A 118,225-nucleotide genomic window follows, 5' to 3' on the forward strand; every position below is an offset into this window, starting at 1 on the left:
TTAATTCGATCACTTCCCAGTGCTGTGGCTGACCAGGGAGCTGGGGAACCCCCTGGCTATTGGGCCCTGAGAACAAAGGCCCTTCCTCAGAGCTGTCAGCCGCCCCCTCGCCTCCCACCGGCCCCTGCAATAGGAGGGTTTGGCTCATCTGAGAAAAGGAGCCAATGGCAGCTGCCTTCCCGCTACCCTCAACTCTGCCTGCTTTTTATTCCCCCCCCAGAGCAAACCTTTGAATTGCTCTGGCCCTTTGGGTTGTCAGGGCCAGAGTCCAGGCCTAGCACAGGCAGGACTCAATTGTCAGCCAGGAAAACAGTTCCTGAGCCCAGGCCCTGAGCGTTTTCCCCTTTAGCGGCAAAGTGCAAAAGTATTTTCTCTCTCTCTCTTTCTGGGATGCTCTTTGGAGCCCCTGTCTCCAGCAATGCGAGTGGGGGTGTGGGTCTATGTAGATATGAGGGGTGCATCTCTCTATAATCTCCTCCGCTCGACAGGATTCCTGACCTGCTGCTGCATGAATTCTGCATTGCACAGGCAGGACCAGAGCTTTGCCCCCCTCGGTCAGGCTCCCCGGATGGCCTGGCTTGCGGAGCTGAGTGACTGATGCCCTTGTGGGGTTGCCAAACCTTCCCGTGAGCTCCCCTCCACTTGGAAACTTTTGTTGTAGTCGGTGCAAATAGGGGGCAGGGTCAGTCCCACTCCTCTGGGAAGGGGGCGGAGGCCAGGTTGCCTCCTGATCAACCAGATTAAAATTGGGGCAGGAGAAGAGGAAACCAGCTCCCAGCTCCAGGGCCAAGGGGCTTGCCCAGGTCGGGTCACGATGCCGGCTGCATTTGGGTGTGGGTGGCCAATGCCCTGATGTCTGTGCATCTCTGCATGGGCAATGGATTGAAGCAGAAGTGGAGAGAAACAGGTGTGAACAATGGAGATTATTGAAACTTTACTTCCCTTGGTAACTGCTGGAGAGCAGAAGAACCCCCCCACACACATGCTCTGGGGGTTGGATCATCGGCTCCATCACCTGAGTTGAACAGTGAACTAGATGGTCGTTCTATAACGCTGCAGCCCCTTCGCACAGGGTCCCGCCCGCTGCCTGTGATGAAAAGGAGCCTTTACAAATGCAGGGTAAGAAAAGCAGCCAAGCAGGGGACAGGTTTGCTTAGATACAGAATGTCAGGAAAGTGCCATGAGCGGGAGATGGGTATTGCATTTGCTTTTCCTATTGGTGACCGGTCAGCTTAGGGGATTCCACGGGGAGCTGATTCCAGATGTGGGGACTGTAATGCAGAGGGAGAATCTAGGAGAGGGAGAAAGGTTCAGGCAGGTGGGAGCCCCAGGTTTCATTGCAAAGGGGCACTGACCTGAGGATTCAGGTGATGAGAATAAATATCAAGGAGGACAAAAAGGTGGTCATCAGAGGTGACAGAAAACATAGGGGGGTTAAGTGAGAGAGCAAAAAAGCCGAAGCAGATGGACTCCAAAGATGGGCAATGAAAATGGTTAGAGGGATTGGTACGATTAGACCTGTTTACAGAGGAGTCACATGAGAGGGAATGCAATAGAGATACGCAAAATAACGACTGGTCCCGAGAAGGTGAATCCCATTCACACTTTCCTGTGACAGAAGAATGAGGGGACCCCCCCCAATGAAACTGAAAGGGAATAAAAGGAAATTTTTATACGGTGCATAATTAACCCGTGGAACTCACTGCCACATGATAAGCTAGAGGCAGAGAGGAAGCTTGGTCTTGTGGTGGGTGAAGGCACAGGACTGGGACTCAAAGGAGCTGGGTCATATTCCTAGCTCTGCCGTGCACTTCTTGTGTGAATCTGGGGAAGTAATAGCATCTCTGTGCCTTAGTTCTCCATGGGTCAGATGGGGGTAACAATCCTGCCTTGCTTTTCAGGGGGGTTGGTTGTGAAGCCCAGACCCTGTAGCGACGGGGGCATATGGGTAACTAGACAGATTGAAGAAGGACTGGGGTGTCGCTGGGGAAGAGCAAGAAGGACGTCACACTATCCCGCGTGGTGCCTCAGGGCTCACCACTGCAGGGGAAGAGGACCTGCAAAGGAAAACAAAGTGGGGGTTGTGCCCCTTCTCCCTTCCGCGCGATGCCCAGAAGTACCTGCTGCAGGGTACATGTAAAAGCCAAGCTGCTGGTGGAGGAGTGGTCCTAACGAGCACCTCGGAGAATGGAGCTCCACGCGCGTCCCTGCATCAGCCTGGGCGATGACACTACACCTCTGAGATCCCCAAGGAGTTCTCCAGCAAAACCAGGGAGCTGACCGTCCTAAGGGGGGGAGAAAGAAGCTGAAATGCGGCCTTTTAAAAACCCAAACCTTTCAGGCCCTTTCTCCGCCACGCAGCCCTACATGGTTAAAACTACTTTGCAGTTCACCTTTCAGGGGCACCTCCGGCCAGGCAGGCACAGGACAGGCGGACGACGGTCGGCGTGGTAACGCTGGTCGCTGGGGTCGAGAGTCCCAAAGGTGGTGCTCAGATCAGGCAGAGCAAGAGGAGGAGAGGAGCTGAGATCGCTGCTGCAGACGGGGCCCCGGGGGCGTCCGGAGGAGAGGGAGGGATGTTGCCGAGGAGGTTATTAGGGGACAGAGGTTTAGGCAGGCCCTGAATCTGCTCCTGTTGCAGTTAAGGGGAAACCTCCCATTGGCAGCAGGCTCAGGACCCCGGTGTGGGTAAATAAGTGACAGGGGCTCCGGGGGGCTGCGTGAGGATCTGGGATTTGCTGCGCTGCAGGGAGCAGACACCCCAGCACCGGGCGCCTCTCTGCAAACACCGCAAACGGCCCAAAGCGCTGGCTGGTGCCCGTGCGAGGCCCTGGGCTGCGAGGGGAAGCAGCTGGAGCAGTGAAGTGTAGGAGGAGCGTGCGGAGCAGTAAGGAGCGGCGTGTTTCTGTGGGGGTGTTGGGGGGGTTTGTTTCCCAGGGGAGCTGGAGGGGAGAGTTCTGGAGCCGCCTCGGGGCGGAGGTGGTGAAGCATCGCGGCACGTGGCCAGGGGGGTTTGTGCTCCGAAGCTAAGGGAACCCTGCGAAATAGCCTGTGTTGGACTCTCCCAGCACCTGAACTGACAATGGGGACCCTCCAGCAGAGTAAGGCTGCCTTGAGTTGTAACAATGCTTCGCTCTTACATAGCACGCTGGCTGTGCAATGCTCTCGTACTCACCAGCTTCCCTGCAGGCTGTTACGCCCATTTTACAGTTGGGAAGAATGAGGTGAAGGCTGATATTTCCCAAAGCCTGGGTGGGTGCAGGCAGCCGCTTGGGTGCTCACCTAGGTGCTCAGGTGGGAGCTGGGTTTGGGAATGCCAGCGACTGGCGCCCAAGTGAGGGCTGGGCACCCAGACAGCTTGGCCTCCTGGGACTCAGGGCAAGTTCTGAAGAGCAAGCCGTGCCCATGGTCTGCTGCGGATTGTCCCCTGTGAATCACAGAAATGTGGGGTTGGAAGGGACCTCAAGAGGTCATCTCATCCAACCGCCCCCCCCCCCCCCCCCCCCCCCCCCCCCCACACACACACACACACTGAGCAGGAACAAGTATTCTCTGACTGTCCCCAGCAGGTGTTGGTCCAAATGCAGACGAGGCTTTCTTCTGGCAACTAGCAGAAGTTGCTAGATCGCAGGCCCTGGTTCTCATGGGAGACTTTAATCACCCTGATATCTGCTGGGAGAGCAATACAGCGGTGCACAGGCAATCCAGGAAATTTTTGGATAGTGTAGGGGACAATTTCCTGGTGCAAGTGCTGGAGGAACCAACTAGGGGAAGAGCTCTTCTTGACCTGCTGCTCACAAACAGAGAAGAACTAGTAGGGGAAGCAAAAGTGGATGGGAACCTGGGAGGCAGTGACCATGAGATGGTCGAGTTCAGGATCCTGACACAAGGAAGAAAGGAGAGCAGCAGAATACGGACCCTGGACTTCAGAAAAGCAGACTTTGACTCCCTCAGGGAACAGATGGGCAGGATCCCCTGGGAGAATAACATGAAGGGCAAAGGGGTCCAGGAGAGCTGGCTGTATTTTAAAGAATCCTTATTGCGGTTGCAGGAACAAACCATCCCGATGTGTAGAAAGAACAGTAAATATGGCAGGCGACCAGCTTGGCTAAACAGTGAAATCCTTGCTGATCTTAAACGCAAAAAAGAAGCTTACAAGAAGTGGAAGATTGGACAAATGACCAGGGAGGAGTATAAAAATATTGCTCAGGCGTGCAGGAGTGAAATCAGGAAGGCCAAATCACACTTGGAGTTGCAGTTAGCAAGAGATGTTAAGAGTAACAAGAAGGGTTTCTTCAGGTATGTTAGCAACAAGAAGAAAATCAAGGAAAGTGTGGGCCCCTTACTGAATGAGGGAGGCAACCTAGTGACCGAGGATGTGGAAAAAGCTAATGTACTCAATGATTTTTTTGCCTCTGTCTTCACGAACAAGGTCAGCTCCCAGACTGCTGCACTGGGCAGTACAGCATGGGGAGAAGGTGACCAGCCCTCTGTAGAGAAAGAAGTGGTTCGGGACTATTTAGAAAAACTGGACGTGCATAAGTCCATGGGGCCGGATGCGCTGCATCCGAGGGTGCTAAAGGAGTTGGCGGGTGAGATTGCAGAGCCATTAGCCATTATCTTTGAAAACTCATGGCGATCGGGGGAGGTCCCAGATGACTGGAAAAAGGCTAATGTAGTGCCCATCTTTAAAAAAGGGAAGAAGGAGGATCCGGGGAACTACAGGCCAGTCAGCCTCACCTCAGTCCCTGGAAAAATCATGGAGCAGGTCCTCAAGGAATCAATTATGAAACATTTAGAGGAGAGGAAAGTGATCAGGAACAGTCAGCATGGATTCACGAAGGGGAAGTCGTGCCTGACTAACCTAATTGCCTTCTATGATGAGATAACTGGCTCTGTGGATGAGGGGAAAGCAGTGGATGTGTTATTCCTTGACTTTAGCAAAGCTTTTGATACGGCCTCCCACAGTATTCTTGCCGCCAAGTTAAAGAAGTATGGGCTGGATGAATGGACTGTAAGGTGGATAGAAAGCTGGCTAGATCGTCGGGCTCAACGGGTAGTGATCAATGGCTCCATGTCTAGTTGGCAGCCGGTTTCAAGCGGAGTGCCCCAAGGGTCGGTCCTGGGGCCGGTTTTGTTTAATATCTTTATTAATGATCTGGAGGATGGTGTGGACTGCACTCTCAGCAAGTTTGCAGATGACACTAAACTAGGAGGCGTGGTAGATACACTAGAGGGTAGGGATCGGATACAGAGGGACCTAGACAAATTAGAAGATTGGGCCAAAAAAAACCTGATGAGGTTCAACAAGGACAAGTGCAGAGTCCTGCACTTAGGACGGAAGAATCCCATGCACTGCTACAGACTAGGGACCGAAAGGCTAGGTAGCAGTTCTGCAGAAAAGGACCTAGGGGTCACAGTGGACGAGAAGCTGGATATGAGTCAACAGTGTGCTCTTGTTGCCAAGAAGGCTAACGGCATTTTGGGCTGTATAAGTAGGGGCATTGCCAGCAGATCGAGGGACATGATCATTCCCCTTTATTCGACATTGGTGAGGCCTCATCTGGAATACTGTGTCCAGTTTTGGGCCCCACACTACAAGAAGGATGTGGAAAAATTGGAAAGAGTCCAGCGGAGGGCAACAAAAATGATTAGGGGTCTGGAGCACATGACTTATGAGGAGAGGCTGAGGGAACTGGGATTGTTTAGTCTCCAGAAGAGAAGAATGAGGGGGGATTTGATAGCAGCCTTCAACTACCTAAAGGGGGGTTCCAAAGAGGATGGAGCTCGGCTGTTCTCAGTGGTGGCAGACGACAGAACAAGGAGCAATGGTCTCAAGTTGCAGTGGGGGAGGTCCAGGTTGGATATCAGGAAAAACTATTTCACTAGGAGGGTGGTGAAACACTGGAATGCGTTACCTAGGGAGGTGGTGGAGTCTCCTTCCTTGGAGGTTTTTAAGGCCCGGCTTGACAAAGCCCTGGCTGGGATGATTTAGTTGGGAATTGGTCCTGCTTTGAGCAGGGGGTTGGACTAGATGACCTCTTGAGGTCCCTTCCAACTCTGATATTCTATGATTCTAATTGTTCTTAAAAACCTCCAGTGACGGAGATCCCACAACCTCCCTTGGAGCCGTGTCCAGAGCTGAGCTCCCCTGCGAGTTAGAACATTTCTCCTGATGTCGAACCTAAACCTCCCTTGCTGCAGATTAAACCTGTTACTTCTTGTCCTACCTGCAGTGGACATGGAGAACAATTGATCCCCATCCTCTTCAGAACAGCCTCTTACATATTTGAAGACTGGTTTCCGGGCCCCAGCCCCTGCGGTCGTCTTTTCTCAAGGTTTTTTAACCTTTCCCAATAGGTCAGTTTTTCTTTTATCATGTTTGTTGCTGTCCTGTGGAGTCTCTGATTTGTCCACATCCTTCTTAACCGGTGGCACTCAGAGCTGGACACATTCTCCGGCTGAGGCCTGAAGCGTGGGACAAATAGTGCCCGTGTCGTACCGACACCCCTGTTAATACGCCCTGCTCGGAGATGAGTCTCTTTAGCCATTGCATGAGGTAGTCAATTCGTGATCCACCATAACCCCCAGCTCCTCTTCGCAGCGCTTCCACTAAGCCATTTATTCCCCACTTTGTAGCTGTGGCTTTTCATTTTTCCTTCCTCCGTGTAGCACTTTGCACTTGTCTTTACTGAGTTTCAGCTTGTTGATTTCAGCCAGTTCTCCAATGTGTCGAGGTCGTTGATTTCTAATCCTGTCCTGCAAAGTGCTTGTGACCCCTCCCTGCTAGGTGCCAGGCACAGATTTTATAAGCATCCTCCCCACTCCATTATCCAAGTCATTCATAAAAATATTGGGTAGTACCAGACCCAAGGACACAGCTAGATACGCTCTCCCAATTTGACAGGAAGGAAGGAAGGAATTTTCCTCCAGGGTAGATTGGCAGAGGCCCTGGAGGTTTTTCGCCCTCCTCCGCAGCATGGGGCAGGGGTCGCTTGCTGGAGGATTCTCAGCGATTTGAAGTCTTTAAACCACAATTTGGGGACTTCAACAGCTGAGTCAAGGGAGAGAATTCTTCCAGGAGTGGGTGGGTTGGCTTTTGTGGCCTGCATCATGCGGGAGGTCAGACTAGATGATCATAATGGTCCCTTCTGACCTTAGAGTCTGAGTCTATGACCGCAAACCATTGATAGCTCCTCTTTGAGTCTGATCTTTCAACCAGTTGTGCACCCACCTTGCGGTGATTTCATCTAGACCACACTTCCCTGTGTTTTCTGAGCATTCAGAATTGGACACCCAGCTCCTCCACAAAGTGCCTTAGAGAATTCCCCACCAAGGCCATGGGAGAGTCGTGTCAGAACAGGGGCTAGAACTCAGGAATCCCTGTCTCCCGTCCTGCTAGCCAATCCGGTGCCTCTGTCGCCACCGTCGCCCCCCCCAGGACCACAGCTTATGGGTGCTACAGGGTGAGTCAGTTAGCAGAAAGCTCTCCAGGGCAGGGAACCTGCTTGGACTTTTGGCTGCTACTGTAATATAAATCTTTAACAATAATAAAGGCCGGTAGATATAAGCTGCCTCTAAAATACTTCAACTCGACTTTAGTCTTAGAAACAGCACTTTGCAAACAATCCCTTTCCCGCATTTAACTGTCCAACTTGTAAACAGCCCAACGTACAGCATGTGCTCCTGGGATGCTGTCCCACACCAGCCGCTGGGCCAGAAAGGAGCCCGTGGGAGCGTGCAAAGCTCAATGGTGTATTCTACTGGGAGGGGCACATGGACCATTTGTTCTCTGTATCTCCGGAGCTGGGGATTGCACTCTGGCTCCATGGGGGACGGTTACTGACCTAACTCAGTGGCGGGTAATGACTGCAAATCACAGCAGAGAGATACCACCATTGCATCGACCTAACTGACGTGGGCACACGGCACTGCAGTTATTACATCGCTTGTGCGTGTGCACACGTTGCTCCTTGTGTCGGCGGTGCGTGTGCCCACCGGGAGCGCTTGTATCAGTTCTATTGTCAGCGTGGGGGATTGTGGGAGGCTCCTAGAGGCCAGTAACAGTTGATGTGAGCAATGCCGTGTCTACACGGACACTGCGTTGACCTAGTTATATCAAGCGTGTCTCTATGCTGCTCGGGGGAGCGGTGGGACTGAATCGCGTCTCTACGCCGCTCGGGGGGGCAGTGGGACTGAATCGGCACAGAGAGGCACGCACATCGGCAGGAGCCAGATTTAAGTGAAGACATGACCACAGCTAGGTCAATGCAAGGTCAGAGCTGCTGGGATAATCATCGTGAATTGCAAGAGGGGGTGGCAAGTCTAAACTCCTGGTCTGGAGGGAGAGGGATGTGGGTCCTGGAGGGCTGAGACCTAAAGGAGACCCCATGGGGCAGAGGTGCAGTGAATCCTCGGTCTGTGACAGGCCGCATATCTGCACATAGTGCCATGGGCTGTCCCAGTGCAGCCCCCAGCCTGGCCCCCCAGCACCACAAATACGGCAGTGCTGGTGATACGCTGATGTAGGTGTGCTTGGCGCTGTACAAACCCATGCAGAGGCTTTGCACTCAAATGGGGTGTCACACCGAGGGATGAACCCTGGAGTTTCCATGGGCCATGCCACCTCCCCAGGGGAGCAGGGTGCCACCCCCACGCCAGCTCTTGCCCTGTGCAGGCAGGTTGTGCAGTATTTTGTTCATTCTGCATTGCTGGAGGTGAGGTGTGGCGGTGGTAGGGGCTGAGCTGGGGGTGTCATTTCAGAGCAGCGGGGGCGTGAGAGGGAGCGTAGCAGAGGCTGTGCGGGGGGGTGTCGTTCCATTACTGCTCTCCACCCACTTGGGCAGACGCTGGGTCACTCGTGTTGGCTCCTTCTGGAACCAAACAGTTGCCGGCCTGACCCCAGCAGGCTCACCCCCGTGCTGCTGCTTCTGGGGCCCTCTGTCCCCAGCCAGGGCAGCCTCTTCCCTCCGTTTGAATGACCTTTTCCCTGCTGGCCAGGACCTCCAGCCTGGGAACCCAGCAGCCCAATACCGAGGATGGAGAGGAGGGAGGAGCTGGGCTCCCTGCATCAAAGGGACTCCACAGAGAAGGAAATGCCGAAAAACGTCTGCATGGGTGAGTGAGAGCCACGGAGCCGCTGCTTGGACAAAGTAAAGCCAGCAGAGACGGGTTTGTCCGAGGCTAATGGAATCCATTGAGCCTGCTAGCCCCCGGCACTAATCGTGGGTCCCATGTGCTTCCGCTGCCCTGGGTTAGCCTCAGAGTCATTTTACAGCAGAGCCTCAGAGTTACGCACCCCTCGGGGATGCAGGTTGTACGTAACTCTGAACAGAACACTAGGGTTGTTCTTTCAAAAGTTTACAACTGAACATTGACTGAATGCAGCTTTGAAACTTTACTGTGCAGAAGACAAATGCTGCTTTTAACCATTGTGATTTAAATGAACCAAGCCCAGAAACAGTTTCCTGACCTTGTCAAATCTTTTTTTAAACTTTGCCTTGATTTTAAACAGCACTGTGCTGTATTTGCTTTTTGCGTGTGTCTCTGCTGCTGCCTGATTGTGAACTTCTGGTTCCAAATGCGGGGTGGGGTTGACCGGTCAGATTGTGATTCCAGTGTTTGTAACTCTGGGTTCTCAGAGCCCTCGGGAATCCCCACCCAGCATGTCCAAGGGGCTCTGGGAAAGTGTCCTGGGCCCCTGAGTAGCTGCACGTACACTGGACCCCGCCCCCCAACTCATCAGCCAGGCTCCCAGGATAAAAACTCCTCCCTTTGTGGACTCATTTCTAATCTTGCTCAGGCATTCGCAAACTGTTCCAAACAAGTATCAGAGGGGTAGTCGTGTTAGTCTGGAGAAATGGACACAAGTCAGATATCAGGAATGGCAATATACAAAAACCTGTAGGAGAACACTTCAACCTCCCTGGCCACACAATAGCAGATGTAAAGGTAGCCATCTTACAGCAAAAAAACTTCAGGACCAGACTCCAAAGAGAAACTGCTGAGCTCCAGTTCATTTGCAAATTTGACACCATCAGATCAGGATTAAACAAAGACTGTGAATGGCTAGCCAACTACAGAAGCAGTTTCTCCTCCCTTGGTGTTCACACCTCAACTGCTAGCAGAGGACCTCACCCTCCCTGATTGAACTGACCTCGTTATCTCCATACTGATTCTGGCCAGCATATTTATACCTGCCTCTGAAATTTCCATTACATGCGTCTGACAAAGTGGGCATTCACCCACGAAAGCTTATGCTCCAATACATCTGTTAGTCTTAAAGGTGCCACAGGACCCTCTGTTGCTTGTTCCAAACAAGCCGGTCACACTGCGGGGCATAGATTGGCCACAGCTTGTTTTCAAACCCTGGTCATCCTAACTACAACAGCCTAGTTGGTGGCTTCCTGTGATTTGCAGTTCCTATAATTTACAACTCGAACCCTTGTTACTGTGAAAAACCTGCCTGGGCTGAGCGCCTGCTTGCCAGGTTTCATTAGGAATGGAGTGCGGGAGAGAACGGTGATCAGTTCAAAGCTCTGTTACGCCAGGAGCCGCTGTCCTCTGGAAAACCTCATCTCCCTCTGAGCGCTTTGCACGTGCTTTGTTACACGTCACACCGGAGAGCCCGTGACAGAAACAACCCTGCTTCTCTGCTGTTAGTCCGGCTTTGCTTTGGGCTTGAGACCACCTTGAGTGTGGGGCCAGCTTCATTGTTTGGCTGAAGGTCAGTTGCCTTTCCAATCAAATGGAAACTAGAGTGCCCCGTGCTAAAGGAGGATATTGATAGAATAGACATCACAGAAACCTGGGGGACTGAGAGCAATCAATGGGACACAATCATTCCGGGGTTCAAAATATATTGGAAGGACAGAACAGGTGGTCCGGGGGGGGGGAGGGGGGGAGTGGCACTATACGTGAAAGAAAATGTAGAATCAAATGAAGTAAAAATCTTAAGTGAATCCACATGTTCCATAGAATCTCTATGGATAGAAATTTCATGCTCTAATAAGAATATAACATTAGGGATCTATTATCGACCACCTGACCAGGACAGTGATAGTGATGATGAAATGCTAAGGGAGATTAGAGAGGCTATCAAAATTAAGAACCCAATAATAGTGGGGGATTTCAATTATCCCCATATTGACTGGGAACATTTCACTTCAGGACGAAATGCAGAGATAAAATTTCTCGATACTTTAAATGACTGCTTCATGGAGCAGCTGGTACGGGAACCCACAAGGGGAGAGGCAACTCTAGATTTAGTCCTGAGTGGAGCGCAGGAGCTGGTCCAAGAGGTAACTATAACAGGACCCCTTGGAAACAGTGACCACAATACAATAGCATTCAACATCCCTGTGGTGGGAAGAACATCTCAACAGCCCAACACTGTGACATTTAATTTCAAAAGGGGGAACTATGCAAAAATGAGGGGGTTAGTTAAACAGAAGTTAAAAAGTACAGTGACTAAAGTGAAATCCCTGCAAGCTGCATGGGCACTTTTTAAAGACACCATCATAGAGGCCCAACGTCAATGTATACCCCAAATTAAGAAATACAGTAAAAGAACTAAAAAAGAGCCACCGCGGCTTAACAACCATGTAAAAGAAGCAGTGAGAGATAAAAAGACTTCCTTTAAAAAGTGGAAGTCAAATCCTAGTGAGGCAAATAGAAAGGAGCATAAACGCTGCCAGATTAAGTGCAAGAATGTAATAAGAAAAGCCAAAGAGGAGTTTGAAGAACGGCTAGCCAAAAACTCCAAAGGTAATAACAAAATGTTTTTTAAATACCTCAGAAGCAGGAAGCCTGCTAAACAACCAGTGGAGCCCCTGGATGATCGAGATAGAAAAGGAGCGCTTAAAGACGATAAAGTCATTGCGGAGAAACTAAATGGATTCTTTGCTTCAGTCTTCACGGCTGAGGATGTTAGGGAGATTCCCAAACCTGAGCCGGCTTTTGTAGGTGACAAATCTGAGGAACTGTCATGGATTGAAGTGTCACTAGAGGAGGTTTTGGAATTAATTGATCAACTTAACAGTAACAAGTCACCGGGACCAGATGGCATTCACCCAAGAGTTCTGAAAGAACTCAAATGTGAAGTTGTGGAACTATTAACTAAGGTTTGTAACCTGTCCTTTAAATCGGCTTCTGTACCCAATGACTGGAAGTTAGCTAATGTAACGCCAATATTTAAAAAGGGCTCTAGAGGTGATCCCGGCAATTACAGACCGGTAAGTCTAACGTCAGTACCGGGCAAATTAGTCGAAACAATAGTTAAGAATAAAATTGTCAGACACATAGAAAAACATAAACTATTGAGCAATAGTCAACATGGTTTCTGTAAAGGGAAATCGTGTCTTACTAATCTATTAGAGTTCTTTGAAGGGGTCAACAAACATGTGGACAAGGGGGATCCAGTGAACATAGTGTACTTAGATTTCCAGAAAGCCTTTGACAAGGTCCCTCACCAAAGGCTCTTATGTAAATTAAGTTGTCAAGGGATAAAAGGGAAGGTCCTTTCATGGATTGAGAACCGGTTAAAAGACAGGGAACAAAGGGTAGGAATTAATGGTAAATTCTCAGAATTGAGAGGGGTAACTAGTGGTGTTCCCCAAGGGTCAATCCTCGGACCAATCCTATTCAACTTATTCATAAATGATCTGGAGAAAGGGGTAAACAGTGAGGTGGCAAAGTTTGCAGATGATACTAAACTGCTCACGATAGTTAAGTCCAAAGCAGACTGTGAAGAACTTCAAAAAGATCTCACAAAACTAAGTGATTGGGCAGCAAAATGGCAAATGAAATTTAATGTGGATAAATGTAAAGTAATGCACATTGGAAAAAATAACCCCAACTATACATACAATATGATGGGGGCTGTGACAGGGTAGTAGCTCACCGCTGTGGCGCCTCCTCCTGGTCGTCTTGGGGAACTAGCTCGAACCAGTAGGGCGCCCCTTCGGTTGGTGTCCCGCCTGTCGTTCCACCTGCGTGGGGTGCGCGGACTTGCGTCACCCTCAATGTACGGAGTCCTCTTCCGGAGCACTGTCCTCCAACAGTGTCCCTTTTGCCTCTTCACACCCCCTTCCGGGGGGAGGGGGTAAACAACAGCCCCACACCTCCGAGTCCGATCCTCACCGTCCAGGACCTGGTGTGGTTCTGACCGGCCGCTCCCTGCGGCCCGTGGCTGTGCGTGGGGTAGCACAGCAAACAAAGGGGGGGAAAAAGAGGGGGGGGACTCAGGCCCGCCCACTACTCTGAGTCCCGGTCCAGAGGCCCTTGGGTGACAGTCTCCCTGTCTTCCTTCTCTTTCCTCCTCTGACTATCCCTCTGGACCGCTTCCCCAACAGCCCTTCGCTACGCTAGGCCTCCTCCTCCCAGGCCTGCCGCCTAGCAGGCTATGGAGTAGGGCCTTCTCCCACTCTCTCAGGCTGGCCTGCACTGCGCTGTCCGTGGTGCTGGCCTCCCAGCTCTGGAGACGGCCCTTCCCCTCTGAAGGCCTGGGACAGACTGACTGCTCCTGCTCTGGGCAGTCTTTTATATGGCTGAGGCAGGCCCTGATTGGCTGGCCCCAATCTGGCTTCTGATTGGCCCTCTGTAAGCCCTTCCCTGATTGGTTGGGCGGCTGCGCAGGCGCCTAGGCCTGCTGCAGCCCACCCTCTCTGGGTGTGGGGCAATCGCCCCACCACAGGGGCTAATTTAGCTACAACAAGTCAGGAAAAAGATCTTGGAGTCATCGTGGATAGTTCTCTGAAGATGTCCGCGCAGATGCAGAGGCGGTCAAAAAAGCAAACATTAGGGATCATTAAAAAGGGAATAGAGAATAAGACTGAGAATATATTATTGCCCTTATATAAATCGATGGTACGCCTACATCTCGAATACTGCATACAGATGTGGTCTCCTCAACTCAAAAAAGATATACTGGCACTAGAAAAGGTTCAGAAAAGGGCAACTAAAATGGTTAGGGGTTTGGAACAGGTCCCATATGAGGAGAGATTAAAGAGGCTAGGACTCTTCAGCTTGGAAAAGAGGAGACTAAGGGGGGATATGATAGAGGTATATAAAATCATGAGTGATGTGGAGAAAGTGGATAAGGAAAAGTTATTTACTTATTCCCATAATACAAGAACTAGGGGTCACCAAATGAAATTAATGGGCAGCAGGTTTAAAACAAATACAAGGAAGTTCTTCTTCAAACAGCACACAGTCAGCTTGTGGAACTCCTTGCCTGAGGAGGTTGTGAAGGCTAGGACTATAACAGCATTTAAAAGAGAACTGGATAAATTCATTTTGGTTAAGTCCATTAACGGCTATTAGCCAGGACGGGTAAGGAATGGTGTCCCTAGCCTCTGTCTGTCAGAGGATGGAGATGGATGGCAGGAGAGAGATCACTTGATCATTGCCTGTTAGGTTCACTCCCTCTGGGGCACCTGGCATTGGCCACTGTCGATAGACAGGATACTGGACTAGATGGACCTTTGGTCTGACCCGGTACGGCCATTCTTATGTTCTTATGTACTAGGACAGGGGGTCTCAAACTGAGTCAGGACTCCATTTTAATGGTGTCACCAAGGCCGGTGTTGGCCCTGGGCCTCAGCAAGTCTGAAGCCCAAGCCCCACTGCGGCTGCCCAGGGCTAAGGTTACATGCCCCTGGCCAGGGCAGAAGCCCTTGGGCTTCGCTTTGCCCTCCCTGCCCCAGGCACGGGCCTCGGGCAGTGGGTCTCGGGGGGGTGGGGGTGGGGGCTCAGTCATTGGTCCCCTCCTGGGGCCGTGTAGTAATTGTTGTTGTCAGGGTGCACTGAAGTCTGAGAACCGCTGCACTGGGATGATAACATCCCTCTCATGCCCGGACTGGCGGAGCTCAGTGCACACTGCTCCCTAGCCTGTCTGGGGGTGGCGAAGCGGCGCCTAGCGCGACGGCAGGCAGGCCTGTGGGTATGGCAGTGGGGGAGGAAGAAAGGTCTGACCATGGTTGGTGATCACGCCCTCACCCTGCTTAAAAGACCCTTACGAATTTTTGAAACAAATTTTAAAAGACAAATTCTGCACATGCCATTTAACGGGGCTCTGTCGGAAACTCAGTGATGTTTTCCGAATTAGTGAACTTCAAAACAATTAAAATGGACGGAGTCCCTGTAATCTGGAGCTGCTCCACTGAAGTCCGGAGTGTAAGTTTGCCCAAACAGGAGCATGAACACAGGGCCTCCAAAGGGCTGTTGGGGTTACTAGGCCTGCCTGAGCCAGAGTTCTTCCATGTTTAAACTCTGTTCTTCCATGTTTAACTCTAATCGACCTTAACAACCAAGGACAGGAATTGGAATGTGTAAATAGCTAGTTAGCAATTACGACCTTGCTCATTTCAGGTACCAAACAATAATGATGAGGTTTGCATGTTTCTAGCTGGGGAAGGGGTAATAAACTAAGGGCAAACAGGACCAAATAAGTGTTTAGGGAGAAGTTACTAACAAGCTAGATTTATAGCCCTAGAATGATTTAGTTGCTTAAATGTATAAACATGCCTTCGGTAGAGAGGGGAGGGGGAGTGGGGGGGTGGTAGAGAGGGGGAGAGAGTGGGGGCTTAGTTGTAAAATGTATAAAGAAGAGAGAAACTGTTTTTGCTGGTGTGCTCGATTTGAGACTTGCCTGGCTCCTTGCACCACTTTGAGATCTCAAATAAACTTTGATTGTTTCTCCACCCCGGTATGTTTATTGGCGTGAAGCACTCCGGGAACGAACCCCACTGTTGCTGTCCTCGGGCCCCTGTGCCGGCAACAGGGCCATTTCCTTTCCTGACTGTGTGTGGGGCTGGCGACAGGAGCTGCGGCCGGAGCCTTGCAGAGTACACAACACCACTGCAAGCTTCCCCTCGTCTGCCTGCACCCACTGGGTCTTGGGGGCATCAACCCTAGGAGGGAGATTGATGGGTCTTGATGGCCCAGCTGCTCCTTGGTCTCTGTGCTGAGACTGCCAACAAGGGCAGGTCATGGAGGCCGTGGGGGTGGTTTCTGTGATGTGGAGACCTGTCCACCCTCAGCTCCTTTCACACAGGCTGTCAAACAGCTTCCACATAACAGCTTGCACTACGACCTGCTTGGGCTGCAGAGAACCAGAGACCAAGAGCTAAAATGCTCCAGATTACCTTAAAAATCCCTCCCATCCGTCCAGAAAAGTGTCTGCATTCCCCTTATCCCAGGTGCCCTGCATTAGTAACGAGGCAGTGTGAATAAAAGGGGATTTGTGACAGTTTGGGCCATTTCTCCGGCTCAGTAAATATTCAGAAGAGTAAGTGCTTGGAAGCCAGCTGATCTTGTATGATAACTCAGGGGTGTGTGAAGTATATTTTTGCTGTTGGAACAAGTTCTTCTGGTGACTTCTTTGTGAAGTGAATGTTTCTTAACAGTGGAGTTTTCCTTTGTTACCAGCATATGAAGTAATGTGTGGATCTCGCTCTCACTTTCTTTAATATCGCAGAAGTTCTGCCTGTGAACATCAAGAAAGAGATGCAACATGAGGACCATGTGGAGAAGGCAGAAGCCCAGGAGATGCTCCCAGAAAAGGAGAATATTTTCCAGTGTCCTGCCAGAAGAAGGAATTGCGCAAACCAGTGTAAAGTGACAGTGAATCAGAAGATGCCTGTGGGAGCCAGGCTGGTGGAGGAAGGCACTGGGGACTGAGGTGTCTATAAGGTCACAGAGGGCACTGGGAAGGAGACAAGAGAATGGTCCCCCGCCGGGTCAGGGGAGAGCTGCCAGGATGAGGTTGCTCAGAGGTCCAACCGCAGGATGCACCCAGCCGAGGGACACTTCGTATGCATTGAGTGTGGCAAGCGGTTTAGCTGGTGGTTGTCCCTCAACATCCCCAGACGGACCCACAGCGGCGAGAAGCCGTACAAATGCAGCAGGTGTGGGAAGAGCTTCCACCAGAAGCCCAACCTGACATGGCACCAGCAGAACCACACGGGGAAGCGGCCCCACCGGTGCGGGGAGTGCGGGAAGGGCTTCGCCCAGAAGCCCAACCTGACATGGCACCAGCAGAACCACACGGGGAAGCGGTCCCACCGGTGCGGGGAGTGCGGAAAGGGCTTCGCCCAGAAGCAGCACCTCCTGAAACACCAGAGGATCCACGAAGGGGACAGAGGCCACCGGAGCACGCAGGCTGTGAAGACAAGAGCTCCTGTAGGCTGGGGGGAGCTGAGCAAGGGCATAGGAGAGATTGCAATGGGAGCACGTTTGTCTAACACTAGTGAGCTGAACTCTGCCTCCTGCCACACCCGGGCACCCCCTGTGAAATCAGTCTGTGACCTGAGACTTCACACGTAGGACACCATAGACGGGGGGCCTGCATTTCTGGTGCACCCTGCATGCCAGTGGGAGTTTGGGTGTGCAAGGATTGCCAGGCTGGACATTCCACAGGTCGTACCGCACGGGGAAGGAGGCACTGCTGTCACGCCTTCCCTTGTTCACTACTTGGTAGGGACACACGATATACGCTACACCGTATGGGACACATGGCGTACGAGACGCTCTGGAGCTGCAGGCCACAGTGGTTAGATCACCTCCCTCATCGTCTGAGCTGGGGCTGTCGCATACGGTTTGCACAAAAGGACCAAGCGGTGACCCGGCAGTCGTATTTCTCAGCTCAGTCACCTCGCCCTCACCTGCCCCTCCAAAACCATGTAATGCCGAAGGCTTGAAGATGTCCAGCAGACGGGATTGTGCCTTATCCACCACATCCTGAGCCTCTGCCTTTGGTTTCCAGGCTCGCCCCGGCCGAGTGACTCCCCCGGTAAATAAGTCTGTGGTTGTTCTTTATACTCCTTAGTACGGACGCTGCCTCGAGACGCTGCTGAGGGGGCCAAAGGCTTGAGAGTAACGGTAGCCAAACCCCATGAATAAAACCCTGTGGGACTGTAACGCTCCCGTCGGACTGTCTTCCCTCGCACCCGCTGGCTTTAGGACAGAACCGTGCCTCCGTTCAGAGCATTAAAGTGAAACTGAGCTAACGGTAGCAGCCCCACGCGCTAAGCCAGCGGTAAGGCCTGACATGGCTGCTTCTGGGGCTTGGTCTTGTGCTGTTAGACCATATCTGGGAGTCACTGACACCTCGTGTGCCTGTCTCACGCCTACTTCATTGTTCATCATTTATCTTGTGATAGTAACTAGAGACAGGGCCTCCTTGTGCTGGGCCCTGGCCCGACATAGCAAACCGGTGGGTCCTGCCCTGAAGAGCTTACATCTAAGGCCTGGTCTGCACGAGGACATGAGGCCAGTGTAACTGCGTCGCTCAGGGGGGTGAAAATCCACCCCCTGTACAGTGCAGTTAAACGGAGCTCACCCCCAGTGCAGACAGTGCGCGAGTTCTCCCATGGCCTGAGCTGCCGCCTGTCAGGCAGAGAACCCCGCCCAGCGGCAGAGCTGGTGTCTCTCCACCGAGACGGGGCAGCTGAACCGCGGCAGTGTTGCGAGGGTGGCCCTGCCCCTAGGAAGTGCCGCATAGGGAGCGAGGCCGAGGGAATTAAGTCACTGGTGGCCAGAGGTTCAGAGCCAGACACAAAGGGGCGGCCGATCACCCAGGACTCTTAACGAGGTGTGTTTGCTCGTAATGTTATTTTAACAGATTCTGGAGAGTTTAATTCAAGACTGGTGTACAACATACAGAATAAATCAGTCTCCCCCACCCCACCCCCTGAGCTGTCTGGGGACTTGGCTCATTTCACAATGTGTCTATTTGCCCCTGAGGCCGTGATGGCTCCTGTCACAGGCTGTCACCCCCCCAGACCCGTGTGCCATGGTGCGAGTGTATGCTCGGGGGGGGGGGAGAGCGCATTGACCTCAGTGGGGTCCAGATCAAATTCGCTCCAATTACAATGAGCAGCAAATTCCAGCCCCTGGTGCTGCAGGTTCAGCGTGGTACGTGAAGCTCGTCGGTGACTGTTACAATAGGTAGGAACAGAAGGGGATTTCCTGCCTTTTCACTCGGCGCCGCCTTTAGAAACCAAGGCAGGTATTTGCTGAGCTCACTGGTTTTCCACAGCAGTGGGTCTCCAACGTTTGTACTGGGTAACCCCATCACACAGCGAGTGTCTGAGTGCCACCCCCCTTATCAATTCAAAACACTTTTAAATCTATTTAACACCATTATAAATGCTGGAGGCAAAGCGGGGTTTGGGTGGAGGCTGGCAGGTTAGTTTTACCCTACCGATGATGTGTTGTTGCAATAGTAATCCTGCTCCGTACGAGAGGAACCGCAGGTTCAGACATTGGTGTATGTGCTTGGCTGAGGAGCCAATGGGGCGAAGTGACCATCTGTGGGATTATGACTGAACGCCCCTAAACGTAACGATATGGCAGCGCCGTGGAGCCTCGGTTGGCCCCGGATAGCCGCCCCCCCCCTCCGGGGGGTAGGGCTCGGTGCGGAGAGCCATTCGTGTCGGGACCGGAGTGCGGACAGAAGGGAGCCGCCTCTCACCCGTTGCGCACCGCATGTTCGTGGGGAACCTGGTGCTAAATCATTCATAGACGACCTGATTCTGGGTCAGGGTTTCATGTGTAGCAGAGCAGCTACCTCGCTACGATCTATTGAAAGTCAGCCTTTGACACAAGACTGGGAGGAATAGCTCAGTGGTTTGAGCATTGGCCTCCTAAACCCAGGGTTATGAGTTCAATCCTTGAGGGGGGCATTTAGGGATCTAGGATTTAAAAAAAAAAAAAAAGTTGGGGATTCATCCTGCTTTGAGCAGGGGGTTGGACTAGATGACCCCCTGAGGTCCCTTCCAACCCTGATATTCTATGACCCCCCCACATAATAACCTCATGACCCCAAGGGGTCCCAACCCCCAGTTTGAGCACCCCTGCTCTACAGTCACTTTTCCCCATGTATATTACCTTTGCACAAAATTAAACCCATGTTCTTTATTTACTCCACAGTGTGTGTGTGTGTGTGTGTGTCCACCAAACCTGCTTCTTGCCAGCAGGGACGGAAGAAAGAAATAGAATCACAGGACTGGGAGGGACCTCGAGAGGTCACCTAGTCCAGTCCCCGGCACTCACAGCAGGACTAAGTATTATCTAGACGATCCCTGACAGGTGTTTGTCCAACCTGCTCTTAAAACCCTCCAATGGCGGCAAAAGGGGGGTTGGTTTTACTTGGAGGGATTCAGATACTACAGCGATGTGGGGAGAAGAGACAAGCCCCTAGACGCTGGACAGCTCAGACTCTGGCCCCTAGACCGCCCGGGAGAGGTAAGTGCAGTAACATCAGTCGTACCATCACTGTCACACCAATGGACCTGTATTTATGCAGGACACTGAATGCGACTTTAGATCATTCTCTGCTTCTGTGGATGAACAAGTCATCGTGCTGTAGGTTAGGCACCAAAGTCTCTGCTATCCCGTGTTGCAGAGGCTGTAGTATTAGTGGGCAGAACTTAACTTCTCATAGATTATTTCCCGGAGCCCCCCATGCCCGCCCCCACCATGCTATAAAAACTCCAGGGCCCAGTGGACTGGAGGGGAGGCTCAGGGCTCCAGCCGCTGGGCTGGCAGGGTGAGCTCGGGGCTTCTGCCCTGTGGCGGGGTGATGGGCTCTGGGATTCGGCTGCACCAGGGGTGTGGGAAAGGGGCGCGCCGGGGCTCAGGGCTTCAGTCCCATATGGCGGGCGGGGGCTCCATGCCGCAGGGTGGCGCTGGGGCTTGGAAATATTTCCCGGAGCTCTGCTCTGGCCAGATTTAAGCCCTGTTAGTGTGTCCTGGCTAGACTGGGGGAGCGTGTCTGATACTCAGCACGCTCGGTTTGGCAGCTAGAGCTGACACCTGCAGTAACAGCCCTGGGTGCCTGTGGGGAAGCAGACGGTGCAGATTCTCCTGGTGCACCCAGTTCTGAATCTCCCCTGCGGATGTGCGAGCCGAACGAGAGAAGAGCTGGGTAGACATTCCCCCCGGCTGAACGGAAAGCCCCTGGTTTGGTCACTGCAGCACGTGCTGATGCTCCACTGAAATACACGCCAGTGTTTCCAGGAGCAGTTCAAGAAGGAGAAATGATGGTTCTGTTAAAACTCTTTCCCACTACGGCTTCCTGCCAACGTACGTTCAGTGCCCTCTGCCACCCTGCAGAGACGGGGTGCAGGGGGAGTGGCTGACAGAGGAGATAACAGGGTATCTTGGTTATTCCTTTACTCCTCTTCTTTTGAAACCGTTCTACACGCCGGACACTGTCCCCCCCCATTTCTCACGTGTTCAGGGGTTACTGTACAATTGCGTGCAGTCTTTGTGCTTTGTTGATTCCTGCGATGATCCCATTGGAGATTTACATATAAACATCGATAGCAGCTTTTCACACATTCATTGCAGGCCTGTCTTTGCTCTCCTGGTTCAGATCTGCAGAGCAGACTGAAGCAGGACCTAGTAGTGAAGCTTCTATTCCTCCCCGTAGATTCCAGTGAATGGCTATGTGGACTGTCTTGTGACCGTTAAAATGTCCAGTTGTGATGGACGTTCTTACACCCAGGACACAAAGGGGCGTGTTTCCCAGGGGACTCTGTAACTGTGCTGGCAAATATTGGGAGCACATAGTGTTTGTGTGCACCCCAAACATGCTTTGTGCATGCGGTTGCTCATCTTGTATAGGCTGATGCACTTTTCGGGGCACAGAGAGATGCATTCAACTTCTGCAGGTGCAACTAAGGCAACTGGCTGCAAATTTGGGCCAAAGCATGTTCTTTATGAGAGGCCACTAATGAACCTTCGAGAGGAGACGAACCTTTCCCCTAGGGTCCCAGCGCTAGGCTGGTCCCTGGGTGCTCTAACGTTTCTCTGCAGACCTCAGCCTGATAAATAGATGTGGATTCTGCTCCGTGCGTATTTGCTGGTGGGAACGGGAGCTGGATGGTTAGACTGGACCTGCTGCTGCGTACTGGGTCCGGGCACGTGGCCCCGCTGTGAAGCTTTTCTCACATTCAGTCCCGTCTGGATTCTGAGTGGTTATTTTACAAGAAGCTGCTTCTTTGCACCTTCCTTGCTCAGCTCCGTTGGGCAGGCGTCTAGCGTTGCTCGTCTTTCACAGCTGGTAAACGTATATGGTCTCCTCCTTCAGCGCATCCCCAAGCGAGATAGGACTTCCAACCGAGACCGAAATCTGGCTCCCCATGGAGATGGCCCCCACGTTGAGTCTGCGCATGTGCGGCTTTACCGCGGCGTGCACTCTCTGGTGCCTCATGAGGTGTGTTTTCTTGCTGAAGCGCTTCCCACAGAGGTCGCAGGGGAAGGGCCTCTCCCCGGTGTGGATCCTGTAGTGCGTGATGAGGTGCGTCCTCTGGTTGAAGCTCTTGCCGCACGCGGTGCACGCGTAGGGCCTCTCTCCTGTGTGGATCCTCAGGTGTCGCTTCAGGTCCTGCTTGTGGCTGAATCTCTTCTCGCACTCCGTGCAGGCGTAGGGCCGGCTGCCCAGGTGGGTCTTCTGGTGGGTGATGAGGATGGACTTCTGGCTGAAGGCCTTGCCACACTGGGCGCAGGGGAAGGGCCGCTCTCCGGTGTGGATGCGCTGGTGGGTGTTCAGGTGGGTTTTCTGGCTGAAGCTCTTCCCGCACTCGGTGCAGACGAACGGCTTCTTCCCCGCGTGGATCTTCTGGTGGGTGATGAGGTTCTTCTTCCAGGTGAAGCTCTTCTCGCACTCGGCGCAGGCGTAGAGGATCACGTCCCCGGAGTGGATCAGCTGGTGGGTGAGGAGGTTCTTCTTGCAGCTGAAGCCTTTGTCGCACTGGGTGCAGCTGAAGGGCCGCTCCCCTGTGTGGATTTGCTGGTGCCTCATCAGGTGGGTTTTCTTGCTGAACCCTTTCCCGCATTCGCTGCACAGGAACGGCCTCTCGCCCGTGTGGATCCGGAAGTGGGTCACCAGGTGAGTCTTCTGGCTGAAGCTCTTCCCGCATTCACTGCAGGTGAAGGGTCTCTCTCCGGTGTGGATCCGGTGGTGCCTTATGAGGTCCTGCTTGTGGCCGAAGCTCCTCTGGCAAACGGCACAGGTGTAGGCTCGCCTTTCGAGGTGCGTCTTCTGATGCATGCTGAGCACGGATTTCTGGCAGAAGCTCCTGTCGCAGTGAGGGCAGTTGTACAGTCTCTTCTCCTCATGGGTCTTCTGGTGCGTGATGAGGTATTTCTTCCAGCTGAAGCTCTTCCCACACTTAGCGCAGCTGAAAGGCCGCTCCCCCGTGTGGATACGTTGGTGGGTGATGAGATTCTTCTTCCAGCCGAAGTTCTTCCCACACTCGGTGCACGTGAACGGCCGTTCCCCTGTGTGGATCTGCTGGTGCCTGGCGAGATCTTGCTTGTGGCTGAAGTTCCTCTGGCAGACAGAGCAGGGAAACGGCCGGGTTCCCGAGTGAGTCCTCTGGTGCCGCATCAGGTGGGTTTTCTTCCTGAAGTTTTTCCCACACTCGGTACATGGAAACGGCCTCTCGCCCGTGTGGATTCGGAAGTGCGTTATAAGGTGCGTTTTCTGGACGAAGCTTCTCCCGCATTCAGTGCACTGATAGGGTCTCTCTCCCGTGTGGATACGGTAATGCCGTATCAGGTCTTGTTTGTGATTGAAGCCCTTCTTGCATTCCGTGCAGATGTACGGCCTCACTCCTATGTGGGTTTTCTCATGAGTCATGAGAAGGGACATGGGCCCAAAGCCGCTGCCACAACCAGTCCAGTTAAATGGAGCCTCCAGTGGGAGCTTTCCCTGGTGTGGTTCCAGGCCAACCTGATCCGCAAAGTTGTCTTCGTATTCCATGCACACGTATGGCATTTCTCTCTTCAGGTGTTCTTGGAAAAGTGCAAAATTCTCTATGTTGCCAAAGCCGGATTGTTCAGCCTCAGCCCCTAGAGAGCTCCTCGGCTGCCTTTGTGATTTGCACGGGATCCTGCAGACATTCCCCCAGTCTGAATTCACGGTCACATTCTCTGGGCTTGTTTCTGATGATCCGTCCGGTACCTCCAGTTTTATAGCGGAGGTCTCATGGGTCGCTTCAATGGGGCTCACCGGCTGCCTTCCTGATTTGCAAGGGATCCCGAAGACGCTGTCCCAATCTGAAGACTCAAGAACAGTGTCTTTGGACTGTTCAGGTGATAGTTCAGGTGAGTCTAGTTTCACAGTAAGTTTCTCATTTTCTGCTCTGGTGGGGTTCATCTGCTGCCTTTCTGGTTTGCACTGGATCCTGTAGATGTCTGAAGACGTGGAAAGATCTTCTTCAGACTTTTCTGATGGGGACTCACTTGGCTCTAATTTTATAGTTACCTTCTCATGCTTGGCTCCTGCATGGTACATCTGTTGCCTTTGTGGTTTGCGCTGGATCTTGTAGGTGTTTCTCCAGTCTGGAGACATGGAGAGATTCTCTTCTGATCTCTCTGGTAAGGGCTCAGGTGGTTCTGATTTTATAGTAAAGTTCTCATCATCTACAACACAGAGACGAGAGTTCAGAATATTATTGCAAGGGAAGGTAAAACTTCTAATATCAACTCTTTCTGATTTCCAGTGTAACCCCATGAAGGTGTGTCTCACAGCAGCACTGGTTATAGGCCCCTTGTACCACCTCCATGTCTACAGTTACAAGGTTTAAAAGATTTGGAACTTTTGTAGGAAGTCGTCATGCCAACAGGATGTTGCCTCTATGTTAGGATCTCAAAGCATTTTACAGGCATTATCTAGTCCCCAAAACCCATGCTGTGAGATAGGTAGGTAAGCAGTACTGGTATCATACCCGTTTTACAGAGTGGCTCACTGAGGCACAGTGAGATCAAGAGGTCACACAATAGGTTAGTGACAGAAAGCTGGGAACACAACTCAGGAGACCTTACTCCCACTATACACGCTGCTTCCATTCTTTCCATGATTGATTAGAATTTGCTGGTTACAGATCACATGATCGTCTTTACTATTTTAATACTAGGTGGCATGTATGAAATATAGATTTAAAAAAAATGCTGTCAGGTCACATCAGTTTGCAATGAGCCGTAGGGTCATACCACTGTTTACTTATGAAGATTAAGATGACGGTCACATACAGCAGAACCTCGGCGTTACGCACCCCTCGGGAATGCAGGCTGTTCGTGACTCTGAACAGAACACTAGGGTTGTTCTTTCAAAAGTTTACAACTGAACACTGACTGAATGCAGCTTTGAAACTTTACTGTGCAGAAGAAAAATGCTGCTTTTAACCATCTTAATTTCAACAAAACAAGCACAGAAACAGTTTCCTTGCCTTGTCAAATCTTTTCTTTTCAACGTTCCCTTTATTTTTTTAGTAGTTTACGTTTAACACAGGACTGTACTATCTTTGGTGGTGGTGGTGGTGGTGGTGGGGTTATGTCTCTGCTGCTGCCTGATTGTGTACTTCTGGTTCCAAATGCGGGGTGTGGTTGACTGGTCAGTTCGTAACTCTGGTGTTCGTAATTCTGAGATTCTGCTGTATTGGAAAAATTATCCTAAATTCCAAAAATTTTCACAGAAAAGATTGAGTAGGAAAATCTGTACCAGAACGTGTGATCTTAATCATAGGCTATTCTTGATTTCTTATTTGCAATTCTCCCAGTCAGGAAGCACACACAATATCATGCGTCTTAATTTGCCCAACCCCACAGCACTATAAGAAGCACTAATAATGAATAGAAATCATCGAAACAGACAGTTGGCAAACAGCCAACAGCCTGAAAATGACAGGCCCCCACTGCCCAGAGAATAACGAACCATTTGAAGAAACGGAGGATGGATTTGAGAGCGAGATTAACCAACGAGGTGCTAATTTTGTAGCAAAAAATTCAACAAGCTCTAGGTGAACAAAATCTTTGAATGGCATTTGAGAGCTCAGCCCACCAAGATGTGACAACTAAGAGGTAAAAACTTGACGCTCGGAAGAGACACCCTGTAACCTGAAGACCTTGTGGAATGTTGGCTTCATTCCTTCTCTGCCTGTCTGCATCCGCCAAGAAAGAACCGGTGGAGTAGTCCTCAAAGTTTCGTGTTTAAATGAAACTCCACCCTAGGAAGCTGTGAGCCCATTTCCGCTGGCTAGGGCCGGCTGGGCCTACACCTGAGCGTTTCTGGAGCAGGTCTGATCCCTCACCTGTGAAGCAGCTTTGCGGAGTCCCCTTTTCCTCTGCGTCGCTCCATTCCCTGGGATGGGGCGGCTCCTCCCCTCGCTCGGTCCGTGGCGGGAGGTCCCGTTTCATAACAGAATGACCTGCTGAGAGCGCAAGGCAGACCCAGTTAGTTTCCTTTTGCATCTCCCAGGCTTCAGAATCTTCTGTGGCCCCTTGACAAGGTCCCCTCCTCCTAGTGAATGAGCCCCCTGGCAAGGTGAAAACTCCCCTCCCAGGGAGGGTCCTGCTTCTGCAAGCCCCACTCTTCCTACTCCCTCCCAAGGGTGGGTTTCCCTGCCCCTCAGGAGGGTCCTCCGCTTTGGGTGTGTCCCCCCCATCCCACTGAGGGAGCATCTCTCCACTCGGCCCAGTCCTTCTCATCCCCCAGGGGCGTCCCTCCAGCTGGGGCTGCCCTCCTGGGACACAGAGACCGGGCCTAACGTGCCTCTCCACCCCGCCCAGCTCTCCCACCACAGAGAGCTGGCTTAGCGGGCTGCCCTCCCTCCCCACCCCCGATTGGACACAGAGATACAGCCCTCTACGTAGCATCGGGGTATCCATCGCGCTGCCCTGCATCCTTCAGGACCGATACCCTAGACAGCCAGTGCCATGGCAACCACTTGGGAGACAGTGCCCTAAATCGGAGGGAAACCAGGAGTCTGGGTGGGTGCCGTCTGCAGCTCCTGGGCCTCGCCACCCCTCTCACCAGGAAGAGAAGCGGGTGAGATGGCGCCATCCCCTTCCAGGCCTCACATGGCAATGGGACTCAATGGGGAGGGGGTTCTCACCTGGACTGCCGCAGACTGGGACCTACTCGCCATCAGCCAAGCCTGGCTGGCAACGTGATCCATGGCGTGGGAATACAGTGGCCCCACATAGGGGGACTGGCCGGTGATGGGCAACATGCCTGCCAGGTCACTGGTGTGGACGTGGCCTGGGACAGTGGTGCACAGACGCCGCTGTGTGGGTGGGCTGGAGCGTCCCTTTCCGGTACCTAGTGGCGCCCCTATTATAAAACCCACCATCACAGCGAATGCTCGTCAGCAACCCCTACCCATCTCATGAGAGAGGCCAAGGAATGAGTGGGCGCTGGAGACGTGACTTCCCTCTCCCCCTTAGGGCCTAGACTGAGAAAAAAGGGGGTGTATTTAAATTGTGCTAGTCCCTCTAGGGCTAGCCGCAGCCAGGTGACCTGGGTTTTACAGTGAGAAACTGAGTCTTTGCTAGGTCCTAAGTGGGGTGTCTAAAGGGCTCACCTAACAATGACCCGCTCTAAACTGGTGCAGACGGGTAGGGGTGGTGGTGGGGATCTGGCAATGCTGCAGTCCAGGCTGTACCTGCTCTGAGAATAAACAGGGGCTTTTAATCCCTCGTATTGTCTCCCTCACGGTACATTGCCCTGTAGGACCCCACATCACCACCCACCCCTCTGCCCCTCTGTTACTTTGAATGTTCTACTTCTGGGTTCCACTGAGACTTGTCCCAGTCGCAGTGTGTGTGAATAAGGGACAGTCACCCCTGATGCGAGTGATTATAACACCCCTGGTGTGACAGGGCGCTGGGCAAAGGGCCGGCTGGGCCTACACCCTCTGTCACGCCAGCTCCCGTTTAGGGGAATACATGAGAGCTGGCTGGAGATAACCTGGCCCTATCTGGGGAAGCAGAGACAGCTGCCGCCCAATTACCCTGGGGCTGTATAAAAGCCTCAGGGGAAGGAAGAGAAAAGACAGGGAACGGAAGCAGCGAGGTGGCGATTCCCTCCTGCCCGCAGATGGTGACGGGCGAACTGTACATGGTGAAACGGTGGTGGGAACAAGCCTGCAAATAAACGGCACCAGCGGTTACTAACCCCAGGGTCGCCGAGTGACTTTGTGGACCCAGCAGAGGCAGGAGCCAAGGGGCCCGGTCGCACTCTGCTACACCTGGCGCCAGTGGAGCTGTGGCTGCTACGCCAGCTCCGAACGTAAGCACTCTGTGTGTAAGGGTTTCCTCTTGCAAACAACTTACTCCAGGGAGTAGTGCTTACTGCCATGAGTCATTCCACTGCTTTCCAGGGAGTACGCACCACGCCTGGTCCGAAATGTCTGACAGCTCAGGACCCTGGATTTTAAATGTGGAAAAATAACACGCAGGAAGCCCCCAGCACTTGGGCTGGGAGGGGGAGTGTAGCCCCACCCCATCCAGGCAGCAGTCTGATGCTCTCCTCTTCCTCCCCCTCCGGGCTGCTGGGGACTCCTTGAGCACTGTCCCCGCAGCTGTCCTGCCCTGGCCCACATGCCTGACCGGCCCCAGCACCATGTATTTTAAACCCTCCGGAGGCTGCAGGAGCTAAAGGCTGTGGGCAGGGGGGCGGAAGCACACGGTCTCTGGAGACGTAGCCAGCCAGGTCCTGCCCCGACCTCGGGTGAGCCCCCTGCTCCGCTCGGTGAGTTACTTTTGCCCCAGTTGGGCGGGAGTTTTGGGGCGGGCTGTTATGTGACTCCTGTGGAGAAGGGGTGCAGCAACAAAGCGAGAGTACCTCCGCTGTGCAGCAATGCAGAGGAATATTTAAGAGAATATTTGTTCAGGTGGACGGTGGTGAGTTTGTTGGCTGCCCCAGGAGAGCGAGCACTGGAATAAATGCATGAATGAATGAATGAACGACTAGGCATTTCTACTGCACGCATCACCTAGAGCGATGATGATTTGCAGAAAAAAAGTTGCAAAACAAACCAAGTAGGAGGGCATTTTTCATAAAAATGTATTGAGGAGGGATAAGCCACAAGTCAGCAGTTAAGAACATAAGAGCGGCCACACTGGGTCAGACCAACGGTCCCTCTAGTCCAGTATCCTGTCTTCTGACAATGGCTCCCCAGAACTTCAGGGAACTGTAAAGAAGAGGGCAGCTGGAGTAATCCACCCATCTTCTGGCAAACAGAGGCTAGGGACACTTCAGAGCATGGTTTGGCATCTGTGCACATCCTGGCTAACAGCCATTGATGGACCTTGACAAAGCCCTGGCTGGGATGATTTAGTTGGGGATTGGTCCTGTTTTGAGCAGGGGGTTGGACTAGATACCTCCTGAGTCCCTTCCAACTCTGATATTCTATGATTCTATGACCTGTCCTCCATGAACTTATCTAGTTCTTTTTTTAACCCAGTTATACTTTTGGCCTTCACAACATCCCCTGGCAATGAGTTCCACAGGTTAATTGTGCATTATGTGAAAAAGTACTTCTTGGTTGTATTAAACCTGCTGCCTATTAATTTTATTGGGTGATCCCTGGTTTTTGTAGTGTGGGAAACGGCAGATAACACTTTTTTCCACACCAGTCATGATTTTATAGACCTCTATCATATCCCCACGAGTCGTCTCTTTTCTAAGATGACAGCGCTAATCTTTTTAGTCTCTCCTTATATGGAAGCTGTTCCATACCCTTGATCATCTTTGTTGCCCTTCTCTGAACCTTTTCCAGTTCCCCTGTGTCCTTTCTGAGATGGGGCGACCAGAATTGGTCACAGTATAGCAGGTGTGGGCGCACCAGGGACTTACATAATGGTATGTAAAATGTTCTGCCTTATTTTCTATTCCTTTCCGAATAGTCCCTAACAATTCATAGATTCATAGATTCTAGGACTGGAAGGGACCTCGAGAGATCATTGAGTCCAGTCCCCTGCCCTCATGGCAGGACCAAATACTGTCTAGACCATCCCTGATAGACATTTATCTAACCTACTCTTAAATATCTCCAGAGATGGAGATTCCACAACCTCCCTAGGCAATTTATTCCAGTGTTTAACCACCCTGACCATTAGGAACTTTTTCCTAATGTCCAACCTAGACCTCCCTTGCTGCAGTTTAAGCCCATTGCTTCTGGTTCTATCCTTAGAGGCTAAGGTGAACAAGTTTTCTCCCTCCTCCTTATGACACCCTTTTAAATACCTGAAAACTGCTATCATGTCCCCTCTCAGTCTTCTCTTTTCCAAACTAAACAAACCCAATTCTTTCAGCCTTCCTTCATAGGTCATGAATCTGTTAGCCTTTTAGACCATTGCTGCACATTGAGCTGAACTATCCATGGAGACTCCAAAATCTCTCTAAGTGGTGACAGCTAATTGAGAACCCATCATTATAAATGTGTAGTCGGGATTATTTTTTCCCAGTGTGCGTTACTTTGCACCTGTCAAGGTTGAATTTCATCTGCCATGTTGTTGCCCTGTTGTCACCCAGCTTTGTGAGGTCCCTTTGTAGCGCTTCGCAGTCTGCTTTGAACTTCACTGTCTTGAATCATTTTGTATCATCTGCAAACTTTGCCATTTCACTGTTCACCCCCATTTCCAGATGAGTGGGTCAGAGCAGAGGCATGGTACTGCCTTGTTTCCATTCACGGAGCACGATTCTGCTCTCACTTAACCCACGTTTACAGTGGTGAGTCTCCATGGACCGCACTGGAGTTACCCCAGATTTACATTAGCGTAACTGAGCTCAGAATCAGGCCCACAGCGTCACCATGGTGGAGAAAGAGAAAGGGCCAGATGTTTAAAGATATCCAGATGCTTAAAGATGCAGATCGGCACCTAGTGGGATTTCAAAAGCACCTACGGGCCTAACCCATTGAAATCAAACCCTTAAAAATGTGGTCCAAACTGATAAACTGAAGTCACCCCAGACATGCCCAGAATCAGGCTATCCGAAAAGCAAAGGCAAAACGATTGTTGATTTTTACCCATTGAGATCAGAAGCTCATAGTTGTCCCTCATGACATCCCGGTAAAGCTCCCGCTGCCACTCTTCCAAAATCTCCCACTCCTCCGGGGAGAAATAGACACTGACATCCTCAAACGTTACCAGGCTCTGAAACACAAACAGCGACCCGCTCAGTGCCCTCCTGGAACGGGAAGGGCCATGGTATCGGTGTGAGGTTAAAAGCTGCTGTGTGTGCATGTGCGCGCGCACAGGGGTTAACAGCGTGTTAAGTGGGAAACAGGGGAACAAATTCCGGGAACCGGAGGGTTTATAACGGGATTGTGAGACTGCCCGGTTCTGGAACCCTTGTGCGGCACGTACCTTCCTGAAAACTGCCATTTGCCCTTCAACTAGCTACAGGCATACGGTGTGTCTTGTGGGTGCAAATACAGCGCTGGTTATCTCCAATACATGGCGCTGCCTTGCCGAGGAATGGTTTGTCTGCACGGATCGTTACTTTCAGCTCCTCCACAGAACATGCCCAGCCTGCGCAGAGCAGTTACACATTTAGGTGACCATAACCCTGGGTTATTTTTCTAATTCTCTTCCCCAGTACAACAGCTATTAACGCTGCAGAGCCTACGATCCAAACCCCTTCCAAAGCGGAGGGGCTGATACGGACTCTAGTTGGATTCTAAACCTGGCAGGGTCTTATTTTCCTGTCCTGGCTAAAGCGGAAACCTGTTCTCACCTGATTTTGGCCTCATGTGGCACAAGCCTTGAGAGCAGCTGCTCTCGTGAGGTCTCTGCTGTTTGGGGATGAAATCCCACAAGAACGGCCGGGCTCCGTGCTGCTGAATATAACCCGCTAGTCCTGGTTCAGCCTCTAACCTGCGCTCCAGTCTAAGGGCAGGTCTTCACTACCCGCCGGATCGGCGGTGATCAATCTATTGGGGGTCGATTTATCGCGTCTAGTGTAGACGCGATAAAATCGATCCCCGATCGCGCTCCCAGTGGACTCTGGAACTCCAGCTCACGAGAGGCAGAAGCGAAGTCCACGGGGGAGCAGCAGCGGTTGACTCACCGCTGTCCTCACGGCCAGGTAAGTTGACCTAAGATACGCCGACTTCAGCTACGCGTATCTTAGGTCGACCCCCCCACTAGTGTAGACCTGGGCTAAGACTCTAGATAATCCCCTTCCATGAGCCATCTCTAAAACGAGGTTCTTCAGCCCGCGTGCACGTCTCAACCATCTCAGGCCATGTTTTCAAATGGAACATGCACCTGCTGACAGCTACAACACCTCCCCGGCTCTGTAGAGAGATGTGGTGCTGCAGGACAGACCCCTCAGATATGACAGCCCGGCACCGCTTTGCTGTGTAGGGCAGATGGGGGCAGTGCAAATGTGTCTATTCCATGCTCCTAGGCAGCGCTGGTCTAAGAGCTCTGCTCCAGGAATTATTTGGGGTCCATTCTCTGGCCTGTATTACACAGGAGGTCAGAGGAGTTGATTACAACGAACGGTCCCGCCTGGCCTGGGAATCTATGACTTGATAACGGAGCCCCAGCAGAGAGAGGCATTTTACCCTTTCATTAGACACTGCTCCAGTAGAACAAAATCCAAGTCTCCACCTGTGGACTGAGAAACCTGCAGGCTGCAGCTAGGGCGACCAGATGTCCCGATTTTATAGGGACAGTCCCTATATTCAGGCCTTTGTCTTATACAGGCGCCTATCACCCCTCATCTCTGTCCCGATTTTTCCACTTGCTGTCTGGTCACCCTCGCTGCAGCCAGGCTGAGTATCAGGACACAAATTTGTTAGTCTCTAAGGTGCCACAAGTACTCCTGTTCTTTTTATCAGGACACAGAGACACATTCTGCTCTCTGTGTAAATCTGGAGCCACTCCACTTAATTCAGTGGAGCTGCTCTGGATTTACACCAGCGTAACTGAGATCGCAGTCTGCTTCCTGACAGGTTCTTCGGGGTGTTTATAATTGATCTGCAAACACGATGTCCAGGGTAAATGTCCTACCTGAGCGGAGATCTCCTCAGCCATTCCCCTCTGGGGCTGGGATGCACCGGGTGTAGATGGGCTGTCTGGGCTGGAACTCAGCAGATAAGGAGGACTCCAGATCTGGTCTTTTTTATCAATCAGTATTTAGAGATCCTGGTTTTTCTCTCTTAATGGCTGCCAGCGCAGAGGGGCTCTGGTCTGATTTCAGCAGCTACCAGGAAAGGCACTGAGAGATTAGAGAAAAGAGAAAGGGGGAGATCTGCAGCAGGACTATAAGGTTGTTTTTTTAAAGCAAACACTGACAAACTGAGGATGCTGAGGAATAAGGCAGTTACCCACAGAGGTCACGTGTGCTGTGTTAGACCCACAGAGCCCCATCTATTGTAAGGCTTTTACTCCTGCCGAGCTGTAAGGCATCCCTGGGAGCTGTAGTCCTTCCCCGAAGGTACTGGAGCTGCCTGGGATCACAGCACAGATGGTTTTTAACCTTGTCAGAGAGGGAGAACTACACTTCCCATCAGCCCACGGAGCGGTCATGCAAACCCTTTGTTTTCTGCAGGGCTGCTGTGCCAAACCTTCCCACACGTGACTGCCAGCAAAGCCCCTCCCCTCTGCATTACAAACCAGTCTCTTTACATTTGGGAATAAGTAACCAGAGACTAGGGGTCTGATCTAGGGTGACCAGACAGCAAGTGTGAAAAATCGAGACAGAGGGTGGGGGGTAATAGGCGCCTATATCAGAAAAAGCCCCAAAGATCAGGACGGTCCCTATAAAATCGGGACATCTGGTCACCCTCGTCTGATCCTCCAGCCCCCAATGGAGCCACTTGCATGAGCCTCTGATGTGGGCACAGCTTTTCAGGGCCACCCTCCGATGTTGGTGGGCACCTTTTAACTGGGGGCAGGTACTGTAGCATTTAGAGAGTGAAGTACGTGCACCCAGACTGGTGTGTGGTGCAAACATCCTGGCACTATTTACTGCAGGTGCAAACATACTTGGGGAAAAGGGCTCGGTACAGGTTTCTTTACATATCAAGTGCATTGGTTTTGCTTAGATACTCCGGTGATGGGCATGTTATAAACCCGTGGATACGATTAGATCATGGATGATTCACCACCATTTAGTCCTGTGGATTATCTTATTACTGGTCATTATAAAACCAAGGCAGGCTGTTTGTCTAAAGAGCTCTGCTCTAGGAATTATTTTGGGGGTAGTTCCCTGGCCTGTGTTATACAGGGGGTCGGACCAAATGATCCCAAAGGTCCCTTCTGGCCTTGGAAGCTATAAATACAACATCCAAGCTGCCCTCTGACCTTGTCTGTACATTTCATCCTCTCTCCCCGCCCTGTGTCAGCCGGCAGAGCGCTGTAGGCACCGCAGCCGAGGGGAGTTTTCGGAAGGGATTTACAGGCAGAGGCTGGTAGCTGGGCAGATCTTGCTGGGGAACTTCTACTGAAGAAAGCACAGGCATGTCTGAGGCTCGAAGCGGAGTGGTGGACGGCGAAGGCCGGGTTATTTGTCAGTGCGAAGGTGGGGTGAAATACCAGATCAGAGAGCGTGAGGCTAAGTCACAAAGTGCCTTACAGGGAAAGACAAGAAGCTGGTGTTGGCTGCCGTGGAGAAGGGGGAGCCAGTGGGGGGACAGAGCGGGGTTGGATGAAGTGGGGTGACCTGAAGCGGGAAGGTGTTAGCAGCAGTGTTCAGAGGGGGCCACTAAGGATTGTGAATTTCCCTAGCCCTTAACAGAAGGGATCGGGGCCAGGGCTGAATTTTTAACAAAGATAAACGTTCTTCCAAGTGTTTCTCGGGCATCTAAGCGTGTCAACAAAAGCAAACAAAACCCAAAGTGTTTTAAATGTGCTGAATAACAATGATCTCCCCACTCACTGAATCAAGGGTCACTTGAATGAAGTGCCCTAAGTCTAGTTCTGTTTGTCCGTCTGTCTTTTTATACCATCCTCATCTTCACAGTATTTGAACATCTCCAGCCATTCAGAGTTTTCTAGTCATCCATAGAGTCTTCCGGGAAAAAACAGATTAAACAAGACCTACATTTCTAATGTAAAAAGCAAGGGGGGAAATGCCTTTTTTTATACATCATGCACTTTTTAAAAAAAGGCACAAACCCATTTACCCCTTTGCAGGTCGCTTCCTGGATTCATCCGCACACGGTGACCAGACTGTCTTTGAGCCCGGGAAGGGGGCTGGTCTGGGGGGATACAGAGGCGTATAGAGGACAGACGTGTGTCTGCAGTGGTGTTGTCGCCTGTGGGGCCCAGGAGACGAGAGACACAAGGTGGGGGAGGTGAGATCTTTTATTGGACCAACTTCTGTTGTGGGGCGAGAGAAGCGCTGACACTACCCCGAGCTCTGCTCCCCGGCCCGATCCTGGGGCCGGGGTTTGTCTGGCCAGTCTCCTCTCCATGGCGGAGGCCTGTCAGCCCGTTCCCACCCCCGATCAAACAGGAAATTGCCGCAATCGCGGGCAGCCCCTTCCCTGGCAGGAAGTGCTCCAGCCGCTCCCAGGGATGCATTGCAAGGCTGCGAGCCCCGCACAATGGCGCAGGCTCGGCGTGACTCGCCAAGGGCGAGCTGATTTCCCGGCACCGCCTGGCCACTAGCCCGTGCGGTGTGACTCCGGCCGCTCCCGCCCGGGGCGTCCTGCCGCCGTGCGCGGAGCGGGGCTGGGGCACGCGTGGAAAGCGAAGCGAGACGCAGCGAGCTCCGCATTGCAGCCCGGCGCCCCGCACCGAGGCAGGCCCCGCAGACTCCGCTCCGGTCGGACGCTCCCAGCCAGTTCCCGTCCCGTTTGCACCGAGGGAGCCAGGGGAGTCGCACCCGGCCGGGACCAAGCCCCTGTCTCCCGGGGACCAGCCCGGGCTGGGCGGTTGTACACAAACCTCCTGCGGGTCCCGGCCCGGGGCAGTGTCCGCGCGCGGCCACGCCGGAGTGAAATCGGATCCGGGTAAGGGCGCTCGCGAGGGTGTTCCGCAGAACGAAACGCGCGTGGGAGGGGGACCGCGACTTGCTGCTTCGCGTGGCCGGGGCCCGGCGGGGATGTGGGGGCGGGGCTGTACCGGGGTGAACGCGGGTGGGTGGATGGGTGTTGGGGGGCAGCACACGCCGGTGCATTCACACGGCTCTTCCCCAGGCGGAGCCCACGCTGCAGACCCACGGGCGCGGCCCCTGCTGTCCCAGAGGCTGCCGGCACAAGGGAGTGTCAACCTCTGCCTTGCTCCTAGTGAGTACACACTCTGCCACTGCCTGGCTGCGCGACCTTGGGCAAGTCACTTCGCCTCTGGCTCGCTGGAGAAGGAGGTTAACGCCTCGTCGGGCCGCGGTGGGGCTCAGCGAATGAACATTTGGCCCTGGCTGTTGGGGATGTAACACGCTGCCTGCCCTGTCTACATGCGGAGCACAGCGCCGGGCACTACGGGCTGCACAGGGCCCTGATTCCTGGCATGCTGGGACTTGTCTCTGTGGGCTGCAATATGAAGGGGGAGTTTGGCTGATACCAGCCTCACTTTGTGGAAAGGACATTCATCACTTGGACTCCTGGGTCTCCACGCAGTCACCTGCTGGGGAAATTTTGGGCACCCTCATTCAGCTATTTTAGTGTATACCTAGGGTGACCAGACAGCAGATGTGAAAAATCAGGACGGGGTGGGGGGCAATAGGAACCTATATAAGAAAAAGACCTCCAAAACTGGGACTGTCCCTATAAAATCGGGCAATCTGGTCACCCTAAGTATACCAAGGCTCCTCATGCAAAGGGACAACTTCCCTCTGGTTGCAACGTATTCAAACAATGAGGAACCCCCCAGCCATCAGCCAGATCACCTTGGGCTGTGATCCCATCATGCCGTCCCATTAAGCAATCAGGCGAGGAGAGTTGGAGACCTTCCAGGAACACACAGATGTGGTAGGAACAAGTGGTGAGATTGAACAGATGTCACTCTTCCCTCTACTCCAGTACTGAATAAATACCACCCTACTATTTGTTGCTATAGTTACCATCCTTCGGGTGAGGTATAAAAGACAGTCAGGCCCTGATCACTGATCGTCATTACAGGGGCCAGGGCACACTTGGTAAGAGTCAGTGCCCTGTTTGACTCGATCGGTTACACTGTCCTTATTTAAATTCCCCCGCAGCTGAAATTGGATTCTTCATTTTGAGCGCTCAGCTGTTGTGTAGCATTGTTGTGCGGTGTTTTAGGGCTCCTGTATTCCACCCTAGAGGAGGCCGCATTTCAGCGTGATCCCGTTAATCTCTGTATCCGTTTATCTTTGTCAACGGCACTGGGGCTATTCCGAGTAGAAGTGGAGAAATCAATGGAACGGGGGTGTGGTTAATAATAATAAAACCCAGCTGTCTTCAGGCAGAGTTAATGGTTGTTGATGCTGTGAGGAGTGAGGAGACTGGTGAGCGTTCAGTGGTGTGTTCATGGCTCTTTCCCCCCGGGGCCTGGGTTAATATCTGCAGTGTGTTTGTTTACCCAGGAGATGACGGTCCCATGAGTGCGGATCAGGAGCAGGATCTCATGACTCACCTGACGTCCCCCCCCGGAGACAGGCCGTTCGCGTTTCCGGCTTGCGACGAAAGCTTTAGCGATGAGAGAAATCTGGTAATCCACAGCCAGGCGGAGGAGCGGGAGTACAAATGCATTCTGTGCGGGAGATGCTTCAACCAGCAGCCCAGCCTGACCCGGCACCAGAAGAACCACGCGGGGGAGCGGGCCTACATCTGCCCCGAGTGCGGTAAGAGCTTCAGCCTCAAGCACAACCTGATCATCCACCAGCGCACGCACACGGGCGAGCGGCCCTACAAGTGCAGCGTCTGCCAGAAGAGCTTCAGCCTCAAGCAGAACCTGGTCACCCACCAGCGCATCCACACCGGGGAGCGGCCCTTCGCCTGCCCCGAGTGCGGGAAGAGCTTCCGGGAGCAGCGGTTCCTCCTCAACCACCAGAGGACCCACACGGAGGAGCGGCCCTACGAATGCAGCGACTGTGGCAAGTCCTTCAAGGAGAAGCAGACGCTGGCCAGCCACCAGCGGACCCATAGCGGGGACAGGCCCTACCAGTGCACCGAGTGCGGGAAGAGCTTCAGTCAGCGCACGTTCCTGGTGACGCACGAGAAGACCCACCAAGGGGGGAGCCCGTTCCCCTGCGGCGAGTGCGGGAAGAGCTTCAGTTGCAAGAGCGGCCTTGTCACCCACCAGCGCATCCACACCGGGGAGCGACCCTTCGCCTGCCCCGAGTGCGGGAAGCGCTTCAGCCAGAAAGGCTCGCTGAAAATCCACCAGAGAATCCACACCGGGGATACCCCCTTCACGTGCCCCGAGTGCGGGAAAACCTTCACGCAGAAGATAAACCTGACTACGCACCAGAGAACCCACCTGGGAGACAAAGCCCTCACATGAGCCTGACGTCGTGTTAAAAGCTTTACCGAGCGGATAGCTCTGAACTCCGCTGGGAGCTCCCGGAGGGGCCCGGGACTGCACTGCACGTGAGAGGCTGAACGGCAGAGACGCCATGTGAACGTTCTGGGTGTCCGGAGTCGCTCCTTATACACCCCGGAGTCCCCACAGGGGAGACTGATTGTCTTCACGCACTGACTCTGGGGCTCCCTTTACAACTCCTCTTTCCATTGGCCAGTCAGGTTCGTGCTCTTCATGTCCACCCCATGTAGAAGCCCCAGAAGGAATCCCAAGTCCCAGCCCCCTGGCTCCATGGTGATGGCCTCGCCCTCCAGCGAGGCACTCTCCACCCACGTCCCTCTCCCAGCTCCCTGTCCCTGCTCACTCGGCTCCCTGTGCTTGGGAGCAGATGAGCTAAACAATGAGGGAAACTCACGGCGAAGTTCTTTACTGCTGCTGTAGGGACTGATCCTGTGAAGGGCTGAGTCCCGTCAGTACCCTTCAGCCTCCATTGGAGACGCCTGACATCTTGCAGGATCAGACCTGGCTGGCCTGCTTTTCAGAGGTGCTGAACACCCACTCCTGCTGGCTCCCATGGGAGCTGTGAATGCCCAGCACCCCTGAAAACTAGGAACAGCTCCCTTCACTTTCTCTCCGTCTTGGAGCATTGCAGCCTTCAGGACCTTAAAGCCCATAGTTCTGGCCTGGCCAAAATTCAGCCCTGGGATCACTGCAGGCCACAGTCTTCTACAGGGTGGCCCTGGTCTTCCATACGGTGTTGGCCTGGCTGCTCAGAGCAAGTCGAGGCCAGGCATGCTAGGATCCGGGTTCTCCGTAAGCCCCTCCTCCGTATTAAGGATTAGGGCAGCTGCACTCACTTTTTGCCAATTAGACACGGCCCGTGGAGTGTTGGTTAAATACCCTCAGCTGGGAGGTTTGGTTGATTCTGCTGCAGCCCCTTTTGGGATAGCGGAAGCACAAAGGTACCAGCTGCTCTGAGTTAGGGGAATGCTGTGAGGGCAGCTGGTGCCAGTGGAAAGAGCAGAGGGGTGCGCCCAGAGAAAGCAGATGTGGCAGCACCATCCCAGCCCTTGGCTGAATTAATAGCGCCTTGTGACCATTGCAAAGCCGTGTACATTACAGCCGTTGTCAGTCATGTTTGCCCGGCTTCCCCCCACCCAGCTCTCGCTCTGGGCTGTTTGGCCCTGGCGCTGGCCCGTAAAGCTCTGTTTATTTGTGCTCCGTATTGTTTGCATTATCCGGGTAGTTGGAAATTTTCCACTAGTGCATGAATTAATCTCTGAATGTGTTCCTTTATCCAGGGAGCGAGAAGGATGAGTGTGAAAAAGAAGCAGGATCTCATGACTCATGTGAAATATTAATACATTGTAGATGTGGGAAAAGCTTCATCCCACAGCCACCTCTCCTAGAAACCACACAGGAGAGAAGGTGGCACCTGAAGCAGGATCTCATCCACCCCACAGAAACTGTGTTATCCTCCTAATTACCGTAATAAAAAAAAAAAAAACTTCAGAGATTTCTGCTAAATCATCAGGGACCCTGCATGGAGCAGAGACTAAGCGACTATAGTCCTTGCTGGAAAACCTTCAGGGAGAAGCAGGCTCCCAAAACCCCAGAGACCATCCCAATGAACTGAATGTGGGAGAGGCTTGGTCTGAGGATGTTCCTGGTGACATCTGAGAAAATCCGCAAAGGAGGGGCCCCATTTACCTGCTCTGAGCTTGGGACACGCCTTAGCTATCAGTGACCGCATTATAGTCCAGAGAATCCATACCAGAGGAGACCATTTAAATGCCCCGAGGGCAGGTACGCTCCTCACAAGATAAATCTGCATGAGTGAGGTCACTTACCCAGAACTGGAGAACTAGGGAGCTGCAAAGATAAGCTAAGAATAATTCTCTCCTCTGCAGGAATCACTGGGTATCGTTTTGTGACTTGGCCGGTGCAGGAGGTCTGATTAGAGGGGCACAGTGATTTCTTCTGGCTTTAAATTCTGTGAATCTGTAATTCTGAATATAAGCCTGAGACCTCCTGAAGGTGGGAAAATATTCTGTTAAAACACAAGGAGAGACATCATACAAATGTCATGTATGTTGGAAAAATCTTGTTCGCTCCCCGTGCTGTACAGGACAGCAAGAAATCACCAAGTGGATGCACTGGAGTGTTTGCTCCCTGTTTGCTGTTACAGGCCAGTTCAAGGAGCGTTGCTATGCCAGTGGCATGTAATTGCATCCCTGTTTTTCCCTTTGTGGTATTTCCCACCTCCTGTTCTAGTCTCTTCTGGTCCTTTCTGGTTGGGTTTGGGATGTTCTGTTCTATGCCCGAAGATTCTGGGCAGAAGGGGAAGGTTTCATTAATGTTCCAAAAGGAGGCAAGTTTCTGCTGCATGTGAGGAGGGCAAGAATTCAGTCTGTTTCCTCTGGGAGAGGCAGCTGCTGGAAAAGGCCGTCAGTGCAGTCAGCATAAAACGCAAGAGATGTCCAACACAGACAGTTCCTGCCTGTGTCACTCTCAGACGTGCAGATGAGTAAAACAGAAATGGTTTGGAAAAATGAATTTTCCGTTCATAGTTTTCTGCTGTTTGCTCATTGTTACATGTCACTCTGCCTGGACAATGAAACCAGATTGGTCAGTTTTAGTTTCTAGCCATTTTCACTTTCTGGGTCTCCCCATGGGCATATCCTTACTGGGTTCCCAGTGCCACAGGGGAATATTAAACATCTGGGAGGAGGGGGGTCATTTCAGTGGAGCTGTTCTGGGGTAGAATTAACCCATGGATTTCAAGTCATAACAGCTGATACAGCCAGAGATTAACATCAGCGATCAGACTTTAGGGCCCAGTCCACCTCCTGTTGAAATAAATGGACAGGCTCTCATTGTCGTCAGTGGGAATAGGAGCAGAAAGGTTCAATATGCCCTTGATCAAGCAAAGCGCTTTAGCACATGCATTGGTGTCAGGGTGACCACTCACCGGCTTAACGTTAAGCAAGAGGTAAGTGCTTCGCTGGATCAGGGTCAGAGGCCTTAGTGACCGAGGAGCAAATATGATAACCCTCATCCTACCAGGGGATAGGGTACCCACCCTGGATGAGAGAGCACGTGTATCTCATTGTCAGAGATTCATGCAAACACTCCCATCGGTACGAGGTTTTTGAGATCCTCACCCTCCCAACACCCTTTATTTAAAAAAAATAAATCTAAATGTTGTCTGTAACCCCAGAGGATTGGCTGGGTAAGTTTCTCTTTGGGAATGCGCGGGTACCATTTCTATGACTGGAAAGTGCCGTGTTCCTGATTAAGAGGCACATGATGGCTCGTATTTCTATAGAGGATCCTGGGTCTTTAACTCTGTTTGAATTCTTGTAGTGATCCCTGCCTGGGCAGAAGGGGTGGTAGAGATGGGTTGATTAAAGGATGTGAAACTAAGACAGGAGGGTGTAGGGGAGGGGCGTGTCTGGTGAGGGTTAATCCTGGGGGGAAGCAGCTATTAAAGTGGGGGTGGAAATGATGGGGTGTCTCTCTGGTACTGTAGCTGCAATGCTAGAGATCAATAAAGGAAGGTGTGTTTTGAAAGGAACTCCGCTGTGTGATGATTGATTTCGGTGAAAATCTGTCCTGATCACGGCTCACCCATGATTTTCCAGCATCAGCCCCCGGTTAGGTGTAACGAACTGGCTGCATAAATACGGCTATCCCCACTCTCACGGCCCAGGAACTTCAGCGCTTAAACCACTGGCTTCTACCAGTTCAGCTAAAGAAAACAACCACCATTCACTATTAGCTTGAGGCAGTAGCAGACTGTGGTGGTCACTGGGGCTTGGGAGACAATCACATGCACTTAGCCAGGGGGAAACCTTTATCCCTGGAGCGGCGCTGGCTGTCAGAAGCAGCGTCCCATCAGCACGTGGGAGGCCCTGTGGGCACGGGGAACGTACTCAATTTTCAGAGCTCAAGGCCACTGCAACAATTCACAGAGACTTAGGTCCAGTTCCTCCCCTCTGCTTCCATGAGCATAAGGGATGTGGGGTTGGCAGAGGAGGGATGCTGGGTGGGGGAAATGCCAACCTCACATCCTCCTCCCCATGGGATCTTCTCCAGCAGAGCTCAAGGCCCCATAGGGACGCCATCCACGGGTGTGCTGATCACCTCCTCTTCCAGAGCATTCCCGGAGAGGTTAACCAAACCAGGCCCTCTCCCCAAGACAGGGGATACCCAGAACAGATATAGGGTGGAGCAGGAAACAAGCCCTTCTCGCCCTCCCAGCTTTCTCTGTTCCATCAGTTCCCTCCTGCTGCCCAACACCTCTGCTCGGTAATGATCTCATAGCCGTATTCTTGGGGCTTGTCCCTGCATGTTCAAGGGCCCTGGCAGGCAGCGCCAGGGGGCAAACGGGATTTATTCAGACGAAAGGAAGAGATCCACACAATAAACTGGGTTTCTTCAGAGATCACTTGCCTTCAGGGTGGAGCTTCAGGAGATCAGAGACCTCCCTCCTAACGTATGTGCCAAAGACTAATCCGCTGGGTTTCCCAAACAGCAGAACCAAGGGGTGCTAGGTGAACGTGTGCATTTCCCATGTCCTCGCTGAACCAGTGGCACTGTTAATGCGATGAGAACGCCAGTCTCAGTAACTCATTGCAGGCTCTGAATTTGTCACCTAATCTCCTCCCACTGGAGTAGTTCTTCCACACAATCCCGTTGGACCTAAGATGAAGGACTCCGCCGCAGCTAATGAGAGTGGCATCTCCATGTGCCCCAGCTCCTCGCACAGGTCTGGTTTGATCCCTATGAGCCCCCTGGTGCCAGCTGGGGTCCGGTATTTCTCTGCGTGTACTGAGCCTCACGGCCTGCCCGGAGATCAATCAGTGAACTGTTGGCTTCTTTCCCGGCGATGGGAGGAAGAGATTTTTAACCCCATGGATCGGCCCAGTCCGTATGCCTATGGCCTGAGGGGGAGAGGACAGTTCTCAGCTAGTCGCATAACCTAGCGTGTGGTCCTCTGAGCCCATCCTGCAGCTCATCTCTTTTACTCCCTCCTGTGGACCCTTGGAAGGCCCCACTCTGGCCAGAGCTGTCTTGGGACAGGACTGCACGTCTGGGCTCAAGAGGCAAGGCATGCTCTACCAGTGCAGGTAAGTGTACTGCCTCTGCATGCCACAACCCAGCCCCTGCCGGCCTGGGCGCAGGGGACCAATCCAAGAGCCCAGCACCTGGCATCCACATGGCTGCTAGAACCAGGAACTACATTAAACAAAGCAAAACAACAACAAAAACCCCATCCCAAACAAAACTGAGAATTTTCTTCTAACCACATCACTATCTAGAAAGAAATTACCAGCCTCAGCTCACAGGTAAGGAGAACTGTGCAGTATCAGGCTAGCAGGTCCGTGCACCACTGCCCTCTAGTGTGTGTCTGGAGCCAGGGACGGGGGAAAGCCACAGGGCTATGGTGTTCTCAGGGCCATCCCTGTGTTCTTGGGTTTGAGGAGCCCCAGTGCTGAAGGAGTGCAGCTGAGTTGGTCGTGGTGGCGTCTATGGACATGTGGCCATGGGCCTTTATCCGAGAACTTCCCAGCCCATTTAAACATTGTAACATGAACTCTTCAAGGACCAGTAGGAAATGCTCTGATAACTGATAAAAACAACAAGGAGTCTGGTGGCACCTTAAAGACTAACAGATTTATTTGGGCATAAACTTTCGTGGGTAAAAACCTCACTTCTTCAGATGCTGCATCTGAAGAAGTGAGGTTTTTACCCACGAAAGCTTATGCCCAAATAAATCTGTTAGTCTTTAAGGTGCCACCAGACTCCTTGTTGTTTTTGTAGATACAGACTAACACGGCTACCCCCTGATAACTGATAACTGATGCGCAGGTCACTTTTTTGGAATTTTCTTCCCATTTGATTTTTGAAAACTAGTGCTAACAATTGCATGCAGAACATAACTTTTTGCTGCCACATCATGTGTCTAATTTGCTGACCACTGTCAGACCTGGAATCATAGAATATTAGGGCTGGAAGAGACCTCAGGAGGTATCTAGTCCAACCCTCTGCTCAAAGCAGGACCAACACCAAGCGGGGACAGCTCGGTGGTTTGAGCATTGGCCTGCTAAACCCAGGGTTGTGAGTTCAATCCTTGAGGGGGCCACTTAGGGATCTGGGGCAAAGTCAGTATTTGGTCCTGCTAGTGAAGGCAGGGGGCTGGACTCTATGACCTTTCAGGGTTCCTTCCAGTTCTAGGAGATAGATATATCTCCATATATTAACTAAATCATCCCAACCAAGGCTTTGTCAAGCCAGGCCTTAAAAAACCTCTAAGGATGGAGATTCCCCCACCTCCCTAGGTAACCCATTCCAGTGCTTCACCACCCTCCTAGTGAAATAGTGTTTCCTAATATCCAACCTAGATCTCCCCCACTACAACTTGAGACCATTGCTCCTTGTTCTGTCATCTGCCACCACTGAGAATAGCCGAGCTCCATCCTCTTTGGAACTCCACCTAGGTCCATTCCAGCCATTTCTGCTTCCCAGGTGTCTCCTTCCCCACTGTGTACATGAGATTCTGGTTACTTTCCTTGACATGTTCTAACTGCTTTTTTTCCAAGTTGATCTTAATTTAGTTATTTCCTGCCCAGGTCTCTAATGCCACTAGGACCCTTGGGATTATTTCCATGTCTTGTCTGATGTTTGCAACTCCTTCCAATTTGGTATCATGTAAAGATTTCATTTGTGTGCTGGTCACCTCCTCTTTCAGATCATGGACTGAGATGTTAACTAAAACAGGACCTCTCACCAGTTCCTGTAAAACCTGTGAGACACCTCCGTATAACTGGTTACATGACCATTTCTGATTACTCTTTGTGAAAATACCCCAGTGATGGGAACCATAATAAGAACATAGAAAGGTTAGACTGACTGGTCTTCCAGCCGGTTTTCAATCCAATATGAATTAACTTTTCAAAGAAAATTTTGTGAGTCACAGAATCAAATGTTTGACTAAAATTCAAATATATTTCACATTTCTGATTTATTGCAGTCACTTTAACCACTAATTTGCTGTTCTGCCAGTTGTGTTTGTACAGCAAATTTTATTCTTTTCACAGAAAATCTCCTAATACATCTCATCTTTTCTACATTTGCCTTACAGACCATCAGTGCCTCAGGTTACGGTTAATTATAGACAACCGATTTGTGTCTTGTGCAACGCCAGACACATTCTCTGTGCCTAACATATTCCTCATAACAATTAACCCATGCTCGTTATTGCTCATGGCTCTGTTCCTTGTGACTGATCAGTGATTTTTTTTTCTCTTATGTTTTACTGTTTTTACTAGGGCTATGAGATACAGACCTGAACTGCCAAGATCACTCTCCTTACCACATTTGAAAATCAGTACCACATTTAAAGAGAATTCTGTGCTACATCTTTCTACAAAACAATAGGTTGAGTAGCTTCTATCTCACCACAATTAAATGGTAAGGAACAGACATCAACAACTCTTGGTGCTGATTTTAATGTTTGTGCATTAAGGACCATATAGTAGACAGGAACTCTAAACTGTAAAATCAACGAGGCAAAGCCTTTCCTTTATAGCTGTCTGTAAACTGCTCAGCACCTGCTGACATTATGCAAATAATAAATAATAGTAATACATTCTAAGAAAGCCAGCATTCACAGCCTGAGTGTGTGTCATACAAATGGCACAGTTACAGCTCATTCATCTCCCGGGTCACCTTTCAAACCCTCCTTTTCTCTGGCTTTGCCTTGTGTGGTGTTTCCCAGCACCCAATTTCATCACCCAATGTCCCAACAGGTAAAGGACTTGTTAAGAATTACCCATGCATTGGCAGGAAACAGAATGGAAACGCTTGTGTCCTCACCCACAAGACTTTTGCTTCCATTTGCTGTGGTTGGACTTAAATCTGGAAGAATGAACATCTTAGCATGTGCTTCAAGCTAATCTTTCTGCTGCCCAATGACTGCCAGAACTTGGTCCCATCCCTCGTGTCCAGCAGGGTCATTGATAAATAGCCCACCAAGACCTGCACCTCCAGCAAGTGGTGCATACATGTGGTATTTCTCTACGTGGAAAGGGTGAACTTTGGTAGCTAAATTCAGCAAGTCCCCTTCAAACTCTTCCATGAAATAGGCGGGACTGGGTGCTTCCTTCCCCACTGGAATACCAGCATCCATTCATGATGAGCGAGCCAATCATACATTAACAACATTGTGTTATTGGAGGAATCTCTTTGTTAGTTGTGGCTGGTGGTTTTTGTATGGTGTATTTTGTGCGTTTGGGTTTGTTGCCCGTCTCAAACTGCCTGTCCCTTGAGGGCATTAGCTTTTTAAATGTAAGACTTCAACTATACCCAGTAGGGAGGTTAGTGATGCCTGTCATGGGTCCATCCTTGCCAGGATCCCCCAGAATTTCTTTCACCAACTGTCCTTTTCTGAAGGTGCTGGTGTTATGTTTGCCGCCAGGGGATCCAGCCATAGAAATGGAATCACTTCCCTTTAAAGTGTGCAATTTCTACTCCAAGTGCATTGTGCGCAGACCGCAAACATAAAGGCCTCGATTGCAAATTCTCCATGGACTTCAACGGGAGCAGGATTGGCTCTGCGAAGCATTCTCTGTGGCCTGTTTCTTTGGCCCTGCTGCCTGAGAGGGAAAACATTTTAGACAGAGCTCTTCTGAAATAAAATTGTCCCAGGAAGGCGTGAACACAATTTCCAAATGGATCCCCAGCCCCCTACGGGCTGTGTTACAAACTGGCGGACCTACACGGCATCCTAGACTAGGACTCTGCCTCAATTAATTAATTGATGTTTACAAGTACCTGCGAATCTAGAGACCACGTAAATGCTGCATGATGCTTATCACTGTTACCTAGTTGGCTTGTAAAATGGTTTATGGCATGTTCTACCCAGTCTACACAACTGAGACCCAATCCTGACTGAAGTCAACAGAAAGGTTCCCATTGATTGGATCGGGTCCTTAGAGAGACAGGGAAACACGGGGAGGTCCAGACGTACTGATACCTGTCTGGGAAGCATTCTGGTTCAGAATGGCTCTGGCTAATGCTCGACACCTGGGGCGCTGCCGGGGCCCTTAACTCGTGTATGGATGTGGGCTCTCGTGTGGATCCTTGGCCTGCTCTGAGATACGTTGCCTCTGTTACCGATATTCAGTGCATGCGGGCTGGCTCTGCCGGGGGTGGATTCTCTCGTGGGCGGTGAGATGCGCCCACTGGCTGTAGCTCTCCCCACACTCGGCGCATATGTAGAGGCTCCCGGCTTTGTGGCTCCGCTGGTGGCTCACCAGGTGGTTCCTTTGCTTGAAGCTCTCCCCACACTCGCTGCAGGTGTGGGAGGTCTCCCCGCTGTGGGTTCGCTGGTGCACCTTCAGGCTGTACTTCTGGGTGTAGCTGTTCCCGCACTCCCCGCAGGTGTAGGGGGTCTCCCCGCTGTGCGTCCGCTGGTGCTTGTTGAGGTTCTTCCTCTCGGTGAAGCTCCTCCCGCACAGGGGGCAGTGGAAGGGCCGCTCCCCGGTGTGCAGGCGCTGGTGGACGCGGAGCCCCTGCTTGGCACTGAAGCGCTTCTGGCACTGGGCGCACTGGTAGGGCCGCTCCTGGGTATGGGTGCGCTGGTGGGTGGCCAGGAAGCGCTGCTCCCGGAAGCACTTCCCGCACTCGGGGCATCGGTGCGGCTTCTCCTCCAGGTGGCTCCGCTCGTGCGACACCAGGTTGCCCTTCTGCCGGAAGCTCTTCCCGCACTCGCTGCAGGTGAAGGGCTTCTCCCCCGTGTGGATGCTCTCGTGTTTCTTCAGCGCCTGCTTCTCCACAAAGCTGCGGCCGCACTGGGCGCAGGTGTGCGGCTTTTCGCCGGTGTGCACCGACTGGTGCTGCAGGAGGCTGTGCCGCCACCGGAAGCTCTTCTCGCACGCGGTGCAGGCGTGCAGCTTGCCGCCCGTGTGGATCTGCTGGTGCTTGATCAGGCTGGTGCTCCAGGTGAAGCTTTTCCCGCAGTGAGCGCATTTGTGCGGCCTCTCGCCTGTGTGGATTCGCTGGTGCTCTCGGAGGATCTTCTCCTGCCCAAAGCCTTTCCCACACTCGGTGCATTTATAGGGTTTCTCATTCCCACAGAGAACCTGGGCAGCTTGGAACATGGTGTTGCCATTCGTGTGCCCACATACAGGGCTGGCTGAACGATGGGTCATTGCAAACGGCCTGGGCTGTGAATTCAGCCCTTTCTTCTGTGCCTGAACAACTCTGCAATGTGCATGTATTCACCAGAGGGGCTGTGCAAATAAATCTCAGTCTATGGGTTGTCCACAAGTTATTTACTATTCATTATTCATGGGGGTTTGACGGATAACCTAGGTCACATGGGATTGTTTCTGCTCCCTGACTGGATGGCTGAAACGTTTAAAATAAAAAAATAATGAATAATAAATAATGAAAAATATATTTCCCAGGATGAAGTTTTGGACAGGTGATCACTGGAGTTAAAATTCATGAAACTTTGGCGATGCGCAGACATTTTCACAAATCCCTGATGGCTATTCAAATATGGTGAATAGCAAATAACGTGACTGCAGGAATAACATGGAACCAAATTAATAGCTTCCAGTCTCCAAAATATGTTTCATATCATTCAACCAGCTCTGTTAATTCTGTGAACTCTCCAGAAGTTTTTTCCCCAAACTGATATGTTTTTTTCTGTGGTGTCTGTGATTATTGTATGTGTACCAGATATGTGTGCACGGCACTGGGAATCTTAACAATGCTGCTGAGTTTGTTGAAACTTCTTTCACCGGTAGTGAATGTTTCTGGTTTGTTTTCTGCTGGCTTCCTCTTCTTTCTCAGTTTCCTCCAGCTCTTTCAGCTTCTCTCATTAGCACTGCTCCAGAAAACATCTCTTTGTATCTTTCTCTCAGAAACTCCTGTTCCTCCAGTTGCTTTATATTTTTATGGTGTTTCTCTTCTCTAGTTTCCACTTGTGGACCTTTTAGCCACTGTAATGAAAATGGAAAAAGCAAATTATTTTGTTGCTAGTAATGGTGCTATTGTCAAATGGAAAAATAATCCAGAAAACTTTTATTCACAATGAGGACTCCAAAATGTTCTATTCTTCACTGTTGTTGCTACGTTGACAGTCTGCCTCTCGCGTGTAATGTTTGAGAGTCTGCGGTAATTTGGACCAATGGGTATAGAGATTTCCCTTGTGTCATATTTCAGACACCTCTCATTGTCACCTCTTCAATTAACCGACCATACTTCTTAAAGCAAAAGCAATGGCTTCCTACAGTGTACAAACGTGTTTATAGCTTGGAACACACATGCTCATGGTAAGCTCACTTTTAGCCCCATTCCATGCTGTGGCATTAAAAGCCACGGCAGAGCCCAAAGAGCATCACACTACGATTAGGTTAAAATTTCTTGTCTCGTATTTCCCAAGACCAGGAGACCCTGACATCCCTGATCGCTCCCTCAAACGCCCGCTGCGTTTTGGAGAACACAAATGCCAGACACTGCTGACACCAGCAGCTAGGGTTGCTAACCCTCCCCGATTGGCTGGGAGTTTCCTGGAATCGGCCTCAATCTCCCGGCGGCTATTGAAAGCCATCTGGGAAATGTTAATAGGCCAACAGTCCGGTGGGGGGCGCAGCAGGGCTAAAGGCAGGCTCCCTACCTGCCCTGGCCCCGTGCGGCTCCCAAAAGTGGCTGGCATGTCCAGCTCCTAGGCGCAGGGGTGGCCAGGGGGTCTCTGCGCGGTGTCCCTGCCCCGAGTGCCGACTCTGCAGCTCCCATTGGCCAGGAACTGTGGCCAATGGGAGCTGCGGCAGCAATGCCTGCAGGCAGGGGCAGTGCGCAGAGCCACCTGGTTGCCTTTGAGCCAGATATGCCGGCCACTTCCGGGAGCTGCCCTAGGTAAGCACCGCCCAGCTGGAGCCTGCACCCCAACCCCCTCCTGCACCCCAACCCCTGGCGGCCCCAGCCCTGAATCCCCTCCCACACCCAAACTCCCTCCAGAGCCCATACCCCCTCCTGCACCCCAACCCCCTGCCCCAGCCCTGAGCTCCCTCCTGCATCCAAACTCCCTCCAGAGCCCATACCCCCTCCTGCACCCCAACCCCCTGCCCCAGCCCTGAGCTCCCTCCTGCATCCAAACTCCTCCAGAGCCCATACCTCCTCCTGCACTCCAACCCCCTGCCCCAACCCTGAGCTCCCTCCTGCATCCAAACTCCCTCCTGAGCCCATACCCCCTCCTGCACCCCAACCCCCTGCCCCAGCCCTGAATCCCCTCCCACACCCAAACTCCCTCCAGAGCCCATACCCCCTCCTGCACCCCAACCCCCTGCCCCAGCCCTGAGCTCCCTCCTGCATCCAAACTCCCTTCAGAGCCCATACCCCCTCCTGCACCCCAACCTCCTGCCTCAACCCTGAGCTCCCTCCTACATTCAAACTCCCTCCTGAAGCCCACACCACCTCCTGCACTCCAACCTCCTGCCTCAACCCTGAGCCCCACCGACACTCCAGACCCCTCAACCCCATCTCCCAGCCCAGAGCCCACACCCCAACCCCCTGCCCCAGCCCGGAGCCCCTCCAACACTCCAAACCCCTCAACCCCATCTCCCAGCCCAGAGCCCACACCCCAACCCCCTGCCCCAGCCCGGAGCCCCTCCGACACTCCAAACCCCTCAATCCCATCTCCCAGCCCAGAGCCCACACCCCAACCCCCTGCCCCAGCCCGGAGCCCCTCCGACACTCCAAACCCCTCAACCCCATCTCCCAGCCCAGAGCCCACACCCCAACCCCCTGCCCCAGCCTGGTGAAAGTGAGTGAGGGTGGGGGAGAGCGAGCGATGGAGGGAGGGGGGATGGAGTGAGCGGGGGGTGGGGCCTCAGAGAAGGGGCAGGGCAGGGGCATGGCCTCAGGGAAAGGGCGGGGCAGGGGCAGGGGCAGGCAAGGGTGTTTGGGATTGTGCGATTAGACAGTTGGCCCCTTGTGCTGTATAGAAATATTTGTCAGTGATGTTTCCATTGCCTGGAGTAGCAAACAATCTATATCGGCAGCAAAATTCGTGTGCTCAAGTGTGTGGGATAAAAGCCAGCTGCTTACATACACATTGCTTGTGACAGGCGCTCGCCTGACAACTCCAGAGACTGGAACCCTGGGTTCATCCAGTGACGGGTACAGCAGCAAGATCAGCTTCCCACAGGGGCCACCCCACGTGCCTTAACTATGAACTGCAGGGAACCTGCCTGCTGCAGGGGACTCTCCATCATCTATTCCAGTGGTTCTCCACCAGGGGGACGCGTACCCCGGGGGACGCAGAGATCTTCCAGGGGGTACGTCAGCTCATCTAGACATTTGCCTGGTTTTACAGCACTAGTGAAGTCAGTACAAACTAAAACTTCATACAGACAAAGACTTATTTATACTGCTTGGTATATTCTACACTGAAATGTAAGTACAATATTTATAGTCCAATTGATTTATTTTATAATTGCATGGTAAAAATGAGAAAGTCAGCAATGTGTCAGTAACTGAGGCTGTGACACTTCCATATTTGTATGTCTGATTTTGTGAGCAAGTCGTTTTCAAGTGAGGTGAAACGTGGGGGTACGCCAGACAAATCAGACTCCTGCAAGGGGGACAGTCCTGTGGAAAGTTTCAGAGCCACTGTTCCGCCTACAGTGGCTCCGCTGCGATGGGCCAGGTGTGATGGTAGGCTTGGGGAGGAGAACTCCACCCCCATCCTTTGGGAACTGCACTGAGATCCCCAGAACCCATAACAGCGAGGCCAGCAAACCGCCCCAGATGGCAGCAACTTTCAGTCACCACCACCTTGGTCTGGATTTAACTAGCAACTTAGAGCTAGAACATGTCTACAGCCCATTACCCATCCCTGCGCCTCCCGGTCCCCTGCAGAAAGCTCTCCTGGAATGCAGCTGTTAAAGGCAGGTTACACATGGAAGAGATTTTAGCTCAGTTCCCCAGACAGAGCCCGTCATTCAGTCCTGTGTCATTATGGTCCAGGTGCAAACACAAGAAAGTCAGTGTCCTACCTGAGCTGAAATCCCACCAGGTGTTTTCCTGTCCGGTTCCCTGATGAAGCTATAACTGCTGTGAGTTCCCAGATCTCTCTTCTCTGTCAGGGTTAGGAGATCCTGTTTCCTCTCCTGCCTCTTGCAGTGTCTGACTGTCCTAAGGGCTACAGTGAGTGCAAGGGTAGAACAAAGGGACCGAGAGGGAGGGCTGTTGGGGGCTGGGGGAGGGGAAGGCTGGGAGATAAGGGAAGGTAGATCTATGGAAGGGATATTCCCAGAGTGAGCTCATTCAGACCATCCTTAGCACGGTGCCAGATGCTCTGAGCTCCATCCCTGGCTACGCATTCAGGACTGGCTTGCACTGCACCACTTCCTGGGAGGAATTGCTGTCGCGTGCAATTGCTGTAGTTTCCTGTTCTTTCTCTTGATCGCTGATGTAAAAAATAAACTACATTTCCCAGCAGCCCTGTGGGTGGTAACTAGGTGCGGAGATCTTGGGCAGCTGCTGCAGCCCACATCAGCTTCTGGTCCATGCCAAGTGCCCGCTCAGGGATGAGCCGGATGCTCCGGGTACCAGCCTGTGGCTTAGTTCAGCACACGTCACATGAGGGGCACAACTATAAAGGCCATGCAGAGATCAGAGATCAGTTTAACATAGGAGCTGAGTATCAGAACTATTTCAGAGACGGGGCTGCCTGCTTCAGATCTAGTGTTGTTTCAGAAATGTTGAAACAACCTTATCAAAGCACTTTGTTTCCACTGTATTCAAATATCATATCATAATGTAATATAATGAATAATATAGTTTATATGATTGAAACAAAGAACTTTGAGCTAATCAAAACAAAACGTTTGGATAAAGTGTAATTGAAATTTTTGATTAAATCAATATGTTCATTTAATTGAATCAACATTTTCCAACTGACAGTTGTCCAGCTGGAAAATTTCAGACCAGTTCTAGTTGGTATGTTGCTTTCCCCCATTATTCAGTACGTGTTGATGGCTTTTTTCCCTTGCGTGACTTGCCTTGTGTGTTTTGATTTCATTTTGGATTGAAGATTTTCCCACACTCAGAGCTCTTGAATGGTTTCTCTTCCATTTGGATAATCCACAGAGTGAGGAGTATGATTGTGTCTTTAGTTCTTCAGTATATTTACGTTGTTGTTCTCTGGTCTGGTCTCTCTGCCCAGAATTAGGAAGCTTTTGGTTCTTTGTCCTGGATTCTTCTGTCATGTTAGAGTTTGCTGAACTTGATTTATCTGGTTTGATATTTGGTGTGATTCCTCTTATTTTTCACTTTGCATAAGCTCTTCAACTACACAGGTCTGCGAACCTCTCTCTCGTATCTATTTCAGACAGTATCTTCTTTCAGTTGTTCTCTCAAGTTTTATGCTGATTTTTGTTTTGTTTTCCATTCAACACGGCATCATCTGCTGTACTAAAAAGAAAAGATCATTAGTAAGAAACAAGCTGTCTCTCGCCGAACAAATAATTGGATTAATAATAGGTCCCTAAGAGTCCATTCTGCCTGAATTAGTTAGTATCAACCCGTGCAGTATGGTGAATAGGTTATGATTCAGCATTAATGCACAACAAGGTGGATTTTATTGGTTTTTTAATACAGTACTTGCCTCAGGTACATGGCGTTTGAATGCCTCTAACCAACTGTGATGTGTATTAACAGGCCAATACAGCAACCCTCATGGAGTGGCAGCTACTACAAACATTGTTAATTAAAAAAAAAAATCTATTTACATATGACACTTTTTCTCGACTGTTTTTGAGCTTGTGAACTCTGACCCTGCTGTTTTTCCAGCTTTGTTGAATCAGGAGTTTTCTGTGCTCTTGATTTTACCTTTCTAACAGAGGAACTATTCTGAAAACAACTGTCTCGGAGATGCTGCTGAAGCACAGACTCTGAAGTAGTTTTCCCCATCCCAGCCCACCAGACTAACCTCATAAATAACCCCAGTTCAGCCACTGGTTTCGCTGTAATGATGCTGGCCCCTAAGCATGTAGAGGGAGATACAAGAATTTACACTGTTTAAACTAATGAGGATTTTACCCCTATTTTGAAACAAAGTCCAATGGGCCCAATCCCATGATTAAAGTTCCTCTGGCTTGGAGCGAAAGGGACAAGGAGTGAAAGGGACAAGGATTGCCCTAGGTTCAGGGGCTGGGATTCAGACACATGCTGCCTGCCCAGCAAACGAGCCAGAACTCCACTCCCAGGCACATTGGTGTAAACCTGGAGTCACTCTGGTGCCGTGAGTGGGGTTACTCTGGATTTACATGGCTATCACAGAGAGCAGAGCTGGGCCCAGTGTGCCCAATTCCCACAGCTGCAAAATCTGGTGCAGCCCCACGTGTGACACTGGTGACCGATCGTCACTGATTCCAAGTCAGGGAACCCCCGAGCAGGGGGAGCATGGGTGGGATAGGCAGGAACTGGAGAGGAACCAGGGGTGCTTGGGGAGCCAATAGGGAGGAGGTACTGAGGGGAGCCAGGGGCTGCTGAGGTGGGGGGAGCGTGGAAGAGGGATTTGCGGTGATTTTACTGAGCAGTTGTGGGCCAGCAAGGGGCAGTGTGACTGTGAGGAGTTAGAAGGGGCGTCTGGGGACCCCGGCAGGAGCGTGGAGTGTTGGAGCTGGTTGGCATCAGACCCCTCCGGCCGTTAGAGTCATATGGGCTCGCAGCACAGGCCTGGTTAGACGTGCCCCCAGGCACTGCCAGGGAGCCGGGCTGGTGTCAGAGCAATCCCAGGGGGTGATGGTTACAGATTGTGGGTGGAGGAGAGATGAGCTTGGAGGTTTTCAGGCAATGGCAGAGCCTGGCAGGGGCGGTGTGGGTTGGGAGGGAGAGGCTGGCGGGTTGTTAGGGGGCAGTGGGAACCAGGCGTTTGTTGAGGGAATGGGGGACCTGGGGCAGCCTCTTTCATTCTGCCCCAGCCCCATTTTCTCCCCCTTCTCCAGCCCTCTTCTCTTCCCTCCCTTGATCCCCAGGTCCCCCCTGCTTATCACCTTCCACTACCATTGCTACACCTCCTCCCCAAGGGCCAGAGAGTGGGGCGGCAGAGAGCGCCGAGAGGCAACAAGACCACTTGGCTGCCTCAAATCCAGTGCCAGGGGCCCCAGGAGCAGGAACTGCAGCTGCTGTCCACGGCCCGGCTGAGTGTGCGAGGGTCCTGCCAGGCTGCGGCTGACGTGACGCGGTGCCCAGCGCACGAGTGTCACAGAAAGGGCCTGGCACTTGGCAGCCCCGGGTTCCAGTCTCACTCACACCAGTACTTCAGTGTCAGCCCCTCAGTGCAGTTAATCCAGAGCAAGGGCCCCTCTGAGTGGAAAACTCAGGGCAGCAGTTTCCCTCCAAAACAAAGAGGCATTGCTGCAGTTAGACAGGATGGGAAACCCCAAGTCTGAGGGAGTTTTATATTTATATTTGAAAATTAGATAGACAACAGAGGCAATTTTATATAAATACTTAATAATTAGAGAGAAGAGGCAAAGCATGAGTGGATTTTATACCAACGTTTGAGAATTGGGGAGAAAATGGGAAAAAATTGAGGCTTTTAAAATCAGTATTTGATATTTAGTGACAAGGGGCAATATCTGAGGGCTGTTTTAAATCATTCTTCAATAACTGAAAGAGAGGGAACATTTAAGGGGGGGTTATGTCAATATTTGAAAATTGGATGAAAAGTGGCATAATCTGAGGAGATTTTAATCACTGTTCAAAAATCTGATGGAAACTGGTGCAGGGTGAGAAGATTTTATATCAATATTAAATAATTCGAAAGAGCAAATGGGAAATCTAAGGGTATTCAATAAGATTATTAAGAGAAGTAGCAACATCTGAAGTGACTTTATAGTAGTATAGAATTAAAAGGGCCAAAATCTGAGGAAATTTTCTATCAGCATTTGAAAATTGGATAATGGCAAAAATCTAAAATACCATTTATATTGATACTTGATAATGATAGCTAAACAGATCAAAATCTGAGGAGATTTTATGTCCATATTTGATAAATTCAAACATTTGGGGTGATTTTGTAGCAGTGTTTGATTATCAAAGAAGAAAGGGTGGAAATTTGAGGGGATTTTATATTCATATTTGAGAAATACATCCTTGGTAACTACACACGTGAGGTCATACAGCCAGGAACGGGGAATGCAGGTGCGAAGGGGTACACATGGCCCACGCTGGCTGGAGAGTGTTAAGGAGCTGCGTGGGCCCATTCAGCCCTGCAATAGGTGTTGGACAGCAGCGGGAGAGCCCAGCTCAGCTGTGAACTGGCTGGGAGGAAGAGCAGACCTCCAGCTCTCACTCTGTGAGCCAGAGAAGTCTGGCTAGGGCCAGGTATTGACTAGGCAGCGTGCCTGCCAGAGCCTCCCCGAGGAAAAGTAGGCCTGACGGGATGATTGTTTGGTTTGCTACCAGTGACTTGGCTGAGTGTTGCTGAGGAACACCATTGCCGGTGGTGCCCTGCTGGAAAGGGGTGACCGCTAACTCAACCCCTTTTGTCTTTTGCACCTGACTGGGGATACAGCCGTGGCTGGTAGTGAGCCCAGGAATGCCCTGGTCACAGCAAGCCATACCAGAGTGCGGGCTGTACCCTGGGAAGCAGTGACGCTGAAAAAACATGGGGGTCAGCTGGGCAAACAACTAACCATCAGCTCCCGGTGCGGCAAACAAAAGGGTTGTGTGATCCTTCGATAAACAGGGGAGCAGTGAGTAGAAATAGAGAGGTAATTTTTACCTCTGCGCACAGCATCGGTGAGACCGGTACTGGAATACTATGTCCAATTTTGGTACTGACATTTTAAAAAGGATGTTCAAAAATTGGAGATGGTGCAGAAAAGAACCACAAAAATGGTTCTCAGGGGCTGTAGAAAATGCCTTCTCACAAGAGTGTTAAGGAGCTCAGTCTGTTTAATTTATCACAAAGAAGCTAGAGAGCAGACTTGGTTACAGCATGGAAGTACCTTCCTGGGGAGAAAATACCAGGTACTAGTGGGCTCTTTAATCCAGCAGAGAAAGTCGTCACAAGAACTAATGGCTGGAAGCGGAAGCCAGACAAATTCAAATGAGAAATGAGACACGAATTTTTAACACTAGAACAAATTACCCAGAGAAGTGGTGGATTTCACTATTCTTTGATACTTCAAATCAGGATGGTCTGTCTTCCTTGAAAACATCCTTGGGCTCAGTACAGGAGTAACTGGGTGAAATTCTCTCGCCTACGGTATACAGGGGATCAGACTAGATGGTTGAATGGTCCCTATTGCCCTTAAAACTGATTTATCTTTTCTCTGATCCTGGGATTGTTCTACAATAGATACAGCTCAATGAGCCCTTTAATAGCCCTTGAGTTTAAATGACTCACCTCAAATTATTGTTCACCCTGTTCTTTGCTGGGACAGTTAAAAATTCATCCCTTTGTTTCTATTTCCCTTCCCAGGCTCGAATGAGATTTCCAGTCTCAGAAAGGAAAAAATATGTTAACATATTAGGGCCCTGATCCTTCAAACACTTACACAAGTGCTTGGCTTTAACCCGGTGAATCGTCCCCTGACTTCAAAGGGACGGCTCATGTGCTAAAGGTTAAACATGAGCATGTTCCCAGGATCAGGGCCTAGAATGGCAGGAGAAGCCACGTCATGTCACAGCTGTGTCCATCATAGACCATGTCTCACCAGAAGCCCAGAAACCCTCTCACTCGCTTCACTCCTGGATGACAAGAATTCTCTGAATGGATCTCGACCGGTGCAGCACTGATCCATGTTCCAGTGGGATGAACTAAGCACATCATACGTTGGTCTCTGCAGAATCTCATGTTAGCAATTTTCGTTCATTCCCCTTGTTTTTCCATAAAACAGACACCACAAGGAATTGAATTCAGTATCTTTGGGGAAAAAACATAAGGCAGAACTTTATCCATGGGGAACAGACAGTGTTTTTAAAAGGATGGGCTGGAAAGTCATGCAAATGGAAACGTTCTGGGGCAAACCAAGAAACTCCTGAATAAACAAAAAAGGAAAACAGGCTGTTAATTGGAAAACTGATCAACAATTGTGTGTAAACCTGATGGTTATTCTGGACAAAAACAAAATGACCATCATGTAACTACATACAATGCAGCATGTAGCCATCTTATTTCATGATGCATTGTGCAGAAATACTTTAACAAAATGATACTCATTCTCTCTGCTAGCAATCCTGCAAGGGCATAGAGGACTCATTAGTGACACTCTATCCAGCTCCATGTATCTATTCTAACAGCACACTTCTTGCTACTCAGATTTCCACATAATGCACATGGTGTCTGTCCTCCAGAGAGTCATCTGTCCTACTAGGATTAGATTTATTGCTGAAATTGTCTAGTAATTATTACACCTAGAGAGTCCCTCTCCTGCGTGGATGATTCTCTGCTATGTACCATCCTATTGGCTTCACGATGAAGCTCTCCTATTCACTACTGTGTATATTATGATTTATTATTTGTATTACTGGAGTGCCTACAACCCTAGCTATGGACCAGGGCTCATTGTGGTAGGCCCTGTACAAACTCAGAACAAAAGTATATCATCTAAATGGGTAAAGTGTTGATTTTCCGGGTCTTTTCTTAGTCATCTGCTCCACGAAGCTGTACCATGCTCGTCCTACTGATGGTCTCTCCTCTGTGTGTTCTGAGACTGTCTCTGCGAAGCCCTCACCGGCACTCACTGCAGGTCAGCTGGCCCTCCCTGGCGTGGGCCCGCTCGTGAGTGGTGAGATGCGCCCACTGGCTGTAGCTTTTCCCGCACTCGGTGCATATGTAGAGGCTGCCTGCGGCGTGGGTCCTCTGGTGACTCACCAGGTGGTTGTTCTGCTTGAAGGTCTTCCCGCAGTCCCTGCAGCAGTAGGGCCTGTCCCCCGCATGGCTCTTCTCGTGCTTCAGCAGGTTGGGCTTCTTCCTGAAGAACCTGTCGCACTGGGTGCACCTGTAAAGCTTCTCCTCCCGGTGGGTGCGCAGGTGGCTGATGAGGTGGTTCTGCTGTTTGAAACCTTTCTCGCACTCGGGGCACTTGTAGGGCGTCTCACCGGTGTGCACCCGCTGGTGGGTTTTCAGGTTATGCTTGTGGCTGAAGCACGTGCCGCACTCGGTGCAGGCATACGGCGTCTCCCCCGTGTGCGTCTTCTGGTGCTTCCGCAGGCGCTGCTTCTCGCTGAAGCGCTTCCCGCACTCGGCGCACTGGTGGGGCGTCTGGCCGGTGTGGATCCACTGGTGCTTCCGGAGGTTGTTCTTCTGCCGGAAGCTCTTTCCGCACTCGGTGCACATGTGCGGTTTCTCTCCGGTGTGGATGCTCTGGTGGGCTTTGAGGATCTTCTTCTGCCGGAAGCACTTCTCGCACTCAGTGCACTTGTATGGCCTGTCGTCTGGGTCAGGGCTCTGCGGGGCTTTGAGCATCTTCCTTCCCCGCCAGCTTATGGTACAGGAAAGGTATTTCTAGTATTAGTATTTAACACTGATACTTAACCTGGTCAGGGCCCCACTGTGCTAGGAGTTGTACAGACACATAGGATTTCTGTCTAGTGGGGGCTGCATTAGGAAGATTCTGCTCTGGGAGTCTCTCCCCACATCACATAGTCTCCATAGTCTAATATCGGCAAGTGTGCTGGGTCTTCTTTCACCAGGAGTGGATTTCTCTCCTAGGTTCCTCTTTGCTTTCAGATTTCACCAGGTCCTGCCGCTTGGCCCATTATCACAGCCCTAAAAACCATCCTCATCATGTCTTTCTGAAGCTGTTCCCTGCAGTTCAATGTATTCTGTATGATGCTGCTCCTGTTTGTTCGTGGATTCTTCAGGTACTAGAGAAGAAAGAAATTCTGGAGGTTACTGTGATGGCAATACACTTGTCCCAACATGAAGCATATATATTCATAAGCCTGAAAACATGAGACCTTCCGCTGCTGAAATGGGGGAGAATGAAATCGGAATAATTTGAGCCTAGTTTGGCAATTGTTGCTTGCCCAGAATGAAAGTCAATTGGGGGATGGGGGGTGGAGCACACTGGGAATGCAAGCTTGAACTTCTTACATCATATATAGTATTAGCAGTTACACACCATCAACTGAGACCCCAATGCGGGTCTGACCCCACCACAAAGCAGTCTCGGGTGTCAGTGGAGCCCCTCTTTCAGCCTGGGGAGATGTAGCTGCTCTTCGGGTTATTTTCTTTTTTACAACAAAGGGGGGAATTAAGGCCAGAGTTTTATTCGAAATCATTTCACCATAAGGTGAACTATAGACTTAATTCTCCACCGGGGCTTTTTCTTGAATAACAGCTTACATCTATCTCCCTGGCAGCAACAGGGGCAGAAAATGTTGTTCCTCTTGCTAGAAGAATTGAAGCTGTCATTAAATTGGAGTGTTTGCGGCCCAAGCCCCTCAGCAATACAATAAAACAGAATAATTGTCAGACAGACACCAAAGGCCAGCGCCGTTGGTGCCAGCCAGCTCCCTTTGCTGGGCAGAGATGTTCAGCAGGAATGTCTCTGGCCCTTGCAAAAATTCTCGGCCTGGTTTTTCCAGTCACTTAGACCCATTTTACAGCAGCGAGGTCAGTGGAGCTGCTCCGTATTTGCACTGCGGGAAGTGAGAGGTGAATCAGACCCTCTGATTGCTAATCCTGGACCAAACTCACAGGGATGCTCAGAACCTGCACTGAATTCAGTGGGTGTTGTGGGTGCGCAGTGCCTCTCCAGAGCTGAAGCCTTAATAAACTCTGCTCTGAATTCCACGCTTGTAAAGCTAGAGTAACTCCATTGACATCAGCGGAGTTAGTCCAGATTGACATGGGTATAAACAAGAGCAGGACCTGACTCATCACTTTGTTTTACAGCTTCTAAGTTCTCTAAAACTAGCACGGGCCACGGTCTGGTCTCAGTGTGAATTGGGCTATTTCTTTTGAAAGCAAGGCAGGGGACTTACTCCAAGTTTGCCCGACATAACTGAGCCGCAGTCTGATCCTGACTAGTTATTAGTCATCACATGGGCAGCAAACGCTTAAACAAATTTCTCTTCGCTGCACTGATTTGCCATGCAGAGATTTTACGACATTTGGATGTGGTTAAGCTAGTGATGCTCGGTCCTGCTCCTAACAACAAGACTCCCATTGATTTGAATGAAAGCTGGATTAGCCCCAAGATCACTGTAAGACTCCTACCTGAGCAGAAACCTCTCCAGGCGTTTCCTTGCTTCCCCTTCCTCTGGCCAGACTGGGTTTCTCAGCAGAGAACTGGAAAATACCGAAGGCTCCAGACCACTCTCTGACAGGGTTCAGTTCTCTTAGCATTCCTCATGCCTGCTTGCTCTCTGCTCTCACTGCATCGCATCATGGCTGCACACTCAGCCTCACACCCCAGCTTGTGCTCAGCTCAGTAAAGCAACAGGGGAAGCAGCACAGCAAACAGAAACACAGCTGAGCTGGGGAGGGGGTGATTGGTCCCTGCTTGGAGAGCAAATAGATGCTGGATTTAGAGCATAATCTCCAGAGGCTTTGCTGGGGGGAAGGACGGGGCTCTGGTCTCCCTTGTTGCTGTGTTTAATTCGCCCAGCCTGCTCTGTTGTGAGAGCTGGGCTCTCGCAGGGTATTCCTGGGAGTTGTAGTCCTTTCTGGAAGGATTTGCTGGTGCAGAGGATGGTTGGGATTTCTGGTGTTGTTTCCTCGGCTCAGGCCGAGCGGAGTGTATCGCACTGGTATAACACAGACTGTAGCGTGCTGGTGTCGATGGAGTCTGAAATCCCCGGCCCAATGGCAGGTCCTGGCACCGTGCACTGACGAGGCTTCTTAAAATAAAGGATTACAAATTAAAACCCAGACAGTGCGGCTGCCTGTCTCACTGAGACGGATTCCAGCTGGTCAGGGCTGCAGCCTCCCTGCCCCTATAATTAGATTTGGCTGTCGGCACTCTGAAATGAACAGGCCAACTAGCAAGAGAATGGACGGGCGGCTTGTTGTTAGGCTGGTCTGATAAAAGTGAATATAATGTGCTTGGCCAAAACAGGCCGGTTCCTGCAGTGTGGTGAGCCAGTCACTGCTCCCGTGGCCCATCGGTAAGGGGAATGGAGAGGACACCGTGCTGCCTCCTGAGAGCCCAGAAAGTACAAACCCCCGTGTCACAAACCCCGAGTGTTCAAAATGCGCGAGCCAAGTCCTCCAAAGGATGCGATTGCCTTAAAAATCCTGGAAATTCACACCCACAAACGGCTGGTTCTTTTATTTGCTGCCGGGTTTGTGAGCCTTTAAGGGTGCGTCTACACCGTGAGGGGCAGCCCACGGCAGTGAATTGCAGACCCCAGGTCGACAGCTCGGACTCACAGGTCTGGCGCTACAGCAGCTCTGGAGCCTAGGGAAGGGGGAGGGCTTCAGAGCCCAAGCACCAGTTCGAATCTCGATGCAATTGATTTTAGAGCTGTAACGCGAGCCTGAGTCTGCCCAGGCGCTGAGATTTGCTGCCGCAGGCTGTGTGCACGTAGCCTCAGAGGCAGATGGGTCATGTGTCCAAGCTTCCCTGCAAAGCCATGAGCACTAGCTGAGATTCGCACGTTGACATGACTCCTGGAGCTGGGGCTTATAAGAAAAGCATCCAATACATGAGACTTGCAATAAAACCATGAGTGTTGGCTACACTGAAACCCAGAGTTGATTATACAATCCCTCCAGTTCTTCAGCACTGCCCTAGATCCACTGGAGTACGCAATCGGCCAGATCCTCAGCTGATGCATATGAGCAAAGTTTCATTGACTTCATAGGTTTACACCAACTGAGGACCTGGCCCAATGTCTCCATAGTGCAGGATTAGTATTCGTTACTACTGAACACCCTGCTTCTCTGAGCAGTACAGCTCCTAGGTTTCTCCTTCCCACTGAATATTTGTATTTTCAGTAAGCTTCTTCCATGCATGTATGTTTGTATTGTTCCAAACATTTGGTTAATTTTGTGACGCAGGCAAACCAGGGGCCATCTCTTGCCAGTACTGAAGGCAATAGCTAAAAACTAACCAATTTATAGCTGGAGACCAAGCCAATTCACCTGTATGTTATCTATTTTGATCAAAACTATTAGTCTTATAAGAATAAAAACAACAAGGAGTCCTTGTGGCACCTTACAGACTAACACATTTATTTGGGCATAAGCTTTTGTGGGCTAAAACCCACTTCATCGGATGCATGGAGTAGAAAATACAGTAGGAAGATATATATAATATATATATACACATGCAACCCTTCTGCCCCTCTGAGTTGGCAGCAACAAGGGCCGGGTTCTGTATCTAGGGGTTCCGTTTCAATAACGCAATGCAAAACCGGCTCGAGCCCCCACCCAGTGACCTGGGATAATTACATACCACCCCCCCGGGCGCCTCTAGGAGGCAATACTTCCCCTCTCGCAAGCATGGCGTCTGAGTGTAGCAAAAGCCTTTTAATAAAGGAGGGAAACAATGCGGCATTATGTTGGGGAAACACCACAAACAGGATTCATAACACAAACCATGAGCAAAAGACCCACCTCCAAGTAAGTTTGGCAGTGTCCTTTTCCCTCGGGGTCTTAAGTCCAATCACACCAAAGTCCAACAACCCCAAAGTCTCTGTCCCTGGTCAGTGCCGCCCCAGAGTTCAAAAGTTTATCTGCAGAGTTTTATCCCCCCAGCCTGGGCGGAAATGGGGGGGGCACAAAGGATGTTAAGGGGCACCTTACGTGGTCCGAGGCCGACTGCCCCACCTCTCCGTGGAGTTCTGCTGCAGTCTTTACCACAAATGGCTCCGCTCTACTAGCCGCGCCGCTCCTCCAGCTGTCCCCGCAAACTGCTCCGCTCTGCTCCCCGTTCCGTGGGCCGCTCCAACCGACCCACAAACTGCTCAGCTCTGCCAGCTGCTCCACTCCACCAGCCGTCCCATGAACCACTCCAGCTGCCCCCGCAAATGGCTCAGCTCCACTCTGCACCACTCGACTCGCTGTTCCATGGGCCGCTCCAACCGTCCCACAAACTGCTCGGCTCTGCCAGCTGCTTAGCACTATATCTTCAGGCTCCCCCAGTGGTTAACACAGCACTCAGTGATCTCAGCTCAGCAATTTTACTCTTTTAGTGATTTCAGCTTATGGTTAGGGAGCCCCAATGCTGGTGCACCATTGGCCCAAAGTGAATTCAGTTCAGCAACTGCTAGCTAGACTCTTAATGGAACCAAACTTAGCTATGCTATTCAACAGTGGAGCAAGGGAATAATGCAATTGGTGTGCCAGGCCCCCAAAAGGCACCCATACCATCAGGTACACATACCTGTCCCCAACCTCTCACAAATCACTGGGTTTTGTAACCCATGCCCTTTGTCTAGCAAGTGCTACTTAGTTACTGGTGAGTCCCTCTGTCATACAACAGTTTCACTGGCCTTGATTCACAGAATCAGGGTAACAAAACTTTATTCTTCCTGCCCCAATAACAGAGAAACTGGGGATCCGACACCAGCCAAAGTAACCACTTTGAGTTGCTGTTGTTTCATGCCAGGCGGGTGGGTGTGCCTATGCAAACAAGATCAGCCCCTGGAGTTCTTTTCCACTCGCCATAATTCACCACCAGATGTCAGCGTAGAGCTTATCCTGACTCTGCTTACATCCAGAGTACATGAAAAGATGGGGATTGCCTTACCAATACTTACCAAGACAATTCAATTAGAGTGGGCTATTATCAGCAGGAGGAAAATCACTTTTGTAGTGGTAATCAGGGTGAGGCTTCATCTGGAGTACTGTGTCCAGTTTTGGGCCCCACACTACAAGAAGGATGTGGAAAAATTGGAAAGAGTCCAGCGGAGGGCAACAAAAATGATTAGGGGGCTGGAACACATGACTGATGAGGAGAGGCTGAGGGAACTGGGATTGTTTAGTCTGCAGAAGAGAAGAATAAGGGGGGATTTGATAGTTGCTTTCAACTATCTGAAAGGGGGTTACAAAGAAGATGGATCTAGACTGTTCTCAATGGTAGCAGATGACAGAACAAGGAGTAATGGTCTCAAGTTGCAGTGGGGAAGGTCTAGGTTGGATATTAGCAAAAACTTTTTCACTAGGAGGGTGGTGAAGCACTGGAATGGGTTACCTAGGGAGGTGGTGGAATCTTTTTCCTTGAAGGTTTTTAAGGCCCGGCTTGAAAAAGCCCTGGCTGGGATGATTTAGTTGGGATTGGTCCTGCTTTGAGCAGGGGTTGGACTAGATGACCTTCTGAGGTCCCTTCCAACCCTGATATTCTATGATTCTATGTGCTGGCAATTGAAGTCTCCCATTATCACTGTTTTATCAGACTTTGTAATCTCTTGATATCCCCCCAACACTGCAGTGACTCTCCTTTTCCTGACCAGGGGCTTGGGAGTGTGACCCTTCTAGCTTATTGGTGATCTTGTGATTTGGGCCTCTTCAAACAGAATTTTTATCTCAATAGCTTCTACATCCCTGCTCTCAGTGGGATGGGTGTGTCTATGGCTGAGTGTATTTTGAGAAACTCAGCAACTGGGGATGATGGTTTCACTTTCAGGTTTGCTCATTTCCTTTCCTGGGGAAATTCTGTGTGAAGGCATTGGAAAAAGCATTGAAGTTTTCTGAACTCTCCTGCCTATTAGAGCCAGAGAATCTGTCCACCAGGTAAGGACCGAGGCGAATATCTTGTCAGAATTGAATTATATTGGCTTGTACAAACTTCAGAATTCTTTGTTTCGTCCTTTTCTGGTCTCCAGGAATGTGTCTGAGCCTGTCAGCCCTGGGACTGGCCTGTTTTCTAGGGCCTCAGGGGCGGGAGCCAGCTGCTGGGGTGTGAATTATGAACAGAAATCTGTGGGATAAGTGTAGGGTGCTGCTAAATTGCCTTTTCTCTCCACTGTCAGAATTCTATTATTTAACTGAGCCGGAGAGTGTGTGTTTAGTGTTAGATGGCGGGAAGCTTCTGGGTGTGGAAGGGCCTGGATTTCTGTGGCAAGCAGTATGATTAAAAAATCCATTCTAGGGGCACCTACACGTTGACATTTTTATTTTTTGAGGAAAACACGAAGGTCGGGTGTAGACGGGGGTGGGGGGAGGTGCTGAAAATGCTTAGGGTTACCATATTTCAACAATCAAAAAAGAGGACGGGAGGAGCCCCGCCCTAGCCCCGCCCCCATCCTGCCCTAGCCCCGCCCCTGCCCCTTCCACTCCCTCCCACTTCCCACCCCCTCAGAACTCCCAACCCTCCCCCCCACGCCTTGTCCCCTGACTGCCCCCTCCTGGGACCCCTGCCCCTAACTGCCCCCCAGGACTACACCCCCTACCTATGCCTCCCTGCTCCTTGTCCCCTGACTGCCCCCTCCTGAGACCCTCCCCCCATCCAAACTGGCCCCCTAGGACCCTACCCCCTACCTGCCCCCTGACTGCCCCAACTCTTATCCCCACCCCTGCCCCCAGACAGACCCCTGGGACTCCCACGCCCCATCCAACCACTGTCCACCCCCTGACAGCCCCCCCCCCAAAACTCCCGACCCATCTGAACCACTCTGCTCCCTGTCCCCTGACTGCTCCGATCCCTCTCCCCACCCCTGCCCCCTGACAGCCCCCCCCGAACTACCAACCCCCCCCTTGTCCCCTGACTGCCCCCTCCTGGGACCCCTGCTCCTAACTGCCCTCCAGAACCCCACCCCCTACCTAAGCCTCCCTGTGCCTTGTCCCCTAACTCTCCCCTCCTGGGACCCCCCCCACCTGTACTCTGACTGCCCAAAACCTTACACCCCCAACCCCCAGACAGCCCCCCCGAACTCCTAACCCATCCAACCCTCCCCCTGCTCCCTGTCTCTTGATTACCCCCCCCGAACCTCCCTGCCGCTTCTCTGGCCCCCGGCCCCCTTACCATGCTGCAGAGCAGTGCGCTCGGCAGCGGGGGAGGGGAGCAGGGTCGGAACTCCAGACGGCCGGAGGCCCGAGCAGGGTCGGCTCCAGGCACCAGGCACCCAAGCACATGCTTGGGGCGGCACCTGGTAAGGGGCGGTGGGGGGAGCACAGCGTGGCGCGGGTGGGGAGGGGAGCAGGGTCGGAGCTCCAGACTGCCGGAGGCCGAGGCGAACGGCCGGCCGGCGATCTGCGAATGCCGGGGGGAGTGGGGGAAGGAGAGAGAGGGGGGACTGGTCTCAAGTTGCAGGGAGAGGAGGGGGAAGTGAAGGAAGGGCTCAGGCTGCCGGAGTCTGTGCGAGTGGCACGATCCGGCCGGCTGCCCTGCAAGCCGCGCACGCTCTGCATGGGGGGGAAATCTGGACATTGACAAATTCCCCCCAGACGCTATTTTTAACTCAAAAAAGCCGGACATGTCCGGCAGAATCCGGACGAATGGTAACCCTAAAGATGCTGTGCGTAGGGGCGTGTAAGGTGGAAATCCAGCCCTGCCTGCATCCAGGTCACGTTCCCAACCTGGGCTGTGCTGAGGCATCAGGAGCTGCTGCTCTCCTGCCCTCTCCTTACGCAGCCCTGGCAGGGAAAGTGACCTGGCTGCAGGGAGCCCCGATATCGCTCCTGGCTCCCCCCCACCACCCTCTAGGGGTGCACAGGGCAGAGGAGCAGCAGTGCAGGGGGTGAGCGAGCAGCAATGCCGGCTGCTCCATGCATCCAGGTCAGTTTCCCCACATGGGCACAGGAGGGGATGCAGGGGTTAGAGGTGCAGGAGGGGGCAGGGATTGGGGTGAAGGGGGCACAGTGCAGCGGTTAGGGCACAGGAGAGGAGCAGGGGTTAGGGGTGAAGGGGGTGTAGGGATTCAGGGTGCAGGAAGGGAGTGCTGGGATTAGGGGCACAGGAGGGGGCAGGTGTTAGGGACAAAGGGGGCACAGTGCAGGGGTTAGGGGTGAAGGGAGGGGGGAGTCTGGGGAGCCTATAGGGGCCAGGGGCAGCAAAATGCAAGTTTGCCCCGGGTGCCATTTTCCCTAAGGCCGGCCCAGCTCTAATCAGTGTTGTTCACTGACTCCTTGTGGGACTCCTGGAAGGAAACGTGAGGAGCGGGTGACGACTCGGTGAGCTGGCTGGACAGGGCATTCCCAGAGTGGAGGGTATCACGGGAGCAGGCACGGAGCTGGTTTGGCAGAAGCAGATGAGTGGGCTCTGAGACTGGCATTCCTGGTGGTGCAGAGGGGATAGCGGGGGACGTGATAAGGGACTAAGTCAGGGATGCAGACAGGGCTGGCGTTATGCAGGGCTGTGAAGGGGAGGACAGGACGTTTGAACCACATGGAGTGAAGTAGGGAAGAGCCAGTGGAGAGATTGAAAGAGGGAGTCGTCTGGTCAGAATGACAGGCTGGGAAGTATCAGGGCAGCAGCATTTTGTATTTGGGAGTAGTGCTGTGGGTATCGGGGAGGCCAGAGAGGAGGAGGTTGCAGTCAGAGATGATCGGGGAGGACGAGGTTTAGCTGTCCGGCTGGAGAGGAAAGGTTGGATCTTACAGACATTGTGGAGGCAGGAGCAGCAGGATTCGTACCTGGTCTGGGGGTGAGATCCGGAGGAGCTGTCTGAGGAGAGGTGAAACATAGGACTGGGCAGTGAGAGAACGCAGCGAGCCAGAGCCACAGAGCGAGAGCGAGAGATGAACCCAAGGCAGCAGGTTACAGGGGGACAATACATAGAACCCGCGGGTTTCACTCAGGGGCTCTGATTTCCTGTCGCCCGGCACTTTGTGAAGTGAATTACACCAGTGCACACTGGGGGGTGAAGCACTTTCATTCCACTGGCCAGAGCTTTACATCCCCTTTGCGTTGGGGTGAGTGACACGGTGCAGGGCAATGGGGCTCAGGCCCACAGCGCTTGGATTGGACGTGGTAACAGAGCAGAAGTCAGTGAGGGGAACTGAGGAGGAGAGAATGCGCCTGGAGAGGAAGCAGAGGGAGGTGACTTTCGCAGCAACATTGGTGACAGACTGGAGGGGAAGGAGGTGAATCAGGGACGCTGGAGATTTTGATACACTAGTTGGGAGATGGACAAAGGACCAGGTTCAAAGGTGCCGTATAATGTACAAGTATCAGGGGGTAGCCATGTTAGTCTGTATCTACAAAAACAACAAGGAGTCTGGTGGCACCTTAAAGACTAACAGATTTATTGGGCATAAGCTTCTTCTTCGGAAGAAGTGAGGTTTTTACTCACGAAAGCTTATGCCCAATAAATCTGTTAGTCTTTAAGGTGCCACCAGACTCCTTGTTGTTTCTATAATGTACAGTCACTCGGATAAAACCCCCACCCCAGAGAGCCCCTGGGCCCCCTCTCCAAGACCCCAGCACAGAGGGGTGTCACGGGTGTTCTGGGGAGCGCCAGGGGTTGGAGGAGACATGACAGGGGCGTTCTTACATCTCTGCAATGGCCCAGAGGAACCACTGAAGCAGGGCACAAGTTAAGACAGCCCTGAGGGTACGAGCCACCCCCCTGCACCAGCCGCAGTGCCAGCGCTGGGATGAGTCTGGCCACGGGCTGTAGCTGACAGGGTAGCAGAGAGAGGGTTAATTTGTATTGATGTTATACAGGGAATAGCGACCCACAATTCCCCTTTTATATCCCACAGTTACAAAGACATCTCAATCAAAGGTGTTACATAGCTGATCAGATGGAATCAATTGCTGATTACAAAGAAAGTCAAAACTGGATGTGGTTTTATGGTTTCCAGCCTTTAGTCTGGCAGGTGTTGGCCTGTTTTTCACAGATGCTCACCCCTGCCCATCAAGAAAAGGGCACAGAGAGTCAGGTTCATCCCTCCTCCCTTCTGGCTTTGCCGTCATTAAGCTAAGTTACTACAAAGATCTACTAAATAACTATTCCTGGCAATAAGCAAAACCATTGATAGTCCATCGCAATAGTTGGCAGTGGCTTAGGCGGCTGGTTGTTTGCTAAAATACCCGTCTATAAGCACCTGCAGCCTTCCCCATCTCTCATCTGCCTGGCAACAAGTTTGGCTCCCTCGTTCCTCAGACCCATTGACCCGGATTACAGGAGGATGTGGGAACTCCTCACACGGGCATGTCCTTTGGAAATGCTGCCCATTCTTTTCCTACCGCGCTCAGCTCATCTAGCCCAAAGCAGAGCTCAGATGTCTGCCGGAAGCGCTACATCTCCGGGATGTAAGGGGGCTGTGACCTGGAGCGGTGTGTGTGGAGCTAGAGCTGTGTGGTGTCTAGGGGCTGGCTGTGTAAGCTGAGAGTGGGGTCTCCCTCAGGGCTTCTGCCAGGTCGGGAGAGAGAAGGGGGATCCAGAGCTCCCCGTCTTCTGGGCTGGGAGGTGCAGCTGTGGTGTCTCCCAGGGCCGTGGATGCAGCCCCGACTCCCTCTGCTGGACGAAGCGCTGCAGCTGCCCCAGTCCAGGATTTTATGCAGGAAAGTCACCAAACCTAGGCCTGGCCTGAGAGGTTAACCGGCTGTGAAATGTGGCAGCAAGAGTTAAACAGCAACAACGGCAGTTGGACATTTTTAAAATCAGCAACGTCGGATAATGAGCATCCAGGAGTTTCAAGAGAGCTGGCTGAGGAGCTCACTGAGCTCTTAGTCTGTTAGTCTCAAAGGTGCCACAGGACCCTCTGTTGCTTTTTACAGATTCAGACTAACACGGCTACCCCTCTGATACTTGAGCTCTTAATGTTGATCTCCAATAACTCTTACAGCACGGGGGAAGTACCAGAAGACTGAAGGAATGCTAAAGTTGTGTCATTGTATAAAAAGGGTAAATGGGACAACCTGGTACATAAGAATGTAAGAACAGCCGTACCGGGTCAGACCAAAGGTCCATCCAGCCCAGTATCCTGTCTACCGACAGTGGCCAATGCCAGGTGCCCCAGAGGGAGTGAACCTAACAGGTAATGATCAAGTGATCTCTCTCCTGCCATCCATCTCCACCCTCTGACAGACAGAGGCTAGAGACACCATTCCTTACCCATCCTGGCTAATAGCCATTAATGGACTTCACCACCATGAATTTATCCAGTTCTCTTTTAAATGCTGTTATAGTCCTAGCCTTCACAACCTCCTCAGGCAAGGAGTTCCACAAGTTGACTGTGCGCTGTGTGAAGAACTTCCTTTTATTTGTTTTAAACCTGCTGCCTATTAATTTCATTTGGTGACCCCTAGTTCTTGTATTATGGGAATAAGTAAATAACTTTTCCTTATCCACTTTCTCCACATCACTCATGATTTCATATACCTCTGTCACATCCCCCCTTAGTCTCCTCTTTTCCAAGCTGAAGAGTCCTAGCCTCTTTAATCTCTCCTCATATGGGACCCGTTCCAAACCCCTAATCTTTTTAGTTGCCCTTTTCTGAACCTTTTCTAGTGCCAGTATATCTTTTTTGAGATGAGGAGACCACATCTGTACGCAGTATTCGAGATGAGGGCGTACCATCGATTTATATAAGGGCAATAATATATTCTCCGTCTTATTCTCTATCCCCTTTTTAATGACCCTAACATCCTGTTTGCTTTTTTGACCGCCTCTGCACACTGCGCGGACATCTTCAGAGAACTATCCACTATGACTCCAAGATCTTTTTCCTGACTTATTGTAGCTAAATTAGCTCCCATCATATTGTATGTATAGTTGGGGTTATTTTTTCCAATGTGCAGTACTTTACATTTATCCACATTAAGTTTCATTTGCCATTTTGTTGCCCAATCACTTAGTTTTGTGAGATCTTTTTGAAGTTCATCACAGTCTGCTTTGGTCTTAACTATCTTGAGCAGTTTAGTATCATCTGCAAACTTTGCCACCTCACTGTTTACCCCTTTCTCCAGATCATTTATAAATAAGTTGAATAGGAGTGGTCCGAGGACTGACCCTTGGGGAACACCACTAGTTACCCCTCTCCATTCTGAGAATTTACCATTAATTCCTACTCTTTGTTCCCGGTATTTAACCAGTTCTCAATCCATGAAAGGACCTTCCCTTTTATCCCATCACAACTTACTTAACATAAGAGCCTTTGGTGAGTGACCTTGTCAAAGGCTTTCTGGAAATCTAAGTACACTATATCCCCTGGATCCCCTTTGTCCACATGTTTGTTGACCCCTTCAAAGAACTCTAATAGATTAGTAAGACACGATTTCCCTTTACAGAAACCATGTTGACTATTGCTCAACAGTTTATGTTTTTCTATGTGTCTGACAATTTTATTCTTAACTATTGTTTCGACTAATTTGCCTGGTACTGACGTTAGACTTACCGGTCTGTAATTGCCGGGATCACCTCTAGAGCCCTTTTTAAATATTGGCGTTACATTAGCTAACTTCCAGTCATTGGGTACAGAAGCCGATTTAAAGGACAGGTTACAAACCTTAGTTAATAGTTCTGCAACTTCACATTTGAGTTCTTTCAGAACTCTTGGGTGAATGCCATCTGGTCCCAGTGACTTGTTACTGTTAAGTTTATCAATTAATTCCAAAACCTCCTCTCGTGACACTTCAATCTGTGACAGTTCCTCAGATTTGTCACCTACAAAAGCCGGCTCAGGTTTGGGAATCTCCCTAACATCCTCAGCCGTAAAGACTGAAGCAAAGAATCCATTTAGTTTCTCCGCAATGACTTTATCATCTTTAAGCGCTCCTTTTCTATCTCTATCATCGAGGGGCCCCACTGGTTCTTTAGCAGGCTTTCCACTTCTGATGTATTTAAAAAACATTTTGTTATTACCTTTGGAGTTTTTGGCTAGCTGTTCTTCAAACTCCTCTTTGGCTTTTCTTATTACATTCTTGCACTTAATCTGGCAGCGTTTATGCTCCTTTCTATTTGCCTCACTAGGATTTGACTTCCACTTTTTAAAGGAAGTCTTTTTATCTCTCACTGATTCTTTTACACGGTTGTTAAGCCACGGTGGCTCTTTTTTAGTTCTTTTACTGTGTTTCTTAATTTGGGGTATACACTGAAGTTGGGCCTCTATTATGGTGTCTTTAAAAAGTGCCCATGCAGCTTGCAGGGATTTCACTTTAGTCACTGTACTTTTTAACTTCTTTTTAACTAACCCCCACTCAGGACTAAATCTAGAGTTGCCTCTCCCCTTCTGGGTTCCCATACCAGCTGCTCCATGAAGCAGTCATTTAAAGTATCGAGAAATTTTATCTCTGCATTTCGTCCTGAAGTGAAATGTTCCCAGTCAATATGGGGATAATTGAAATCCCCCACTATTATTGAGTTCTTAATTTTGATAGCCTCTCTAATTTCCCTTAGCATTTCATCATCACTATCACTGTCCTGGTCAGGTGGTCGATAATAGATCCCTAATGTTATATTCTTATTAGAGCATGAAATTTCTATCCATAGAGATTCTATGGAACATGTGGATTCACTTAAAATGTAGAATCAAATGAATTAAAAATCTTCTTTCACATATAGTGCCACCCCCCCCCCCCGGACGACCTGTTTTATGCTTCCGATATATTTTGTGCCCCGGAATGATTGTGTCCCATTGATTGCTCTCAGTCCACCAGGTTTCTGTGATGCCTATTATATCAATATCCTCCTTTATCACAAGGCACTCTAGTTCACCCATCTTATTATTTAGACTTCTAGCATTTGTGTACAAGCACTTTAAAAACTTGTCACTGTTTATTTGTCTGCCCTTTTCTGATGTGTCAGATTCTTTTTTATGTGAATGTTTCTCATCTGATCTGGCCCTTACATTATCCTCCTCCATCCTCTGCTCCTGACTATAACCTGGAGATTCTCTATCATTAGACTCTCCCCTAAGAGAAGTCTCTGTCCGATCCACATGCTCCTCTGCAGCAGTCGGCTTTCCCCCATCTCCTAGTTTAAGAACTGCTCTACAACCTTTTTAATGTTTAGTGCCAGCAGTCTGGTTCCACTTTGGTTTAGGTGGAGCCCATCTCTCCTGTATAGGCTCCTCCATCCCAGAAGTTTCCCCAGTTCCTAATGAATGTAAACCCCTTCCTCTCTACACCATCGTCTCATCCACGCATTGAGACTCTGAAGCTCTGCCTGCTTACCTGGCCCTGCGCGTGGAACTGGGAGCATTTCTGAGAATGCCGCCATAGAGGTCCTGGATTTCAGTCTCTTCCCTAGCAGCCTAAATTTGGCCTCCAGGACGTCTCTCCTACCCTTCCCTATGTCATTGGTACCTACATGTACCACGACCACCGATTCCTCCCCAGCACTACACATAAGTCTATCTAGATGCCTCGAGAGATCCGCAACCTTTGCACCAGGCAGGCAAGTCACCGTGCGGTTCTCCCGGTCATCACAAACCCAGCTATCTACGTTTCTAATGATCGAATCGCCCATTACTAACACCTGCCTTTTCCTAGCAACTGGAGCTCCCTCCCCCGGAGAGGTAACCTCAGTGCGAGAGGCAACCCCAGCACCGTCTGGAAGGAGGGTCCCAACTATGGGAAGGTTTCCCTCTGCTCCCGTTGACTGCTCTGCTTCCCTGGGCCTTTCATCCTCCTCAACAGCGCAGGGGCTGTCTGACCGGAGGTGGGACAAATCTACAGTGTCCCGGAAAGCCCCATCAACATACCTCTCTGCCTCCCTTAGCTCCTCCAGTTCCACCACCCTGGCCTCCAAAGTCCGTACGTGGTCTCTGAGGGCCAGGAGCTCCTTGCACCGAATGCACACATACGCCACCCGCCCACAGGGCAGGTAATCATACATGCAATATATGTATGCAGCGCAATAAACTGGATAGCCCCCACTCTGCAGCTGGGCTTCTGCCTGCGTTGTCTCCTAGTTAATGAAAGGGTTGTTTAAGCAAAAGGTTTTGAATGTAGTTTGGTTTGTAGGTTTTAAGGGGAATAAAGGGACTCCCGCTCTCTTCCCTCTCCCCTTCCAATCTACCTTGCGAAACTCCCTGTTAGCAGCCCCTGTTCGCAAAAGCTCCCTGGTCGCTTGTACGCTGCTTTATAAAGCCCTGGGTTATGTGAATGCCCCGCCCACTGATTAAGGTTCAGCCACTTACCAGAGGCTTCTAGCTTTCAGACCTTCCTTTGAAGCTCACAGCTTCCAACTGCCAGCCACAGCACATGGTCCTTCAACCAACCAACCAACCAACCAGACTGACAAACCCAAGCTCAGCACACAGCAAGTACCCCCAAACACAAACAAACACACACTATAGACAGGCTGGTAATTACAGGCTGATATGGGACGTGATTAATAAAGAATTAAATGAGGGTAATGTAGTTAATACCAGTCAACGTGGGGTTTTGAAAAACAGATCCCATCAAACTAACTGGATATCTTTTTTGATGAGATGACAAGTTTGGCTGATAAAGGTAATAGTGGTGATGGAAAGAGACTTCTGTAAGGTATTTGACTTGGTACCACATGACATTTTGATTAAAAGAAACTAGAATACAAAAATAACATGGGACACATTAAATGGATTAAAAATTGGCTAACTGAATGTGAGATTGTAAATGGAGAATCATCTTTGAGCAGGTGCCCTTTAGTGGGGTTCCACAGGGATTGGTTCTTGGCCCTACGCAACTTAAAAATTATATCGATGAACTGGAAGAAAATAAAATCACTACTGGTAAAGTTTGTAGATGACGCAGATTGGATGAGCTGTAGATAATGAAGAGGACAGGTCACAGATACAGAGCGATCGAGATTGCTTGGTAAACTCGGCACAAGCAAACAGGATGCTTTTTCATCCAGCCAAATGTAAATGTAGACATCTGGGAACAAAGACCGCAGGTCACACTTACGGGATGGGGGACTCCATCCCAGGGAGCAGTGACTCTGAAAACGATTTGGGGGTCATGGTGGACAATCAGCTGAACCTGAGCTCCCTGTGGGATGCTGTGGCCAAAAGGGCTCAGGCCATCCTGGGATGTGTAAAATGGGACTATCAAGTAGGAGTAAGGAGGTGGCTTTACCTCTGTATTTGGCACTGGTGTGACCACTGCTGGAATAGCGACCAGTTCTGGTGTCCACAGAGGATGTGGATAGATTGGAGAGGGTTCAGAGAAGAACCACGAGAACGACTAAAGCAGTGGTTCTCAAACTTTTTTTTTTCCCCCACAGACCACTTGAAAATTGCTGAGGGTCTTGGCCGACCACTTAATAATCTTTCCAAATGTTGTTTGTACTGTTAGCTAACTATTGTAAAGCACTATATAAAAAACCTTTATAATATTTAATTGTTTTTTGTTCTACAAATAAAAGCACACAACTCATATTTAATATCAATAGTCTTACCTTTCTAATGCGATGGATGTGTTCTCTCTCCTCTGCTGTGGCAGCCCCCGAGCTGGGGCTGGGAAGGAGGGGGGGTCTCTCCCTCTCTCCCCCACCGCGGCTGTCCCTGAGCTAGGGCTGGGAAGGAGGGGTGTGTGACATTCCCCTCTGGTGTTATCTGGACCGATGATCTGCTAGGTCACTCCAATCCTTGACTCTGGGAGCCAGCCTTACCCTGCTCTGCTGTGAGAACCCCCACTCCTGGGCTGTTCACGCACGGCCTCTGGCGTGTAAACTGCTCCTTGGATTGTGCAACCGAATGACACTAGCCAATATCTCCGGTCCCACACACAATCCTAGGAACCTCCATCTTGCAGTGTCCAGTTATGGCCGCTGGATGCTGCAAGTTATATGAGTTTGTCAATTTAAGAAAGAAATTGATATGTACCAGGCTTGTTATCCCAAGAGGAGTCTCTGACACGCTTCAAACCGAATGCACTGCTTCAGGTAGAATAAACAAACAGATTTAGGAACTACAAAGATTGATTATAAGTGATAGGCAAAAAGTCAGTGTGGTTACCAAGGGAAAAGAAAATATAAGCACGCAGCCTAAACTCTCAACCCTATTAGACTGGGCAACATCTAGATGAAGCAGTTTTTCCTCACCCCACTGGATATTGCAGTCGTTAATATACAGACTTGTTCCTAAACCTGGGCCAATCTCCTCTGTTGGAGTCTTGTCTTCCTATCAGTGTCTTAGTTGCTTGCAGTGAAGGTGTGGGTAGGAGAAGGGCCCAGTTATGTATCCACACTGTCTGTTTTATACCCTCAGTCCATGTGCTTGGGGAGCACAAGTCCAGGCATGCCTGGGGGCATTGCTGAGTCTCTCCAAGCAAGTATCAAGGGGTAGCCGTGTTAGTCTGTATCTACAAAAACAACAAGGAGTCTGGTGGCACCTTAAAGACTAACAGATTTATTTGGGCATAAGCTTTCGTGGGTAAAAACCTCACTTCTTCAGATGCACAAAAGCTTATGCCCAAATAAATCTGTTAGTCTTTAAGGTGCCACCAGCTTCCTTGTTGTTTCTTCAAGCAAGGTTGAGCAATTCCCCTGCTGTGGCCTCATGCAGGGGAGTCATTGCATTGTAGCTCCTTTGCTGGACAATGGCTGTTGATGGTTGTTTGACGCCCCACCCAGGCGTTGGTTACTTTCCTTGCTGTTGCCTCTGGGGAACTAATATGGCTGATTCCCCAACGTACAGCATGTTTTAGTGACAACCATACAACACAATTCTCATAACTTCACATGCATTACTGATACACATGTATGGATAGAGAAATGACTTTCAGCAGATCATAACCTTTCCCCTGATACCTTACAGGCATGCTTTATATGTGAGATCACGATTATATGAAAATGAGGAATATGGGGGTTACAGTACGCTCCCCCAAGGTATAGAATGTCACAGGGTCTCTCCCCCGCCACGGCAGCCCCCAAGCTGAGGCTGGGAAGGAAGGCTGTCTCTCCCCAGCAGCCACAGCCCTGGAGTTGGGTAAAGTCACCTCTTTCTCTGGCCACCGCAGCCCTGCACATCCCAAATTCCCCCCACCCCCTCTTCTCACCCCACTGCCCTCTCCCACCTGTCCCCTATTCCCCCCAAGGCCACCACCTCACCTTACATGTGTGTCTTCTCCAGGGTCCAGGCACCTAATTAGTGGAGCCGTGCCTATGGGGAACAAATATTTGATAATGTCTCTTCATTCTAACAAAGATATAACATGCTGCAATGGCTGGAGGTTGAAGCTAGACAGATTCAGATTGGAAATGAGGCACACATTTAACGGTGAGGACAATTTACCCAGGGTCGTGGTGGATTCTCATCACTGTCAGTTTTAAATCAAGATAGGATGTTTTTCTGAAAGCTCTGCTCTAGTTCAAACCGGAATTAATTCAGGGAAGTTCTCTGGCCTGTGTTATACGGGAGGTCAGACTAGATGATAACCGTGGTCTCCTCTGGTTTTAGACTCTATGAATATAAGTAGCCCTCATCCACTAATTTGGGTGCAGATATGTAGAGCTCTGCACATGCATTGGTGGCCCACTGGTCTGTGTGTGTTACGCCTCTGTCTGATTCCCAAGCTGCCCAGCCTGGCCGTGGGGCAGAATTCCCCCAGGAGTAACAGCTCGCAGTTCTAAGTACCACGTTCTAGTTTGCCATCATAGAAAGGACTTTTAGATTTCTGCAATACTGACAGTGGTCAGTTTTCTGGTTCTTTGGCCATATTCACAGTCTGTCTCTCAGTTATTTGGAACAGCAGTTTGGCAATATTCCTATGGAAGTTAAGTTCAACTTCTGTTTGCCTCGAAAGGGTTCCACCGGTACTAGAGCCTGGAATGACAGAACAGAGGAGTTTGGTCCAAGTGGTTAATTATCTAGAAAATCATTGTTCTCTCCCCACAGAACTCCTGGTCTCCCTTCAGAGCCCAGAGCTTGCCTAGGGGTTTGTTGAGAGGAACAAATACTGATTCCCCCACTCTCTCTATTGAAGCAGGATAGTTCTCTCTCGCCATTCAGTTTGGAGACAACGATCATTTGAGAACAATGGATTTCTCGGGGTCTTTGTTTCTTCAGGAAAGTAACCTCCTTCTCCAGGCCGGGGTTTCGGGTAGGAATGCAGGAATAGGCCCACATTTCTCCAAGGATTTTGTCCAGGAAGGACGTGGTTAAAGAGAATTCCCAAGTGTTAGACGCAGGCTAAGGTGATTCACTTTGATAGAAGTGAGCACATCCCATGTCGTCAGAACTCAAGGCAGTTTCTTCATGGCAGGAGCATTGATCTTTGGTACCCTGGTTGCTATGGTTACTGCTTTGCTTTGGCTGTGTAGATCCAATCTTTACATGTGTGTTGTTTCCCATTGAAGTGCAGAGGGAGAGGTGGATCCTACCCAAAACAGGTCAGGTGCGAATGTTGTCACCTTTCTGTTGGATACTTGCACATTCTGAGGGAGCAACCGGGCTGGTGATGCATCTTTCTGAGGACAGGTCTGGGGAGGAGAACTATTTGTATGTGTCCAGGAGAGGGCAATGTAAACTCACGAAAGCCTGTCTTTAAGCCTTTTCTTAACTTCCTGACTTGTAAACAGAATCTATTTAAAGTCTTCATAGGTCTGTTCTGATAATTAAATTAGGCTTGAACAAAGACTGGGAGTGGATGGGTCATTACACAAAGTAAAACTATTTCCCCATGCTAATTTTTCCCCCTACTGTTACTCACATCTTCTTGTCAACTGTTGGAAATGGACCATCCTTATTATCACTACAAACTTTTTTTTCTCCTGCTGATAATAGCTCATCTTAATTGATTTGTCTCATTATAGTTGGTATGGCAACGCCCATTTTTTCCTGTTCTCTGTATATACATATATCTTCCTACTGTATTTTTCATTGCATGCATTCAGCGAAGTGGGTTTTAGCCCATGAAAGCTTATGCCCAAATAAATTTGTTATTCTCTAAAGGTGCCACAAGGACTCCTCAGTCTTTTGGCTGATACAGACTAACATGGCTACCACTCTGAAATCTGAGGGAAACATGTTACAGTAAGACACTTGGTGGGTGGCTTGTGGTTCTGTAAGATAAGAGACATGAAATGGAGGCATTCCCTTTCACTCTCTTCTGGGAATGGTCTCGGATAGGGAGATTTCCGTATGCTGTATCTATTGGCTGATGTTCCTTTTCTAGTCCAAGTTGCAAGGCCTGCAAGGGGTATGGTTTTATTTAGACTTTAGAGCAGGGGTGGGCAAACTTTTTGGACTGAGGGCCACATCGGGGAATAGAAATTGTATGGCGGGCCATGGATGCTCACAAAATTGGGGTTGGAGTGTGGGAGGGGGTGAGGGCTCTGGGATGTGGCTGGAGATGAGAGGTTTGGGGTGCAGGAGGGTACTCTGTGCTGGGATCGAGGGATTTGGAGAATGGGAGGGGGATCAGGGCTGGGACAGGGGGTTGGGGCTTGGGAAGAGGCTCAGGGGTGCAGGCTCCAAGCGGCGCTTACCTCAGCAGCTCCCAGAAGCAGTTGCATGTCCCTTCTCTGGCTCCTATGCATGGAGTGGCCCCCAACCCTCAGAACGGGGCCATGCAGCTGCTTCCGGGAGCCGCGTGGTGCGGACCTCGACCCGGCACCCCGGCCGGAGCGCCAGAGCGGGGCAAGCCCCAGACTCTGCTCCCCAGCGGGAGCTCGCGGGCCGGCTTAAAACGGCTCGGCCCACGGGCCGTAGTTTGCCCACCCCTGCTTCAGAGGCATGCTCTGGCTTGTGTTAAGTAAGAGCTGTTGCCTGTGTCTTCTTAACCATTGGGCAGCAGGTATTTGTGGCTTCCTGGGCTGCAGCTTAGCACCTATCAGGACATCCAGCTTGCTGGCATGTCACAGCATTCGTTCAACACGTCTGGGATCGCACATGAGAGCTGCAAAATTCAACAGGTGTTTTGCTTTGTGGTTCACATCTCTCTAAATTACGTCAAATTATAACTATTTCCCATTCTTGCTAAAAGAAACAAAATCCTTTGAAATGTAAAATTTAGAATTCATAATCTGAGGTAAGAAAAGGGAGAGGTAAATCTGAGTGACTTTCTTCCTCTCCTGTCCCCTGTGGAGACTAGAAGATACGTCTTTCTTTTACAACCAGGGCAATGTTCAGAAAAAACTTTGAAGACTGAAGCCAGTGACTCGATTCTAAATCTGCTCCCCAGAAACGTAAGTGTAACCCAGTTATTTCTTGCAGGTCAGACAGAGGGGAGAGCGTCTGGGAGTGGAACAATGGCCGGGTCAGCTGACACCATTGAGATGCCGGCTCTGGGCCGCCCGTTCCACCTGGGGATGCTGTACGACTGCCGCAGCGACTCCCTCATCCCAGGTAACTGTCACCCCGGGGGGGCCTGGGGCCCAACTTAGTGTTTCAGGAAAAAGAAGCATTTGGCACCTGTTTATTTTAGCAAAAAGAACGAGGAGTCCTTGTGGCACCTTAGAGACTAACAAATTTATTTGGCATAAGCTTATGATACAGACTAATATGGCTACCCCTCGGAAACCTGATTATTTGAGGAACATTTGGGTTGGGGAAAAATAAAGGGCATCCAAACCTGCCCGGGTACTGCTGACCCTCCTTACAGCCCGGGCTGCACTAGGAGAAACGAGAAAATCCCCATCTGCTCCCCTGCCACTGCAGTATCTGTGCAGCACCCCCCCCCCCGCACCGCAGTCGGCCTAGGAAAGGGGGACAGTGCCCCCGAGCTGGTTCATCCCCCCATTTCCACATGGGAGGGGTGAGGTCCCGGTGAGAAGGGACCTCTCTACACAGATCTTCAGGGCATGATGGGACCCATTAGAAGGGTATTCTTCGGGGCATGATGGGACCCAAACTTCAGGTATTCACACCTCCCTTGGAAGCCTGGTCCAGAGCTTAACCACCCTTATAGTTAGAACATTTTCTATTATCTAACTTAAATCTCCCTTGCTGCAGATTAAGTCGATTACTTTGTCCTCCCTTCAGCAGACATGGAGAACAATTGATCACTGTCCTCTTTATAACAGCCCTTAACATATCTGAAGACTTATCAGGTCCCCTCTCAGTCTCCTTTTCTTAAGACTAAACATACCTGTTTTTTAACCTACCGTCAGAGGTCATGTTTTCTAAACCATTTATCATTTTTGTTGCTCTCCTCTGGACTCTCCAATTTGTCCACATCTTTACTGACGTGACACCCAAAACTGGACACAGTGCTCCAGCAGAAGCCTCACCAGTGCCGAGACGAGTGGGACGACTACATCCCGTGTCTGACATATGACATTCCTGTTAACACCCCCCAGAATGACATTAGCCTTTTGCGTAACTGCATCCCATTGTGGGCTCCTATTCACTTTGTGAACCACTATCACCCCAGTTCCTTTTTCACAGTACTACTGTCTAGCCAGTTATTCCCCATCATGTGTTTGTGCATTTGATTTTTCCTTCCTAAGTGTAGTACTTTGCATTTGTCTTTATTGAATTTCATCTTTATAAACTGGAGAATTGATCTGAAATCAACAAGGTCAGTTTGAGTTTTAATCTTGTCCTCCAAAGTGCTGGCAGCCCCTCCTAGCTTGGTGTCATCTGGTAATTGTATAAGTGTGCTCTCCACCCCATCATCCAAGTCATGGATGAAAATATTGATTAGCACCAGACTTGGGTCAGACCCCTGCAGGACCCCACTACATACATCCTCCCAGTTTGACAGCAAACCATTGATAACTATCTCTGAGTACAGCCTTTCATCGAGTTATGCATCTACCTTATAGCAATTTCATCTATACCACATTTCCCTAGTTTCTTATGGGAATGTCACGTGGGACTGTGTCAAAAGACTTACTAAAATCAAGATCTATCATGTCTCCTGCTTCTCCCCCTAAACACTAGGCCAGCAACCCTGTCAAAGAAAGCAATTAGGTTGGTTTGGCATGATTGGTTCCTGACAAATCCATGTTGGCTATTCCTTATTACCCTGTTATCGTCTAGGTGCTCACAAACTGATTGTTTAATAGCTTGTTCCAGTATCTTTCCAGGTGTTGAAGTTAGGCTGACTGTTCTATAATTCCCCGGGTCCTCTTTCTTCCCCCTTTCAAAGACAGGTGCCATCTTCTCTTCTCCTGTCCTCTGGGACGGCTCCCATCCGCCGTGAGTTCTCAAAGATAATCACTGACAGATCCAAGATCTGCTTCAGCTAGTTCCTTAAGGTGAATTTAGTCAAGCCCTGCTGACTTGAATACCCCTAATTCTCTCAATATTCTTTAAGCTGTTCATTTGCTATTCTGTCTTGTGTTCCTTCCCCCTTATTATTAATACTAATTGTATTAAGCATCTGGTCACAATTTACCTTTTTAGTGAAGATTGAAGCAAAATAGGTATTAAACACCTCTGTGTTCTCGATGTCATTAGCTTTCCTTCCCCACTAAATAGTGGGCCTACTTTTCATTGTCTTTCTCTTGCTCCTAATATATTTTTAAAAAACCCTCTTTTTACTGCCTTTTATGTCCCTTGCTAGGTGTAACTCATTTTATGCCTTAGCCTTTCTGATTTAGTCCCTGTCTGCTTGTACCGTTCTTTTGTACTCCTCCTTAGCAATTCATCCACGTTCCCACTTTTTGTAGGGTTTCTTTTTGATTTTCAGGTCACTGAAGAGCTCCTCATGAAGCCATATTGTCCTGCTATATTTCTTATATTACCTTCACATCAGGAGAGTTTGCAATTGTAGCTTTAATATTGTCTCTGAGAAACTGCCAGCTCTCCTGAACTCCTTTTTCCTTAGATTTTCTTCCCAGGGGACCTTACTTCCCAGTTCTGAGTTTGATGAAGTCTTTTTTTTTTTTTTTGAAGTCCATTGTCTTATTCTCCTCCTCTCACTCTTTCCTTTTCTTAAAATAATAAAGTCTATCATTTTATGAACACTTTCACCCAAATTGCCTTTTACCTTCAGATTTGCAACTAATTCCTCCCTTTTAGTCAGAATCAAGTTGTGACGAAGTGGGACTGTTCTTAATGTTTCCTCTGAATACTGTGTGGGTGCCTCAGTTTCCCCTATGCATTTCTTAAGTCTCTAGGTGGTGGGGAAAGGCCAGCGTGCATAAATCACTGACACTGTCTCCCTGGCAACAAATGGCCAGGGCCCCTTCCCCCCCCAAGGAAATAGCTAAAGGTGAACAAAGATCAGGTGACCTCCTGACCCAGGAAAGAGACAAAGCCGGGAGAAGGGGGGGCTGGAGGAGGTTTCAGTGTTGGAGCTACCTGGGGACTAGGAGTGAGGGCAGACGTGGGTGTCTGGCTCTCTGAACCCCATAATGGACCCGGCCGAGGGGTCCCGTTCGCCTCTGTACCTACAAGCTCTGTTTTAGACCGTGTTCCTGTCATCGAATAAACCTCTGTTTTACTGGCTGGCTGAGAGTCACGTCTGACTGCGAAGTGGGGGTGCAGGACCCTCTGGCTTCCCCAGGACCCCACCGGGGCGGACTCGCTGTGGGAAGCGCACGGAAGGGCATATGCTGAATGCTCCCAGGAGAGACCCAGGAGGTGAAGCCGTGTGAGCTTCTTGCCCTGAAGACAGTCTGCTCCATGGGAGAGGAGACTCCCCAGAGTCCTGACTGGCTTTGTGGGGAGCAGTTCCAGAGCATCGCCCTGGGACTCCGTGACACAAGTCTAAAATGGCTCCACCTTCTGAAACAAGACACTTTGTGTTGTGTTACTTTTACAACAGATGTCTTATTAGTTACTACCAGGTCTTGTGGTATGGATATTTCTGTTATTTGCTCTAGAAATGCCTCATGCATCTCTTCCTCCTGATGTGATGGTCTATAGAAGACCCCTACCATAACATCACCCCTGTTTTCCCCTGCCCCCTTTTATCTTTACCCACAGAATGTCAACTGGGTCAGCCTCTCGCCTCCATCTGGACCACAGCATATGTGTAAATACTCTTGATGTATAGTGCAACCCCCCCTTCCTTTTTTGCTGCCTTTCTGTCCTGAACACACTACGCACCAATATTCTAGTCATGAGATTTATCCAACCAAATCGCAGTGATGCCAATTAAACATAAATTAGCTTATGTACTAAGACTTCCAGTTCTTCCTGTCTGTTCCCCATACACCTGGCATTTGTGTATAGACAAGTAAGATATGGAGCAGATTCCACCTCTGGACTTCAAAAAAACAACAACAACAAAAAACAAAAAACAAACAGGCTTCATCAAACTCAGAGAACTGGTAAGTAAGGTCCCCTGGGAAGAAAATCTAAGGAAAAAGGAGTTCAGGAGAGCTGGCAGTTTGTTGTTGCTCCTATGACCCAACTCTAAATTTTCCATTCCCCCTCCCCCTCACCCCAGCAACATCTAGTCCACTGTGAAGGTCACTTTTTTATACTTACCTGTGGTCTTTTGTCACGTGCTCGAAGATGCTCCACCCCTTCTGCTGGGAAGAGATGGGGTACACCCGACTAAGATTTCCTTCCTGAAGCAGCATCCCATGACTTAGGAAGCCAAAGTCCGCCCTTTGACACCACCCGCACAGCCGTGCATCATCTCCAGGATGCGCGCGTCCCTGTCTGGGCCCTTAACCTCAACCAGGAGGAAGGACAAGAACACAACATGGGACCGTGACTCCTTCACCCTCACTCCCAGAGCCCAGGAGTCGCTGTGCAGGGTCAGACTGGCAGTATCGTCAGTGCCCACGTAGATGCGCAGTGTGCGGCAGTGGCCAGATGGATGGACGAGCCTTGGCAACCTTTCCATAACACCTGGGATGTGGCTCCAGGCAGGCAGCACAACTCCTGGGACGTCAGGTCAGGTCAGCAAATGGAGGCTCCCATCCCTCTCAGCAGGGAGCCCAGACCACTGCCACCTACGTCCCCTCCTGGTGGGTGTGGGGGCCGTGAGCCTCCCAGCCTTGGGAGCAGGTGGCTCCTCTCCCTCAGCCATTGGGGTCTGCTCCTCTCCTCCTGTGGCCAGTACAGCACGTGCCAGTTCTTGACCTCGACGGATGGAGGACAGGGGTGGGGTGGAGCACAGCCTACTGTCTAAGGTGGCCAGCAGCCAGTCTCCTTTCTGCAGAGCAGCCGGGTCTCCTCCCTCTTCTGGTGCCTCTGTAGTCATCCCGACTCAGCTAGAGTCCTCCATCCCGGCTGTCTCCAAGTGCATCCTGGTGATGAAGTCCTCACGCTCCTGGATGCTACACAGATGAGCCACCTCCTCCCGCAGCTCTCTTACCTGCTCCCTGAGGGACTCCCCAGACAGACGCCTCTCACACCAGCTGGTTCCCCGGCCTGGCTGTTTTCAGCAGGGACATGCAGGCTGCATTCCCAGCAAGTGAAGATGAGGATCTGGGTAGAAGCCTCCAGTCAGGATGGCTGTCTGGCCAGGGCCCCCACAGGTGCCGGCAGATTAAGAGCTAGCAGAGGTGTTGGCAATGCACCATTGCAGGTTCTTCCTTGTGCAGTGCCTTCAAGTTAAAGAAAAACCCGACCTCCCTGCCTTCCTTCTCTGGCAAACTCAGCCGGCTACTCCCTTAGTCTCCCATCTGCCTTCGTCTCACCAGCCATGTGTCCGGAGGCCAGGATTAGACATTTAGAGGGACTGGAATTTTATATGGGTATCAAGAATACGAGGATTATAACAATGAAAAGAAAGTGGAGGAAGGGATATAAAACCTCATGCTTAAGATTTAAGCCAATCTCTAACCATTAGAGATCAATGAGACCTGCACGAGGGCAGATTTTCCAACAATACAGTAGGTTTCTTACACCTTCCTGTGAAGGATCTGGTGCTGGCTTCTGTCAGAGACAGAATACTGGGCTAGATGGATCATGTGTAGTAGTAGGATTTTATATTTGTATTTGGTATAATTTAGAATAAAAAATAAAGAATAATAATGTAGCATGTTCGCCCTACTCCCTTCCTATTATAATGGCCTAAATAAAAACACATCAACACTCCAATGGCCAAGCAAAACAAAATGTAGTAAACACAATATCGAAAAAAGTTAAATTTAAAGCAAAAATTATAAATACTATAAACCTAGAAGTAATTAAAATAAGTTAAGGTCCTTGTCACAACTACAAAATAGTCTCATTACAAGCAGGCAAATAATACTGTAAACTTAGTACAAATAAATCTAAAAAAAAATCTAAAAGCAACATAAAATATGTGGCGGTGGCTAAACACCACCTCTTAGCTGCTACATAAACAAATAAAGTTAAAAAATGTACCATAAAATGACCATAAAATGTACTAAAATGCAAATTCTTAGTTTAGCATCACTTGAACATGAAATGTTTTGGGTAATATCTGGAAATGTTTGGGTATTAACACATCTTTTAAAACAACAGAAAAGGTCCTTGTTTAACACCTACAAATATGAATGGATGCAGTATGTTTCCAGCATGGTTAAGCCTAATCTGTTATTAGGTAAAATTATTGTTAAAATTGCGCACCAACAGTCTGTGAAAACAAAAATATAAGAAGTAAGCCCACTCCTAAAATTAACCAGGGGATCCTTTTGGCTACCCTGGGTGATGGGTCAGTGGGCTAAAAATAAAATAAAATTATTAAACACCCACAGTGTACGGAATAAAGCCTTCAAAAATGGGTGTGCTTGTCTCTACCTGTCACCACAAAACCATGCAGCAAAAATACATAATTAAAAACATGTGTGTGAAACAATCTAAAAAATGTGACGTGTTTTGTATGACAAACAATGTGTATGTTACATCCTGGGAAACAGTATTTTGGAAGAATGCAAGTATTAGCCAACCCCCCGTAAATAAATTTAATGCCCATGTATTATATACTAGCAATCACATGTACTATTTACCAAAAATAAAAGAGCACAGAGCACTATAACCGCCACCCCAGTTAATTTCTCTGATACCCTTGGCCTAAATTGGCACAATCTAACTAATCACTTGTCGTCAAAAATAAAGGTGACTCCGTTTTTACAATAAACACAAAGACATATAAATGGCATGTCATTCAAATATTACATGCAAATAAAAATTGCTAAATCTAAAAAAACCTAACAGCCTGTCACTGGTACGACATTTTTACAGGCTGGTCCCCAACTTCTAAAAGCATATTGTCTATTATGTTTCACGCATTACTAGTTGTGCTAATATTGTCCTGTGTTTGTGTCACGGTGCGGGACTCACCGCTGCAGTGCCTCCTGCTGGTCTCTCAGGGAATTAGCTCATCCAGCTTCCAGAGCACCCTCTGCAGGCCGGTGTCCCGCTGCCACTGGCCCCCGTGTCCCTCCCAGGACCTAGTGCCACTCATCTTTCTGGTGCTACCCCCTGGCAATACCCCCACAGTCTCAGGGTCTCCCCACCCAGGGGAACCCCCAACCCTCTATCCCCACCTTGCCTCAGTCGTGGGCTACTGCCAGTCACCCTCTAGCCCCCGCTCACTGGGGTGGACTGCAGTGTAAAAGCTACTCATCATAGGCAAGGGGGGGTTGGACCTGCTGCCTCTGCCTACCCCTTTGGGCTGCCCCCTGCAACCCCAGTACCTAATTGGCCTTCCACTAGGCCGCAGCCTGGGGGGTTTCCAGGCCAGAGCTCCCTTGGCCTTGGCCTTCCCCCCGCCCCGCCAGGTACCTTCTCTCAGCCCCCTGCAACCAGGTCTCTCCCTCTCAAAGTTAGAGAGAGTCTCTGTCAGCTCCTGGCTCGCAGCCCTTTTATAGGGCCAGCTGTGGCCTGATTGGGGCATGGCCCAGCTGTGGCTGCTTCCCCATTCAGCCTAGTAGCTGCTTTCTTACAGCCACAGCCCTACCCAGGGCTGCTTTTAACTCCTTCAGGGCAGGAGCAGGGTAACCACCCCGCTACAGTTTGCTTGCTAGAAATGTGTTGTATGTGCTGTTAAACAAAAAAATGTTTATTAAATTACAACCACAAACTCAAATTGCCTCTCAATATATTGCTATAAAACAATTGTATAAAATATGACCCACTCAAAAATTGTTCTTGAGGGGTCAAAAGGGGGACATGTGGTAGTAGGATTTTATGTTTGTATTTTGTATAATTTAGAATAAAAAATAAAGAATAATAATGTCGCATGTATTAAATGTATTGGTGTATGATTTGATCATATCCTGCCAGCCACCCTTTTTGAATAGCAGGAAGGAATGGCCTAATGGGCCATTTGGTAAAGATTCATCAGCTGAAATCTGTGTCTGGGCTGATTTCAAGGCAGTAACAGACGTTTTAAGGTCACCACTTTGTTGTAGGTTTAGCATTTTAAAATAAGTAAAAGAATGCCAGGATTGTGTTCTTGTGCATTGCAATTTGATGTTCCTGTTCAAAATGTTCTGTGTAAAGCAATTCTGGTTTGTGTGTGAATGAGGAATGTGTGTGTAAAGAGATAAGTGTGAAGGCCATCGCTGAGCCAGATGTATGAGGGAGAAACTGGAGACAAACGCAAGGGCTCCAGGAGGCTGCAATTTCCTATTGAAATGTCAAAGGAGGGCAAATTGATGACTCTAAAGATGAGACAGGCACCTATCAATGGGGACAAGATAGCGGTGATAAAGAATCAGAAGCACAATTTAAAAAAACAAGCACTCGTCAAACAACAATTGATTACAACATGAAAGGAAAATCACTATATAAACAGGGTGCTTTGCCATAAAACTTTGGGTTCATCCTGCCAAGACTTCCACCGAGCATCGTGTCGCGACCAATGGAACCCGGCTCCTCCCTACCCGTGATCAACCTGGCTGGCCACTAGATTGATCCAGACTCTGGACTGGTAACTATAACATCGACTGGCGGGACAGTGTGTGTGTGTGTGGTGTGATTGAATGCATATGCTAATTGTTGTATCTTCAATAAATGCGGTGTATTGCCTTTTCCCCTAAAAAAATCCTGTGTGCTTCTTATAAGCATAACACATGGATCAGGTCAAACGTGGCAATTCCTAGCTTCTTAAATCAAATAAACCAGATGTTTCTAATGAAGTGACATTTCAATCATAACTAGAGCACTTGCTACCTGGAACAGTGTACTCCTGAAGGGGGAGTGAACTCAGTCACTCCGGAGAAGATCACGTCTTCCAAAGTCCTGTAATAAGCCGGGGGCAAGGGAAGGTTGTTAGGGGCGTAGTTCAGCCTTGACTTGGCATGTTTGTATGTTACCAGGTCAGTTTACTTGATGTCCTTCACTCGTTATTTTTCAATCTCAGAAATGAGACACAATTAAACCACGGATAGACTCTGTGTCCTGTGCATCTATCAGTTACGTTACCATGTGTTTGTCTCTACTATTCCAGGGATCACGCTGTGGGGCCGGGAACGGCTTCTCAAGGATGTAAACACAAAACCACAACCCTGGATGAACTGTGAGATCATCGCATCCGATACCATTGAAGACAAGGCCAATGCCCTCAATGTCACAGCATCGCTGAAGGCTAGTTTCCTGGGGGGGTTGGTTGAAGTAAGTGGATCTGCCAAATACTTAAATGACACCAAAAAATCCAAACAACAGGCCAGAGTTACTCTCCAGTACTCTGCCACAACAAAGTTTGAGCACCTAACTATGAGCCATTTAGGACCAGAGAATGTCTCTTATCCTGCTGTATTTGACCAAGGCACGGCCACCCATGTGGTCACGGCTATGCTGTATGGGGCTCAGGCTTTCTTTGTGTTTGATCGAGAAGTTTCTTCTTCTGAGAATGTACGTGAGATAGAGGGAAAGCTCCAGATTGTGATGAAAAAGATACCCCTGTTTTCCATAGAAGGGGAAGGAGCTGTCAAAATGGATGACAAGGAAAAATTAAATGCTGAAAATTTTAACTGCAAGTTCCATGGTGATTTTGCTCTTGAGAAAAATCCAACTAATTTCCAAGATGCCATGAAAATTTATTCCACTCTCCCGAAGCTGCTGGGTGCCAGCGGGGAGAAGGCCGTACCGGTGAGAGTCTGGCTGTACCCGCTGAAGCAGCTGGATTCCAGAGCTGCTCGGCTGGTGCGTGAGATCAGCTTAACACTGATCTTTGATGCTCAAAGAGCCTTGGAGCAACTGACTGAACTGGACATGCGATGCAATGACATGATGAAAAATCCAATTGCCATAACCTTCCCCGAAATCAAAAAGAAAATCCAGCAATTCAAAGACCTGTGTCAGCAACACAGACAGACTTTCCAGCAACAACTAGCAGGAATCTTACCTGCTATCCGTGGAGGTGGAGCAGAGGAAGGGGCCCTGGTGAACATTTTAAAAAGCAAAGAACAATCACCGTTCAATACACAGAGACTCAATGAATTTCTGGATACAAAGGAGCGAGAGATGAATTTAGTGGATTCCTACCTTACTAGGCTACAGAATGTGGAAGTCGTATCCTCCAAGACTGAACTAGAAAAAATAGTACTCAGCCCTGAGCATGATTTTATTGTGTCTTTCACACTTACTTCATTACACAACAAAGAAGCATATTTATCAGATTTGAATTTTTGGCTTCAAGGACAGTTTCTGGAGAAAAATCAAGAATCAGCATCAACCAGTTCTCCCTATGAGAAATCAAACTCCAAACAGTGGTTTGAGGATGAAGAGATAAGAAGAAAAGCACGAAAATTCGCAAAGTCCTTCTTAGACTTTACCAATGTCAATAAATCTCAAGAAAAGACTCGGTTCATTGTGGCCTCTGTTCCAGTTGAGGAGCATCCAGGCACTGCCATTTACCTGTATGAGGATGGAGAGCTGGACAGCACCAACTTTGAGCCTCCATCAAAGCCTCTTCCAGCCCTGATTGGTGGAATCAGACATGACCGTGTGCAGCTCACGTTTAACCCAGCAGCCTATGGCAGGGCTGCGATATCCGGCTATCAGGCAGAGTACAGAACTGTAGGGCAGGAGAACTGGACGGCTGTGAATGTAAATAACACACAAGTGACATTCACAGTAACAGGGCTACGTGCAAACACCGAGTACCAGTTCCGATACGCTGCCGTGAGCAAACCAGGGCTCAGCGAGAGCAGCGACGTGAGTGATCCTGTGAAGACGCTCTCTCCAACCAGCCCGCCTGGGAAGCCTGTAACAGCTACTGTAGGCTCATCAGCCATTGCGCTCACCTGGGAGTGTCCAACTGTGGTTGGAGAAGGAGTCATTATAAGGGAGTATAAGGTGGAATATAAAGAGAAGACAGGAGATACGAGTCAGGAGGGGAAAGGTAAATGGCTGGAACGAAGGACAGGAGAGAGAACAGAGTCCTGTACCATTGATGGACTGAGGCCTGAGACGCCCTACAGATTCCGAGTGTCGGCTGTGTGTGCGGATGGAGCTGTGAGTGACCCAAGTGAGGAGAGTTCTATCTCAACGCTAAAGAAAGGTAAACATTTAAGTAAATCTGCGTATTATTCCCTCAACTACAGCCCTCTAGTGCCTGGAGCTACTGGATCAGGTAAGAGATTCCTTATCAAGGGTGTGAATCTAAATTATCCTGGGTGTATAATGCAGGCTCGGCTTCCATTCAAATAATGAATGGAAGTAGAAATAAATCCTAGCTTCCAGATAAATACCCGAGCTGGTTCCTATGTGTGGACTGGGTGGCTGAAATGATCCCACTGTAATCCCCAGGTCCTTTTCTGCAGAACTGCTGCTTAGCCAGTCGGTCCCCAGCCTGTAGCAGTGAATGGGATTCTTCCATCCTAAGTGCAGGACTCTGCACTTGCCTTTTTTTAATTATTAATTATTATTAATAATTTGTTATTTGCCCTTTGTTGAACCTCATCAGATTTCTTTTGGCCCAATCCTCTAATTTGTCTAGGTCACTCTGGATTCTGTCCCTACCCTCCAGCGTATCTACCTCTCCCCCCAGCTTAGTGTCATCTGCAAACTTGCTGAGGGTGCAATTAATCCTATCATCCAGATCATTAATAAAGATGTTGAACAAAACCGGCCCCAGGACCGACCCTTGGGGCACTCCGCTTGATACCGGCTGCCAACTAGACAGGGAGCCATTGATCACTACCCGTTGAGCCCGATGATCTAGCCAGCTTTCTATCCACCTTACAGTCCATTCATCCAGCCCATACTTTTTTAACTTGCTGGCAAGAATACTGTGGGAGACCGTATCAAAAGGTTTGCTAAAGTCAAGATATATCACATCCACCACTTTCCCCATATCCACAGAGCCAGTTATCTCATCATAGAAGGCAATCAGGTTGGTCAGGCATGACTTGCCCTTTTTTTAAAGATGGCCACTATATTTGCCTTTTTCCTATTGTCTGGGACCTTCCCCGATGGCCACGAGTTTTCAAAGATAATGGCCAATGGCTCTGCAATTATTTCAGACAACTCCCTCAGCACCCTAGGATGCATTAGATCTGGACCCATGGACTTGTGCATGTCCAGCTTTTCTAAGTAGTCCGTAACCTGTTCTTTCACCACTGACGGCTGCTCACCTCCTCCCCATACTATGTTGCTCGGTGCAGCAGTCTGGGAGCTGACCTTGTCTTGAAGACCGCGGCAAAAAAAGCATTGAGCACTTCAGCTTTTTCCACATCATGTTATTCTCATTCAGTAAGGGTCCCAAACTTTCCCTGACCACCTTCTTGTTGCTAACATATCTGTAGAAACCCTTCTTGTTACCCTTCACAGCCCTTGCCAGCTGCAACTCCAATTGTGTTTTGGCCTTCCTGATTACACTCCTGCATGCTTGAGCAATATTTTTATACTCCGCCATAGTCATCTGTCCAAGTTTCCACTTCTTGTAAGCTTCTTTTTTGAGTTTAAGCTCACCGAAGGTTTCACTGTTGAGCCAAGCTGGTCGCCTGCCATATTTGCTACTCTTTCTGCACATTGGGATGGTTTGTTCCTTCGCCCTCAATAAGGCTTCTTTAAAATACAGCCAGCTCTCCTGGACTCCTTTCCCCCTCATGTTAGCCTCCCAGGGGACCCTGCCCATCAGTTCCCTAAGGGAGTCTAAGTCTGCTTTTCTGAAGTCCAGGGTCCGTGTTTTGCTACTTTCCTTTCTTCCTTTTGTCAGGATCCTGAACACTGTTGTTAGATGCTACCGGTGTGGTGCTTTGCTTTGTTTAATGTTGATATTAATTGGCTTCATGCATGTGTTCCCTCTGTGTGCTGCCCCAGCTCTGCACAGATCGCTGACACAGCAAACCCCGAGAGAACCCCCAATGACCAGAGACTCTAGTAAGGTATGAAGGCATCCGCCAGGTTTATTGCCTTTAGAGATACACAGTCTCCAGCTCCCCGGCAAATGAAGTCCAAGGTGCTGCTAAGGTGCGGCTAGCCAGTACATATGTGCTCCCTTGACAATGGACTCAGCTCAGTCAGTGGCGGGACTTTCCTCTGCCCCGTAGGCTGGACAAAGATATCCACTCAGGGATGCATTCTTATACACAGGTACAAACAAGTTACACTCACTCCTGACGTATTGAGGTGCAACCCCTCTACGCAGCAAGGTACGACCCCTCTACGTAGTAAGGTGCCGCCTCTCACCTTGTACATGTTGGTTTGAACAAAACAACTCTACCCATCATATTCCCCTTCTGACCCTGTCATTGGGATGGGTCGGCTTGTTCCTTGTTGTGTGTGGAATGTACAAGTATGTGAATGTTCTGATAGCTGGTGTTCGGTACCTTTTAGGTATGTCTCTTCTTGCAGCATCAGCCTTTCCCTTGCCAGCTTCTGTGAGCAGGGCCTGCCTCTGGCTCACAGCTTAACTTTGCTCTATGTTAGCAAAGTCTTGACCATTACTTTAGTTCAGGCCTCAGGCCTCATACTGGGCCTCTGATACCAAGGTTTATATCTCAGGGCCTCCTCTTACTACAAACACAACCATCTCATGGTCACTGCTGCCTAGTTTGCCACCCAGTTCTACGTCCCCTACCAATTCTTCTCTGTTTGTGAGCAGCAGGTCAAGAAGAGCTCTGCCCCTAGTTGGTTCCTCCAGCACTTGTACCAGGAAATTGTCCCCAACACTCTCCAGAAACTTCCTGGATTGTCTGTGTACTGCTGTATTGCTCTCCCAGCAGATGTCAGGGTGATTGAAGTCCCTCATGAGAACCAGGACCTGTGATCTGGAAACTTCAGTTAACTGTCCGAAGAAAGCCTCGTCTACCTCATCCTCCTGGTCTGGTGGTCTATAGCACACGCATACCACGATATTACCCTTTTTGCTCTCACCTCTAAACTTAACCCAAAGACTCAACAGGCTTTTCTCCAGTTTCATACTGGAGCTCTGAGCAATCATACTGCTCTCTTACATACAGTGCAACTCCTCCACCTTTTCTCCCCTGTCTGTCCTTCCTGAACAGTTTATATCCATCCATGACAGTACTCCAGTCATGTGAGTTATCCCACCAAGTCTCTGTTATTCCAATGACATCATAGTTCCTTGACTGTGCCAGGACTTCCAGTTCTCCCTGCTTGTTTCCCAGGCTTGATGTGCTGGTCAACTACAGTGTGCCTAGTATCAGAGGGGTACAAAGGGACGCAGCTCAGTCAGTGGTGGGACTTTCCACTGCCCCCTAGGCTGGACAAAGACACTTCCTCTGAGATACATTTTTATACACCAATACAAACAAGTTACATATTGGTCCTGATGTACCAGGGTGCCACCCTTTGACATATCCAGGGGCCGCCTGTTACCTTGCACATGTTCATTCCGTGAAAACATCCCTATCCATCATGCTGTCTTTCTTGCTTGCTTTCTTTCTTTCAACCTCATCACCCCAAAAAATGAAACAAAGGGGCTGATTTGTAGAGGTGCTGAGCACCCAAATCTCCAGCTGAAGTCAGGGGGAGCTGGGCATGCTCCACTTCTCTGAAAGTCAGGTCCAAATTAAACTCCTTGGGCATCTTCTGCTAAACAGGGAGCCCATTCTCTAGCCTGTCCTGGGCTTTTTCTGGCGCTCCCACCTTCCTGGACTGGCTCCTGGTGACCCCTGCTCCTCTCTACATGTAGTAGAGGCTGGACAGGGAGCTAATGAGACCTGGTGGCAACACCACACCGTGAGCAGTGATTCCAAAACAGAACATAAGGATCCAGACCAGCATCCCTCCCAGAAACAACACCTGATTCCTGCGCTGGCCCCCTCCAGCCCAAAGCCTGCTGTGTGCTTAGAACTCACTCAAATCTGAACCGAGGCTCCAAAGGTGACAGGCTGTCACTTTACTGCTCCTTTCCAAAATGCAAAATGTTTCCATGCCAGTTAACTAAGGCCTTACAATAGTTATAATCACAGAATGGGAAATTCCCCAAACACACCCATTGTTACTTCATTATCTTTACCATGAGATTGTCAAACTTACTTCTTCCAGGCCCAAGAGCTGCCAGCCAGTGCACTGAGAAATCCGAACTACGGATTGTTCTTGTTGGTAAAACTGGAGCTGGGAAAAGTGCAACAGGAAACACCATCTTTGGTGAGAATCTGTTTGAGTCTAAACTCACAGCACAATCAGTAACAGCAACATGTAATAAGAAGAGAAGGGATTGGAATGGCAGGGACATTGCAGTCATTGATACGCCTGGTCTTTTTGACACAAAAATTCCTTTAAAAGAAACTTTGAAAGAACTAGAGCGTCGTGTGGTAGTCTCCTCCCCAGGACCCCATGCTATAGTTCTGGTAATGCAGCTGGGTCATTTCACTGAATAAGATAAAAAAAAACAGTTGAATGAATACATTACATTTTTGGGGGAAAAGCTGTGGAGTACATGGTCTTCTTGGTCACCAGAAAAGATGACTTAGGTGATCAGTCATTAAATGATTATCTTAAAAGTTTAAATGACAAATATCTTCAGAAGTTGATGGCAAAGTGCGGGAATCGATGCTGCGCTTTCAACAACAAAGCAGAAGGACAGGAGCAGGAAGCCCAGATTTCAGAGCTGATTGCAATGACTGATAAGATGATTTACCAGAATGGAGGCTCACATTATACTAATGCCATGTATGAATATGCTCAGAAGAAACTTCAAGAAAAAATCAAGATGCTCAGAGAATTTTATAAGGAAGCGATGGAAAGAAAAAAAAAGTGAAGTCTCAGCATGATGAGAAATGTAAAAAAATAGATGAGGAATTAAAGAAAGGAAGCTCACATGATAAAATCACTTTGAAACAAAAGCAGGAGGCCATGAGACAAAAACTGGAAAAAGATTTAGAGAAAATAAATAGCCGCTACCAGGAACACCTACGTGAACTCAGGGAAAGAGCTGATGAGGATGTTACTATAACAGACCCTGTTTTAAAACCATTCACATATATGTTTTCAAATATGAAATGCTGGTTTGAATAATGATCGAGTTACTTTACTTTCTCCTTCTCTTGCCACTTTGCCAGTTTTTCAATAGCGATGAATGGAGTTTCAGTGCTTTGTAACACTTTAACCTCCTATTTTTTTCTGCACAGAAGTTTCCATTTGTATCAGCTTCTTAGTCAACCTTGTACTTTCACACCCTACAGCGGATGCATACAAAGCATGAGTAAATGAAGTTCTTAGCATTTGTTTTGTATGAACATTGTGTGTTGGTTCCATTAAAGATTCTGGCTACAGCTATTAGATCTCTTCTAGACTAAGAGTTGGAATAAGCTTGGGTTGATGTGTTATATTAATTGTGATATTGCTGTCAATATGGTGGTAAATGTAGAGCTTACTTCTCTTAAGGAATCATTTACAGAAATCAGAATCTGTTCATAAAAATAACTATTCGTAAGTATTCACTGATCAGTTTGGATGAACAGTTCTCAGCTCATTGGTTGTTCTCCAGCAGTTCATTCTGACTAGTCAGTATCCGTAACTTGTGACTGGCAACCCAAGTCATATGGCATTGTTTCTGTTTCTGGGTGGAAATTTTGTAAACAATATATTCTGTAGGTGTTTGTCTCTGTCTGAGGGATTGGAGCAAATGCGGTTGTATCTTAGGGCTTGGCTGTAGACAATGGATCGTGTGATGTGGTCTGGATGAAAGCTGGAGGCATGTAGGTAAGCATAGTGTTTAGTAGTTTTCTGGTCTAGGGTGGTGATTATGTGACCATCCCTTATTAGCACTGTAGTGTCTAGGAAGTGGATCTCTTGTGTGGACTGGTCCAGGCTGAGGTTGATGGTGGGGTGGAAATTGTTGAAATCCTGGTGGAATTCCTCACGGGCCTCCTTTCCATGGCTCCAGATGATGAAGATGTCATCAATGTAGCACAAGTAGAGTAGGGGCGTTAGGGGACGAGAGCTGAGGAAGCGTTGTTTTAAGTCAGCCATAAAAATGTTGGCATACTGTGGGGCCATGCAGGTACCCATAGCAGTGCCGCTGACTTGTCCAGACCACATCACACGATCCATTATCTACAGCCAAGCTATAAGATACAACCACATTTGCTCCAATCCCTCAGACAGAGACAAATACCTACAGGATCTCTATCAAGCGTTCTTAAAACTACAATACCCACCTGCTGAAGTGAAGAAACAGATTGTCAGAGTCAGAAGGGTACTGAGAAGTCACCTATTACAGGACAGGCCCAACAAAGAAAGTAACAGAACGCCACTAGCCGTCACCTACAGCCCCCAACTAAAACCTCTCCAGCGCATCATCAAGGATCTACAACCTATCCTGAAGGACGACCCCTCACTCTCACAGCCCTTGGGAGACAGGCCAGTCCTCGCTTACAGACAGCCCCCCAACCTGAAGCAAATGCTCACCAGCAACTACACACCATACAACAAAAACACTAACCCAGGGACCTATCCCTGCAACAAATCCTGTTGCCAACTCTGTCCACATATCTATTCAAGGGACACCATCATAGGACCTAACCACATCAGCCACACCATCAGGGGCTCGTTCACCTGCACATCTACCAATGTGATATATGCCATCATGGGCCAGCAATGTGAAGAAATACTTCTTCTTGTTTGTTTTTAACCTGCTGCCTATTACTTTCCTTTGTTGATCCTTAGTTCTTGTGTTATGTGAAGGAGTAAATAACACTTCCTTATTTACTTTCTCCACACCAGTCATGATTTTATAGACCTCTATCATATCCCCCCTTAGTTGTCTCTTTTCCAAGCTGAAAAGTCCCAGTCTTATTAATCTCTCCTCAAATGGAAGCTGTTCCATACCCCTAATCATTTTGTTGCCATTTTCTATACCTTTTCCAATTCCAATATATCTTTTTTTGAGATGGGGTGACCACATCTGTATCCCGTTACAATGTAGTAGCAAACATTTACATTGTGTCTACCCTTCGAAGTAAATACTCCATCAAATGAGAAAGAAGCAAGTGGTCATTGTGTGTGATGCTCAGAGATCAAAGAATCTAAACATGCTCCTCTCTCTCCACTAATCAAAGAACAAGCCCGCAGGGTGGTGACATTTTAGGTTGTTTTATGTGGGAAGAAGCTAGAAATATGGACTCAGGAAAAGATCCTTCATCTCTGGACTGTTTGGAATCAAACAGGGCAGAATAACCCAACAAGAAGATGGAGATCCCCAGAGTTATTCTGGGTAGACCTGAGAGAAAAAGGCATGTCACTACATCTCTGCTACCATTTGGAATTGTAGACTGTGACTCCCCTGTGCATATGTTTTAGCTACTTTAACCTCTCAATAACTCTAATTCCTTTTGTGAGCTAATTAGCTTTTAGTTAGTTTACTATAGAATTGGCTACCAGCGTTGTCTTTGATGTGAGATCTAGGATGCAACTCAACCTGGGTGAGTGACTGATCTCTTGGGGCTGGAATTAACCATCCACAGGAGCCTTCCTGGCCCTGTCTGGCTCTGTCGGGGCTACAGGATTTCCCCAGAGTTCCCCTCTGCAGCGTATTGAAGGGATATAGTGTACTTAGATTTTCAAAAGGTCTTTGACAAGGTCCCTCACCAAAGGCTCTTAAGCAAAGTAAGCTGTCATAGGATAAGAGGGAAAGTTCTCTCATGGATTGGTAACTGGTTAAAAGATAGGAAACAAAGGGTAGGAATAAAAGGTCAGTTTTCAGAATGGAGAGAAGTAAATAGTGGTGTCCCCCGGGGATCTGTTCTGGGACCAGTCCTATTCAACATATTCATAAATGATGTGCAAAAGGGGTAAACAGTGAGGTGGCAAAATTGCAGATGACACAGAACTACTCAAGATACTTACGTCCAAAGAAGACTGTGAAGAGCTACAAAGGGATCTCACAAAACTGGGTGACAGGACAACAAAATGGCAGATGAAATTTAATGTTGATAAATGCAAAGTAATGCACATTGGAAAGCATAATCCCAACTATACATATAAAATGATGGGGTCTAACTTAGCTGTTACCACTCAAGAAAGAGATCTTGGAGTCATTGTGGATAGTTCCTTGAAAACATTCACTCAATGTGCAGCGTCAGTCAAAAAAGTGAACAGAATGTTGGGAATAATTAAGAAAGGGATAGATAATAGGACAGAAAATATCATCTTGCCTTTATATAAATCCTTTGTACACCCACATCTTGAATACTGTATGCAGATGTGGTCGCCCCATCTCAAAAAAGATATATTGGAATTGGAAAAGGTTCAGGAAACGGCAACAAAAATAATTAGGGGTATGGAACGGCTTCCGTATGAGGAGAGATTAATAAGACTGGGACTTTTCAGCTTGGAAGTGAGACAGCTAAGGGGAGATATGATTGAGGTGTATAAAATCATGGCAGGTGTAGACAAAGTAGATAAGGAAGTGTTGTTTACTACTTCTCGTAACACAAGAACTAGGGGTCATCCAATGAAATTAATAGGCAACAGGTTTAAAACAAATAAAAGGAAGTATTTCTTCATACAATGCACAGTCAACCTGTGGAACTCCTTGCCAGAGGATGTTGTGAAGGCCAAGACTATAACAGGGTTCAAAAAAGAACTAGATAAGTTCATGGAGGATAGGTCCATCAATGGCTATTAGCTAGAATGGGCAGGGATGGTGTCCCTAGCCTCTGTTTGCCAGAAGCTGGGAATGGGCAACAGGGGATGGATCACTTGATGATGACCTGTTCTGTTCATTCCCTCTGGGGCACCTGGCATTGGCCACTGTCAGAGGACAGGATACTGGGCTAGATGGACCTTTGGTCTGACCCCGTATGGCCGTTTTTATGTTCTTATGGATGAGTAATAATCCCGTCATATGATGAAACTCCACATCATCTCTCCAAAGGTGATTTCGAAAGGGGTGTCTTCGTTGATTATGTTCCAGCTGTGCGGGTATTGTATTGCCACTAATCCCAACTCCCAGGCACTCGGGAGAGCCAAGGGCTTAATTAGCTGTATTGTAAAGTTCGAGCTGCTTTGATTTCATTATTAGTAACAAAATGGTGAGTGCCATGCTGTTTTAACAATCTGCTTAAAGGTTTTTTTAATTATTTCCCCCAATCGGTTTGCAATTTTTGAGGCATGCGACCTTTGCTGAAAATAGCTTTAAAGGCCTTGGATACCTCACCTCTCATCTTGTCATTTAGGCCTAAGGCCCAGATATATTTGGATAGAATGTCTATCACTGTTAAGATGTACTTAAAACCGCTGTTGTGTTTGGAGAACCGGTGCATATCCACCAAATCTGCCAATTCGCAGACCCTCTACGTATAAGTTATCCTCTCCCATGCTTCCCATGGTGATGCCACCAACCCAGGCTGCTCCCAACCTCCCGTTTCCACTCCTGCACCGCACCTTATTTTATACTCCGCAGGCCTGTTTCTCCACTATATAAAGTGAATGTAAAATGTAGAATTGTCCGCTCCCTCACACCAGAGATCACATTTATCACTCACCTTGCACAGGTACAAATGACTACACAGGGTGCAAGGCAGAGAAGAATGAGCATGTGCTATAAACACAGCATGGTTCAGCTGTGGAACCGGAGTAGATTGAAGAGCCTCCAACAACTCCCTGGGAAGGAGAAAGGGTGGGAAGTATCAAATTAAGGAACCAGATCACACCAGCCCAGCCTCACCTATGCTTTTGGTCTTACTCAAATATGAACATGAACCTCAAAGATCAGCCTCTAAATTCTGCTGCAGATTATTTTTCCTTTGAATTAATTATCAATTATAATCATTGAAACAAAATTCTCAAACCCACCTATTTCTTTCTCTATAGCTTTCAAACATCTCTTTGTTCCCACAGTGTCAGGTGATGACAGCCAACAGACCAGAAGAGAAGAACTGAGAATTGTGCTTGTTGGTAAAACTGGATCTGGGAAAAGTGTAACAGCAAACACCATCCTTGGTAGAGAAATGTTTGTCTCCAGATTCTCATTCAAATCTACAACCAAGAAATGTGAGACTGGGAGAGCGAGACTGGATGAGAAGAGGGATATTCTAGTTGTTGATACTCCAGGTATTTTCGATACTAATGTTTCTCTTGACATTGAGATTGGTCGCTGCATGTTGTATTCGTCTCCTGGGCCTCATGCTATATTTCAGGTGATACAATGGGGCCGTTTCACTGACGAGGAAAGAAAAACAGTAGAACGAATTCAAGGAATTTTTGGAGACGAGGCCATTAAATACATCATATTCTTATTCACCCACGCAGAAAAATTAGAAAATCTCGAGCTGCTTGATCAGTTACAAGAGCTAGGGGATGAGAACATTCCTGAGCTGCTGAGAAAATGTCAGAACCGAGTCTGTGCTTTCGATAACAAAGCTCCTAAGGAGGAACGGGGAGCTCAGGTTACTGAGCTCATTAAAATGATTGATACGATGGTGAGTGAAAATGGAGGCTCATATTACACTAATGAGATGTATAAAAGGGCCGAGGAAAAAATCAAAGCAAAGACAAAGGAACTAGAGAAAAAATACAGAGAAGAGGAGGAAGAAAAGAAAAAAGAAATGGAAAGTAAAATACAGGAACAGATAAAGATAAGAGAAGAGAAATTCATGAAAGAAAGAGAACAGGAACAAAAGGAAGCTTTACGTAAAGAGATGGAACCCGTGGAACAAGAATTAAAGAAAATACGTGAAGCAATTGACAGGAATACAGGGCTAAATAAGAAGGTGCCAGGGATGAAGCCAAAAACGACAGCTCTATATTACAATGGATGGCTGAAGACATAGCTATATTGATTGGCAAAGTGGCAGTGTGGCTTAGTAGTTTGTTTTAAAAGTGAATTGTGGGGTTGTAGATATTTTTTTCTTTCTCACTTTGTGAGCAAATTTGTTTATTCAAATACTAAGGTGATTTCTCTAATTGTTAATTCTGCAACCTCAGCCTGGGAATCTGATAATCAAGCTGTGTTATTTGTGCCTTGTACGTTATTGTGTAGTCTATAGGTGTAGGTATTTGCTAGGTAAGGCACAGGTATAAGTTAAGGCAGTAACGCAATAAACCTACAAGGGTCAAGGCTTGTAAGACAATAGCTTAGCTAAACAAGGCATAAGACTCAAAGAAAGACTAGACATAAGCAACTAACCAGTAAGTGATTCTAGATCAAATATACCATAAGCTAGAATGTTATATGAAGTAAGTATGTTAAAATTGCTGATATTTAGAAAATGTATGCCATAAAGTACTAGTTAAAGCTGGTTAGAGTATTTGGGGGATTTTTGCAGACATGGGGTGTCAGCAGTGTGCTAACCACTAGTTGTCATGGTGAGTGAGTGACTAACATAGATGTTGTTAATAAGACTAATGAGTTAACCTATGAAAAACAGGGCACCCCAATATTAGAAGGGTGAGGAAATACAGATAAGGAAAAGGGGATGAAACCCCACTGAATATGCATTAGGCATAGTGGCATCAGCATAATACATCATAAAATCTGTATCCCAGTGTACATGCCTTGGGAGATGCCAGGATGACAACCACTGGTGATGGTGGTGATGGTGAGGGTGAAGAGAAGGATGATAACTCATACTTCAGGTTGTTCTGCAAGGGATGGGGTGAGTATGTGGATGCTCAGATGTTCATTCTGTATTCTCTCCATCTACCTGGCTGGGATGGAGTGTTTGTAACTTTGCCAACTATGTTAATAAAACTATTACAAATACAGAAGGGTTTTCCTAAGTGTGTGTGTGTTGCCCATCGGGTTTCCCAACTAAACAATCATTTGAATAATACTGGGCCTGATCTTGGGACCAGAACCTACCAAAACCCCAGAGTGTTAATTGGGAATTCTTACATAATCAATATAATTAACATACCATCAATAGACCAGGCAACAATTGCCACCGACACAGATTGGTCATTCAGAATGTTGTTGGTGATTTGTTGATGATGGATGAGGCTGCACAGAATCCATCTTGCTCTTCCATTGGCAAGGCAATGCTAACAGTAGTCAAACAAACTTATTAGTAAAACAAACTTATACACAATCATTTTCTGACCAGCCTAAATCTATATGTGAAGTTGAGTCTCTCACACCTATATTAGTGAAGCATATTAATACAAAACATGAGTAATGAACCCATTTTAATGTCTTTATTAACATCATAGATTAGATTCCACAAAAGATTATGGATTGAACTCATACTTTGTAGCTGTGTATTAAGAATTGTATTACAGTTTGCCACCCATATCCTACCTCATTTATCACTAACATAGTTTCATGTGAGGGACTTCACACAAAGTAAATTGTATTGTTTTATAGAGTGTGCAGGTAGTGACAACTACACACCCTGTTTTCATGTTGCTTATAACTTGCCAAACATTAACTGTTTGGGCTGAAATTTCCTATTCATTGTGTCTGCTTCAGGCTGAATTTTTTCTCTTTTTTTAAGATTCAGCTAACAATGTCCATCCATTTCCAAGAATGAGCTGAGGGGATAATATGTTGGTTTTTACCCACATTAGCAAATTGTCTGTAAGATTTTTTTTTTAGAATTTCTAGAGCCTGTTGCTTTTGAGCAGAGACTTGCAATCTGGCATGGGTTTGCCCTGGTGTCAGATGTGCCTTTTGCTGTACTGATGAAAAAAACACCCAACTTTGGGCAAAGTAGAAGCCTCAGAAAAGTCTCAGTTCTCACGTGCTCAATACAGACTTGTTAGAATTTGGCAGCTACACAGGGGGTTGGATAAAGTAGAAGAGGAGGGTCCTGGTGGGTTTATAGGCATGGATATGGAGGAGGATGGGAGCAGAGGGGGAGGAGTCAGTGATGTGCGGACAGACTAGGTGGCTATGAGCACTGGATAAGCACACAAGGGAAGGAGGCTAGGAGCTGGGGATAGGGAGAGAAAGGAAGGTGGAGTGGGGCAGGAGTCAGGGTAATGGGGAACAGTCTTGCAGGATTAAGATGAGCAGAAGGGTTAATAACCACTAATGCACACTCCCCTCCTGGAACCTGGAGCTGAACCCAGAATCCTGAGCCTCTACAATCCTCACTCAGCAAATAGCTGTAAAACCCCCTGACTGTGTATCCTATCATGCACTAGTGCATGATCCACATACAGAAGAGGGTCCAGAGCCTTACTGAACTGATCCTCACAGAAATCAGTGGATGTTTGGCTCAGATCCTCAAAGGTATTTAGGTTCTCAACAGCCTACTACTGCTACCAGTTATTCCACTAGAGTGAGAGGGGTCTGTGTGGTGGATCTAAGGTTCAGACCCTGCTGATGACCCAAGTCAGGGTCAATGTGCTTCCATAGTATGGAATTTATATTGTTTGTTTTTAAAAAAGAAATTACAACCCCAAAACTCTGTGAAAAGAATGTTAAGTTTGCAAAGTCAAGCACTGAAACGTTAGGAAATATCAGACTTAAGGTTGTCTGTGCAACCTTAATTCATCCCTGTGATTGAGTGTATGGATCCTACAAGAAAATGGACACTAAAGGGTTTAAAAAGGCTCAACCCAAAGCTCTTGGTAACTTTACTCTGTGCAAGGTAGTGCCATGAAATAAATCAACAGAGACATGGGTGTCCAAACGATTGATGGCTGTCACAAACAGGACAACACAGGAGTGCTCTCAGTTAAAGCTATACTTTACTTAGTCTCAAGCACTTACAAACATCCGCAACGGGTTAATAAAACACCTCCTACCCTCACTAATTACTGAAGTTTGGTGTGGCTCTCGAGAGGTACAGTGACAGCCTTCCGATTGACTCATCTTTCAGCTGCTGGTGGGGACCGTGAACTGTGTCTAAAGAAATCCAACTAATCCAAACCTCTCCCACCTTATTTATCTGCCCTAGTAGACAATCGTACATCAATCAAACAAGTGACGGGACTCCAGCTTCAGCTTTATTTCTGAAACTTTCACTAATATTATTTCACTAAACTTTCACTCATATTGCTACACACTTAAATTCAAAGAAATGGCGCCAAAATACAAGTTCATCCACAATGCCATTTTCCCAAAGGCAGGTCCTGATCCCTTCCCCTATGGGCAGGCTCACAACAGCCAGAACAGGGCGGCTGCTGGAGAGTTCGAGAGTCAAAGCATCAAGGGGCTCCACAGGGTCAGACCAGAGGAAAGCTGTCTGGAGAAACCAGTTCTCTGCCACAAGGGATCAGAGAAGATTCGCCAGCCCGAGGTACCTGCCAAGTCTGAGGTAGGAAGCCACCCAGGGAACAGTAGGGGACTTAAATGAGTAAGTTCCTGGCTGCAGAACCCAGGGTCCCTGGGCTGGGCCCCAGACGAGGGGTTGGGCCTGGGTCCTCCTACTACCTGGGACCCTAAAAACCCTGGTTTACTGTCATGTGACACCAACTCCTTTCAGGCCTGACAAACTCACTACACCTAAAACATTGCTGTTGTAGTATTTATCTGTGAAGAATATAATGTGGGGTGTCAAATGAAAGCTTATATCATACAGGTCATCATAAGTGTAACCCTTCTGCCCATCTAAGTTGGCAGCAACAAGGGCCGGGTTCTGTATCTAGGGGTTCCGTTTCAATAACGCAATGCAAAACCGGCTCGAGCCCCCACCCAGTGACCTGGGACAATTACATACCACCCCCTGGGCGCCTCTAAGAGGCAATACTTCCCCTCTCGCAAGCACGGAGTCTGAGTGTAGCAGAAAATGTTTAATAACATGAGGCAAACGACATCAGCATAAAATTGGAAAAACACCACAAACAGGATTCATAACACAAACCAGTAGCAAAAAACCCACCCCAGCAAATTGGGCTGTATCCTTTCCCTTTGGTTCTTGAATCCAGCAACCCAAAAATCACCCAGAGTCCCCAAAGTCCAAGACCCTCAAAGTCTCTTGGGTCCAGCAACCCCCCAAAGTCTCTGTCCCTGGTCAGTGCAGCCCCAGAGTAAAAGGGGGGGCACGCAGAGTGTTAAGGGGCACCTTACATGATCCGAGGCCGGCCGGCCGGCCATCTCTCCGTGGGGTTCCACCACAGCCTTCACCACGAGCCAGTCCACTTTCTGCCATCCCATGAACTGCTCTGCTCTGCTCACCGACCCGTGAGCCACTCCAGCCATCCCCGCAAACAGCTCCACTCGCCGTTCCTTGGGCCACTCCAACCAGCCCCGCAAGGCTTCACGCCACTCGCTGCTCCTCCAGTCATCCCCACAAATTGCTCTGCCAGCTACTTAGCAAAATAGCTTCAGGCTCCCCCACTAGTTAACACAGCACTCAGTGATCTCAGCTCTTAATAACTTAGGCTCTTTTGTGATTTCAGCTCTTAGCAATTTCAGCTCATAGTAGGGGAGCCCCAGTGCTAGTGCACCATTGGCCCAAAGTGAATTCAGTTCAGCAGCATGTAACTAGACTCCTAAGGGAATCAAAGTTAGCTCTAACATTTAATAGTGGAGACAGGAGATAATGCAATTGGTGTTTCAAACCCTCAGAAAGAACCCATACCATCACATACAAATACCAGAACCAAGCCACCCTTTCTCTATTCACTAGGAATTGTAACCCATGCCCCTTGTCAAGCAAGTGCTACTTAGGTAATGGTGGAGGACTCACTCAGTCCTTCTGTCATACAACAGTTCCACTGGCCTTGATTCACAGAATCCGGGTAACAAAACTTTATTCTTCCTGCCCCAATAACAGAGAAACTGGGGATCCCACACCAGCCAAAGTACCCAGTTTCAGTTGCTGTTGTTTCATGCCAGGCGGGTGGGTGTGCCTATGCAAACCAGATCAGCCCCTGGAGTTCTTTTCCACACTCGCCATAATTCACCACCAGATGTCAGTGTAGAGCTCATCCTGACTCTGTTTACATAAGCATTGTGAGATGTATGTACAGGCATTATTCAAGAAGTTGTATGTATGTACAAAAAAATTTTTAAACCGTGTAACCAGGCAGGGTAAATAAACAAGTTTTTCCCAGGCAAAGGAATGTTGATTTCCCCGCCTGCCAAGGTCTTTGATGTCAGTCAAGCATTGTGTAAGTCAACACAGAGCAAGCTTCATTTGCATATTAAGTCAATACAAAAATCAAGTTAACAGGAGAATGAGAAAGCCCATATGGCGTCAGTGGATGGAAGAACAAACAGCAGGGAGAAGAACTTCAGAGGGACACATTTCAAAGTTTGCTGCACTATAAGAAGGGGGAAGGGAACCTCTTGGTGGCCCATCACTGAAGTGCGAAAAGGACAGCACTGTTTGTATCCATGGAAGCTGGATCCTGCCCCAGGGGGCTGGAGAAGCTGGGAGATGACTTTAGGTGAGAAATGTAAATTAGATCAAGATTTTAACCCGCTAAAGCTTTGTTTAGTCTCCTAGAAGCATGTTATACTTTTATTTGTAACCATAACTGTTTCTACTGCCCCTACTCAGTACCCCTTGAATTTCTCTGTTAATAAACGCCTCTTTGTTTTATCATCAGTGTGAATTCTTCGTGGAACCAAGTAAGCTGGTGTGCCCACAGCAAACTTGGTACTTACTGTCAGTGTGCAGTAATGGGGCTGGATACTAGGTTTGCGCCACAACATGGGAACATTCTTCAAGGGGGCTTAGGGTCTGGGGTGCACCATGTGTTACTTACAAGTAAAGTGAAGCAACACAAAGCAAACTAAAGGCCTGGGATGTTTGCCTGGGATGGTGACCAGACTGGGGTGACAGGGAGCTGTCACCCAGCTTAGCTCCAGCAAGTCTTTCTTTTGCTAAAACAGAGGAGTAACAAGGTCACCCACAGTTCTGGACTTCCTGAGAAAGTGTCACACCACCTCAGCACAGATGGGGATAGAGACTGTGAGAACCCTGACTGGGGGTGGCAACAATTACAGGAATGTTGGACCTGCCTTTGTGTTCCTGCTTGAACTTATTTTACTTCAGCCCTGTTGACAAAGGAAGGGAGGACACTGCTGAAGGGGAAGGTGACAGAAATGGGATTAGGAGAGGCCCTGAGATGACAGTCCCAACTTCTGGGACTATTGAGTGAAAGTAGGGTTACCATATTTAAAAAATAAAAAAAGAGGACACTCCATGGGGCCCTGGCCCCACCCCTTTCCCACCCCGGCCCCGCCCCAACTCCACCCATTTCCCGTCCATTCCCCCAAAGTCCCCGCCCTAACTCCCCCTCCTCCCTCCCAGCCACGCGAAAAGGGCTGCCCGAGCGCTACCGGCTTCACGGTTTGCCGGGCAGCCTCCAGACCTGCGCCCCCGGCCGGTGCTTCCCCAGCACAGCTGGAGCCCAGGAAGGGAAGTGCCCGGCCGGCGGCTGGGATCCGGGGGCAAGGGGGCTGCCCGAAGCCGGTAGCGCTGGCTCGGGCAGCTCGGCTCTTAAACAGAGCCGAAGAGTCAGGGGAGGAGCAGAGCAGCCGCGGGAGGGGAAGTGCCCGTCCGTATTTTTCCCAGACATGTTCGGCTTTTTGGCAATTCCCCCCGGACGGGGGTTTGATTACCGAAAACCCGGACATGTCCGGGAAAAACCGGACGTATGGTAACCCTACGTGACTGGTGCCTGGGGCGCAGCTCCAGCCCCAGGGGGACGCAAATCCGGACAGTGCCGGCTCCCCGCAACGCGCTGGTGTCCACAACCCCCCCGGGGGCGCCCCCCAGCCCTGCGATGGCTGCCGAGCAGCGCCCAGAGACACCCCCCACCCGAAGGACAGGGGCCCGCGATCCCCCTCCCCCGACGGCTTGCTGCCTCACGGGGGCAGGTTGGTCGCGTCGCAGGGGCCGCTGGGAGTTGTCGTTCTCGGCCGCTCCCCTCTCCCGGCTCTCCCTGGAGCGTGAGGCCCGGCCGGACTACAGCCCCCAGCATGCCCTGGGCAGGAGCCGAGTGTCGCACCGAGATGATGTCATAGCGGGCAACCCACACACACAAATTCGGAGATCCTAGCCTCCCTATTTCCCCGGACATGTCCGGCTTTTTGGCAATTCCCCCCGGACAGGGATTTGGGGACCAAAAAGCCGGACATGTCCGGGGAAATCCGGACGTATGGTAACCCTAGTGAAAGTCCACTAAAGAGGCCGGTAGAACGTTGGGAGGGGCCAGACGCCTTTCAGTCCTGAAAGGGGAGAGACACAAGTAACCCACCTGGAGTACTGGTGTTACAGATGAAGGTTGACAGATGTAGGCTCCATCCCTGGACCAACTAAGGGAACCTGAGGCTGGGGCAATCATAGTTCCATTACAGACTGCCAGAGGGTGCTAGAGGGCTGAGGTCCCTGTATTACAGGCGCCCCTTTATGTATACATTATATGATACCATTTTCAATTGCATCCTCACACATGCATAGTCTACTGAGGACTGTTGCGCCAGCCAGACTAGCTCCAATTAATGACATGGTAGCTCTGGGGGGAGAGAAGAACGAGCCAGCACCACAATTCAGGTCCCCTTTTATTCCCAGGCAGTCTGGGATTGTACAGGGCAGGGCTGAGCTGGGCCTGGTGCACGCGGTGATGGTGCGGAGAACAGAGAGGTCCCTGCAGGGATCCCGGCAGGCTGGGGGATCGCACGGTGATTGGGTGAACGGAGCAGTGAGGCTCTGCAGGGTGGGCATTACGCTATTCGTTCATGGCTCAGGATGCTGTGAGGTGACTGTTCCAGATTAGCAGTGCTGTGATTTGCACTGACAGGATGACAGATGTATCCTGTGTAAATCCCTGGGCCAGGAGACATGAATGGGGTGATCAAGGCCCAGCTAAAAATGGCCAGGACAGAAAGGAAAGGGGGCAAATCCCTAGCCAGGAAATGCAGCAGCAAAGGTGCCAGGGCCAAACTCAGCGCTGAGGCCACCCACAGGCACGGCCTGCTCATGGCCTTGGTGCTAACGCTCTGCCCGTCCCCTTCAGCCTCCAGCTGTGACCTGTACACTGTGTCACACACAGATCTCATGTAGCTTCGCGTCCCCAATGAGAAACTGAAGCATAGAGCAGTTGTTGCTCAGTATGCAAAAAAAGGGTGTTTGTCTCCCTGTGACGGGCAGTACAGACCCTCAGGGATTCAAGTGGGGGCTAAAGGTCCTGGTCCCCCCCCCCCATGTCCCAATTTGTCTTATACAAACAGGCGATGCCTGAAAGCTGGGGCCCAGAGGAGTAGTTCCCTCATGTGCTCAGGGGGCTGGCAGTCACAGAGCTGCTGGCCCCCGTTACTGGAAGCTGCTGTAAAGAGGCAAACTGGGCAGAAATGGGGCTGCTGCTCTTCTGTGGAACATCTCCCCTCTCCTGGCTCTGGGACTCGGTGGGTGCTGAGCTGTACGTTGTCTGGGATTTGTCTCAAAGTGAGCCATGCCCTCTGGAGCAAGCGGTTCAACGGCCGAGATTGTTTTGAGAAGAGTTGTGCTGCACATCCTAGTGATAGCCCAGCTTCCCCACCTCGGCTGGCTTCCCTCACCACCTCTTCTGTCTTGGCTGTCAGACGGTGAGCTCTCTGGGGCTTTCTCACCATAGTAACTCCATTGACTTCAGTGGAGAGGAGAACTGGGCCCAGTGTCCTTTCTCAGGGGAGATCACAAGGGGAAAACTGAGAGTGCGAAGGGCCCCTGCGTCTTGCATTGGCCATTTCCCCCCAGCAACATAAAGAGGCAGATTTTCAGAATTAGGCACCCACAGTCCTGCACACATGGACCTTCCCCCAGCCTGGCACTGTTACTGTGGCCATGTGTCCTTACAGAACCCACAGCTGCGCTAGATGCTGTATAGAAGACACAGAACGACCTGGGCCCTGCCCTGAGGAGCTTCCACTCACAGGCCCGGATCCTGCAGGCCAGAGGCGGATTAAGGTTTCCTGGAGTCTTGGGCCAGAGCAAGTGGGGGACACCTCCCCACCCCTTCTACCTGTGGCCCCGCCCCCATTCTGCCTCTTTCTCCTGCAGCCCCGCCCACAGCCCTACCCCTTTCCGCCCCCCACTGCATCCCTGCAGCCCCTTTTGCTCCTTTCTCCCCACCACCCCCTGCGACCTCCAGACCAGAGAAGCTCTGTCCCCCTGCCATGATCCTGTGGGCCACAGCGGGGCGTGAGAGCTCCTTCAGTCCTCCCTGCAGTGGAGGTCCAGGTGCTGGGGCTTCCCCTATGACCTCCCGTGCTTCTCCAGTGGACCAGGGTCGGGGCACTGGGACTTGTCCCACCCTTCTGACCCAGTGTTTCTGCCAGAGAGCGGGGTCGGGTGTGGGGTCTTCCCCTGCCAATCTGCGGCTTCTGCCAGGGACAGGTCGGGGGCACTAGGGCTTCCTCTGCACTGGGGCTTCTGCTGGGGATGGGGCCGTTGGGAGGGGGGTCTTCCCCCATCCAGCAGCTTCTGACGGGGAGGGGTTATGGCTGCTGTGGGAGGCTTCTGTTGGGGTCAGGGTCCGCTGGCGGGGCTTCCCCTGTCCTGCAGCTTCTGCCAGGGCCATGGTTGGGCTGGGGCCATGGGGGCTTCCCCTGTCCCACGGCTTCTGCTGGGGCCAGGGTCAGCGGGGCGCTGGGGAGGGATTCCTCTGCCCCGCCTGCACAGCACTACTGCTGGGGAGCGGGGTCGGGGAGGGGGGCTTCCCCCACCCCGCCCACCCACTCAGCAGCCAGGGCTCCGGGCTTCCGCCACCCGGCAGCTGATTTTTTCCGGGGACCCCCCCAGCTGGCTGAGGCCCCTGAGCATGAGCCCCGTGGGCCCAGTGCCTTATCTGCCACGACTGCAGGCTGATCTGTGCCGGGGACCCCTCACACCTATGCAGATCCTTGTCGAGGTCAGTGGGGCTTCACAGGGTGCAGGGCCCTCCTGCCTAGACCAGCTTGAAGGGTCTGGTCTAATACTGGATGTGAGGAGTGAGGGGAACCATAGGGGACGGGAATGGCAGCTTCCCCCTCTGGGCTCTATACTCAGAGTGCAAGAGAACCAAAATCAATGGGATTTATTTCTATTTTAAATCAACCTCATGAGGTTTTTTGAGTCTGGCTCATGACTTTTGAAAGCCTGGGGTTGGACAGATCAGGGACTTTCTTTTCTTATCACAAAGGCAATATAGGAAATTAAATACAAACAACTCTGGTAATATGCTCTTGAGGCCGCCCAGTTAAACGCACAACTCTCAGGAAATGTCCAGGGTAAGGTCCCAGCATTAACTCTGTCCCATGTGCACATGAATCATGATTAATACCAGTTAATCTGTCCCAGTGGTTATGCTAATTTCTGCCCCCGCCACTCCCCCCCCCGCCCACCCCCATGCATTTGGAAACAAGGAGGCAAAGCAGAGTTCATTGCTCCCTGCTTGCAGTGACAGTTCACTGCTAATAAAACATTTCAGCTCCTGCCACCACCAGCCCTTCCTCCAAGGGTCGGCCCACAGAGGCTAAGGATGTCAGAAAGCTAATAGCGGCAGTGCAGTGGGCTCAGACCAAAGCCACAGCAGCTGTGTGGCTTAATGGGGAAGCAAATTGTGATGTTATTGACATAAACTGTGACTATGTAGATCATTGTTGCAACCAGGGTCCTATGGTTGCACCAGTTCTTATACAGAGGAGGCCAAGTGGGATGTCTCTGGGAAGGTTGTAGTTTGCTGGTTATGATTATGCTGTCTATATGTGTGTACCATTTTTGTATTCGAAGTTATGAATATTGGCTGTGTACTTGTTTGAGTCTAAGTAGCCTCAGTGAAGCATTTGGGCAGCTTCTTAAGAAAGGACTATTCTCCATAAGTGCCTAATCAAGAAACACTGAACTACAATGGACTTTGGGAGACGCCAATCCACATCTGAGCTTTCTTGGGAACATTCAAACTAACATGTAAATAATGGTGTCGGCCTGCAAAAAGCTGAATCATTCATAGACATGTGACTTGCCAAGGTGACATCCCGTTGTTGAGGGGATTTTACACAGGAGAACAAAGGGGTTTCCACCCACAAGAGAAAGACTATATAAGGCCTGGAAACCCCTCCATAGGGTCTTCAGCTGGCTTAAAAGAGATGCCTGAAAGAAACTGGAACAAAGGACAGTAACTATGGGGGTGTGAGTGATTGCTGGACTCAGACTAGGAAGAAGTCTAGTCTGTAAAAGAAGCTTATTGGAACATCTCTGAGGGTGAGATTTACTTGCATTTAGTTTCCTACTGTATTAGGCTTAGACTTGCGTGTTTTTGTTTTATTTTGCTTGGTAATTTACTTTGTCCTGTCTGTTATTACTTGGAACCACTTAAATCCTACTTTTTATATTTAATAAAATCACATCTTACTTATTAATTAACCCAGATCAAGTAATTAATACCTGGGGGAGCAAACAGTTGTGCATATCTCTCTATCAGTGTTATAGAGGGCGAACAATTTATGAGTTTACCCTGTATAAGCTTTATACAGAGTAAAACGGATTTATTTGTGGTTTGGAGCCCATTGGGAGTTGGGCATCTGAGTGCTGGAGACAGGAGCACTTCTTAAGCCATTTTCAGTTAAGTCTGCAGCTTTTGGGGGACGTGATTCAGGCCTGGGTCTGTGTTTGCAGCAGGCAAGCGTGTCTGGCTCGACAAGGCAGGGTTCTGGAGTCCCAAGCTGGCAGGGAAAACGGGCTCAGGGTAGTCTCAGCACATCAGGTGGCAGTTCCAAGGGGGTTTCTGTGACCCAACACGTCACACAAATGCCATAACTAGAGCACAGTGGGCCCCTCCCACCTCCCCTGTGTGGTCCTTCTGAGTGGGGGAGAGGCCCTTCGATAGGGCTTGGCTTGAGTTCTGTTTGCAAAGGGGAAGGGTTTGTCTCCTTCTGGCTATTCTCCTCTCCCCCAGGCAGCCCTCGTGGGAGCTGCTCCCACAGCCAGATGCTGGCAGACAAGTAGCTGAAATGGGGCAGTAGGGAGCAGGGCTTTGCTCTGGGTGTTGGTACCTACAGCAGGAAAAGGCTCCTGGTCTAGGAAGAGGGAAGTCCCAGGCCAGCCTGGGCTGTGTGACATCCCTGTAACCTGTGTCCCTGGGAGAAGCAAGGTGCCCTTGGAGCAGCACTGTTCACACTAGCTGGGTAAGGCCACAGCCCCTGCACTGGGGCACAGAGAACCTAGGGAGCAGCCACAGGGAAGGGCCCCTAGCCCTGGGCAGGCAGAGCCGTTCCCTGACTCCCAGGCAGAATGGGGGCACTCGTTTGCTCAGGTGCGGGGTGGCCCCACGAGGGAAGGTGATTTGTCAATTCCTGGGTTACTGGATGAGCCTTCAGATCCCAGTTCCCAGCGGGGATGAGCGTAGTGTCCCTAACAGGGCTGCATGTGCACAGCCTCCTTCACCAATATGGGTGGGACTGTTATTGAAGGTAAGTGTGTGTAGCGCTGTCTGTTTCCTGTAGCTGTTCAGTATAGACTCAGCCCCATTACCCTCCTGTGTCTGCCTCTGCAGAGGCTCTTGCATGAGGGTTTGGGCAATGAACTCTGTTTCCCTGAGTGAGTCTGGAATTCCCTTCTTTGCCAGCCTTAGATCCCTGTCCTGGTGACGGCAATGGGCTGCTCTGTTGATGGCACATGTTGTCTTCTGACTATCGTGGTATGTACAAGCTGCCAAGCACAGTAGTATCCAGGTTCCTCAATCTGCGGCCTTGGCTACACTTGCAGATGTCTAGCGCTGTGAGTTAAACCTGACTTAATGCAGCTGAGTAGGGAAAGCGCTGCAGTCTGTCCACACTGACAGCTGCCCAGCGCACTGTCCTGGCCACATTTGCGGCAATTGCAGCGCTGTTGGGAGCGATGCATTATGGGCAGCTATCCCACAGAGCACCTCTTCCCATTCTGGTGCCGTGGGTTGAGGGAAGGGGGTGTGGGTGCGGGGGATTCTGGGTCCTGTCCCAATGCCCCGTGAGGCATCGCTTTGCATGCCAGAAATCCTTTTGTTTCCGTCCACCTTTGGCGCCATCTTTCAATGGTTTCTGTGCAGCGCGATCTGTCTGCGGGAAATGGAGCCCGAACTGCTGAGGCGTATGCTGACTTATCTCGCCAGCACGTCACGTTTGGCTGTCGAAGTATTCCTTAAGATCCAAAGTGACAGTGAGAGTGAGGGTGAGGAGTCCGACGATGCTATCAAGCTGTGTAACGCGTATGACACTAAATTGCTTGTAGCATTCATGGACATGCTCAGCACCGTGGAACGCCGCTTTTGGGCTCGGGAAACAAGCACCGAGTGGTGGGATCACGTCGTCATGGAAGTCTGGGATGATGATCAGTGGCTGCAGAACTTTCGAATGAGAAAAGCCACTTTCATGGGACTGTGTGAGGAGCTCGCCCCCACCCTGCGGTGCAAGGACACGAGATTGAGAGCTGCCCTGCCAGTGGAGAAGCGGGTGGCTATTGCAATCTGGAAGCTGGCAACTCCAGACAGCTACCGGTCGGTCACAAACCAGTTTGGAGTGGGAAAGTCGACTGTTGGAATCGTGTTGATGCAAGTTTGCAAGGCCATGAATCACATCCCACTCAGAAGAACCGTGACTCTGGGTAATGTGCAGGAAATAGTGGATGGCTTTGCACAAATGGCTTTGCACTTTCACTCTATGCATCCGAAGAAGTGAGGTTTTTACCCAAGAAAGCTTATGCCCAAATAAATCTGTTAGTCTTTAAGGTGCCACCAGACTCCTTGTTGTTTTTGCACAAATGGGGTTCCCTAACTGTGGAGGGGCGATAGATGGGACGCACATTCCTATTCTGGCACCACCCCCCTAGGATCTGAGGATGTTAATCGGAAGGGGTATTTCTCTATGGTTTTCCAGGCGCTTGTGGATCACTGTGGGTGTTTCATTGACATTAACACAGACTGGCCAAGAAAGGTGCATGACACACGCATCTTTCGGAACACTTGGCTGTTCAGGAAGATGCAGGCTGGGACTTTTTTCCCAGAGCGGAAGATCACGGTAGGGGAAGTTGAAATGCCCATTGTGATCCTTGGAGATCCTGCTTACCCGTTAATGCCGTGGCTCATGAAACCCTACACAGGGAGCCTCGACAGCAGCAAGGAACGGTTCAAATACAGGCTGAGCCGGTGCCGAATGACTGTGGAGTGTGCCTTTGGCCATTTAAAGGCCCGCTGGCGATCTCTGTATGGGAAGCTGGACTTGGCCGAAAGCAGCATCCCCACAGTTATATCTGCGTGCTGTCCCCTCCATAATATTTGTGAAGGGAGGGGTGAAAGCTTCACTCAGGCATGGACCTCCAAGGTTCAACACCTGGAGGCTGAATTTGCACAGCCAGAGAGCAGGGCTATTACAGGGGCCCAGCGCGGGGCCGCAAGGATTAGGGATGCCTTGAGGGAGCAATTTGAGGCTGAAAACCAGCAGTGATATCTGGTGCCCTGCACGGGAGTGAAGTGCAGTAGTTCCAGTCTTTAGGAATCAGTGTCTGCTTAGCAGACAAGCAGACTTGCAGTGCCTGTTTATTTCCTGGGCTAAGGAGTCTTTTACTTTATGCAATAATAAAGAATGTTTTCAAAGCCAAAGAATCCATTTATTGAAAAGAAAAAAAAATTATTTATTGAAAAGAAACAAGGGGGTGGAGTGGGGAACAGTGCAATCACAGATTCGCGTATGTCCTGTCTGGTGTGCTGTGCAGTGAGTGCTGCACTTCAGGATAGCTATACTGCATGGTGATGGGGGTTGAGTACAGAGGGTAAGGGCCGTGGTTTTCAGGGCTGGGTGGTGAAGATACAGGTGTTGGAGGCAGCGGGTGGCGTGAAGAACACGGAAGTTGGGGAAAGTGGGTTGGAGGTGACAGTGGGGCACAACGGAAAGAGTTTTGGGACCAGGGCTGTAGGGGGGGTGGCGTTTGCGTTTTCGGTACTGCTCCTCTTTCTGCATGGCTACCAGCTCCTGGATAGCGTCTGCTTGGTGCTCCAGGATGCTTATGAGCCGATCCATGCTTTGCTGCCGGTGCGCGGTGCTTTGCCGCCGGTGCACTGCGTTTTCCTGGCGGATCCTGCTTTCTCTCTCTCTCCAGTCCTGTGCCT

At 49.7% G+C, this 118,225-nt stretch overlaps 4 protein-coding genes across 16 annotated transcripts; 2 read left to right on the forward strand and 2 right to left on the reverse strand.

Annotated features, from left to right (window-relative positions):
- Positions 1–19,205: 19,205 nt before the first annotated feature.
- LOC101953010 (oocyte zinc finger protein XlCOF6-like) lies at positions 19,206–35,072 on the reverse strand. Of its 8 annotated transcripts, XM_065586498.1 has the most exons (7): positions 34,935–35,072; positions 34,688–34,819; positions 34,114–34,249; positions 32,818–33,025; positions 30,825–30,951; positions 26,103–26,222; positions 19,206–24,435 (listed from the first exon to the last, which is right to left on the reverse strand). In XM_065586498.1, the coding sequence occupies exons 4-7, from the start codon at positions 32,839–32,841 to the stop codon at positions 22,061–22,063; spliced, it is 2,646 nt and encodes an 881-aa protein (XP_065442570.1). In that variant the 5' UTR covers positions 32,842–33,025; positions 34,114–34,249; positions 34,688–34,819; positions 34,935–35,072; the 3' UTR covers positions 19,206–22,060. The 8 variants fall into 8 exon arrangements, with proteins under 8 accessions (XP_065442570.1, XP_065442571.1, XP_023968312.3 ...); XM_065586499.1 differs by lacking the exon at positions 34,114–34,249; XM_024112544.3 differs by lacking the exons at positions 34,114–34,249; positions 34,688–34,819.
- On the forward strand, positions 34,958–41,815 carry LOC122173157 (gastrula zinc finger protein XlCGF7.1-like). 4 transcript variants are annotated; one of them, XM_042847054.2, is made up of 3 exons: positions 34,958–35,096; positions 37,301–38,459; positions 39,540–41,815. In XM_042847054.2, exon 2 carries the CDS (start codon positions 37,315–37,317, stop codon positions 38,218–38,220), a length of 906 nt encoding a protein of 301 aa, XP_042702988.2. In that variant the 5' UTR covers positions 34,958–35,096; positions 37,301–37,314; the 3' UTR covers positions 38,221–38,459; positions 39,540–41,815. The 4 variants fall into 4 exon arrangements, with proteins under 4 accessions (XP_042702988.2, XP_065442714.1, XP_065442713.1 ...); XM_065586642.1 differs by having other exon boundaries at positions 34,972–35,105; XM_065586641.1 differs by lacking the exon at positions 34,958–35,096 and adding an exon at positions 35,629–35,765.
- Positions 41,816–45,240: 3,425 nt separating this feature from the next.
- Positions 45,241–62,129, reverse strand: LOC101952561 (zinc finger protein 260-like). The gene is made up of 3 exons (XM_065582381.1): positions 61,499–62,129; positions 59,007–60,141; positions 45,241–48,522 (listed from the first exon to the last, which is right to left on the reverse strand). The coding sequence occupies exons 2-3, from the start codon at positions 59,738–59,740 to the stop codon at positions 47,415–47,417; spliced, it is 1,842 nt and encodes a 613-aa protein (XP_065438453.1). The 5' UTR covers positions 59,741–60,141; positions 61,499–62,129; the 3' UTR covers positions 45,241–47,414.
- Positions 62,130–65,807: 3,678 nt separating this feature from the next.
- Positions 65,808–103,993, forward strand: LOC101952298 (stonustoxin subunit alpha-like). 3 transcript variants are annotated; one of them, XM_042847047.2, is made up of 4 exons: positions 65,808–65,959; positions 81,260–81,391; positions 90,318–92,444; positions 102,128–103,993. In XM_042847047.2, exons 2-4 carry the CDS (start codon positions 81,295–81,297, stop codon positions 103,057–103,059), a joined length of 3,156 nt encoding a protein of 1,051 aa, XP_042702981.2. In that variant the 5' UTR covers positions 65,808–65,959; positions 81,260–81,294; the 3' UTR covers positions 103,060–103,993. The 3 variants fall into 3 exon arrangements, with proteins under 3 accessions (XP_042702981.2, XP_008174245.2, XP_065442567.1); XM_008176023.4 differs by having other exon boundaries at positions 90,318–92,372; XM_065586495.1 differs by lacking the exon at positions 102,128–103,993 and adding an exon at positions 96,329–96,678.
- Positions 103,994–118,225: the final 14,232 nt, after the last annotated feature.

Source organism: Chrysemys picta, chromosome 2, assembly GCF_011386835.1.
Source record: "Chrysemys picta bellii isolate R12L10 chromosome 2, ASM1138683v2, whole genome shotgun sequence".
In the NCBI taxonomy this organism is placed as follows: Eukaryota; Metazoa; Chordata; order Testudines; family Emydidae; genus Chrysemys; species Chrysemys picta.

Excerpts from the sequence above, each read along its gene's own strand:
- LOC101952561 (XM_065582381.1), bottom strand. The coding sequence starts at position 59,740 with ATGCTCAAAGCCCCGCAGAGCCCTGACCCAGACGACAGGCCATACAAG. Across the intron at positions 48,523-59,006 it reads CTGACCTGCAGTGAGTGCCG|ACATGCACATTGCAGAGTTG; the intron begins GTGAGGGCTTCG and ends CCTCTGGTGAAT.
- LOC101952298 (XM_042847047.2), top strand. The coding sequence starts at position 81,295 with ATGGCCGGGTCAGCTGACACCATTGAGATGCCGGCTCTGGGCCGCCCG. Across the intron at positions 81,392-90,317 it reads CAGCGACTCCCTCATCCCAG|GGATCACGCTGTGGGGCCGG; the intron begins GTAACTGTCACC and ends CTACTATTCCAG. Across the intron at positions 92,445-102,127 it reads GCCTGGAGCTACTGGATCAG|TGTCAGGTGATGACAGCCAA; the intron begins GTAAGAGATTCC and ends TTGTTCCCACAG.
- LOC101953010 (XM_065586497.1), bottom strand. The coding sequence starts at position 26,694 with ATGCAGGGCAGCGCGATGGATACCCCGATGCTACGTAGAGGGCTGTAT. Across the intron at positions 24,436-26,102 it reads TCCGCAAAGCTGCTTCACAG|ATGATGAGAACTTTACTATA; the intron begins GTGAGGGATCAG and ends TCTGTGTTGTAG.
- LOC122173157 (XM_065586640.1), top strand. The coding sequence starts at position 35,900 with ATGGGTGTTGGGGGGCAGCACACGCCGGTGCATTCACACGGCTCTTCC. Across the intron at positions 36,042-37,300 it reads CAACCTCTGCCTTGCTCCTA|GAGATGACGGTCCCATGAGT; the intron begins GTGAGTACACAC and ends TTGTTTACCCAG.